Raw genomic sequence first — 144,179 nt, forward strand, 5'->3', positions numbered from 1 at the left:
CTTCATCCATAATAGTTGAGCATAGCAAGAACCAGCAACAATGTACTCAGCTTCAGCAGTAGACAGTGATACGCAGTTCTGTTTCTTCGATGACCAATAGACCAAAGATTGTCCGAGGAAATGGCATGTGCCTGATGTTGACTTGCGGTCCACATGATCACCAGCATAGTCAGAATCTGAATATCCAATGAGATCAAAAGCCGAGCCCTTGGGGTACCATAATCCAAGTGTTGGTGTGTGAGCTAGATATCGAAGAATATGCTTCATAGCCTTATGGTTTGAATCCTTCGGTGTAGCATAGGAATTTTGACCGCTTTGCAATCTTGCATGCCGAATTTCCTTATGCTTCATAGCCTTATGGTTTGAATCCTTTGGTGGGCATAGGAATTTTGACCGCTTTGCAATCTTGCATGCCGAATTTCCTCGGTACATCCTTGAGGTATTTCTCCTGAGATATGAATATGCCATTGCGCTGTTGACGAATTTGAAGACCTAAGAAGAATTTCAATTCTCCCATCATAGACATCTCGTATTCCTCCCTCATCATATAACCAAATTCGTCAGTGTAACGTTGGTCAGTACAGCCTAAGATAATATCATCAAATAAGATTTAGTGAAAAAAGTAGGGTCAAGTGAACCGGGTTTGAAGCCTTTCTTCATGAGGAATTCCTTCAAAGTATCATACCACGCCCGAGAGGCCTGCTTGAGGCCATAGAGGGCCTTATTGAGTCTGAAAACTTTGTGAGGATGCTTTGGATCTTTAAAACCGAGGGGTTGAGCAACATATACTTCTTCCTCAAGCTTACCATTGAGGAATGCACTTTTCACATTCATCTATTATATACTTAAGACAAGAGGCAAACAAGCCATCACGTTCGTCCACATATGCTAATATTTTTTGCACCGTTCGATTAGAATAACAATGGATGAGATTTAGCGATTTTTACGTAACACGGAAAGATAGGCGTATCAGTAATATTGAACTGTCAGGCTGACACGTTCAAGGACAAGTGACAAGTCCAATCGTGCAAGGTATAGATAGAGCTGAAAAAAAGGAAAAAACATAAGTGAAAAAAAAAGGAAAACGTGATCAGAAACTCCCATACATATACGTACATGGTTGTGTTTGAGCCAAATAAGTTGAGGTGGGCCAATCCGTCCAACACTCCAAGTCGTACAAAAATTGCATGCATGTGTCCGAGTAAAATAAGGTGTGGTAGGCTAATCCGGTCAAAGTTCCAGCCTGAGAAAACCACATGCACTATGTCATGCTTATGTCACACAATGATTAGGATACATCTTTGTTTGTCATAAACTAGGCAGTATATGCATGCACATTCACGTAAGAAAATGAACGTACATGCATGCTAACGCCATTAATTAACAGACAAAAGCTTTTTTCGGGGTGCTTAAAACAAAATTTGAAGGTAGAATATGGTTGTATATACGACAAATAATAATTAAAGAGTAACTAGCTCGCTTTCAGAAAAAAATGAAACAATATAGAAAATTTACTAGCTTGCCGATAAAGTTCACCGAACTATCAAAATTTAAGATGAATGTCGAGCTTAATAGATATCCGTCCAAGAAAAGAAAATCACAGTTTAAAAGTTTAAAAGTTTAAAATAATGGCCAGAAAGTTTTGTATCTAAGATTGCATTGTTATTTTAAGTGGCTATTTCTACAAATACAGAGTCAGATTACTTCCGCGGAAATAAAGAAGTTGGACTAGATTGATGATATGGTCCACCGCTCTATCGAAAATGAATGCCGAGTTTAACAAAAAATAAGTTAAAAAGGAAAAGGGATAGTTTAGAATTTAGAATAATTGGCACGAAGCTTTCATGTCTAAAATATCATTGTTTCCCGTGTTCACTTTTGAAAATAGGGACTCACGTTGTTTTTCAGAAAATTGGAGTTGCATTTTCTAGATAGAAGTTTGTAAATAGAGTGAGGCCAGTAAGGATGAAAAAAGTTGACTATAACTTAAAAAAATATGCTTAAATCTATGCAAATCATCAGAGAATATAAAATCTGAGACCTCATATTTTAGGAGATGATAACATGCCTGAGAGTCGAAATTACTACCATGAAAACGTGTAACCTCAAGATAAGCTATCTTCTACCATTATTTTCCCTAAATTGTTGCGCCAACCCATGCTTATTTCATCATCCATGGATAAACAACTATTGAAAAATTGATAGTTAAAAGTAGTCCATGTGGAAGAGGAAATCTAAGGGATAATATTTTAGAAGATAGTGGTCTCATGATAAAAATACAACACACTCAGTCATTACATATACTAAACTGTTGCCTAACCCATGGTTATGTCAACATATTGGACATGCATGCCTCCACAAAAATATATAATCAAAATTATAAAAAGCTTTTTTCGTGGTGCTTAAAACAAAATTTGAAGGTAGAACATGGTTGTATATACGACAAATAATAATTAAAGAGTAACTAGCTCACTTTGAGAAAAAGAAATGAAACAATATAGAAAATTTACTAGCTTGCCGATAAAGTTCACCGAACTATCAAAATTTAAGATGAATGTCGAGCTTAATAGATATCCGTCCAAGAAAAGAAAATCACAGTTTAAAAGTTTAAAAGTTTAAAATAATGGCCAGAATGTTTTGTATCTAAGATTGCATTGTTATTTTAAGCGGCTATTTCTACAAATACAGAGTGAGATTACTTCCGCGGAAATAAAGAAGTTGGACTAGATTGATGATATGGTCCACCGCTCTATCGAAAATGAATGCCGAGTTTAACAAAAAATAAGTTAAAAAGGAAAAGGGATAGTTTAGAATTTAGAATAATTGGCACGAAGCTTCCATGTCTAAAATATCATTGTTTCCCGTGTTCACTTTTGAAAATAGGGACTCACGTTGTTTTTCAGAAAATTGGAGTTGCATTTTCTAGATAGAAGTTTGTAAATAGAGTGAGGCCAGTAAGGATGAAAAAAGTTGACTATAACTTAAAAAAATATGCTTAAATCTATGCAAATCATCAGAGAATATAAAATCTGAGACCTCATATTTTAGGAGATGATAACATGCCTGAGAGTCGAAATTACTACCATGAAAACGTGTAACCTCAAGATAAGCTATCTTCTACCATTATTTTCCCTAAATTGTTGCGCCAACCCATGCTTATTTCATCATCCATGGATAAACAACTATTGAAAAATTGATAGTTAAAAGTAGTCCATGTGGAAGAGGAAATCTAAGGGATAATATTTTAGAAGATAGTGGTCTCATGATAAAAATACAACACACTCAGTCATTACATATACTAAACTGTTGCCTAACCCATGGTTATGTCAACATATTGGACATGCATGCCTCCACAAAAATATATAATCAAAATTATAAAAAGCTTTTTTCGTGGTGCTTAAAACAAAATATGAAGGTAGAACATGGTTGTATATACGACAAATAATAATTAAAGAGTAACTAGCTCACTTTCAGAAAAAAAAATGAAACAATATAGAAAATTTACTAGCTTGCCGATAAAGTTCACCGAACTATCAAAATTTAAGATGAATGTCGAGCTTAATAGATATCCGTCCAAGAAAAGAAAATCACAGTTTAAAAGTTTAAAAGTTTAAAATAATGGCCAGAAAGTTTTGTATCCAAGATTGCATTGTTATTTTAAGCGGCTATTTCTACAAATACAGAGTCAGATTACTTCCGCGGAAATAAAGAAGTTGGACTAGATTGATGATATGGTCCACCGCTCTATCGAAAATGAATGTCGAGTTTAACAAAAAATAAGTTAAAAAGGAAAAGGGATAGTTTAGAATTTAGAATAATTGGCACGAAGCTTCCATGTCTAAAATATCATTGTTTCCCGTGTTCACTTTTGAAAATAGGGACTCACGTTGTTTTTCAGAAAATTGGAGTTGCATTTTCTAGATAGAAGTTTGTAAATAGAGTGAGGCCAGTAAGGATGAAAAAAGTTGACTATAACTTAAAAAAATATGCTTAAATCTATGCAAATCATCAGAGAATATAAAATCTGAGACCTCATATTTTAGGAGATGATAACATGCCTGAGAGTCGAAATTACTACCATGAAAACGTGTAACCTCAAGATAAGCTATCTTCTACCATTATTTTCCCTAAATTGTTGCGCCAACCCATGCTTATTTCATCATCCATGGATAAACAACTATTGAAAAATTGATAGTTAAAAGTAGTCCATGTGGAAGAGGAAATCTAAGGGATAATATTTTAGAAGATAGTGGTCTCATGATAAAAATACAACACACTCAGTCATTACATATACTAAACTGTTGCCTAACCCATGGTTATGTCAACATATTGGACATGCATGCCTCCACAAAAATATATAATCAAAGTTATAAAAATCCAACACACTCGGTCATTTACATATACTTCATAACTTATTAAGTCTACCATCTCATATCAATTTCATGACTTCTCCTGTGCTCTACTTAGAAAACATAGAGATGTGTTTAGATAATATTATATTGAACCAGGCACAATGGGCTTATTATTGTTAGCATAATATGATATGTACTTCAACATCTCTAGCTATATTTATAATATTATGTCTATATGTGTGACATAAATGGAACGAAATATGCCGATCGTAATAATTTGAGCTCGCAAAGATCGTCAGAAATATGCGTATATGAAATGACAACAATTTATCCTTAGACTATTTTATTATGTGGGTTCTAACTATAATCACATACATATGTAAAATTATCAAAGCAATCATATTTGGTTTCGCTAAGAGTTTGTTATTTCGTACAAACTTCAAATGAAGACCATAATAGCAAATTTGGAAATCATTTTACTTAGTAATCACTCATTGTATAAATATGAAGTAAATTTTTAAAAACAATTATTGTAGCATGAAACATATCAGGATAGAGGAATAGTATTAACGCAAGATGCAACACATGTATTAAGATGCTTGAGGTGTTTTAGTTCTATTAAAGAGCATGCCCTCGGTGGTTTGAGAGGAATTAATAAAAGAGATGACTACCAATAGAGAAAATCATATATTGTACAAAGGAAGAAGGATAGTGTTTTCGTCGAAACTAGAAAAAATTGTGATGAGACATTGTCAAATTAATAATTAGTTACCCTGGGAAATTAGACACACACATTTGGTTTAGCCATAGAGTGATAAAAAAACTAACCAAACTAATGAAGAGGAAAATAGAGGATAGAAAGACAGCCCATGATTCGCATGGTGATCACAATGCCATCAATTATATGGTTCACAGATGAGCTCCATGCTAACATCTGAATAGATACACATAGCGGATAGATTTCTACCGGTGTCCAACCATAGAGGTATACAGATAAATAATAGTTGGTGTGCTGCAAAATAACCAACAAATAAAACCATCCAAATAATATATTCACTTGGTGTGTTTTGACTACAAGCATTTCACTACTTTTAAGTGTCTATATAAAAATATGTGAAATGTTATACATACATAAGATAAAATGTAGAAATAAACGATAAACCATTAATTTTAAATATAGATGGCTCAGATTTGATGATATAACGTTACATACAAATATTGTGCATAGGCATATATTCTGTAGCACAGGTGTGAAGGATGTCACGTACACATATTTTTTTAGATTCATCACATACGTCCATAAAAAAGGAAGGGGAAGGCCAATCAGAATCATCTACGTGACTTGATTCCCCTAACAAAAAAGTAGGTGGCTTGATAAAAAAAGAATCACGCACGTGATATCTGAAAAGGCAAAAAAAATACAAAAAAGAATCACGCACGTGACATCTAAAAAAAGTATGTACGTGAGAAAGATATGCAGCGGATAAGAAGGAACGGCCAAGATTAAGGATTAACTGGACAAAAAAAAGCAATGTCATCATTGTACGATGGATTGATTATCGCGTGCTTTGTACTACTCAGAGAAGGAGTCCACGACTGCCTCTTCCCGTCAGCAGTTCTCCGTCGCTTCACGATCTCATCCGTGGCACATCTCCCGATCAACCACGTACATGCAGTTCTTCATCACGTCATGCACTATCCCATCCACAAAGTGCTGAGCATAGGAGGCTTGCCAGGTATTGCACTATCTTTTCGTTCTGCTGTAAATTTTCATGGAGGTAATAGCACCCCAGGTATCCTAACTTGCACAGAATGTGACAATTTAGTCTCAAACTTGTAAAACTTGACTCCACCATACCCCAACTTGCACCTCATGTGATGATTTAGTCCCAGGCCAATCACAGCCCGACAATTGGCAGCCAGGTGGCTGGACCGGTCAGCGAACGCATTTTTGCACAAAATCCCCTGCCGTTTCTTTTAATCAACCCGCACTCACCTCCACCTCAATTAAATCAGTCGCAGCAGGCTAGCTACGTCTACGTGTGCTGCTCGCGCCCCCGGGCTTCTTCGGGAAAAGTCAGGCGATCGCTTTCGAGCTTGCCATGAATGAATATTGCCACCGGTAGCGACGAGTTAATACGCCATGAATGAATATTGCCATGAACCACGGTGCCGGACTGCCGGTTAGCTGCCGGAGATGGAGAGATCGATCCAGAAAGCATACGACGTCGTGCAACTCGTGCCCGCGGTTACGGCCCGTGCATGCATGCATGCATCTTTGTTTGCAAACTTACGTGCGGCACATACGGTTTACATCAGCTGGTTCGTACGTTACTTGCAGGTGTTAACTAGCGTGGAATTAGCAAGAAATTATTAGTGGGGTACGTATCATGGTCTTCTTTCTTTACTCAATCATGCATCTATGCTACTAGGAAGCAAGCAAACCTAGCGATGCACATGCATGCATATGGAAATCGGTGGATGTACTCCTACTATATGAACGAAACCAACCCAAACAGCTCAGATGGTAGTGCTGTTTTGGACTGTGACAGGAGGGAGAAAAGGAGAGAACTTGTATGTGCAAGCTAGCGACCCATCCTGTCAATTTAAGATACACCAGCTAGCGGCCCATTTTTAGGAAAATAACTAAACTACAGTACTGTCTGGCGTTTGCTACTGGCACGATCGGATCATATGTCGGAGCAGTGACTAGCATGAACCGTAACTTTCATGGACCTAGCAACACTGTTTCATGGATTGTCCGTTTCACAGGATTCTTCTTTCTGTGGTGCATGTCCCGCTTCGAATTGCAGGTCTCTCCCTGTGCGCAAAGAAACAGAGGTTGCGTCCGTGTTTGTGCTGTTTAATGATGTTCTCATGAGAGCGAGGGCAATCTTAAAGCATCAAGATCGGTACTAGTACTACGACGATTGTGCAAAATCTTCTAGTCTTATATACAAATATCAGTCCTGGCAGTGGCATGAACCACACAGCAATGCAATAGGTGAATGCCCGACCTAATGATTTTGATCCCCCGTTCGGCAAAAGGTTGTGCGTCCCGTTCTTTTAAAGGCTAGCCATCAAATGCTGGGCACCAACCAAGGATATACGAAAGCCACCTTTCATTTGTATCCCCGCTTTGCCAAAGCAAATGTAATCAGCACGAGAGGCACTATCAAGCAAGTATACTACATACCGAGCTAGCCGGTGTGACCCACCTCAGCAACGGTTTCCTGGCTTACTGTTAGTGTATTGTTGTCATCGTCCCCATGTACGGCGGCCTTGTTTGATTAGACAATGCAAAATGTGCAGAAAACTACGGTTGACCGACCTCCTTGCCGGGCTAGTACGAGACAATCCTTATTAACTAACCCAAAGCAGCACCCAAATGTGCAAACTCCAAAGCTAGCTAAGCATTTCCCGGACATGCCGGCCGGGACACCCCCAAACCAAACCACACAAACAACTCACCGAGTCACCGCAGCAGTTTACATGGCAGAAAACGGCTAGCCGGTGCCGGTGCCGGTGCGTGTGTCGCGCGACTGGCAGGCATGGAGGATGCAGAATATGTGCATGCAGCGTCTGGCCCTGCACCCTGCACCACCCTGGACCATGCTAAGATCAGCTAGGCGCTTGGACCCGGCCATGCACGCACCCACCTGACAGGGCCTGTGCAAAAGTGAGTGCGGGTTGATTAAAGGAAACGGCAGGGGGTTTTGTGCAAAAGTGTGTGCGCTGACCGGTACGACCACCTGGCTGCCAATTGTCGAGCTGTGATTGGCCTGGGGCTAAATCATCACATGAGGTGCAAGTTGAGGTATGGTGGAGTCAAGTTTTACAAGTTTGAGACTAAGTCATCACATTCTATGCAAGTTAGGGTATCTGGGGTGCTATTACCTCATTTTCATGCATCTTCTCTCTTTGGATTATTAGTTCCCTTTCTGAAGCTGGAAGGTCATTGTGTCGTGAAAATTTGTGCCAGAAGCAACCCGGTTCACACGCGTTCGTACTCCCTCCGTCACTATGGACCACATACAGACTTCCGACTTATATTTAGGAACAGAAGGGGTACAAAGCAAGTTGTGCAATCCATTTTGTATAGCCGCGTAGGCATACAAACAGTGCAAACGTTTATGTCATCGCTGGTGTCATCAATCATTAGTTTATTTAATTAATTCATTTGCTTCTTGGCCATTATTGGTAAGTGCTTTTTTCTACCTAGAAATTAGGTAAGTACTTGAAAAAATCATTTTGTATTTTTAGGAGAAAACTATACATTACATAAAACAGTATGCATACATATCAAGATTAAAATAGAATAAAAATCCTATATTTTCTTCCTGAAAAATACTTTTTCATGTATGTACTTCACAAATCTCATAAATAGCCGGATTTTAGAGTAGTCATATTAAAACTATTATTTGGACTAGGGCAAAGATGAGCGGAGATAATAGTTGAATTGTCGATCATTGACATATTCCACTATTACGGCATGCCCTTAACCAACAATGGAAAAAACTATGGACGGATTAAAATGTCCAATATATGCATCACATATCTTACCTAAGTGGAAAAGAATTAGCAATTCTAATATTCTACATGCGTGAGTGGTATCATAAAAAAGAATTAAAATGATGTTGTAGCTATGATGGTACATGTTGAAATTAAGCAATATAAATGTCGAGAATGTTAATAGTATGTCTTAGCTTATAGTCACATGAGATTTGTGCAAATAAAACAAAAATACAATATACAAAAATACACCATATCTAAAAGGTTAGGTGATTTGAATATCATATTTTGTCAAATAGTACAGTTGCGGTACCACCATGTAGTGACTTAAAAAAAGTTATTATATCTGAATCAACATTTCTAGCCCTTTGACGAATATATTCACAACTTTTATATATAACCAATATATTCAATTACTCTTTTTTTTGTATAACTAACTATTTTTTGGCACACCTTACAAATGAATTCCTCATACACAATCAAGTGACCATAATATAAGTTCTCAAGATATAAAAATGTTTTTAAAACCAAGATATAGTTATCAAAAATAATAATTATAAATAAATGTCTAGCCACGCAAATGCGCGGGTAACACCACTAGTTTGATATAAAGCGATATTATGATGGTTAGCATAAGCAAGTAACTCTAAAAAAAAGACACATCCGTGACATTTTGGGCCGAACAAATTCTTTTCCTGTCATATTTATGACACTTCTATGACGATATTTGTGACAAAACCCGGTATCATCATAGATGTGGTGGGCTCCTACATCTGTGACAAAAAATTATGACAGAAAATGGGCTTTTCGTCCTGGGCGGGCCGGAGACGCAGTTGCATGACATTCTTTGGGCCGTCCATGACGGAAAAAACCGTGGTAGAAGCGAGGGCGAGGAAAATTTCGGGGAGTTCCCGGTTAAGGTGGGTGGTCGGGGGCCGAGCGATGCGCGTTTCTTTCGTACACGTACGCGCGTGTGTGCGAGGCGTTGGCTCTAACTGAACCCGAGTGAGGCGTTGGGCTCTAACTGAACCCAAGCGATTGCACTGCAGGATACGCGTTACTGAACCCGAGCGATTGATCGATGTCTGTTAACTAAACCCGATCGAGCGATTCCTTCGCTACTGCTGCTAACTGAAGCCGATCGATGCTGCCTCTAGGATGAACAGTGAGCGTTGCAGGGGGGTTTGGATGAACAGTGAGCGATGGCGTTGCCTCTAGATGAACAGGACCCCGATCGATCGAGCCGGTTGGGGCTGGATGAACAGGACCCCGTGGAGGGCTGGATGAACAGGACAACCTCGTGGAGGGCTAGATGAACAGTAGATGGTGGAGGGGTGCCCGTGGAGGGGTGGTTGAACAGTAGCCGGTGGAGTAGCGCGCGGTGGAGGCTGGATGAACAGGAGCCCGTGGAGGCTGGAGGAGGTCGACGGTAGCCCATGGAGGCTGGAGGATGTCGACGGTGGAGATGAACAGTATCCCGTGGAGTCCCGTTTTGCGGTACGTCACACCCCTCCAGATGAACAGGACCCCCGTTTCGACCGTAGCGCTCCAACACAAGTCTGTTTCGTCCGTTTTGCGGTATGCCACACCCCTCCCAATCAACAGGACCCCCGTCTCAACCGAAGGAGGTCTGTTTCCTCTGTTTTGCGGTACGCCAGACCCCTCCCGATGAACAGGATCCTGTTTCGAACGTGGCCGGTCGAACACAAGGCCGTTTCCTCCGTTCTGCGGTACGCCAGGCCTCATTTTCATCGCCTGTTCCATCTAAGCCCTTCCGATGAACACGACGACGCATTCCGTTCCGACCCAGCCGGTTGGCTCCCCATGAACACGACAACGATGTTGTTTCTCCGTTCCGACCCAGCCATGTACACGAGCCCTGGCCGTACGTTTGCGCGAGTAGGCGTTTGAGACCCCGCCCGTATGTACACATACGTGGTCGTATTTTCTTTCTTGCACACTGGCCGATGTACGTACGTGTACATGCTACGTGCGCGCCTCTACTAGACATGTGTGCGCCTCTACTATGACACGTGCGCGCCTCTACATCGACCAGTATATATGTACGTACATGTTCGCGACCAGAATGACAACGCTACGTATGCTTTGACCAGGTGGGTCCCGACTGTCAGGCACTTCCTTGTATGCGAAGATGTAGCTGGTGGGTCCTAGCAGTCAGGGGGCCAATAATTTTTTTTTGCCCGGACGCACTTCCTTGCGTGCGAAGATGTAGCTAGTGGGTCCCAGCAGTCAGGGGGCGAATCATTTTTTTCACGAAATATGGTGGCCCGTCCGGTGGGTCCCCACTGTTAGGTGGAGGAACAATTATTTTGCGCGTAATAATGAGGCACTTCCTTGCGGCTGCCGTGGACCCAGCTGTCAGCCTCTCCACGTACAGTACTCTTCCGATGAAAGTCGGTCGTTGACCACATTGACCACGCCGCGCCGAGAGCACCACGGCGGTGGACGATGGCGAGGCCTAGGAAGGGGACGATGCGGAGCCGGGGAAGACGTAGCAGTGGATGCCCACACGAAGAGGAGTACGAGGGTTCACTGGTTCGGCTGCGGTGTGAGGTTGCCGTCGCCGCAGAATAACAGGGGGTGTGGGTGAGTAGAGGGATGGCCTGGCCAGCGGTGGGAGTAGTAGGGGGCGGTGAGGCCTCCGCGGCATCACAGCTGGCCACAGGAGGCAGGAGCATGCGGCACGACCGGCGCTGCTTTGGGCGGCTGGAGCACGAAGACCAGAGGTTGAGGAAGCACTACGGCCATTGTATGGACATCGTACGGTCACTAGAGCTAGAATCGTTCATATTGGCTAAGTTGACAAAGCCCTCCGTCCCCGTGAACTTAGTAGGCCCACAAGTCAGCCTACCACCAAGGTGAGTCCCAGCTAGCAGGGAGAGTATTCATTTTTTTGGGTGTAATAAGGAGGCATTTCTGGTGGGTCCAAGCTGACAGCAGGGGAAATGTTTTTTTCGCGAAATAGAGAGGCCCTTCCGATGGGTCCCAGCTATCAGGTGGAGGAATCATTATTTTTGCGTGTAATAAGGAGGCATTTCCCTGTGTGGGCCCCTACTGTGAGCCTCTTCCGATGGCTGTTGTTTGTTGACCATGTTGACATCGCTGTGCCGAGAGCACAAACGCGGTGGACGTTGGCGAGGCCCAGGAAGAGAACCACCCGGAGCCGGCGAAGCCACCGCAGCGGATGCCCACGCTGAGGGGAGTATGAGCGCTGACTAGTCGGCTGCGGGGTGAGGCTGACGTTGCCGGAAAATAACAGGATGTGTGGGTTGTTAGAGGGATGGCCTGGCGGCAGCACAACCAGCCACGGGAGGAGGGAGCAGGCAGTCCCACCGGTGCTGGTTTGGGCGGCTGGAGCAGGAAGATCAGAGATTGAAGAAGCACGGCGGCCGTTGGATGGACATCCAACGGTCACTGATGTGTGTTGACTAAGTTGACAAAGCCTTGCGTATGCGTCAAAAAAATTTAGGACAACGTCATCGTCAACCTAGTAGGCCCAGAAGTCAGCCTCTGATGTCTACTACACAACCTTCTTCTTGTAGACGTTGTTGGGCCTCCAAGTGCAGAGGTTTGTAGGATAGTAGTAAATTTCCCTCAAGTGGATGACCTAAGGTTTATCAATCCGTGGGAGGCGTAGGATGAAGATGGTCTCTCTCAAGCAACCCTGCAACCAAATAACAAAGAGTCTCTTGTGTCCCCAACACACCCAATACAATGGTAGATTGTATAGGTGCACTAGTTCGGCGAAGAGATGGTGATACAAGTGCAATATGGATGGTAGATAAAGGTATTTGTAATCTGAAATTATAAAAACAGCAAGGTAACAAATGATAAAAGTGAGCGTAAACGGTATTGCAATGGTAGGAAACAAGGCCTAAGGTTCATACTTTCACTAGTGCAAGTTCTCTCAACAATAATAACATAGATAGATCATATAACAATCCCTCAACATGCAACAAAGAGTCACTCCAAAGCCACCACTACAAAAAAAATACACTTCTGTGATGATACCTGTTTGTCACAGTAGGTCGCGTTTTTTGTCATGCATGTACATCCATGACAAATTTATGACAGAATCAAGATAGTCATACCTGTGCTGTCGTAGAAGTGTTCCATGACATTACCAAAATTATCATCACGGAAGTGTCCACTTCCATGATGATAAATCACGCGTCACAGAAGTGCTTTCATCAAGGGTGACCGACATGTGGCATCCACCGTAACGGAACGCCGTTAAGCTATCGGGTCGGGTTTTGGATCCGATAACCCGTTAACAGCCCCGACCAATGGAGATTTTCCACGTGTAAAATCATCATTGGCTGGAGGAAACACATGTCGGCTCACCGTTGGGACAGATGTCATCCACTCATTAGACAGAAGGCGCCTATGATACGTTGACACGTGGCACGGCCCAACAGAGGCCCATTCGTATGAAAAGGCCGGCCCGTTTGACTTGGTCAAAAGGTGGCGGGCCGGCCCATGTAAAGCCTGTTAACGGCCTGTTCGCATATAGCCCATTTACAGCCCGCTAACCCAAGGCCCGTTACGCCCTATCCGAATTAGGCCCAATAGCGTCATCTGGGCCACCCAATATGATTCCAGCCCGTTTTCACTTCTGGCCCATGTATGGCCATGACGTCTTTCGGCCCATATGAGGCCCTATGTAACTCTTGGCCTATTAACGGCCCGTGGTGAAACTGGCCCGTAATGAACAGTGTATTACTTTACACCCATTAACGGCCCGTGGTGAAACTGGCCCGTAATGAACAGTGTATCACTTTATACCCATTAAGGGCCCGTTATTCCGTTGGGCCGTTTCCAGCCCATGTTATCTTTCGGCCTTCTCAGAGCCCATTTATTCTTGGGCTCATTTCCAGCATTCGTTTACTTACGGCCCGTTACTGTCATTTCTGCTTATGGGCCAAATTCAGCCCGTGGTTACAGTCGGCCCGTTTGTGGTCCGTTAACACGTTGGGCCGTTTTCATAGCGTCATGAAATACGGCCTATTAACGATGGCCCGTTATGGTCGGCCCATGAACGGACGATTCCAACTCTAGCCCGTTTACGACCATTATGCGGCCTGTTATTGGCCCATGTTTGGCCAATCGATCATACTGCCCGTATAAGGCCCATTGATGATACAGCCCGTAGAAGGCCCATTGTTTCTATGGCCCGTAGAAGGCCCACTGTTTACGGCCTAGAAGGCCCACTGTTTATACGGCCCGTAGAAGGCCCACTGTTTCTACGGCCCGTAGGTCCAGTGTCACTACAGTAAATATTAGCCCATGGTTATTGTGGCCTAGTTTTAAAAAATAGGTTATTGCAGCCACTAGCAAACCGCAGAAAAAGAACTGCACTGACTACAAGCAAACAAATAAACAAGACAACAAGGAAATAAATAAGCAAGCAACTTACACTAGGCTATCACGGCTATTACACATATTACATCCACTGGGCATCAAAGTTCGCCACCAGTGCAAATATAGGGAACACAGCAGCATATAAACGCCGCAGCAAAACAAGTCCAGAACTGAAACCACTTCAGAAGAGCTCAAGAAACAATATCCTGGTACCCATAATGCTGGCAAGATGCTTAGCAAGCTTATTAACTTTCTCTTGTTTGGCGCTTAAGTCCTCCAGCGCTTGCTGTTGCACCAGAAAGTATGCATCTGAATTCTGCAGGGACTTCCTCAGTCCTTCGGCTTCCTGTCGCATAACATCTGATCGATGTCTTTCAACTTGAAGTTGAGACTCAAGAAGCCGAACTGATTCAGGCAACGAGTTCGAAGAGCTGGTGCCAGCAGTGGTAGCCAGTAACTCGAACACTACATCAAGACAGGACTTTGGGGTTGTCTCAGTGTCCTCAATATAGTTTTTATCAGCTTTCTTGGAGACCAACAGGGATGTCTCACTATCTTGAACCTTATCTGCATTACTTCCTTTACCATTGCATAACAGGGTACTCTTCTCCAATATTTTATCCGCGTTCTAAAAGAGAAACAAACAAACACATCTCAGGTTTACAATGTAGTATATGAAACTCATTTTGGTAAACCAGTTCAGTAGTAAGGTGGACAGGATAACAGCATGAAACAAACATATATCTATGTAGTATGGTCACTGTATGGTCTATATCATTCTAGTTTATGTTGCCAAATCAAGATAGATACAGTTCGAATCATATCTATTTAAGACAAAGCAGCATAGACAGAATATAAGTGTGGGAAACTACACAGCAATAACAACACTTGTAATGTGCATGGCATGAGAACATAACTGTTTATTCAATTGAAACTGAAATCAACATAGAGCAAGTTACAACAGCAAACAGCCAAACACGTTGAAGAAACAGGTTTAAAACATACCTGTTGCGCCATTGGAGTTTCAATTGCATCCTTCAAATTTGAAATTGGTTGGTATCAGTAAATACAGTGATGCAAGAGCAAAGTAGTATGAACCATAGCTACGGAACCTGACCTGAGAACAATTCTTCTTCTGCTTTAAGCGTTGACTTCGGGTTCGGAGTGGTGGTCCTCGTGATTTGGGCACTGCAGTTGCCTTACTAACTGCTCGTGTTTGGGTGCTCTGTGGTGGAGACGGTGCTGTGTCAACGGGAACTGGGTGTCTATCTGCTGGGGTTGGGGTTAGAAGGGGTGTAGCTGGTTCTCTGTCCAACTGGGTAGGGGTACAATCTGCATGAGTGTGGGTTATGTGTGGTGGGGCTGATTCTTGGGCAAGTACAACCGTGGTTCTATCTGCATCGACAGGTAGCACGATCTTTTCTGAAGACCGTGTTTTTACTCCCACAGATACTGCCATCACTCCCTCCAATTGAAATGGCTGATAAACAAGAAAAGTAATTGAATGTACAGACATTGTAAGATAGACAGGTGCAATGGATAGTAGGGAAGAAAACAGGGCATGAAATAATTCACATTTATGTTGTCTAAGCAAACAGAATAGCAGGACATAATTTCACATATATGATGGCTAATTAAACAGGATAGCATGACACAATTTCACATGTATGATGGCTAACTAAACAGGATAGAATGACATACTTCAAAATATGATGACTATGTAAACAGGATGACATGATATAACTATACGATGTGTCTATTAAAGTGGTTGGCATGCCATAAATCACAAACATGCCGTCGATGGAAACATGATGGCATGATATAATTCACGGATAGAATGACATAATTTAAAATATGATGACTATGTAAACAGGATGAGATGATATAACTATATTATGTCTTTAGAAAATGGGTTGGCATGCCATAATTCAGATACATGCTGTCTATGTAAACATCATGGCATGACATAATTCAAATATATGATTTATATACTAAGGAAGTGAGCAGAGGGCAATTGCATATATGATGTGTCAACTAAGGAGATGGCATTCAATATTGTGTATATGATGTAAAAACTAAGCATTGCAATACAACATATGCATTATATGAGTAATATAACCCTGCCAAGTTTGAGCATACACCTCAGGGGGATAATAGGACTGGTCATCTGCCTCTGAATCCTCCTCTGAAGAGCTATCTGTAACCAGCAAGATATCTGCTTCAGCAGGTAGCATTGTCTGCTCTGAAGACCTTGTTTTCACTCCAGATTTCTCCATCACCAATTCAAATGGCTGATGCACAGGAAGAGCAGTTGAATATACAAACATTGTCGACAAAAGCAATGAGAAATACAAAAAAAGGACGGCATGATATAATTCACATATATGACGCTTGCCTAAACAGCATGGCATTGCATAATTCACATACATAATGCCTTGCAACAAGATAACATTGCATCATTCACATATATAATGTCTTGCAACAAGATGGCATTGCATAATTCACATATATGGTAATTAGACACTAAACAGGTGGCATTCACACAAAGCATGTCTAAACTAAGCAAATGACATAGCAATGCAAGATACCATACGCACGATATGAGTAACATAACCCTGCCAAGTTAGGGCATGCACCTCAGGGGGGAAATATGACTGGTCATCTGTCTCTGAATCCTCCTCTGAGGAGCTATCGGTAACCAGCAAGACATGCGCTTCGTCAGATAGCATTGTCTGCTCTGAAGACCTTGTTTCCACTCCAGATTTTTCCATGACCGTGCCGAATGGCTGATGCACAGGAAGAGTAATTGAATGTACTAAAATTGTTGACAAATTTAACACATAATAAAAAAATGATGGCATGATATAATTCACATATAAGATGACTGGCTAACCAGGGTGGCATTGCAAAATTCACATATATGATGCCTGGCTAGACAAGATGGCATTGCATGATTCACATATACGATAAAGAAACTAAACAGATGGCATTGACACAAAGCATGTCTAAACTAAGCAGATGACATCTTTAATGTATACAGTAAGCAATGCAAGGCACCATATGCATGATATTACCAACATCAGCATGCCAAGTTAGAGCGAAGACCTCATGGGGTAAATAGGAGTGGTCTTCTCCTTCTGAATCCCCCTCAGAACAGTTATCTTCCTCTTGATTACGATCCGAAATGGGTGGAGGGGGGGCTGCCTTTGCGCCCACCATGGAACGACGTCTGCATGGAAATTTTATTGCCACGCAAGGCTCGTCTCTTTTGCTCTACATGATCAGTTCCATTGTGTACAATAACTGGCATGCATAGGAATAAAACATAGTGAGATTATGTAAGGAGTGCATGCACAAATCCAGAGTGATGGTAGCAAACTGTGGATAGACCCAAAACCAATGATAGCAGGCAGATAATAGCTTTAGTTAAAAAATACAGATAATGGCTCCTTTAATGTTTGTTTGCACCCAACATGAAACTCATAGTAGACACCGGAGATTAACCAGATAGTAGACAGATAGTACTGATTGCTGCCCCAATATGTACCCCACAACCATTTAAAAACTCAAGTTTCAGCATTAGTTTGGACCTGACTTGGAGTCTAATAGGTGAACACGATGATAATGTAGCATGTCATCATATTAAGCGACGCATAATGTAAGCAGACACGGAAGAGTGCGACCTCTCTTGCGGACCCGTGTAGTCCTCAAGGTCATCTGCTCAGTTGATGATGGTAATGCAGTTGTCGTGGCTGCTGGCGGCGGGGAAGAAGATCTGAGGCGGCGAAAGACAGTCTGGAGAGCGGATCCCTGCTGTGGTGAACCCTTCCATTGTTGGAGCAGCTAAGCTGGGGTGGAACACAGCGCCGCAGGAGCAGGACAAACCACACAAGGTTTTCTTTGACACATATCTGTAACAGAAGTAATTGAGTAAGGGCTTGTTTGAATTTGAGGATTCTAACAATGCAGGGATAGGAAATAGCCAAAAATGGGATAGGAATGCATGTGCAAAATAGAGAATTTAAAACAAAGGATTTCTGCCAATCTGGGTGTTTGATTCACAACAATTGGAAGATCACAGGATGCAAAAAAGCATGGTGAGATTAAGTCAAACCACAAGAAAATGTACGGTTATAATGCTATTATGCTACTATCTCTTAGTCTTGTGCTTGATGAATAGGAATATGAAAAGGAGGAGAAGTGGAAATTAGAATTCCTACGGTTTTTCTTTCAAGGAGACACTAAAGGAACAAATCCTACAGTTTTCCTTTGCTCCATTCCTTTGCACCAAATTCATGAAAAGTAGTACCATAGGAAACTTTCCAATTCCTATGTTTTTCATTCACTTTTCCTTTCAAGCACTGGCGATTCTAGTAGGCAGGCTTGAGCAAGGAAAATCCTACACTAAAAAAATGTTTTTGTGCTACTTCTATTACTTTGGACCCAGGCCACTGCCATACTAGCTCAACTCCCAGGCCCATCGACAAATGCACAGCTCAAACACGCAGAGATAAATAATGATGGCGTTCAAGAGAGTCCATCACGGATAGCTAAGTTGCCTGGTACCTCACTGCTTGTCATATAGTAGGATAAAATAATCGTATTTCCTGTTACTACGAGTGCTCAGTGGATAATATATATATAACATGTAGAGTAAAAAAGAGATGCAACAAGTATACAACCTCTTTGGCAAAGCCATGTCGATCTCAGCGTGATTGGGTTGGCCGGTGAGGATGCTCCGGCTGACTTTGCTGTCGGAGGAGGGGAAGAAGATCTTAGGCGTCTGGAAATGGAGCCCGAGGTACTGCTCCGCTGTGATGGAGGGTTTCGTCGTTGGAGCAGCTCCGGTGAGTTGTACGACGCCGAGGCTGAAGCAGGACAAGAGAGACAACGAACAACATTAACCTGAGTGGAATTCTAATAGCATCTCCAATATATGACGTAAAATACATAACCACAAAGTGCTAGATGTAAAATACATCAGCCGCTCATCTCTGAACTTAACTGTCGAAACTGAACTTAACTGTCGAAACTAAACTTAACTGTCGAAACTGAATTTTGCTATCGAAACTGAACGCACTAGCAAGGTGAGGCTACACGTCGGTCGACTGACTTTTTCATCTCTGGTCAGTCGATTTTGCAGCCATTGGATACGAAATCAAGGGACTGCGGTTCATCTTCAACCTCCACCCCCCTGAGCCGCCAGCCACCACCGGCCAAACAGCAGCCCCCCGCCGCCCGCGGCCGGCGGTGCACCACCCCGCCCGCCCCAAAAACACTCCCCGCAGCCGGTCTGCCGCTGCCCCGGCCATCCCTCTAGGCCCCCCCGTGCCGAGCTTTTTCTCTGACGATCCCCACGCCACCGCCCGCCAACGCCTCGCCACCGCCGGCGACCACCGCCCCCATCCTGAACCCTAAGATAGATAGTGGGGTACCTCTCCGGCGAGCCCCCCCCCCGCTGCGGCTGGTTCTTCCTTCACCCCGGCGAGCCCACCCCTTGAAAATCGACTGACCCAAAAGTCGATTCAGTCGACTTAAGTGTAGCCAAATCGGAACAGCATCGCAAGCAAGAGCAAGAGTGAGAGCAGCAACGCGAGCAAGAGCAGACCAGGCAGGGGACCGAGAGCAAGAGCAGAGTAGCAGCACGAGCGAGAGCTAAAGCAGCAGCAGCTCCTACTGATGTGGACATCACCGCCGAGGGAGCGACACCGTGGAGGAAGTGGCCGGCAACGCCTCCGTGGATGGAGCCGCGCCGTGTCGGCTCGGGACCGAGCGCCGGCAGCACCGTGAGATCAAATCAAGAAGAAAATGCGGCGATTAGTGTACAACCTCTTTGGTGGCGCTGATTAGGCCGCAGCTTCATCCGAGGAAACGGTGATGATGATGCTCTTCTGATGGTGCAGGTGAAGACGGCAGTGTGCGAATGGAGATGGCGCGAAAGACGAGGGGAACATTGGGGCAGCTCCTTGGAGGTGGAGGACGGGGTGGCTGAACTGGCGGGACGATGAGATCGACGATGGATCCTCATCCAGTACAGTGGATGAGGGACGTCGAGGTGTCCCTGTGGACGACGTCGTCGGGGAAGAGGCTCCGGCTGGGTGGCGGATGGAGCAGGGTGTGGGGTTTCGTCGCGGGTATTCGCGGCCTCAGTGTACGAATGGGTGGGCGGATGGGATGGCAGTGGGGAACCATGTCTTAGAGACGCGCTTGTCCGAAATGTGGGGTAAGTTACGAAAGTACCCCCCACTGATTTGAGGCGGTTTTTTCGGTTCAGGGGTACCACGGGCATTTCGCGTGTCGGGATTTCACATGAGGTGGGAGTTTTTGCGCGTGTTGTAATTTCGGAATAGCAAGGCGCGGGTTGAGATGGAGGGAGTTGTCGGAGCACAACGAGACAAAGATATATCTTAAATATTTCGGGCTAACAAGGCGCGGGTTGAAGAGGCAGGAGTTTCGCAGCATGATAGACGGAGACGCTAGCTTCAATTTTCGGCATAACAAGGCGTAGCTTGAAATTTCGGAAGAACAAGCTTAACGTGTACCCAAAAAAAGACAATTTGCACCTCAACACGCACAACACACACACAAACACCATTTAGACTAGAGTAAGGTACACGTGCATTGCACACATGAGATTTGGCAACCAAATTATGAATAAATACCACATTATAGCATGCAAGCTTTGAGTCATATATGCATGATGTAGATGTTCGTTTAATTCTTATAGTTCATTTCATTCAAAATCATCTAGTTTTTATAAGAAAGCTAATCTATTTTAAGATTCATGGAATTGTGCGTTGTAAGACATAAAGTAAAAACAAATAATGGCAAATCATGTAGAAAAACATTTGGGCAATTCTGATACAGAAGATTCTAGAACAAATAAGAAGTGCTTGTGTTTTGATGTTTGTGCATTATGCTTAAGTTCAACCATGGAGTCTTCTAGATTATACATGTGGCGAAATCTGGTGGAATCTAGATGATATCCAACGGCCAATAGTGCTCAAATTTGCCATCTTTGGACCATCGGATTCACCTCATCCAACGACCATCTTTCAAAGTTAAAGTTACCCGCACACAATATAAAAAAAATATAATATAATATATATAGGGGTATAGATATAGATATGTGATGCGAAAGCCGCCCATCATCTCCAATTAGAATAGTGTGTCCATGCACGGATGCGACGTGGGCAAATGATGTCTGCCATCGGTATCTCAAATTCAAATCAGTCTGACCTTGTTCAATGTGTATACATTACAACATGCTCGTTTCCAAACCACACCGCGCAGATCTCCGTTATATTCATGCATGCATGGGTTTCAAACATCAGGATCTCTTATTCAAATATTTGAATTCAACTTTACATTGATTATGACCTCACCTATTCTTTTACACCCACACAGTAGTCTTCTCTTTATAATTGTACCACTAACTTTCTCTCGTGCATGCATGCACACACACTACCAGTCGGCATTATCTATCGCACGCATGCAATCTTTTTCTTCAGGTCGGTCTCCCATGAAGGCACACACCCACACACATCCCCCTCTCCATCATACCGGGCATTCTTTATCTCTCACGCGTGCATGCGCAACGATCGATGTTCCTCTATGTATGTGTGTATATAGCTAGGTCTTTCATAGTTTTCCACACAAACCGATCAATCGATATATCCAGTGAGGTCTCACCCTCTTTCCCACGTCCACATCGATCAATCTATACCTCTCTATATAGGATTAACATAAATAGCTAATACACCCACATTAATTATATATCCAACGTCCCCCTCTCATCATCCATGCCTTCCGCTTCATCTCTCAGACGCGTGCACAATGGCGAAGACAGGGGGCAGTAAGGGCCCTGCCCCCCCTAACATCACTATATATCGAGGCTAATATGAATGTGATCATTAGACAATTGCTGCTAAAAAAGGTTTAATTTCATGAATTGACCCTCCTCGTAAAGGATTAGCAATGCTTGGCCCCCTAGCTCATTTATTTTTCATGGCTCCGCCACTGCGTGCAACAGCGCACGTGTTCGCCCCCTCTCTCTAAATATCGATCTCGCACTTGTGCATTCCTTCATAGTCTCCCTCCACTCGGCCCCTCGCACCATCTTCTAGCCCCCCACCGGATTTTGCCACATGTACAATCTAGCAGACTCCATGGTTGAACTTAAGCATAATGCACAAACCTCAAAACAACAGTGGTTCTCTTTTGTTCTAGAATCTTCCGTATCATAACTGCCCAAACTTTTTTTCTAGTTGAATTGCCATTATTTGTTTTTACTTTATGCTTTACAACGCACAATTCCATGAATCATAAAATAGATTAAGGGCTTCTTTGATTCAAAGGATTCTCAAAGGAATTTTGGAGGATTCTAATCATTAGGAATTTTTCCTATCTTGGTTGTTTGATTCGTAGGATTGTAAACCATAGGAATTTTTCCATATGATTCATTTGCACTAGATTTCATAGGAAACATCCCATCCACTCAAACCTCTTTGAAAGAATTCTGCGTTTTTTCTATGCACAATCAAACACTCGTACAATCCTGTAGGATTCAAGACGACATTCCACTATAATCCCATGTTTTTCCTATTCACGCGTTCTTAGCTTTTTTATAAAAACTAATTGATTTTGAATGAGATGAACTATAAGAATTAAACGAAGGGCTACATCACGCATATATGACTCAGAGCTTACATGCTATAGTGTGGTATTTATTCATAATTTGGTTGCAAAATCTGATGCGTGCAATGCACGTGTACCTTACTAGTACTTCGAGTATGTGCAAAACACGTAAATTAGAATACCAATGGCACGCTACACAGTGTCTCTCTTACAGTTCATGAAGCCACGTGGCACATGTGGAGGCGTTGTCGCGACCTCCTTGCGTGGATTGATCACAGTGACGTGCTGCTGGTTCCAGAAGAATGTACTCGTCCTCCCTGAGCCATACTGGCGGTACATGCACGAAGCGAAGATGTGCACGCACGCCACGCACGCACTCATTCCCTCGCACGCACACGCGGGTACACGGGCGGACGCAATTTTGTACCAAGATCCACCCCATGTGATAATTTGACGCGTGTAAAGTCGTTCACTTCATTGATGGTCAATTAATACAGCGCATGCAAATTGAGTGGACGTGAGGGCGGAAGAAAGACATTATTACTCCACTGCGCGCATGCGAGTAGTTAAATCGTGGGTTGCTAGTAGTACTTCCATTGGTCTCCTTCGTATTTTGTGCCAATTTTTGACAGTAACATAATATTTACGCATTTGAGCAGTGTAGTACTTGAAATTTATGTTCCGCTAAACTCATCGGGAGCCGTTTCGGGCCTCGAAAGCAAAACCATCAATTAATCTTTAACTTGTTCCCATCACATCCGAAAGCCTGCTCACACCTACTAGTACGTACCAAACTTGAACGTGTTCCCACTATGCAGGTATTAGTACTACTAGTGCTAGTACTTAGGTTATAAAAAGGGGAACTACCTAACCGAAAATTACTCTACCTTTCCTCCTCATAAGTGCTTCTTCTTCGTCCGTCGTTGCCATGGCCGGTGAGCAGAGCTCTAGGTCGAGAACTACTCGTAACAAGGGAGCGACAACCAAGGCTACGGAAAAAAGAGAGGGCTCGCCGCCATGCAGAGACCTCGAAAGATCTCTCACGGGCAGGCGATGGCTCCCAGGAGCGCCCTAGCCGCGGAGGCGAACATGCCGAGCCGGCGGAGCTGGAGTCGTTATCCCTCGACGGCATGCCCGATCAGCTCAATAAGCACCTCAATAAGCAGAAGGAGTTCATCCAAGGCTTGACGGAGTTGCTGAAGGAGAGCCTCGACGACATGCCCGCTGAGCTCAATCAGCAGGGGGAGTTGACCGCCGGCTTGGTGATGCTGCTGAAGAAGAGCATTGCCTCGGAGAAGAAGGCGACCGGCGAAATCCTGCGACTTCAGGAGGACAAGGCGAAGCTCTGCCACGAGATCGACCTGTTGAAGGAGAAGAACGCCGGCTGGAAGAAGCTGCATGAGAATAGTAGTTCCTCGATGAAGATGCTGCAGGCCCTTGTCATGGAACAGAAGGAGGAGTTGGCGAAGCTCCGCATCGAGCACCTGGCTGCTGTCAAGGTACGTAATGCGGCCGTGGAACAGATGATGAAGGCTCGCGTCGAGAAATCCCGCGTCATGGACAGAATGAAGAAGATGGCGGAGGAGACGCGCAAGGAGATGGAGGTCGTGGAGGCGATGAAGAAGCAGTTACGACTCCGCGGCGAATTAGATCATTTGGGGTGATAATCTTCCTTCTTCTTTTGCTGCTGTGTTTCATCTTTTGCTTCGGGTGTTTCGCCGCACGTGTCACGTTCTCTGCGAGGCATGAATAGAACAATGGTTTTTGTTTTTTGAGGGAATGAATAGAACAATGCTAACAATGAGATGACTAGCAAATTAGATCATTTTTTATCGCCATATGGCACTGGGCTGCCGTGTTTCGTGCTCCTCCGTCGCAGTACTACTCCAGTGGAAAACTTGAGTATACCGCACGGTTCTTTGCTCCTCCTCGATCAGGTCGTCGGCGCATTTATACGAGCAGTCAAATCACAAGGCCCCGCCTTCCAGCAGTAATGAGCCGTCAAATCACAAAGGCCCTCGCCTCTCGTGAAACCGACCAAGCTAGACTGCCCCGCCCTCTAGCCTTTTAAAAAATGTATAATTTTGTACAGCAGTAGTATCGATGGATTGCACCATGGAGCAAAACTTGAAATAAAAAAAAGGTGGTACATATAGAGAGCGCTCGTCGCCAAATTATGCATATAGTACTATTAAAAATGCTAGTCACAATAATGGTGTCCAGCACAACCCACCCCTCAAATAAAACTAAGCACCCTGGAATTCTTTGACAAACTAAGCACCCTGAAATTCTTTGACAACTAAACTGCTGCTATATGATGTTGGCCATATATATTGTACGTATATAATGTGAAGAAACGAGTGGTACTAATATACCAACTAAAAGATGAAATGTAAGAAATACTAGTATGTACTTACTGAAGAGTTAAAGTAACAAGAAGAAACATAACATAGTTCTGCTGGGGGCTCAGCACAACACATCTCTCAAATTAAATTAAGCACACCTGAAATTAAACTTTGCAACTATTCCGGTAGACACTGCATTATAACCACCATGAGCAACGACGAGTCCTCGTCCATGTCCTCGACTTCGTCCTTGTCCCTCTTCCTCTTGGCCGATACTTCTTTGCTTGAACCGCCAACTTGGCTGTTGCTCTTCATCCAACCCTTGTAAATATTGAAACAAAGGTAGCCATCCATTGCAGCGTACTGGATGTGGTCTATATCTAGTACATTCCGCTGCCATGCATGACGATGAAACATGTATGGAGGTTTCTCCAGTTTACCGTACGAAGGATGGAACCATGGCTCCTGCCAGGGTCAGCGTTGAAGGCTGACGAGAGGACACCAGCCGATTCTTTTGGAGGTCGAATGTGTTGCTTACAACGAGGCCTATCCGACGCAGGACTTCTTTGTCGTTACCAAAGTCTACAGTAACGAATTTGACTTGGTTGCTCTCGAGGAAGTCCTTAAAATCCTGGCACTCAACGTCGACATGGCATATGTGGTATACCAAGCATAAGTCATGCACGCAAACCTGGATCACGGCGGGCTTCTTCCTCTCTTCGTCCTTTAGATCCTTCTCGCGTCCCATAACAGTGGTATACTCAACATCTAGCCCAGCGACCCACTCATCATCTGAGTCTTCGAACATGCGTCTAAAGCGAGAAAGGCATCCTTTCACCGTCATGGTAGAACGGGTGTAGATGACGTCGAACTCATCGCCGGTGATGGTTTTAACCTTGTACTCACCGCCGATTGGGGAGATTTGGGACGCCATGGATTTGGGAGGAGGGATAGGATTAGTGGAACTGTCGTAATGTACTAATGTGAATGGACGGGACGACTAGGAGCAAACCGCCATAGTATTAAAGGACGTGCGGGGTTGAGTAGGAGCGAACTGCCAGCGTGCGAACGGCAAGGTAGTGGCCTTCCATTCTCCCATGATACGGGCTTCCGAGAGCCCTTGGATCGGAGATCGAACGGTTGCATGGCGTGATTCTAGACCTATGGGTGAATATCCTTCAGCAACTTAGCATGCGACCGTTTGATCTCAGATCCAAGGGCTGCCAGCAGCCCGTATCATGGTCCCGCCTGCCACGACCGTCGTGTCGCTCGCGTGGCCGCGCCCTTGGAGATTTAACACAGTGCGTTAGGCTATCTGATGTTGGCATGGCATACATAGTCATCACTTAGTCACTCATACTACAACAAGGTTGGCTATAAGTGTATTTTTTTACTCCTCTCTATATCTTTCTTCATACTCCCTTCGTCCCATAATATAAGAATGTTTTTGACACTAGCTAGTGTAGTGTCAAAAACGTTCTTATATAATGGGACACAGGGAGTACTAGTATTTATTGCATTTGCCAAGGAGTGACCTCTTCCAATGAAATGGTGTTGCTAAGTGTGCTTCATTTAATTAGCTATAGACTCCAAATTGTCTTTTCACCTAGGTACACGCGCTTAGCACCGTTTCTTCCTTGGGTCACCAAACTAGTCTCTCTCTTCTTGATTAACTTGCCACATCAGACTTTATGCCTATGTGGCAAGCTTAAGCACCTGTAGGAGCAAGTAAGTACAATAGTGCGCTTTACATGGCATTTTTGCATATGTGGAGGAAAGAGAGGCAAGGAAAAAGTGGAGAAGTGGGCTCTCATGCAAGAGCCAGCCTCTACTACATGGTGGAGCATTGGGAGAGGCACCTGTATGGAGGTGGTCAGGAATCGGGAGACTCACGCCGGTCGTAGCGCCGCAGTTAAAATGATAATGGCAAGTCAAATCACGGGGCCCCACCTGTCCAGCAGTAACTCACTATGAAATCACACAGCCCTACGTTTGCAGCAGCCTACTCCCTCGTCTTCTCGCGTCTCTGTCGAACCAACTAGGCGGAACTGTCCCATCGCCTACCGGGCAGGAAAAGCCCCGCCCTCGACTTTTAAATAGTATACAAATACTAATTTTGTATCCATGGATTGCGCCCGTGCCATGGAGCAAAGCGTCTAGAAAACGGCGGTACACATGTACAGAGTATATAGCACGCCCGTCGCGTTCGCCTCGCACCCCAGACGGTCGGTCGGTCTGGCACGCTGCTCTCCGAATGGAACGCGCGTCATATTGCGTTCACACACACATGTGGGACGGTAATTGAGAACCGACCATAGGCACACTCCCCGGCCCCGCAAGTCGGGTGACTTAATAGAAGAGGGAGATGAGCGATAGTACTAGAGAAGTGTTGTACTACGTTGGTGCCTGGACGATCCCTGCAAGACACAGAAGATCAGTTCGTCCATGCATGTGACCAGACTCCAGCAGACATGCCTGGATTGGCTATCGTCTACATATCGTGCAGGCTGTGTTGTACATGGCTGTAGTTGTGGTGAGAAATCTAAAAAAAGGTTTCTTGTCATCTCGCAAAATTATGTGTCATGTGCTTCGGATCACTGCGAGGGTTAAACAGCGACAACTGAGTTGGGCTAGTCATTTGGGGCACATGCACGAATAGTAACTACTCGGCTGCCATCTAGGTCAAACTGGCTATGTTAATTAGGTCATCTATCGACGGACCCCTTATCTACGACTTTATCTTTAATTTGAGCTTTGTTCCTCATCTAGTTCGTCCGTCGGGATTCATGTTGTCTCCTTTGGGCAGTGAGGTTATGATTTATTGTCACGTGGCATTTTTTCGTGTTATATGTTATAATCCGGCGCTTCAGATCAAAATGACGACAACTGCGCCTCCGGGCCACATGCATGAAGACTTCTCGACAGTCATTGACGAGGTCAAGCCGGCTTCGGTAGACAAAAGAAAACTAAGTACTACTCCACTATATAGGCAGGAGCTTCCGCGCTTGCTTGCTAGTGTTGCTCTCTTCATACTGTCTTGGCCTCTCCAGATCTAAACATGACAGCGGTGGCCACACACTCTCTCTCTCTCTCTGCTCACCGCTGGTCACAGATCCAGCCGGATCCTCTCTGCTGGGGAAGGTGAGAAGGTTCAACGTTCATGCGGTCGTCCTCAGCGACAGCTCTTACCCACTGCTGGGCGCGTCCCAATCAGCCTGCCTTGCCGTTCTCTCCCAAGCATCGCTGGTGAGGGAGGGCCTCCGACCCTTTCTTCCTTGCTGCCGTAGTGTGGGCAGATTCGGCCTCCCGCCGCCCACCTAGGGACATCCCGGCGACCATCAGGTATAACTTCCTTCGAAACCGGCCTTGCTCTACTTCCCGAGCTCCTAACGTCGCTGCATTTGTAACTTTTACTATTTCTCAGCCCCCCTCGTAGATAGGATCGATCGGTTGTTCGAAAACCACATATTTTTTTACGTTTAAGAGGTAACACTAGTTCATGCACTCGAATCTAGTACTACTTGGTTCAAACAAGGAAGAAAGGGGGTGGGGGTGAGGGAGGATTTGTTACCTGAATCTAGGACTTGGTCGAGAGAGGAAATAATGGGGGCGAAAAGTAGCAGAGACTGGCTATCCAACTGGTCTCTAGGTCTAATAGGGAAATAAAGGGAAACACAGTACAAACTCAATATAAACCCGATCTATTGGTTGAAAAAGGAAAGAAAGTGGGGACTGGGGGACAAGTCAACAGAGTAAGTCCAGCACTAGATTTGCTAGCCTCACATAGTATAAGGTGACTATAAGTTGGTTCTTTTCGATAGAAATGCAACTGTCCTGGTCCGCCTACTCTCCCGTGCCCAAAATAATGTCGTATTTAATGGTTGTCATAGTTAATCCTAATGCCCACACTAATATCTAGCAATGCCACTGCTTTAGAAATTGCTACTGTCCTTGTAGGATTGCCATTCAGATAAGGAACATGCTTCTTTTCATTTGATGCATGTTTCATCACTTGTTAGTCACCCTCCTTTCCACCTTTTTGTGCAAACAGAGATATACATTTCATGGTCGATCTTAGTTGAACTACACAAATGATATCCAAATTATAGTTGAGCATTCCAGGGGCTTCACAACCAACCTTGATGTTGCTCAATTTTATTGCAACTTATGAAGAAGAAGCTCTGTGGGTTTCGTTTTCTGATAGAAATGGAACCGGGGCTGGAGCCCTTTTCTTAAAAAAATTGAAGAAGAAGCTGCTAGCTCATGGGACATTGCTTCATTTTAGGTGAACTACACCAAAAGGTCCCATGAATTGAATCGTCCATGTTGGTGACTGAAAGAGCCAGCTTCAGCATCCCAGTCTAAGCACCCCCGACCTCCATCCTTGCGACGCACGGTACACCTCGTTTGCCACCTTCTCGACCCTAGTGTCACTGACGAAATGGAGTAATAATACAGTTAAAATAGAGCGAGTGTCATCTCTATCATTTCATTTCTAATGTAGATAAAGAAAGTGCTTCTCTTTGTTAAAGTATGTTTCATCAACTAGTCCCATTGTTAATGTTTAAGCGTTTCTGCAAACTGGGGTGCTTAATTTTAGTTGATATGTAGAAAAATAGATATTTGAATGTCTCAAGGCGCCTCCTTGTACTACTAATGTACACTGATCTTCATCACTGGCAAAAGGTGTATCTGGGAGACTTGGGACGATGTCCAGTATGAGGCGTACCGTATGAGGTGTCGCATGGCCCATCTCGCCCTCGCAGCATGGCATACTATGATACTATCGCAATATTTTCTTCTATTTATTTTGTGTGTTTCATCAACTAGTGCCACTATAATGTAATCACGCTTTTTCATTATCTGTGCAAACATGGTTATTCAGCTGCATTTTGGTGGAACTGCACAAATGTACGTATGGAACCGGCATATATGCAGAGTGCGAGGTGTGCCAAGTAAAAATTCCCGACACCAACCATGCTGCATGCACGCATTGGCATCCACCACCACCAGTGGGATGTGTGGTGCTCTCTGTGGACGGATCTTTCTCGGCAGCAAATCCTCTAACCAAATACTAGTAGCTTATATTGGCAGTTTTCTAGGGAGTACTCTTTTCTGAAAGAAGCACCAATCTATTTTTCTTTATTTGTACATTGTGTCACAACTTTGACCCAAAGGTCCAGAGCTATTTTAGGGTGATTAGCGTAGTACTCGGAGACTGATTGTAAGCATGATTTTTATTAGTTGTCACACTGATTGTAAGCAATAGCAGGTGGAAGATTAGGTTAGTGCGAAGCTTACCTTAAACCCTACCGCCGCCGTTGAAACGAGGCGAGCGTCGAGGGAACCGTGAAGAACGGCGGGGAAGCGATGTCGCGCCATCCGGCCTCATCTTGCAGTGGGAGAATGAATACTCCTGTGGCTCCGGTTGGCTCTGCACCCTCACTAACGGCACACCATACTCGATCGATTCGTTATCCTCAAGGTGCTCGACCTTCGACCTGTACGCCCACCACCTCCGCCTGACTATCGCCTCGGGCGAATCTGTCTGCTCCATCGCCCATAGGAGATACTCGATGAACTCGGAGGACTGCGGTGTGACTGCCGCCGAGGAGTACATGCACATCGCCGCCCTCATCGCCGCCGTCTCGCTCTTTCGCATACATTGCCACATGGCCCGCACCGTCCTCAAAATCTCCCACTCATTGTCAAACCAACTAAGGACCTCCTTCAACCTGGCTAACTTTGTCTGGTCGCTGCCGGCAATCTGCCTGATTCGCTGCTGCATCCTCTCCATAGATGTCGTTCTGAGTGGTCCGGTGCTAGCTTTGGAAGACGGGAGGAGAGACGGTGGTCTTGCAATAGAGAAGAGGGAGAGGAGAGGAGGTGGTTTTGGAATGGAGATGATGGAGAGGAGAGGAGGTGGTTTTGCAATGGAGAGAAGTTCAGAAGAAGGAGAGGCAAGACGGTGGTTTTGGAATGGAGATGATGGAGAGGAGAGGAGGTGGTTTTGGAATGGAGATGATGGAGAGGAGAGGAGGTGGTTTTGTAATGGAGAAGATTAGAAGAGGGAGAGGCAAGACAGTGGTTTTGGAATGGAGATGATGGAGAAAAGAGGAGGTGGTTTTGCAATGGAGAAGAGGGAGAGGAGCGTGCGGCAGCAATTTAGGATTGGGCGAGAGGGCCGGCGCGCTGTGACTGGATCAAAATCAAAATCAATTTACCCTTCAATTAAGAAAGCGACCCCACATTAACTAGTCTCCCTTTTATTCTGGGTCATAATTGACCATGATTTTCGCACATAAAATATATATTATACATTGCAAAAATAATATAATTTGAAAGTAAATTCAGATACGAACCAAACGATACAATTTTTGGTGACATGCATTCACATTTTGCTTGTCACATACAGTACGTGGTCAAACTTTGACCCAAAATACACAAAACAACAAAAAAATACTTCCAAGACCAGCGTCGCTCTTCCGCTCTTCTCCTCTTAAACCACCGCCGCTCCTCTCCTGTTCCAATCTAAATCCAGTGCCGCTCCTCTCCTCTTCCATTTCAAAACCACCGCCCCTCCTCTCCTATTCCAGTCCAAAACCAGCGTCGCTTGTCATCGTTCTAATCCAAAACCAGCGCTGCTCCTCTCCTCTTCCATTCAAAAACCACCGCCGGCGAGTGAAGGTGCTGTGGAGAAGTAGATCGATGGAGGAGTACAACCGATACCTGAGGATCACAGACGGCGACTGAGGGAGTCCTAGATTAGGGGGTGTCCGGATGGCCGGACTATGACCTTTGGCCGGACTCCCGGACTATGAAAATACAAGATTGGAGACTTCGTCCCGTGTCCGGATGGGACTTTCCTTGGCGTGGAAGGCAAGCTTGGCGATACGGATATGTAGATCTCCTCCCATTGTAACCGACTCTGTGTAACCTTAGCCCTCTTTGATGTCTATATAAATCGGAGGGTTTTAGTCCGTAGGACGAACAACAATCATACCATAGGCTAGCTTCTAGGGTTTAGTCTCTCTGATCTCGTGGTAGATCTACTCTTGGACTACCCATATCATCAATATTAATCAAGCAGGAGTAGGGTTTTACCTCCATCGAGAGGGCCCGAACCTAGGTAAAAACATCGTGTCCCTTGTCTCCTGTTACCATCCGCCTAGACGCACAGTTCGGGACCCCCTACCCGAGATCCGCCGGTTTTGACACCGACATTGGTGCTTTCATTGAGAGTTCCTCTGTGTCGTCACCTTTAGACCCGATGGCTTCTTCCATCATCAACAACGACGCGGTCCAGGGTGAGACTTTTCTCCCCGGACAGATCTTCGTATTCGGCAGCTTTGCACTGCGGGCCAATTTACTTGGCCATCTGGAGCAGATTGAAAGCTACGCCCCTGGCCATCAGGTTAGATTCGGAAGTTTGAACTAGTCGGCCGACATCCGCAGACTTGATATTCGACGGATTCGAGCCGCGGCTGAGCGCGCCACACTATCATGAGGGGCATGATCTAGCTCTACCGCCGGACAGTGTCCAGAAGGCTGCTCAGGTGTCCACTCTGACCCTTAGCTTGGAGCTGACTGCGCCAATCGAGTACGGATGGTTGGACACCGCCTCGGGGGCTGCAATCTCTACGGCGATCGAGCCGAACACCAGTCTTGTCCTTCGCGAAGCTCGTGACTCCAAGGTGCCGGACTACTTTCCGGACTCCGAATCTTCCACACCCCTTCCAATCGAACCCAATTGGGCTTCGATCATGGAGTTCACCGCCGCGGACATATTTCAGCACTCGCCCTTTGGCGACATCCTGAATTCACTAAAGTCTCTCTCTTTATCAGGAGAGCCCTGACCGGACTATGGTCAGCAAGGTTGGGATGTGGACGATGAAGAAATTCGAAGCCCACCCACCACCCACTTTGTAGCCACTGTCGATGATTTAACCGACATGCTTGACTTCGACTCCGAAGACATCGACGGTATGGACGCCGATGAAGGAGACGACCAAGAACCAACGCCTATAGGGCACTGGAAAGCCACCTCATCATATGACATATACATGCACTAGTAGAAAAGGGGGCAATGGTCCAGGCCCGGCTAGCCCATTAGTCCCGGTTCAATCCAGAACCGGGACCAATGGGGGCATTGGACCCGGTTCGTGAGCCCCCGGGGCCGGCCAGGCCACGTGGGCCATTGGTCCCGGTTCGTCTGGACCTTTTGGTCCCGGTTGGTGGGACGAACCGGGACCAATGGGCCTCGCTCCTGGCCCACCACCATTGGTCTCGGTTGGTGGCATGAACCGGGACCAAAGGCTACCCTTTAGTCCCGGTTCAAGCCACCAACCGGGACCAATTAGTTGCCTATATATACCCCTGGCCCGTGAGTAGAGCACTCCCAGTGCTCTGTTTTTCGTGGCCGGCGAGGGGAGAGCTTTGTGGTGCTCTAGCTCACCTCCTATGCACACGAGGTGTTCGATGGAATGCCCGAGCCACACTACTTAAGCTTTATCCTCTCCAAGCTCGACCTCCAAGCTCCATTTTCCTCAATATTTGTCTAGGTTTAGCGGTCCGTCACGTCCCGTCCCCGTCTTCACCGCCGTCGATCGCCCGCGCCGATCTCGTCGCCGGCACCACCGTGGTGAGCCTCTTGTTCTTATCTTCTTTCTGAAAGGAAAAAAATTCTTACTTGTATGTTTATATAGATACTTGTATAATTTTCTTACTTTTATTATTGCATCTTATATAGTGCGATGGTTTTGGTATCCGCCCCCGTCGGCCCTCGTCCTGTCTATGATTCGGATGTGGTATATATTATCTTTTCATAACTATTGGTTCATTTATTGTTTATGACAATTATGCCGACCAACGTGACATAGATTTTATTTATCTAGGAGGTTGTTGAACCGGAAATTCCAACCGACCCTATTGTCGAGAGGTTAAATTTAGTTGAAGAAGAAAACAATTTGTTGAAGGAAAAAATTAGAAAAATTGAGGAGGAGAAGATGATATTGGAGTTGCATGTTGCGGATGTCGTCGATGATCACAAGATCAAGATGGATGCAATGCGCTTGAAGATTAGAAAGATTAGAAAATATGCCATTCATACCGAGGCTTGGTATCATTATGCCGTTGGATCAGTTGTTACATTGGTTGCGATTATGATCGCATTTGTTTTCGCATTGAAATGTTTTACATAGTTTCAGTGTATGGTTTAATTAATTTAGATGCTCTGCAGAGCTTTATGTTGTTAGATGAGAACTATGTATGTACTTTGGTTTTAATGTGATGATGAACTTCTATTAATTTGGTCACTTAATTATCTATTCATGATGTTCTGTAATGATTTTTGACACACTTAATTATATATAATGCACGCAGATGAACCGGCAATGGATGTACGGTTCAAGACACACCTCCGAGTACATTAAGGGCGTGCATGATTTTCTCGAAGTGGCTGAGGCAAACAAGCAGAATGGTTTTATGTGTTGTCCATGCCCTATATGTGGGAATACGAAGTCTTACTCTGACCGGAAAATCCTCCACACCCACCTGCTTTACAAGGGTTTCATGCCACACTATAATGTTTGGACGAGGCACGGAGAAATAGGGGTTATGATGGAAGACGGCGAAGAAGAAGAGTACGATGACAACTATGTGCCCCCTGAATACGGTGATGCTACTGAACATCAAGAGGAACCAGACGATGTGCACGATGATGCTGCAACGGGCGAAGCTGCTGAAGATCAAGAGGAACCAGACGATGTGCCCGATGATGATGATCTCCGCCGGGTCATTGTCGATGCAAGGACGCAATGCGAAAGTCAAAAGGAGAAGCTGAAGTTCGATCGCATGTTAGAGGACCACAAAAAAGGGTTTTACCCCAATTGCGAAGATGGCAACACAAAGCTCGGTACCGTACTGGAATTGCTGCAGTGGAAGGCAGAGAATGCTGTGCCTGACAAAGGATTTGAGAAGCTACTGAAAATATTGAAGAAGAAGCTTCCAAAGGATAACAAATTGCCCGACAGTACATATGCAACAAAGAAGGTCGTATGCCCTCTAGGATTGGAGGTGCAGAAGATACATGCATGCCCTAATGACTGCATCCTCTAACGCGGTGCGTACAAGGATCTGAACGCATGCTCGGTATGCGGTGCATTATGGTATAAGATCAGACGAGATGACCCTGGTGATGTCGATGGCGAGCCCCCCAGGAAGAGGGTTCCTGCGAAGGTGATGTGGTATGCTCCTATAATACCATGGTTGAAACGTCTGTTCAGAAACAGAGAGCATGCCAAGTTGATGTGATGGCAAAGTGAGGACCGTAAGAAAGACGGGAAGTTGAGAGCACCCGCTGACGGGTCGCAATGGAGAAAAATCGAGAGAAAGTACTGGGATGAGTTTGCAAGTGAGCCAAGGAACGTATGGTTTACTTTAAGTGCGGATGGCATTAATCCTTTTGGGGAGCAGAGCAGCAATCACAACACCTGGCCCGTGACTCTATGTATGTATAACCTTCCTCCTTGGATGTGCATGAAGCAGAAGTTCATTATGATGCCAGTTCTCATCCAAGGCCCTAAGCAACCCGGCAATGACATTGATGTGTACCTAAGGCCATTAGTTGAAGAACTTTTACAGCTGTGGAATGGAAATGGTGTACATACATGGGATGAGCACAAACAGGAGGAATTTAACCTAAAGGCGTTGCTGTTCGTGACCATCAATAATTGGCCCGCTCTTAGTAACCTTTCAGGACAGACAAACAAGGGATACCACGCATGCACGCATTGTTTACTTGACACCGATAGTATATACCTGGCAAGCTGCAGGAAGAATGTGTACCTGGGCCATCGTCGATTTCTTCCGACCAACCATCAATGTCGAAAGAAAGGCAAGCATTTCAAAGGCGAGGCAGATCACCGGAAGAAGCCCGCCATGCGTACCGGTGATCACGTACTTGCTATGGTCAATGATTTACACGTAATCTTTGGAAAGGGTCCCGGCGGACTAGCTGTTCCGAGTGACGCTGGGGGACACGCACCCATGTGGAAGAAGAAATCTATATTTTGGGACCTACCCTACTGGAAAGACCTAGAGGTCCGCTCTTCGATCGACGTGATGCACGTGACGAAGAACCTTTGCGTGAACCTGCTAGGCTTCTTGGGCGTGTATGGGAAGACAAAAGATACAGCTGAGGCACGGGAGGACCTGCAACGTTTGCACGAAAAAGACGGCATGCCTCCAAAGCAGTATGAAGGTCCTGCCAGCTATGCTCTTACCAAAGAAGAGAAGGAAATCTTCTTTGAATGCCTGCTTAGTATGAAGGTCCCGACTGGCTTCTCGTCGAATATAAAAGGAATAATAAATATGGCAGAGAAAAAGTTTCAGAACCTAAAGTCTCATGACTGCCACGTGATTATGACGCAACTGCTTCCGGTTGCATTGAGGGGGCTTCTACCGGAAAACGTCCGATTAGCCATTGTGAAGCTATGTGCATTCCTCAATGCAATCTCTCAGAAGGTGATCGATCCAGAAATCATACCAAGGCTAAGGAGTGATGTGGTGCAATGTCTTGTCAGTTTCGAGCTGGTGTTCCCACCATCCTTCTTCAATATCATGACGCACGTCCTAGTTCATCTAGTTGACGAGATTGTCATTCTGGGCCCCGTATTTCTACACAATATGTACCCCTTTGAGAGGTTCATGGGAGTCCTAAAGAAATATGTCCGTAACCGCGCTAGGCCAGAAGGAAGCATCTCCATGGGCCATCAAACAGAGGATGTCATCGGGTTTTGTGTTGACTTCATTCCTGGCCTTAAGAAGATAGGTCTCCCTAAATCGCGGTATGAGGGGAGACTGACTGGAAAAGGCACGCTTGGAAGGGACTCAATAATATGCAGGGACGGATATTCTTGGTCTCAAGCACACTACACAGTTCTACAGAACTCTACCTTGGTGACCCCGTATGTCGATGAACACAAGAACAGTCTGCGCTCCAAACACCCGGAGTAGTGCGACGACTGGATTACATGTGAACACATCAGGACTTTCAGTAGTTGGTTGGAAGCACGTATCAGAGGTGACAACACTGTTTGTGATGAGCTGTACTTGTTGTCCAGGGGAGCATCTTTGACTGTATTGATTTGGAAAGGATACGAGATAAATGGGAATACATTTTACACGATTGACCAAGATCAAAAGAGCACCAACCAAAACAGCGGTGTCCGCTTTGATGCAACAACCGAGAGGGGAAAGGACACATATTATGGTTACATAGTGGACATATGGGAACTTGACTACGGACATGATTTTAAGGTCCCTTTGTTTAAGTGCAAATGGGTCAATCTGTCAGGAGGCGGGGTACAGGTAGACCCACAGTACGGAATGACAACAGTGGATCTGAAAAATCTTGGGTACACTGACGAACCGTTCGTCCTAGCCAATGATGTGGCACAGGTTATCTATGTGAAGGACATGTCTACCAGACCGAGAAAGAGAAAAGATAAGGAAGCGAATACATCATACGATGAGCCAAAGCGCCACATAGTTCTTTCAGGAAAAAGGGACATCGTGGGAGTGGAGGACAAGACAGACATGTCTGAAGATTATGAAAAGTTTCATGAAATTCCTCCCTTTAAAGTCAAGGCTGACCCCAGCATCCTGATAAACGATGAAGATTATCCATGGTTACGGCGCAATAAGCAAATGACACAAGCGAAGAAAAAGTGAAGACTTTCTCCCGCAACTATTATGATGATACCATGCCAACTTTGTAACTGACGAGTATGATACCATTGTCCGTTTTGTACATGCACATGCTATGTGGGTCAATTTATGATACCATGCCAACTTTCAACTTTTTCAGAGTTCATTTGAAATGCTTTAATGTCTTATGGTTCGGCCCTCGTAATAATTAAAAATAGCAACAATAAGTATTTTGTTGTAAGTAGAAACAAAATAAAATAAATAAAGCAAGAAAGAAAACAAAAAACAAAAAAAGTGTTTTCAAATTTGAAAACTAATGGCACTAACAGAAAGTTTATAATTTTCCTAAAACTAAAAGCAAAAAGAATTAAAAAATAAAGCAAAAAACAAAAGAAAATAAATAATGCAGAAACAAAACAAAAAACTGGAAAAAAATAAAATAGCAACAATAAGTAAAGAAAACAAAAAACAAAAAAATGCCTCCTACTGGGCCCCCACGGCCTAAATACGACATGAAACCCTACTATGGGCCAGGATTCAGGCCCACAGTAGGCCCAGAAGGCCCATCAGGCAAAGTTTAGCAAGTAGGCCTGAAAGCCTGCGGTGGAGAGGAGCTCGAGAGGGGTGCGGCAGTGGGGCTTATAAACCACTGCGCGCCCCTCTCAACTAGCGAGGTGGGACTAAACTTTGGCCCCGATGCGGGCAGCACAGGGGCCTTTGGTCCCGGTTGGTGGAACCAACCGGGACAAAAGTGGGGGCATTGGTACCGGTTGGTGCCACGAACCGGTACCAATGCCCACCCTTTAGTCCCGGTTGGTGCCACCAACCGGGACCAAAGGCCTCTTTTCAGTAGGCCTTTGGTCCCGGTTGGTGGCACCAACCGGGACTAAAGGGTTTATTAGTCCCGGTTGGTGCGACCAACCGGGACTAAAGGCTTTGCTATATAAGCAGCACTTAGCAGTTTCTCCAAAATCCATCCCTTTCTTCTCCGCCCGACGCCCGCTGCTCTGCCTCGTTGCCGTCGCCGCCGAGCCGTTAGGCTGCTCCACCTCGTCGTCGCCGCCGCCTCCGACGCCGTCAGGCTGGTCCACCTCACCGTCGTTGCCGCCTCTGACGCCGTCAGGCTTCTCAACTTTGCCGTCGCCGCCGCCCTCGACGCCATCTGCCCCGATGCTGGCGCCGCTCCCCGCGCCCCGATGCTGCCTGCCGTGCCCCGCCACCCCCTGTGAGCGCACGTGCCTCGCGCCCCTGCCTTGCCTCGCTCCCGCGCCCCTGCCCTGCCCTGCCCCGCCGGCGCCACCACTGCCGCCATGCCCCTCTGCCCGACTCTGTTTTTTATTAGTTTAATTTTTTTCATATATATATAATGTATGTGTATGTATGTGGCTATATGTTTTTGTTCATATGTTGCTATATGTTTTTTTATTTTTATTAGTTTATTTTTTTGTTCATATGTGATGTATATGTGTATGTGGCTATAATGTATATGGGTATGTGATGTATCTGGCTAGAATCTGCTAAATATATATGTTAAAAATGTTTTTTTGTTCATAGAAAGTTTTTTGTTCATATATAGAAAGTTACAATTTTAGAAAAGCTTTATATATGCAAAAGTTACAATTTTAGAAAAAGAAGGATAGGAAAGAAGAAAATAAGAAGAGGAAAGAAAGAAGAAGAGGAGAGGAAAAGAAGAGGAGAAATAAATAAGAAGAAGAAAAAAAGAAGAAAAAGAGAGGAGAAGAAGAAAGGAATAGAGGAGAAGAAGAAAAAATAGAATTTTTTTTCTATTTTTTCTTCTTCTCCTCTATTCCTTTCTTCTTCTCCTCTTTTTTTTCTTCTTTTTTTCTTCTTCTTCTTCCTTCTTCCTTCTTCCTCTTTTCTTACTTTTCCTTAATTATTTTCCTTTCTCGAGGGAGAAGAAGAAAAGAAGAGGAGAAGAAGAAGAAAGGAATAGAGGAGAAAGAAGAAACTTCAACACGAGGGGGGGGTACCGATACCCCCTCCCCGATAACATTATTTTCCCATGTATATGTATGTCGCATCGTTGTCGATATAACCCCCTCGAGATAACTTCGACATGAGGGGCGGTCGATATATATACCCCCTCTCGACCGTGATAACTTATACAACGGCAGCACCCCCCTCGGCCCTCTCGCTCGACCAAAACTCTCGAGGACACCCAAACCCTAGAGAGAAAACGATGTTGGTCTCCTACCCCCTCCCGCCGCGCCCCTACCCGACAAATTAACTCTCTCGAGGCCACCCAAATTTATCAAGTTAAAAGAGCGTTGTCGTCGAGGCCACCCCAAACCCTTGAAGCGTTGTGTCGAGGCGACCCCAAACCCTAGAGAAGCAGCGTCGAGGCCACTAACATGATTCCTTATTGTGATTAGCTAGCTAGTTCTACGTTTGCCACTAATATATATATATATATATATATATATATATATCCATCTGTACCATGTTTGAATAATAATTGACATGTTGTAAATATTTGCAGAAACTATGGAGCACTCCCAAGACGAACAAACAGAAGCGATGTTGGGGGACATAATCGCACAAGGAAGTGATGAAGTTGTGTCATTTCTCAACGAGACCGATTGTCAGGAAGGACTGGGTGAAGAAGAGGGCTATGTTCATGATGGCTTCGACCCATTAATTCTGGTACAAGAAGAGGACTATGTTCATGATGGCTCCGGTGACACAATGGAGGTACAAGAAGGAGACCGTGCTGACTGCTCCGGTGACCGAACCGAGTCCGGCCAGGTATATATATATATATTAGTTAAGCCCGTGCTGACTAGTTAATTGATGCATCCTTTGTTTTGGTATATGTACACATATTAATTACTCTCGTCTTTCTTCCTTATAATTTCTAGCCCTCCGGATCGAGCACAACTTCGGTAAGGAGATGAGGCCCAAAGAAAAAGTTGAGCTCGGATGAAAAGTTTGAGATCATAGAAATCGCGCCCGACGGCGAACCGATTGAACCCATCCGGACAAAGCGCGCATTTTCTGCTCAGTGTGGGGTTCTTGTTAGGGACAAGATCCCGATCAGCATCCAGCAATGGTATAAGCCTAAGGAGGAAGACCCTGAGGTGTCTTATGTCAATGATATGCAGAAAGAAGATCTTTGGACTGAGCTGAAGGCAAATTTCACCCTACCGCCAGAGGAGGATCCGAAGAAGCCAGTTAAAGAGCAATTAATCAAGTCTTGTGCTCTTAAGAAGATGGCAACCCTAATGAGGAGGTGGAGGAAAGAGCTGAACCAGTTTGTCGAGAAAGAAAAGACACCAGAATTCATCGGCAAATATGAGAAGATCAAAGATCACTGGCCCGCATTTGTGGCCCACAAGACATCGGAAAAGAGTAAGAAGATGTCGGCGACAAACAAGCAAAATGCTGCGAAGAAGAAGCTTCACCATCGCACAGAGTCAGGTGGCTACCTCAAAGTCCGGCCTAAGTGGTCCAAGGCTGAGCATGATTTGCTTGAAAAAGGGATCGAACCAGAGACAATGTACTGGCCAGACCGTTGCCAGACTTGGTTCTTCGGGGCTGGCGGAACCTTGGACCCTATAACAGGGAAGTGCTAGTGGACGGACGAGCAACTGCAAATACCAGACAAGAACCTTTGACACTATATCGATGCAGCGCAGCGAGGGACGTTCCTTCGAAACAGGAAGAAGGACGAGCTCACAATGGCCCTTGGGAATCCTAAGCACCCTGGACGGACACGAGGCACGCCAGGCTCCATTCCGTGGAAGGATGGTTTTCCGGACGCAGGGGGTTACAAAACCCACGAGAGGAGGAAGAAACTGGAGCAGGACCAACTGCAAGCGCTGCACGAAAGGGTAATGGGGCTAGAGGAACGAGAAGCAGCAGATCGCAGCAAACGACCTGCCGAAGCTTCCCCCGAAGCTACCTCGCCATCTCAGTGGAGAAGAAGCGTGGCTTCCACCGAGCTGCTTCAGCCGGAGCATGTCTTGACGGCTCCTGCCAGCTATCCCGTGGATGGTATCACAAAGTCTCAAAATTGCCACATTATGGCGCGATGGATGAATTTGAAGGTCAAGGCGACTGTTGGCCAAGTTTATCCTAGTGGACCTGGCACAACTTATCACTGCCAGCCGATTCCAGAAGGATATGCTAAGGTGATGGTGGATAAAATAACGGAGGGATTTGAGGACCTCGTGCTTGACCACCCTACCGGTGAAGGGGAGACTAGGCTGGGTTCTGCTCTGAAGACTCCATGCCTATGGCGGAAGGAGCTCATCAACCTTCCGAACTAGACGCCTCCGCCTCCTCCTCCTCCTCCGACGAGTCAGGGCACTCCGCCTCCTCCGCCGCCTCCTCCTCCGGTGAGTGACGATCAGGGCATGCGTGGCGGCACTCCACCTCCTTCTCTGGCGCGTGGCGGCACTCCGCCTCCTTCTCCGGCGCGTGGCGGCACTCCGCCTCCTTCTCCGCCTGCGCCGGTGCTCCCGAGCAGCCAGCAGCCTCCTCCTTCTCCGCCTCACCAGCAAGGGTGGAAGAGACCCGCCGCCGCCCCGGCTGCTCCGGCGCGTCGTAGTCCTTCTCCTCCACCTTGTAAGCAAGCATGAAAGAAGACAGACGCCGCAACCGCTCCGTCTGCTCCGGCGTCTAGCAGCACAAGAAGAGGAGAGACGCAATACAGATACGGTCCACCTCTAAAGCCTCTAGAGAAGTTACCGTACGAGAGGACCAAGCAGGAAAACAATACGATCGTGCAGACCCACGTGAAGGAGTTCTTTGAAGGGGTGAATGCAAAGAGACATCCACCTCCAGAGGAGAAGGTAGATCCGGTGAAAGCAAAGCGCACTCTCGATGCCCTGAGGAAACCGGCAAAGTCTCCGCCGTGAACCAACTATGAGCGCATTACTGAACAGACATATCTCCAAGCGGAGCGGTCGGGAAGTACTGTCAGACATCAAAGAGCAAAAGAACGAGCAGCTGCGGAAAAAATTGACCAGCTCAGCGAACAAGCAAACCAATCGTGCCCCCCGCTCAATGTGTCTAGCGGCAACATCGTCGCTAATGTTCTGGGGATGGTGGCCGGTTATGGCAATCTACAAGATTACCTGTCTGACGATGCACTTCCTGATTACATGAAGGTGGAAGAACACAGATACGAGTACGGGAAGCCTCTCGTCAAAGATGAAAAATCTCTAACAACGATGATGCAAAGATTCCATACTTGGTACATGAAAACCTGCAGAGAGTCTAGGGGACGAATAGTTTGTATCTGCACGTTAAAGAGGAGCACGACCTCGTTGGAACTGATCTGTTGTGTGTTCCATTTGAGGAGTTCTTCGCGTTCTTCAATCAAAAGGCCCTCGATAAGTTAACGGTCTTTTGCTACTGCCTGTAAGTACTATTTCTGTCATTAAGTCTCTATATATAGCTCGGCTCTTTCATTGCATGTATTTATAATTAATTATCCTCAATATATTATGCAGATTGAAGATCGTCGAGTCCAAAAAAAATGAAATCTATGATATTGGGTTCATTAAGACAAATATCATAGATGTATTTCTGGTTGAAAAGGACGTCAAAGAGGCCGAGGACAACTTGCTACAATCGTTGATCAAAAATCAAAACAAAGATACCATACTCTTTCCTTAGAATGGCAAGTGAGTGTTACCGATCATTTGCATATTCGGTTTCCCTTATTACTCGAGCGAGGTTATAGTAATGTAATTGATGAGTTATGCATGCGTGCGCAGGTACCACTATATTCTTCTGGAGATTAAGCTTGAGCGTGGACTAGTAACCGTCTTAGACTCGAGACGGAAAGATCCCAGCACCTATGCGGACATGACTGAAATGCTCAGTAAGTAAGTTCAATCGATCATTATCGCACCATATCGGCAACTTTTTGTTCATTTCCTGATATCTCAAGTAATAATAATTATTTTCTTTATCTTGCAGGGTTTGGAAATAGTTCACCGTAGAAGCTCCGGGACTGCCGAAGGAGCTGCGATATACATACCCGAAAGTAAGTACTACTGGCTAGCTAGTTGTGCGCATCTCCCGTTAATTCTATAGCTATACTTTCATCAATGCCATTTATAATGCTTCATTATCAGTTTGATTGACCTCTATTTCTTGTAAAGTGCTTGTGGCAGGAACAAGGGAATCATTTCTGTGGATACTACGTGTGCGAGTTCATCCACACCGCGACTTTGAAAAACAAGCGGGGCTACTCTCAAAGACAATATGAAGTGCGTAAGCAATTAATAATATTCACAATTTCATTTTATTACACCATTATTTCTGTTGAGTTTCATTCATATATATATATATATATATATATATATTAATTAATTAACCCCCTTCTTCAAATTAGACGTGGCAGATGCGGAATGAACTCCTAGAACCAAATCGCATGAAAGCAATTCAAGAGGAATTGGCGGGATTCTTTCTTGACCACGTCATCAATAAAGCCGGAGAATACCATGTGGAAGTTGATTTCAAATGCTAGGGGACTGTAATTGAGAGATCTTATATATTGTACATGTATGTAGCCAGTAGCATCGGACGTACATGATACGAAAACTTGTTGTTCGACCAATCTCTCGGAGAAGGAGAGGTCGATCGATCATTTCTCTCAGTATGCATGACGAACTTCTGTACTCGATGGTTCCCTTCATTTTCTTACTAGCTAGCGTGTCGAGGGCTATATGTATATAGTACGTAGCGTCGACCAAGCACGAACATAAAAGAGGACACTTCTCTCTATTAATTAGCTAGCTAACACAATATATGAAACACCTAAATTAACCCCCAAAACCCCCACCCCCCCCCTTTAAAAAAACAAAAACCCCAGCCACTGGAATGCTGACGCGTGGATGCTTTTTGGTCCCGGTTGGTGCCACCAACCGGGACCAAAGGCCCCCCTGCCTGGGCTCAGCGCACCGGCCACGTGGAGGACCATCTGTCCCAGTTCGTGTTAGAACCGAGACTAAAGGGGGCAGGTATTAGTAACGACCCATTAGTCTCGGTTCATGAACCGGGACTAAAGGCCCTTACGAACCGGGACTAATAGGTGTTTTTCTACTAGTGATGATGGACACCCCAAAAGAAGGGGATGGTGATGGAACAACGGAGGATGACTCCTCCAAGAAACAGCCTAAGCGCTAGCGTCAGCGGCGCCGCTCTAAATCCCGCCATAGCAAAAACGGCGATTCCGGCACCGGAGACAATAACACCCTGGACAGTGCCGAAGACAACCACCTCCAGCAGGATTCAGCACAGGAGGATGGAGAAGCCGGCCCTCATGAGAGATCGGTAGACAGAGAGGTCGAGGATGATAATTACATGCCTCCCTCCGAAGACGAAGCAAGCCTCGACGACAATGAATTTGTCATACCTGAGGATCCCGTCGAACAAGAGCGTTTCAAAAGCAGGCTTATGGCCACGGCAAGAAGCCTCAAGAAAAAATAGCAGCAGCTTAGAGCTGACAAAGACTTGCTAGCCGACCGATGGACTGAAGTCCTTGCAGCCGAAGAGTATGAACTCGAATAGTCCCTCCAAGAGCTACCCAAAGTGCAGGCTGCTACCCCGACTAGAGGAGGAAGCAACTAAACCTACATCACCAGCGTATGACGCGGCCGACCGACCACCTCGTGGCCGCGATAGAGAGGCCTCTTGGCCATCAACTCAAGCCGCACCCCAGTGCCGCTCAAAAAGTACCAAGGCACGGGGAAATGCGCCGGACCTGCGAGACATATTGGAGGACAAGGCAAGGCAAACAAGATCGATCTACGGATCGCGTGGGCGCCCACGACACATGACGATAACCATCATGCCGGATATGGCAAATACGGCCAGGCCGAACACAACAGACAAAGCTCATCCGAGCTACGTCGTGATATAGCCCAGTATAGAGGCGCCGCACACCCACTATGCTTCACAGATGAAGTAATGGATCATCAAATCCCCAAGGGTTTTAAACCCGTAAACATCGAATCATATGATGTCACAACAGATCCTACGGTATGGATCAAGGATTATCTCCTTCATATCCACATGGCCCGCGGTGATGATCTACACGCTATCAAATACCTCACACTCAAGCTTAAAGGACCAGCTCGGCATTGGCTTAACAGCTTGCCAGCAGAGTCAATTGGTTGCTGGGAGGACCTGGAATCCGCATTCCTTGACAATTTCCAGGGCACCTATGTGCAACCACGAGACACCGATGACCTAAGCCACATAATTCAGCAGCCAGAGGAATCGGCTAGACAATTCTGGACACAGTTCCTAACCAAGAAAAATCAAATAGTCGACTGTCCGGACGCAGAGGCCCTCGCAGCCTTCAAGCATAACATTCGAGACGAACGGCTTGCCCGGCACCTAGGACAGGAAAAGTCAAAATCGATGCCAGCCCTCACGACACTCATGACCCGCTTTTGCGCGGGAGAAGACAGCTGGCTAGCTCGTAGCAATAACATGACCAAGAGCCCTGGTAATTCGGATACCAAGGACAACAATGGCAGGTCGCATCACAACAAGCACAAGCGCCGCATTAACAGCGACAATACTGAGGATACGGTAGTTAATGCCGGATTCAGAGGATCTAAACCCGGTCAGTGGAAAAAGCCATTCAAAAGAAATACTCCGGGCCCGTCCAGTTTAGACCGGATACTCGATCGCTCGTGCCAGATACACGGCACCCCCGAACAACTAGCCAATCACACTAACAGGGATTGTTGGGCGTTCAAGCAGGCAGGCAAGTTAAGTGCCGAAAACAGAGACAAGGGGATGCATAGCGATGACAAGGAGGAGCCCCGGCTGCCGAACAACAGAGGACAGAAGGGCTTTCCCCTACAAGTGCGGATGGTGAACATGATATACGCAACCCACATCCCCAAAAGGGAACGAAAGTGTGCACTCAGGGACGTATATGCGTTGGAGCCAGTCGCCCCAAAGTTCAACCCATGGTCCTCCTGCCTGATCACTTTTGATCGAAGGGACCACCCCACTAGCATTCGTCACGGTGGATTCGCCGCATTGGTCCTAGACCCAATCATTGATGGATTTGACCTCACTAGAGTCCTCATCGATGGCGGCAGCAGCCTGGACCTGCTTTATCAGGATACAGTGCGGAAAATGGGCATAGATCCCTCAAGGATTAAACCCACAAAGACGACCTTTAAGGGCGTCATACCAGGTGTAGAGGCCAGTTGTACAGGCTTAGTTACACTCGAAGTGGTCACGGGACCCCGGATAATTTCCGAAGCGAGGAGTTAATCTTCGACATAGTACCGTTCCGCAGTGGCTATCACGCCCTACTCGGACGAACCGCATTTGCAAAGTTAAATGCGGTGCCGCACTATGCATATCTCAAGCTCAAGATGCCAGGCCCTCGCGGAGTCATTACGGTCAATGAAAACACCAAACGCTCTCTCCGAACAGAGGAGCACACGGCGGCCCTGGCGGTGAAAGTACAAAGTAGCCTCTCAAGGCAATTCTCCAGTCTGGCTGTTAAGCGTCCGGACACCGTCAAGCGCGCCCGGAGTAACCTACAACAAGACCGTCTGGCACGTTCCGAGCTAGCATAGCAGTGCGGCCCCAACCCCAGCCCTCGCGAGATTGCGAAACCAGTACCATGCGTACATAATTACGCTCTGGAAATACCATGGGCATAAGAGGAGGGGCACAACCACGACACGCCCAGAATGCGGCTCAACCACACTAGGGGCTCCCGATTTTGTCATTTCTTTTTTTTACTTTCAGGACTCCACTATTCGGAAGGCCTGTCCGGCAGTACAATCGCCGAACACACGATGCAACAGCCAGGGAGACAACAAGCCACGTCGAATGTCCAGGTGGTCTCTAGAACGAGCTAAATACCTGTCTTACTTAAAGTCTCACAGCTTGCCCCTGGAGGGGGACATGTCAAATAATCCCATCTCTTGCTTATCGCACTATTTGTATCGTTCTGCTTTCATAGCAGCCCTTTAATAAACAATACATAGCTCTTGCCTATTATTGCATTCATTTTTTATGTACATATGTTCAGTTATGACATTATGCAACCGTACACTTTGGTACGGCCAATACACCAGGGGCTTAAGTACCCCAGAATACGGTGTGAGAAGACCGAACACTCCCATGAGTGCGGCACCCCGAACTTATAGCATTATATGCATCGGCTCCAAATCATATCTTGGGTCAATAGTTGGGTTTGCCCGGCTCCCATGTTTTGGTAACTTATGTTCCGCTATATCGGCTAAGGTAGCGCTAGGGGAACTACTACGATTGTGCCCCAGTTGAGCTGGGTTAAATCCTCAGTAGAGAAAGCTAAAACTGACCGTCATGATAGGGCGAGAGCCGGTCGCTGTTCGAGAGGTTTTTCGAGTCCCTGAAGACTTATGCCGCTTAGAGCGAGGAGCTGGCTTTGTCCAGCCTAGGCGTGGATAGCGCCCCGAACTCGGTCTTCCGAATACTAGGGGCTTCGCCGAAATTTAAAATTATAGAATTCTATGGCTAAGTGAGAGTGATAAAGCATTATAAGTCTGATTGCCTTGTTCGTTGTGCTGAGCGCCTCCCTCGAAGGACCCAAGAATGGGAACAAGAGCGCTCAGGTTTATCCCGAACACCCTAGCACTCGTGGAATGGGGGTAGAAGCCGATGACTTGCATCTCTCAGATTTAATAAACAGCCGCACAGAAGGTAATATTTTAAATTCAAAAAGCGTTGCTTAGCGCATATGAACAAGTTTTCAGCGCACAGGATAAAAACACGAGCGAGTTTACTCAAAAATTAAATCCTTGGAACATTCGTTCGCCACAAGGCGGGCGCCCTTCAGGACGCCCTCATAGTACATCTCGGGCATGCGATGCTCCTTCCCCTCCGGTGGTCCTTCCGTCACCAGCTTCTCAGCATCCAGCTTGCCCCACTGCACTTTGGCATGGGCAAGGGCCCTACGGGCACCTTCGATGCATACGGAGCGCTTGATGACTTCAAGCCACGGACAGGCATCCACCAGCCGCCTCACCAGCCCAAAGTAGCTCTCAGGCAGGACCTCCCCAGGCCACAGCCGGCCTATAAGGCCTTTCATGGCCTGTTCGGCTACCTTATGGAGCTCGACCAGCTGCTTCAGCTGGTCGCTCCAGGGCACCGGGTGTCCGGCCTCAGCATCTGGGACCAGAACACCTTCTCCGTCGAGCTCCCTTCTTCGGCTCGGTTGAATGCGGCGGCGGCAGACACACTGCAGGGCAGATCTACGAATGCTCCTGGAGAGCTCCGGATTCGGGTAAGTAACACGTAATTCACTTTCACATGCTTGCTTTGCATAAAGAATGCCTTACCCGCCGCTATCTTTTTCATCGCCTCAATCTCCTGGAGGGCTTTTTGGGTTTCGGCCTTGGCAGATTTGGCGCTTTCAAGTGCCGAGGCAAGCTCGGACTCTCGCGTCTTTGAGTCAAGCTCTAAACTCTCGTGTTTCTTCATGAGAGGATTGAGCTCTTGCCGCACCTCCGCCAACAGCGCCTCTTGTTTCTCTTGCTCGGTGCGCTCCATGGCCGCATTATCTTCGGCCTTGGACAGCGCTTCCTTCAAGGTCACCACCTCGGTTGTGGCCCCTGTAACATTCACGTTGGTCCTGTCACTATTTGCAACCAGGTATTTTTATATATACTTACATAAGGCACTACCTACCTTCCTTGTCCTTGAGCTGCTTCTTGGCAAGGCCGAGCTCGTTCTCAGACCGCTCGAGGCTCTGCTTCAATGCATCGACCTCCGCAGTCAGTGCGGCAGAGGTCAGCAGCGCAGCCTGCATTCCCATATTGACATATTTATGTTAGACTCCTGCGTATATCTTTTTAGATCCTCAGTCCGGCTTTTCTTTCCGAACACCAAACTGATCATCAGGGACTACTGTCTATGCGGTAACATTTTTACATGTTTTAAATACATACCTCAAAGCCTGTTAGAAGGCTGGCACAGGCTTCTGTCAGCCCGCTTTTGGCGGGCTGAACCTTCTGGATCACCGCACTCATAACAGTGTGGTGCCCCTCGTTGATGGATGCGCCGTTAAGCACCTCCAGCAAATTGTCCGGCGCCTTCGGTTGGACGGAGGCCGCCGACGTCGTAGGCTTGCCCTTCTTATGAAGGGGCCGCCTGCCGGACTCTGGAACCACTAAAGGTTCCGGTGCGGCGTCCGGCCCAGGACCGGACTTAGAGCCCTTTGGGGTTTTGCCCCCTTTGCGCCTGGACTCTGGGAGGTCGCCTTGTGGCGCCTCCAGGGCTGCCTCCTTCTGGCCCGTCCCCTTTTGGGACTCCACCTCGGCATCGTCCGTGGGGCGAGGGGAGGTAGCGGTCGGGAGTGAAAGACTATTCATATCCGATGAATCCAGGGATCCGCTCGACGAAGCGTCGAGCTGGGCCCTGGGTGGTCTGCATAATTATATTCAGCGTCAGAAGGTACTGTGCACTAAAGGAATGCCATGAGTTATTCTGGTATCCAGATACTTACGATGTTGCCAGGGGCTTGGCCCTGGTTGGCCACTCCTCTCCGCCGTCTTCGGCGTCGGAGGCGTAGTCCGGAAGAAGGGTCTTCCCCTTCTTGGACCCTCTGGCCTCCCCAGTTGGGGCGGCCTTCCTTTTCTTTCCTCCCCCCATTGGAGGGGGAGAGGCTTCTTCTTCCTCCTCCTCGTCTTCAGAGGAGGAGTGCACTTCGGGGTCGTCGGGCGATGAGTCCGACACCACCAAGCGCCGGGAGCTCCTTCGAGTTCCCGTGGCCTTCTTCTTGTCCTTCTTCTCCGGCACCATGTGAGGTGCCGGAACCAGCAGCTTTGCCAAGCGGGCATCTGTTGGGCCTTCGGGCAAAGGAGCCGGACAGTCGATCTGTCCGGACTTCTTCTGCCAGTCCTATTAAAGGAATGGGAGCTTAGATCCCGCATAGAGTCAAACTATGAAAATCAAGTACCCTGTAATGGGTAAACTAAGCTTACCGCGCTAGCTTGGCGCTTCGCGCAGAATCCGCGATCCTCGATAGTGGGAGGGTGAACCTCGGAGCTCTTGAAAAGCACCTTCCAAGCATCTTCATGCATTGTGTCGAAGAGCCTGGACAGAGTTTGCTGCTGGGCCGGGTCGAATTCCCATAGATTAAAAGCCCGCCATTGACACGGGAGGATCCGGCGGAAGAGCATGACCTAGACCACATTGACAAGCTTAACCTTCTTGTCCATCAGGTTCTGGACGCAGGTTTGGAGTCCGGTCGCCTCTTCCGGATTACCCCACGACAGGCCCGTCTCTTTCCATGAGGTGAGCCGCATGGGGATGCCAGATCTGAATTCGGGGGCCGCTGCCCATTTAGGGTCACGCGGCTCGGTGATGTAGAACCACCCCGATTGCCACCCTTTGATGGTTTCCACAAAGGAGCCCTCGAGCCATGTGACGTTGGCCATCTTGCCCACCATGGCGCTTGTCGGCCGCCCACAACCTTCGGCTTGACATTGAAGGTCTTTAGCCATAAGCCGAAGTGGGGCTGGATGCAGAGGAAGACCTCGCACACGACGATAAACGCCGAGATGTTGAGGATGAAGTTCAGGGCCAGATCGTGGAAATCCAGGCCATAGTAGAACATGAGCCCCTGGACAAATGGGTGAAGAGGAAAGCCCAGTCCGCGCAGGAAATGGGGGAGAAACACGACCCTCTCATGGGGACTGGGGGTGGGGATGAGCTGCCCCTCATCTGGGAGCCAGTGCGCGATGTCGTTGGACAAGTATCCGGCTTTCCTCAGCTTTTTGATTTGCCCCTCCGTGACGGAGGAGGCCATCCACCTGCCTCCCGCTCCGGACATGGTTGGAGAATGTCGAGGTGGGGAGTGCGGACTTGGGCGCTGGAGCTCGAGTGCGCAGGAATGGATAAGCGAAGGAGGAGGAAGGCGTAGATGGAAAAGGTGGATTCTTATCCCCTTATATGGGCGGCCGAAACTATGTGCCCCCACCAGCCTAGTAAAACTCGCTTATCTCCCAAGCGTCGTGATTAATGGCACGGTTGGGTTACCCACGCCCGTATTCTCAGAACCCCGACTCAATGCCACATCGATCTAGCCTGTAACACCTCATATCACTTTGCGACCTCACGCACGGTATCCCCACGGTGTCGCCTTACCTTTGCCCGGGACCGTTTGCGCCTTTTGGCACACGTATATGATAGTGTCGCTAGCATCCATATGATAAGGAGCTCGGGCTGACATGGCTAGTCGTAAACCCAAAGTGGCACAAACTTACAGGGACAGGCATCCATGACCCAACATCGAACGTGTCGGTCATCAGCGAGTGAATCCAGGCTGTAGCACTGGGCTAGCAGGACTCTGGTGAACCGGGCTCTAGCGGGCTAACAGGACTCCGGCATTCATCGCTTGCCATTTCCCCGAAGGGACAGACACCGGAACGAAGAAGGACACATGCCGGCCAGCCTAAGTTTCTGGAGCAGTAGCAAGCTACCATGGCTCAGTGGAAGCACTAGGAGACATTTCCCGGTAAGAGAGGCTACTAAGGATAAACAACTAAATAGTCAGATCCCACACATACCAAGCATTTCAATAACATACACACAATATGCTCGATATGTGCAAATACAACATGGCATCACAACACGACTCTACAACTCAAGTATTTTATTCAATAGGCTCTGAGGAGCGAGATATTACAAACATGGGTCTCTCGACCCAGCATTCAGAGCATACAAGTCAAAGCACAAGCGGAAGCTTAACATGTCTGAGTACAGACATCTACAAATGAAAAAGGCTGAGAAGCCTGACTATCTACCAGATCCTGCCGAGGCACAAGATCGTAGCTGAGGTAACAAGCTAAACGTCAAAGTCCACGCGGAACTACTAGCGAGACTGAAGTCTCTCTGCAAAAACATAAAATAGGCAAACGTGAGTACAAATGTACCCAGCAAGACTTACATCAGAACTAACTACATATGCATCATTATCAACAAAGGGAATGATGGAGTTTAACTGCAGCCAGCCAGCTTTGACTCGGTGGCTATCCTGAACTACGACTACAATGTAACTCTTTTGAGGTGGCGCACACGAGTCCACATATTCACCAAATCAATACACCACTATGGATCCGCTCCCGTCTCCCTAAGAGAACACCATCCATAGCACTCACGCTTATCTTGCGTATTTTAGAGTATCCACTTTCACTTGTCTATGAACTGTACAAGCAACCCAGAAGTCCTTTACCGCGGACACGGCTATTCGAATAGATCATATTAACCCTGCAGGGGTGTACTTCTTCACACACGCTCTCGCCACTTACCGCCATGTACACGTCGTGTATCTCGGCAACCTTCAAGCGGAAGCCTGGCGAGGGAGTCGGCCACGACCTGACTAACCACACAAGTCTCTCGTCCAGGTTTATCGCCTATTCGGGTTCCATCCGCAAGGAGATCCGGCCAGGGTGTCGCTCACGGCCCCAAACGACGTGAGCAGGGTTCCCAAGCCCACCATCCGGGTGCCACTTGGTACACCGTGCCACTGTGCCTAGTCTGTCCCAAGCCCACCTGTACCGGGTGCCACTTGGTAGACTACTAACACTACCTACAAACACCAGAAACTAGTTGCAACTCCTGGACAGAGATCATGTTGATTAATAAGTCGAGAGGGGTCGAGTTACCGGAACCCAATGTGTGGTAGTAACCGTTCATGGATCACAAACACAGAACTTAGTTCCTGAGGACGGCTGCAATGAGACAACCCACCATGTACTCCTACAAGGCCTCTCACCGCTACCTTTACCAAATCGTGTTCACACACTTAGCTCTCAACAATAGGACATGTTCACCACATTCCAATTCATCCCCGATGAATCAGACCCGACTCAACTCTAAGCAGTAGCAGGCATGACAAACAAGCATGAATGAGTAGGCACATCAGGGCTCAAACAACTCCTACTCATGCTAGTGGGTTTCATCTATTTACTGTGGCAATGACAGGTCATGCAGAGGATAAAGGGGTTCAACTACCACAGTAAATAACAGATATGTCGTTGTTGTCCTAATGCAGTAAAAGAGAGCATGAGCGAGAGAGTGGGATTGTATCGGAATGAACAAGGGGGTTTTGCTTGCCTGGCACTTCTGAAGATAGTATAGTTCTTCATTGGTGCCATCGATCTCATCGTCGGTATCACGTCTATCGAGAGGGGACAAATACCGGCAACAGAGAAGAAAACACAATCAATGCAATGCACAATATGATGCATGATCATGACATGGCAAAATGAATGTGTTGGCCTAATGCAACTATAACCATGGTGGTTTGAGTCATTTTGAACCAAAGGTTCAACTTCAAACTCAAACTAAGAATTCAAATAGTGCATTATCATTTTTTGATCTAAACAGCAATGTTAACTTGTTTAAACATGCATGAAACCAGTACAGATGGATAGATTGTATTTTTCTGATCATTTTTCATATATTTTTTGTTTGATTTGGAGCTACGGTTGAATTTCTATGATTTTTAGAAGTTTATACTATTTTTTGGAATTTCCTGAATAAGAATAAATCCAGTAAATGATTTACTGCGTCAGCCTGATGTCATTGTGACGTCAACAGGTCAACGAAGCCGGGTCCAGGTCAAACCTGACGTGTGGGGTCCACACTTCAGTGACTAACTAACTAATCTAAATTAATTAGTGTTAAACTTTTTTTTTGATTAGAATTAGTGTTAAACTACTACTAACTAAAAATGTTAGTGGAGTAATTAAACTTAATTAAAAACTAATCTATGATTAGCTGGGGCCTGGGCCCACTTGTCAGTCACTCAGGGGGAGTCAAACTAGGGTCAAACCCTGGTCAAACGAGTCAACCTCGCCGGACCTGGTCCACGGCTCGTCGCCGGTGACGCTAGAGACGGCAGAGGTGCTCAGGAAACGCCCACAGGGCTCGGTTTTGGACGCGGTTTGCGGCTACAGAAATCTCGGAGTCTCGCGCATCCAACGGCGGCAATAGCTCGCGCCAGAGTGGACTAAATCAACGGCGGCGGCAACTTTTGCGGCGGCCGGAGTTCGTGCGAGCACTAACTGGATGCGGGGATAAGTTTCCGGATGAGCTAGTGGGTGCGGTAGGGTCGTGGGAGCATGCGGAGTGCAGTGGCGTGCTCTGCTGCAAGCTGCAGCGGCTGTGTCCACGGCGGCGATGAGGCACGGCGCCGGCGAGCTTCGGCTCCGATGGAAAAGGCGGCTACGATGAGAAAAATGCCACAGGGTTAGGGGGGAAGCGACGGGAAGCTCACAGCGCATCCGATGGAATCGTCGGAGAGCTCGGGGACGCGCTGATGACGGCGAATCGGCGACGGCGACTCTCGGTGCAGGAGGTTGAAGATGAGCTCCAAGGCAGCGTCACGGGGCATCCGGCGATGTGATCTCCAACTTGAAGGTGCGGTGTTCGATAGCAGAGCAGTGGGACACGATGGAGGGGCGAGGGAGGCCCGATGGCCCTGGGTACGGCGAGCAGCGGTCTTGGGTGTGCTCGGCGGCGCGATAAAGAGAGGCCAGAGGAAGAGGGCGAAGCAGAGGAAGGAGGGGAAAGTGAGAGGGGGTCGTCCTCATCTCCTGGGCGTGCACGTGGACTCGGGGGAGGCTAGCCAGCGCGAAGCAGGAGGTGTCACGCTCGGCCGCTTGCGAAGTCTCTCCCTCTGCCTACTGGCAAAGGTTGAAGATGACTGACAAGTCACCAGGTGGCCTGGGCCGGCCAGTGGGTCGCCAGGTAAGTGGCCCGTGGCCTTTCTCTCTGTCTCTCCTCTCTCTTTTGTTTCTGCTTTGTTATTTTATTTTTCTGTTTTGATTTAGTTTCTAAACCAAATCATTTTTGTAGCTTCTGAAAATTATTATGTGGCCTGATACAAAATATTCAGAGCCACTCACAAGTTTTCAGAATTTTTGGAGTTATAAAAGTATTTATAGGAATTTATATCTCCAATTCAAATAAGTATTGATTTAATTCAAAGACCAAAAATGTCCTGGAAAAATGTGTATCATCTCTGGTTAAGGTTTTCACCGTTTCCCATAAACCATGAACATTTATGAGGGCATTTTGGGTTTATTGAAAAAGATTTTATTTGATCCTATTTGAATTCTTTCTGATGCGATCAATCCCCATTTCAACTTAAATAATATTTAAACATGATGCAATAGACAAGTGCTAGCCTAGTGCAAGGTAAAGCTAGGGATGTGACAACTCACCCCCAGTAAACAAGAATCTTGCCCCGAGATTCAAGACGTGCGGTAAGAGGAAAGTGGGGTCACAAAACTATCACAATCTTCATGTTCCATTTGCCCTTCTTGAAGATGTTGACTCATTGCTTCAAATCGATCTTGACGTCTTTGCTTTCGAGACCTTCATTCAACATGATGACAAGAAGAAAGGGAAAACTCTAGAAGGATCGATCTTCTTGAGGTTCGAGCAACTTAGGATCATCTCAATGATCACAAGATCAACTCACGGAATGAGACGTAGAAACATCTCTGGAGCTGAGAGGCAAGACATGCACCAGGAGGGATGGAAGAAACAATTTGATGAGGGTTTCAAAGTAGCGAGGAAACAATTACTATGATCCCATAACGGGGCACCTTGGGAGAGGTGCCTCATAGAATCATCCCTTAAGTGGCAAAAAGAATTACCTTTGATTCAGAGATCATTAGAGCTCTTTATACCAGCTTAAGGCAAATCACAATCGATCATTTGAAGGAGTTCGGTAGAATGACATACTCAGACTAGAATGGGTGATGTGGATTACCTTGTTGAAAACAACACAAGGAATGATTTTAGTAACTGGAGAGAAGCTCAACAGTAGAGAGTGAGTCCACTGTTTCAAAAGTTATAGCATAACCGAGGAAACTGAGAGCAATCCCAATTAGTGCCGATGATAACACCTAGCGCTTGTGTGTGCTCTCAAGAATTGAGCATTTCCATATTCATCAAGGTTTTACCAATATCCGTGTCAAGGGTCCTGGCAACACAACGTACTACCATGATGAACAACGATGGACAATGCAGAGGCAAAGGAAGATAACCTTCTTAGATTTCACCTTAGCGGGGCCAAGGGAACAAAATCTGGATGATCGACCGAGAGACATTTAGCACTCCGCTTCTAATTTTCTCCTTGATGTGCTAGCGTAACCCATTCATAGATATGGTTTGATATCTAGAACATCAAGTAAAAGGTTGGACTTCGGGAACACAAAAATCCATAAGGAACAACTACTGGAATAAGTTCTACGAGATCCTTATGGGGAGGCGGCCAACTTCCTCAAACAAGATACTACAATAATAGGTCTTCCGGTTGGTTGTGTTGGCCACGACATCCATTTTACCGGGTTACAGAGAGACCAATATTATAGTTCTTGGGACACGTTCCAACCATCATATCTGCCTGAGATTCAGATCTGGTTGATGTTAGAATATTCCAGACTCATCAGGTCTAGAAAAAAACGAAAGTTTGCGACACAAATTGACGAGATGGAGGTGCAGGATTCTCGGGAATAAACTATGATAGCAAGCTCCAAAACATGAGCTAGTTCTGCTACGTACATGTGAACACGCTGTCCCAGACAAGCATGACCACATAGTAGTCTTACAATAAAACGCTACCGAGTTCAGGTGGGGAACCATCATTGCGGATAATGAAGTCCTTGATTAAGCCCCGGGTCTTAAGGAGGAGCTTCTTCTCCTAGAACAAATCAATCAGTGGCTTGGTGTGCAAGGAAACACATATGGAGTGGAGGCGGCCAACCTATCAAACCATAGAGTACTTCGCACATATGCGTGACTAACGTGGGATGATTCCAGAGGAAGCAACATTGATTTTCTTGAATTCACGGCGGCAACTTGCATCAAGTGCACATGAATTAGAGGAAATCACTTCTTTCATCCAAACATATCCTTCATGAGAAAGTATGAAGAAAATGCTTTCAAAAGTTTCCAACACTAGCTTAATGTTCAACAAAATCATGGAGGAGATAAAAATGTTGCTGATGGACTCAACAACAATTCATCCAGGTTCCATGAAGATGGAATTCCATAATTATGAGATCAAGTGATAGCATTGGTCAGAACCAAAAGATATAATGGTGTATGCTCGAGGAATCAACCACGAGTAAGACAACATTAAGAACATCGTTGGTTCTAATTTGATTTTATGATAGCCCATACTCAAATCAAAGATTTGATAAGATGATAGGTCCAAAAACTGATCACGGGGTCAATAGATGAACATACCATCTTTCTTCAATACACATACAAGATATCCCTAAAATGAACTAAGTCAGACAAGCTTTTATCTTCCAACTCTCCAAGTTGTTGTTTAGCTTAACCAACTAGCTCAGGGGTATCCAACACAGATTCTTGGAGAACGGGTGGTTTAGGGGAAAACCAACCTTGATCACGAGCTCAACATAGCAGTCAAGGGACAACCTGGTGATACTTCCGGGAAGATATTCGGAAAATCATGAACCACCGATTTGTTACTAAGCTCGAGAACAATCTTGCTTTCGAGACAAGATGATGTGATCAATTAAGCAAGGATTGACACAATCCTAACTCTTGATCGAAGAGTGCACCAGAAATAAGGACTAGGTAGAACAATCCATCTTAGAATGATGATTCAATAACCAATACGCTAGGAATGAGATTATTGTCCATAAACTACCAGGCAACAGAGTTGCTAGGAGTATTGATTTCACACATCATGGTTCACTTGTCGGCATTCCGGTTGCGACAACAGCGGACCGAGGAATGAAAAATGATGGCAAGAAGTATCACTGCGTCAAGAGTTCATAAGAGGTGGTGCAATTCCCATGACATTCCGACATAAGTGAGTAATACTTTGGGGTGGAACAGATCAAAAGTTGGATTAGTATTTGATCTGCGGAACACAACTGCTTTGACCAAATCTTAGAAATGGATAAGGCACTGGAGTTTGTTTCTCCTAGTCATTCCGGAATAGAATGGCTTGACGGACCGCAAGAGTAATAGGCATCGATGAACGAATGCACACATACTCTTGACTATCAATTGATAGACGGGGGGTCAGAATACAATTAAACAGGGACAACTCAAAGGAACATATATCTTTCTGAGTTATCGATGCATAGGTTAGTATGTCGAACAAGTTCAACATATTTCTTCCGGATAACCCATGCTGAAGAGGAAGGACTGGCAGATTCACAACATAGAGTGGAGAACTCAATAGGAGCACTCTGGTTGTGATCTTTCGATCAGCGAGGAACTTCTGCCATAAGCAGTTCATGGTATTTGGAAGAAGGAAATACCACGGACCTCAAGGACTAATGCAAAGGTTACTAATATCCTAAAGGAACTAGCAAACACTATCAACATGAAATAAGTAGGGTGAATCTCGGGTTCAAGAACCCAGGAGTAGAATACCTACTACTAGGTAGCATCACAGGATGCTTTCGAGAATGATGGCCAGAATCATCACACTGGGAACACAAAACGTGGCTGGATTACCTGGTGATCCTCTAAGACACCTAGGGTCATAGTAATAGCTCCAACATATACGTCAAGGCAACAGAGTACCTCAACTCACCGATTAGTGTGGTTAATCTGGCACAACGGACATTGAAAACAGAGGAAGAGGATTTGCAAATGCATCAGATTGTTTAGAAGCCTGGGATGACTCGGACAGCATAACGGCTGTAAATGCTCAAAAAGATTTGAGACATGCTACAAAAATGGTGGCATGGCCACTCAGAAGCAAAATATCAAGGTTTCGAGATCAACAGTTAACATACGGAAGTAGTAGGAACTGAACTGAAGCTTAAATCCATCAATCCTATAAGTCTACGGATTAGTAACACGTGATCCTGATAGAAAGAAGAGAAGGCCTAGTTCCTTAACCCCATAGAAAAGATAAGATGACTCAGATCAGAGGGGCATAAGGTATAAGGAGTAAAAAGAGCCTTACGTTCCATCCCACAATCAATTCCCTTATATAACTAAAGAATTTCTAGACTCAACTTCGACTAGTTTGGCTTGGTAATCCTATAGGCAGTCAAGCTCTGATACCAAAGCTGTCAGGACCCCGACTCAATGCCACATCGATCTAGCCTGTAACACCTCATATCACTTTGCGGCCTCACGCACGGTATCCCCACGGGTGTCGCCTTACCTTTGCCCGGGACTGTTTGCGCCTTTTGGAACACGTATATGATAGTGTCGCTAGCATCCATATGATAAGGAGCTCGGGCTGACATGGCTAGTCGTAAACCCAAAGTGGCACAAACTTACAGGGACAGGCATCCATGACCTAACATCGAACGTGTCGGTCATCAGCGAGTGAATCCAGGCTATAGCACTGGGCTAGCAGGACTCCGGTGAACCGGGCTGTAGCGGGCTAACAGGACTCCAGCATTCATCGCGTGACATTTCCCCGAAGGGACAGACACCGGAACGAACAAGGACACATGCCGGCCAGCCTAAGTGTTCCGGAGCAGTAGCAAGCTACCATGGCTCAGTGGAAGCACTAGGAGACATTTCCCGGTAAGAGAGGCTACTAAGGATAAACAACTAAATAGTCAAATCCCACAATACCAAGCATTTCAATAACATACACACAATATGCTTGATATGTGCAAATACAACATGGCATCACAACACGACTCTACAACTCAAGTATTTTATTCAATAGGCTCTGAGGAGCGAGATATTACAAACATGGGTCTCTCGACCCAGCATTCAGAGCATACAAGTCAAAGCACAAGCGGAAGCTTAACATGTCTGAGTACAGACATCTACAAATGAAAAAGGCTGAGAAGCCTGACTATCTACCAGATCCTGCCGAGGCACAAGATCGTAGCTGAGGTAACAAGCTAAACGTCGAAGTCCACGCGGAACTACTAGCGAGACTGAAGTCTCTCTGCAAAAACGTAAAATAGGCAAACGTGAGTACAAATGTACCCAGCAAGACTTACATCAGAACTAACTACATATGCATCATTATCAACAAAGGGAATGATGGAGTTTAACTGCAGCCAGCCAGCTTTGACTCGGTGGCTATCCTGAACTACGACTACAATGTAACTCTTTTGAGGTGGCGCACACGAGTCCACATATTCACCAAATCAATACACCACTATGGATCCGCTCCCGTCTCCCTAAGAGAACGCCATCCATAGCACTCACGCTTATCTTGCGTATTTTAGAGTATCCACTTTCACTTGTCTATGAACTGTACAGGCAACCCAGAAGTCCTTTACCGCGGACACGGCTATTCGAATAAATCATATTAACCCTGCAGGGGTGTACTTCTTCACACACGCTCTCGCCACTTACCGCCATGTACACGTCGTGTATCTCGGAAACCTTCAAGCGGAAGCCTGGCGAGGGAGTCGGCCACGACCTGACTAACCACACAAGTCTCTCGTCCAGGTTTATCGCCTACTCGGGTTCCATCCGCAAGGAGATCCGGCCGGGGTGTCGCTCACGGCCCCAAACGATGTGAGCAGGGTTCCCAAGCCCACCATCCGGGTGCCACTTGGTACACCGTGCCACTGTGCCTAGTCTGTCCCAAGCCCACCTGTACCGGGTGCCACTTGGTAGACTACTAACACTACCTACAAACACCAGAAACTAGTTGCAACTCCTGGACAGAGATCATGTTGATTAATAAGTCGAGAGGGGTCGAGTTACCGGAACCCAATGTGTGGTAGTAACTGTTCATGGATCACAAACACAGAACTCAGTTCCTGAGGACGGCTGCAATGAGACAACCCACCATGTACTCCTACATGGACTCTCACCGCTACCTTTACCAAATAGTGTTCACACACTTAGCTCTCAACAATAGGACATGTTCACCACATTCCAATTCATCCCCGATGAATCAGACCCGACTCAACTCTAAGCAGTAGCAGGCATGACAAACAAGCATGAATGAGTAGGCACATCAGGGCTCAAACAACTCCTACTCATGCTAGTGGGTTTCATCTATTTACTGTGGCAATGATAGGTCATGCAGAGGACAAAGGGGTTCAACTACCGCAGCAAATAATAGATATGTCGTTGTTGTCCTAATGCAGTAAAAGAGAGCAGGAGCGAGAGAGTGGGATTGTATCGGAATGAACAAGGGGGTTTTGCTTGCCTGGCACTTCTGAAGATAGTATAGTTCTTCATTGGTGCCATCGATCTCATCGTCGGTATCACGTCTATCGAGAGGGGACAAATACCGGCAACAGAGAAGAAAACACAATCAATGCAATGCACAATATGATGCATGATCATGACATGGCAAAATGAATGTGTTGGCCTAATGCAACTATAACCATGCTGGTTTGAGTCATTTTGAACCAAAGGTTCAACTTCAAACTCAAACTAAGAATTCAAATAGTGCATTATCATGTTTTGATCTAAACAACAATGTTAACTTGTTTAAACATGCATGAAACCAGTACAGATGGATAGATTTATTTTTCTAATCATTTTTCCTATATAATTTGTTTGATTTGGAGCTACGGTTGAATTTCTATGATTTTTAGAAGTTTATACTATTTTCTGGAATTTCCTGAATAAGAATAAATCCAGTAAATGATTTACTGGGTCAGCCTGACGTCATTGTGACGTCAGCAGGTCAACGAAGCCGGGTCCAGGTCAAACTTGACGTGTGGGGTCCACACGTCAGTGACTAACTAACTAATCTAAATTAATTAGTGTTAAACTACTACTAACTAAAAATGTTAGTGGAGTAGTTAAACTTAATGAAAAACTAATCTATGATTAGCTGGGGCCTGGGCCCACTTGTCAGTCACTCAGGGGGAGTCAAACTAGGGTCAAACCCTGCTCAAACGAGTCAACCTCGCCGGACCTGGTCCACGGCTCGTCGCCGGTGACGCCAGAGACGGCAGAGGTGCTCGGGAAACGCCCACAGGGCTCGGTTTTGGACGCGGTTTGCGGCTACGGAAAGCTGGGAGTCTTGCGCATCCAACGGCGGCAACAGCTCGCGCCAGAGTGGACTAAATCGATGGCGGTGGCAACTTTTGTGGCGGTCGGAGTTCGTGCGAGCACTAACTGGACGCGGGGATAAGTTTCCGGATGAGCTAGTGGGTGCGGTAGGCTCGTGGGAGCACGCGGAGTGCAGTGGCGTGCTCTGCTGCAAGCTGCAGCGGCTGTGTCCACGGCGGCGATGAGGCACGGCGCCGGCGAGCTTCGGCTCCGATGGAAAAGGCGGCTACGATGAGAAAAACGCCACGGGGTTAGGGGGAAGCGACGGGAAGCTCACAGCGCATCCGATGGAATCGTCGAAGAGCTCGGGGACGCGCTGATGACGGCGAATCGGCGACGGCGACTCTCGGTGCAGGAGGTTGAAGATGAGCTCCAAGGCGGCGTCACGGGGCATCCGGCGATGTGATCTCTGACTTGAGGGTGCGGTGTTCGACGGCAGAGCAGTGGGACACGATGGAGGTGCGAGGGAGGCCCGGTGGCCCTGGGTACGGCGAGCGGCGGTCTTGGGTGTGCTCGGCGGCGCGAGGAAGAGAGGCCAAAGGAAGAGGGCGAAGCAGAGGAAGGAGGGGAAAGTGAGAGGGGGTCGTCCTCATCTCCTGCCGTGCAGGTGGACTCGGGGGAGGCTAGCCAGCGCGAAGCAGGAGGTGGCGCGCTCGGCCGCTTGCGAAGTCTCTCCCTCTGCCTACTTGCAAAGGTTGAAGATGACTGGCAAGTCACCAGGTGGGCTGGGCCGGCCAGTGGGCCGCCAGGTAAGTGGCCCATGGCCTTTCTCTCTGTCTCTCCTCTCTCTTTTGTTTCTGTTTTGCTATTTTATTTTTCTGTTTTGATTTAGTTTCTAAACCAAATCATTTTTGTAGCTTCTGAATATTATTATGTGGCCTGATACAAAATATTTAGAGCCACTCACAAGTTTTCAGAATTTTTGGAGTTATAAAAGTATTTATAGGAATTTATATCTCCAATTCAAATAAGTATTGATTTAATTCAAAGACCAAAAATGTCCTGGAAAAATGTGTATCATCTCTGGTTAAGGTTTTCACCTTTTCCCATAAATCATGAACATTTATGAGGGCATTTTGGGTTTATTGAAAAAGATTTTATTTGATCCTATTTGAATTCTTTCTGATGCTAGGGTTTGATCAATCCCCAGTTCAACTTAAATAATATTTAAACATGATGCAACAGACAAGTGCTAGCCTAATGCAAGGTAAAGCTAGGGATGTGACACGTATTGATGAGAATCCCGGAATAAGGGGACATGATCTCTGCTTTGACAAGACGTGCCAAGCAAACCGCCTCACTAAACGTGCTGAGATGGGACAGTAAAATGATTCGAATAAAGGCTTGGCTGTGGCATGATGTCACGCTGCAGAATACATCAGCAGATTAGATTTGTGCGAATATTATTCTCTCTACGGTAGTATGTGGAAACTATTTTGCAGAGCCGGACACTATCCTTGTGTTCAATGTCTTCTATGAAGTATTCGGAGGAGGAACCCGCCTTGCAATGCCGAAGACAACTTGCGCACTGAACTCGTCGTCATTGAAGCCTGGTTCAGGGGCTACTGAGGGAGTCCTGGATTAGGGGGTGTCCGGATGGCCGGACTATGACCTTTGGCCGGACTCAGAGACTATGAAGATACAAGATTGGAGACTTCGTCCCGTGTCCGGATGGGACTTTCCTTGGCGTTGAAGGCAAGCTTGGCGATACGGATATGTAGATCTCCTCCCATTGTAACCGACTCTGTGTAACCCTAACCCTCTCCGGTGTCTATATAAACCGGAGGGTTTTAATCCGTAGGACGAACAACAATCATACCATAGGCTAGCTTCTAGGGTTTAGCCTCTCTGATCTCGTGGTAGATCTAATCTTGTATTACCCATATCATCAATATTAATCAAGCAGGAGTAGGGTTTTACCTCCATCGAGAGGACCCGAACCTAGGTAAAAACATCGTGTCCCTTGTCTCCTGTTACCATCCGCCTACACGCACAGTTCGGGACCCCCTACCCGAGATCCGCCGGTTTTGACACCGACAGCGACCCTGTGAAGCTAGCTGGGATGTTGGAGATACAGTCTTGGTTTGACAACAAGGACCAACTAGCGGCGACGGTGACATCCATGGCCAAATATCTGCAACAGAGTGAAAAGGCGGCGATACTCCCGGAGGGAGTCGCGCCGGAGTACATAGAGCTGCTCCTCTGGGCCATGGAGCAAACAGATTCACCGAATCCGATCGTGAGGGAGCGGTGGTGGGAGTATCGATCCCAGATGGAGCATCCACCAGAGACGAGCATCTACAGGGTGCTGTTTGTGAGGGTGTCCTGCTAGAGCGAGCCGGTGGAGTCTTCGTCGACCGAACCCAACTGCAAGAGGAGAAAAGCAGTTGGCCCGACAACGCTTCCCCGCCATGGTCTCCCTCGCCGTTCACATCATCTCACGGGGCGGCTGTCTACCGCCGAGGAATAGGAGGGGGCTGCCCCCCACCCCCCAGCCCAATAGTCGGGCAGGTTGTGAATTGTCAGGAGGAGCTTAGGGTTGTCAGTATTTGCAGGTTGTGAATTGTGTTTTGTGTTGTGTATTTTGAGAGTACTTTCAGATATGAATGTCTTTTGAATTTCAGATTTGCAGTATTGAGCATATGAAGAATTTTATGAATTCTAGAGATCTATTTTTAGCACTTAAAAAATGTAATTTCATAGGAGTATAAAAGGCAGACGAGAAGAAACTGCCAGTTTCAGTTTCAGATAAGAAACTGCAAGTTCAGTTTCAGATAAGAAACTACAACTTTCAAAGGCAGAGCATTTATATTAACACGGCCTTTTCAAACAGGGTTAACATCATGTTGGAAGTTCTATTCATAGTCGAAAATGAAACTACCAGCTAGTTAACATCATGCTGATCAACATTCATGCATAGCACATCTTCATATGATGCACAGTCAAAATGCCCACACAATGTCAAGTGTGCGAAACACAGAGAAAAAGAGGGACGAAGTTTTGCCAAGTGTTGGACGTGGTTTTGGGCTGCCCCATCTAGGATTTCATTTTTAACATGCGCAGCCCACGTCCTCGGATGGGAGGGCCTGTTTGTATTTTCTTAGGGTCGTCATGTATCGACCGGCCTATGGACCTCCCATCCGAGGTTTTATTTTTGGCAGCCCAATTTATGTATTTTTTTTTCAAGAAAACGCACAGGTCTATTCTATTTTTCTATATAAGAATAGGAACGCTAGGTACAACTTATGTTTCCCTTCTAACTATATTATATATATTTAAATTATTTTATATCTTATTATATATTATTTTATTGTCATCATATATTTAATAGATACTTACATATGTAAGAAAACAATATCCCACATCTTAGTAACTTATAAAAATAATTTCTTAACAAATAAAATCCTGGATTGTTTTGGCACGAAAATCCTAGTGATTGTGTACAAAAGTTTGGTAAGATTTAAGGACGAATGTAATAATATCACTTATTATTTAAATATATTTATAACAAAATGCTCAGCCTTTTTTTATTTTTTGATAACATTGCTGGCCCAACCTAACATTATAATTGGAATCAGCCCAGCAAAATCGTGTATCTAGATAAAGTGCAAATGGCCTGTAATTTTTTAGGAAATAAAATAAATGGGCTGCATGGACGCTACATTAATTGTTCACCCAGCCCAGCTAATGGCTGTAATTCGAAAAAAAGATCAAATTGACTGTAAATTCTACCACACAAAAAAAGACTATAAATTCTGAAAAGATGGGTTGAATACGTGCCACATTTTTGGAGGCTGAAATGTGGGCCAATAGGTCGAAGCTAACGCAAGTCGTTGTCAATTTAGTCAACAAATGATTCTGACATGTTAGCCGTTGGATTTACATCCAACGACCGGCATCCATCTTCAATCTCTCGTCTTCTTCCTCCAGCGCCGTCGGGACCACCTCCCATCCCTGCTGCTAGCAGCTCTGCTTAGCACGCTTCGCTATGAAGCGCTACTCCATCGTTGGCTAGGCCATCCCTCCACCCATCCACACCTCCTGTTCTTGTCCACTGACTACCGAACCACAGCGCACTAGAACCAGTTAACCCTCGTACACCTCTCCGTCTGCGACTCTACTCCCGCGTCTTCCCATCTCTGGCTCGTTGCTGTTCGGGGCCTCACCGTCGTCCACCACCTTGGATGCGCTCGGCGCGGCGTGGTCAACGTGGTCAACGAACGACACCATTAGAAGTAGACTGTGCATGGAGAGGCTGACAGCTGGGTCCACGGCCGCAGACAAGGAAATGCCTCCTTATTACGTGCAAAATAATGATTCCTCCACCTGACATCTGGGACCCACCGGAAGGGCCTATGTATTTTGCGAAAAAAATGTGCCCCCCGCTGACTTGTCGGACCCACCAGCTATCTTCGCACGCAAGGAAGTGCCTCCTTATTACGCACGAAAAAATGAATACTCCCCCTGCCAGCTGGAACCCAGCATACTGGGAGGCTGACTTGTGGGCCTACCAAGTTGACGGGGATGGAGGGATTTGTCAACTTAGTCAATATGAACAATTCTATCTCCTATTACCGTACGGTGTTCATCTAACGTTTGTAGTGCTTCTTCAACCTCTGGTCTTATTGCTCCAGCCGCCCAAACCAGCGCCGGTCATGCCACGTGCTCCTGCCTCACGTGGCCGGCTGTGATGCCGCGGAGGCCTCACCGCCCCCTACTACTCCCACCGCTGGCCAGGCCATCCCTCTACTCACCCACACCCCCTGTTATTCTGCGGCGACAGCAGCCTCACACCGCAGCCAAACTAGTGAACCCTCATAATCCTCTTCGCGTGGGCATCCACTGTTGCATCTTCCCCAGCTCCGAGTTGTCCCCTTCCTAAGCCTCGCCGTCGTCCACCGCCGTGGTGCTCTCGACGCGGAGCGGTCAATGTGGTCAAGGAAGGAAGGAAGTGCCTCCTTATTACGCGGAAAATAATGATTCCTCCACCTGACAGCGGGGACCCACCGGACAGGCCACCATATTTCGCAAAAAAAAGTTTCCCCCTGACTGCTGGGACCAACCAGCTACATCTTCGCACGCAAGGAAGTGCGTCTGAAAAAAAATGATTCGCCCCCCTGACTGCTGGGACCCACCAGCTACATCTTCGCACGCAAGGAAGTGCGTCCGGGCAAAAAAAATGATTCGCCCCCCTGACTGCTGGGACCCACCAGCTACATCTTTGCAGGCAAGGAAGTGCCTGATAGTCAGGACCCACCTGGGCAAAGCGTACGTAGCATTGCCATTCTGGTCGTGAACGTGTACGTACATACTGGTCGATGTAGAGGCACGCACGTGTCGTAGTAGAGGCGCGTACGTGTCATAGTAGAGGCGCGCATGTAGCATGTACACGTACGTACAGCGGCGAGGGTGCAAGAAAGAAAATACGGCCAGGTACGTACATACGGGCAGGGTCTCGAACGCCTACTCGCGCATACGTACATGGCTGGGTCGGAATGGAGAAACAGCGTCGTCGTCATGTTCATGGGGAGCCAACCGGCTGGGTCAGAACGGAATGCGTGGTCGTGTTCATCGGGAGGGCTTGGATGGAACAGGCGATGGAAACGAGGCCTGGCGTACCGCAGAACAAAGGAAACGGCCTTGTGTTCGACCAACCACGTTCGGAACAGGGTCCTGTTGATCGGGAGGGGTGTGGCGTACCGCAAAACGGAGGAAACGGACCTCCTACGGTCGAAACGGGTGTCCTGTTGATCGGGAGAGGTGTGGCGTACCGCAAAACGGAGGAAACAGACCTCCTACAGTCGAAACGGGGGTCCTGTTGATCGGGAGGGGTGTGGCGTACCGCAAAACGGACGAAACGGACCACCTACGGTCGAAACGGGGGTCCTGTTCATCTAGAGGGGTGTGGCGTACCGCAAAACGGGACTCCACGGGATACTGTTCATCTCCACCGTCGACCTCCTCCAGCCTCCACGGGCTCCTGTTCATCCAGCCTCCACCGCGCGCTACTCCACCGGCTACTGTTCAACCACCCCTCCACCGTCTACTGTTCATCCAGCCCTCCACCGTCTACTGTTCATCCAGCCCTCCACACCACGGGGTCCTGTTCAACCACCCCTCCACGGCCACCCCTCCACTGTCTACTGTTCATCCAGCCCTCCACACCACGGGGTCCTGTTCATCCAGAGGCAACACCACCGCTCATTGTTCATCCAACCCCCCCCCCCCCAATGCTCATTATTCATCCAATCGATCGGCTTCAGTTAGCAGCAATAGCGAAAGAATCGCTCCATCGGGTTCAGTTAACAGCCATCGATCGATCGCTCGGGTTCAGTAACGCGTAGCCTGCAGTGCAATCGCTCGGGTTCAGTTAGAGCCCAACGCCTCGCTCGGGCTCAGTTAGAGCCAACGCCTCACACACATGCACGTACGTGTACGAGAGAAACGCGCATCGCTCGGCCCCCGACCTCCCACCGTAACCGGCAACTCCCCGAAATTTTCCTCCCCCTCGCTTCTACCACGGTTTTTCCGTCATGGACGGCCCAAAGAATGTCATGCAGCTGCGTCTCCAGCCCGCCCAGGACGAAAAGCCCATTTTCTGTCATGATTTTTTGTCATAGAAGTAGGAGCCCACCACATCTATGATGATACAGGGTTTTGTCACAATTATCGTCATAGAAGTGTCATATGTATGACAGAAAAAAATTCGTTCGGCCCAAAATGTCATGGATGTGTCTTTTTTTGTAGTGCACTAATAGCGGAGAACAAACGAAGAGATTATGGTAGGGTACGAAACCACCTCAAAGTTATCCTTTCTGTTATATCTATTCAAGAGTTCGTAGTAAAATAACATGAAGCTATTCTTTCCGCTCAATCTATCATAGAGTTCATACAAGAATAACACCTTAAGACACAAATCAACCAAAACCCTAATGTCACCTAGATACTCCATTGTCACCTCAAGTATCCGTGGGCATGATTATACGATATGCATCACACAATCTCAGATTCATCTATTCAACCAACACAAAGTACTTCAAAGAGTGCCCCAAAGTTTCTACCGGAGAGTCAATATGAAAACATGTGCCAACCCCTATGCATAGGTTCATGGGCAGAACCGGCAAGTTGGTCACCAAAACATACATCAAGTGGCACATGATATCCCATTGTCACCATGGATAAGCATGACAAGACATACATCAAGTGTTCTCAAATCATTAAAGACTCAATCCGATAAGATAACTTCAAAGGGAAAACTCAATTCATAAGAAGAGAATAGAGGGGGGAGAAACATAATAAGATCCAACTATAATAGCATAGCTTGGGATACATCAAGATCGTGCCATAGAGGGAACACGAAAGAGAACACGAGAGAGAGAGAGATCAAACACATAGCTACTGGTACATACCCTCAGCCCTGTGGGTGAACTACTCCCTCCTCGTCATGGAGAGCGCCGGAATGATGAAGATGGCCACCGGTGAGGGATCCCCCCTCCGACAGGGTGCCGGAACGGGCTCCCGAGAGGTTTTTGGTGGCTACAGAGTCTTGCGGCAGTAGAACTCCCGATCTATCTTCTCTGTTGATGTTTTTAGAGTACGTGGGACTATATAGGCGAAAGAAGTCGGTCGGGGGGTGCTCGAGGGGCCCACAAGATAGGGGGCGCGCCCAGGGGGGTGGCGCGTCCTCCTATCTCGTGGCCTCCTCGATGCTCCCCTGGCTTGCACTCCAAGTCTCCCGGATCATATTCTTCCCAAAAATCACGCTGCCGAAGGTTTCATTCCGTTTGGACTCCGTTTGATATTCCTTTTGTTCGAAATACTGAAACAAGCAATAAAACAGCAATATGGGCTGGGCCTCCAGTTAATAGGTTAGTCCCAAAAGTAATATAAAAGTGTATAATAAACCCCGTAATCATTCAAAACAGATAATATAATAGCATGGAACAATCAAAAATTATAGATACGTTGGAGACGTATCAAGCATCCCCAAGCTTAATTCCTGCTCGTCCTCGAGTAGGTAAATGGTAAAAACAGAATTTTTGATGTGGAATGCTACCTAGCATAATTCTCAATGTAATTTCTCTTTATTGTGGCATGAATGTTCAGATCCAAATGATTCAAAATAAAAGTTCATATTGACAAAAGAAATAGTAACACTTCAAGCATAGTGATAAAAGCAATCATGTCTTCTCAAAATAACATAGCTAAAGAAAGTTCATCCCTACAAAATCATATAGTTAGGCTATGCTTCATTTTTGTCACACAAAGATGTTCCCAACTTCTATACCCCCGATGACAAGCCAAGCAATTGTTCTGTACTTAAATAATCTCAAACTTTTTCAACCTTCACGCAATACATGAGCGTGAGCCATGAATATAGCACTATGGGTGGAATAGAATAATGATTGGGGATTGTGTGGAGAAGACAAAAAGGAGAAAGTCTCACATTGACGAGGATAATCAACGGGCTATGGGAATGCCCATCAATTTATGTCAACATGAGAGTAGGGATTGCCATGCAACGGATGCACTAGAGCTATAAATGAAAGCTCCACAAAATAAAACTAGTGGGTGTGCATCCAACTTGCTTGCTCACGAAGACCTAGGGCATTTGAGGAAGCCCATCGTAGGAATATACAAGCCAAGTTCTATAATGAAAAATTCCCACTAGTATATGAAAGTGACAACATATGAGACTCTCTATATGAAAAACAAGGTGCTACTTTGAAGCACAAGTGTGGAAAAAGAGATAGTAGCATTGCCCCTTTATTTATTTTTCTTTTTTTATTTTTTTTTATTTTTTCTTTTGGGCCTTTTTTTGGCCTTTCTTCTCCTTTTTTCTTTCCTTTTTTTCTTTTTGGGCAATGCTCTAATAATGATGATCATCACACTTTTATGGATTACAACATAGGAATTACAACTCGAAACTAGAACAAGATATGACTCTATATGAATGGCTCCGGCGGTGTACCAGGATGGTGCAATGAATCAAGAGTGACATGTAAAAAAATTATGCATGGTGGCTTTGCCACAAATATGATGTCAACTACATGATCATGCAATGGCAATATGACAAAAGTAATGTATGTCATGATGATGATGAATAGAACGGTGGAAAGTTGCATGGCAGTATATCTCGGAATGGCTATGGAAATGCCATAAATAGGTAGGTATGGTGGAGCTTTTGAGGAAGATATAAGGAGGTTTATGTGTGATAGAGCGTATCATATCACGGGGTTTGGATGCACCGGCGAAGTTTGCACCAACTCTCAAGGTGAGAAAGGGCAATGCATGGTATCGAAGAGGCTAGCAATGATGGAAAGGTAAAAGTGCGTATAAGCCATGGACTCAACATTAGTCAAAAGAACTCATATACTTATTGCAAAAATTTGGAAGTCATCAAAAACCAAGCACTACGCGCATGCTCCTAGGGGGATAGATTGGTAGGAAAAGACCATCGCTCGTCCCCGACCGCCACTTATAAGGATGCACAAGCCAGGTACACTTCATGTTTCAAATTTGTTACACAACTTTAACCATACGTGCATGCTATGGTACTTGCTAACTTCAACACAAGCATTCTTTAAATTCATAATCACCCAACTAGCATAACTTTAATATCACTACCTCCATATCTCAAAACAATTATCAAGTATCAAATTGATCATAGCATCCAATTCACCTCCTATGATAGTTTTCGTTCAAATTACCATGCAGTTTAAGACTCTCAAAATAATATAAGTGAAGCATGAGAGTTCATTAATTTCTAGAAAATAAAACCACCGCCGTGCTCTAAAAAGATATAAGTAAAGCACTAGAGTAAATGACAAACTACTCCAAAAAGATATAAGTGAAGATCAATGAGTAGTTAAATAATTATGTAACTATGTGAAGACTCCCTCTCATTAAATAATTTGATATCTTAGTATTGTATTCAAACAGAAAGCAAAGAAAAATAAAATGACATCACAAGGATATCACAACTCATGTGAAGAAGCAAAAACTTAGGTTCAACCGATACTAACCGATAGTTGTTGAAGAAGAAAGGTGGGATGCCTACCGGGGCATCCCCAAGCTTAGATGCTTGAGACTTCTTGGAATATTATCTTGGGGTGCCTTGGGCATCCCCAAGCTTGAGCTTGTGTGTCTCCTTAATTCCTCTCATATCATGGTTTCTCTATTTCTCAAAAGCTTCATTCACACCAAACTCAACAAGAACTCGTGAGATAAGTTAGTATAAAACCAATGCAAAACCTTATCATTATCTACTGTAACAAATCACTAAAATTATTATTCAACATTGTATACTAAATGTCTCTGCATATTTAATACTCCTATCCTCAAATAGAATCATTAAACAAGCAAGCATATGCAAACAATGCAACCATAACAACAATCTGCCAAAACAGTATAGTCTGTAAAGAATGCAAGATTCATCATACTTCCCTAACTCCAAAAATTATAATAAACATACTAAGCTGTAAAATATTTATCAGAGCTCATTATGCAAAAAGATTCAACATTATATCATTCTCTGACTTTTCTAGGGAATTTTTGCAACAGCGGTAAACTTTCTGTTTTGAAACAGCAACATGTATACTAGCAAAATAAGCATGGTAAAGGCTATCCTTGACATTTTTATTGAAAATATAGATGCAAAACATTATTATAAATAAGATCAAGCAAATACTAACAAAATAAAATGACGCTCCAAGCAAAACACATATCATGTGGTGAATAAAAATATAGCTCCAAGTAAAGTTACCGATGAACGAAGACGAAAGAGGGGATGCCATCCGGGGCATCCCCAAGCTTAGTTGCTTGGTTGTCCTTGAATATTACCTTGGGGTGCCTTGGTCAACCCCAAGCTTAGTATCTTTCCACTCCTTATTCCATAGTCCATCAAATCTTTACCCAAAACTTGAAAACTTCAACTACACAAAACTCAAAACAAAACTCGTAAGCTCCGTTAGTACAAGAAAACAAACCACCACTTTAAGGTACTGTAATGAACTCATTCTTTATTCATATTGGTGTTAAACCTAATGTATTCAAACTTTTCTATGGTTCATACCCTTACATACTAGCCATAGATTCATCAAAATAAGCAAACAACAGAATGAAAACATAATCTGTCAAAAACAGAATAGTCTGTAGTAATCTGTATCAAACGTATACTTATGGAACCCCAAAAATTATGAAATAAATTGGTGGACCTGAGGCATTTGTCTATTAATCATCTTCAAAAATAATCAACCTAAAATAACTCTCCAGTAAAAATGGCAGCTAATCTCGTGAGCGCTAAAGTTTCTGTTTTTTACAGCAAGACCACATAAACTTCACCCAAGTCTTCCCAAAGGCTCTACTTGGCACAAATACTAACTAAAACATAAAACCACATATAACCATAGGTTAGATGAATTATTTATTACTAAACATGAGCAAAAAGTAAAGAACACAAATAAAGTTGGGTTGCCTCCCAACAAGCGCTTTTCTTTAATGCCTTTCTAGCTAGGCATGATGATGACAAGGATGCTCACATAAAAGATAAGAATTGAAACATAAAGAGAGCATCATGAAGAATATGACTAGTACATTTAAGTCTAACCCACTTCCTATGCATAGGTATTTTGTGAGCAAACAACTTATGGGAACAATAATCAACTAGCATAGGAAGGTAAAACAAGCATAGCTTCAAGATTTTCAACACATAGAGAGGAAACTTGATATTATTGCAATTCCTAAAAGCATATGTTCCTCTCTCATAATAATTTTCAGTAGCATCATGAATGAATTAAAGAATATAACCAACACCTAAAGCATTCTTTTCATGATCTACAAGCATAGAATTTTTATTACTCTCCACATAAGCAAAATTCTTCTCATTCAGAATGGTGGGAGTATCATAAGAGACTTGAATGCTATAAATTGTTTCCACATTAAAAGAGTAATGTTCAGAAAAAGGGTAATCATAATCATGACAAGTTTTATAAATATAATCATCGCTACTCTTTATAGCATAAGTTTTATCACAATAATCATCATAAGTAGCAACTTTGTTCTCATCATAATCGATTGAAACCTCTTCCAAGATAGTGGAATCACTAAATAGAGTTGACACTCTTACAAATCCACTTTCATCAATATAATCATCATAAATAGGCATGCTATCCTCATAACAACTTTGCATATCAAAACTTGGGAGGCTAAAAATATCATCTTCATTAAACATAGCATCCCCAAGCTTGGGACAATCATTAATTTCAGCAAATGTATTCTCAAATATTTCATACTCATCAAACATAGCTTCCCCAAGCTTGGGCCTTTTCATATCATAAGCATAATCATTCTCATCATTAATAGTATGGATAGCACCAATAGTATAGGAATTATCATCATCAGAATGAGTAGTAGGAGCAACATCATTTGGGAGGGACACCTTTTTACCTTTGCTGCCCCTTCTCTTCCTTTTCTTCTTCGCATTATGTGCGGGTTCAACCTTCTTTATTATGGGATTGGTTGAATAGAAAGCTCCTCCTCATTACCTGATTCATCATAAGAAATAATAGGAGGAGATTGAGAAGTCTCTTCCCTTTCATTAGTATTCTCATCATAGTCTATTTGTTTTCTTTTCTTTAGGTAATTGGCAATATAAGGATTTTCAATGCAATTCACCATACAATACATATAAATCTTCTCTAGATCAATATTAAGGAAATGCTCAAGATTAAATTTTGGAATAAGCTTAGTTGCACGTTTAAATTCTTCATAACCCAAAAGCAAACTAAGTTCATTGTAATGAGCAAGGGAGGTCAAATCATCGCAATTTTCGGACATGATTCGATCATGAAACAATTTGCATCGCAGATTTAAATGACCATGTTCATTGCAAAGTTCACAAGTATTTTAAAGATATCTTAAATTTTCAGCACTTACATTTAGCCTTTCTTGCAACCATTTAGTTTCTAAATGCTTATGCCTCTTTCAATATATATCTTCTCTATTCAGTGTGTTCATGCAAACATGCACTCCACAAAAGTTGACATGCTTATAAGAGATATTTTCATCATGACTAGTGCAATCATCATTAATACTATGGATAATCAAAGTGTTCATACTAACAACATTGCAATCATGCTCATCATTCAAAGATTTACTGACAAACATTTTATAGATTTCTTCTTCTAGCACTTGAGCAGAATTTTCCTTGCCATCTTTCTCACGAAAGATATTAAAAAGATGAAGCGTATGAGACAAACTCAATTCCAATTTTTTTGTAGTTTTCTTTTATAGACTAAACTAGTGATAAAACAAGAAACAAAAAGATTCGATTGCAAGATCTAAAGATATACCTTCAAGCACTCACCTCCCCGGCAACGGCGCCAGAAAAGAGCTTGATGTCTACTACACAACCTTCTTCTTGTAGACGTTGTTGGGCCTCCAAGTGTAGAGGTTTGTAGGACAGTAACAAATTTCCCTCAAGTGGATGACCTAAGGTTTATGAATCCGTGGGAGGCGTAGGATGAAGATGGTCTCTCTCAAGCAACCCTCCAACCAAATAACAAAGAGTATCTTGTGTCCCCAACATACCCAATACAATGGTAGATTGTATAGGTGCACTAGTTCGGCGAAGAGATGGTGATACAAGTGCAATATGGATAGTAGATAAAGGTATTTGTAATCTGAAATTATAAAAACAGCAAGGTGACTAATGATAAAAGTGAGCGTAAATGATATTGCAAGGGTAGGAAACAAGGCCTAAGGTTCATACTTTCACTAGTGCAAGTTCTCTCAACAATAATAACATAGATAGATCATATAACAATCCCTCAACATGCAACAAAGAGTCACTCCAAAGCCACTAATAGCGAAGAACAAACGAAGAGATTATGGTAGGATACGAAACCACCTCAAAGTTATCCTTTATGTTCTATATATTCAAGAGTTCGTAGTAAAATAACATGAAGCTATTCTTTCTGCTCAATCTATCATAGAGTTAATACTAGAATAACACCTTAAGACACAAATCAACCAAAACCCTAATGTCAGCTAGATACTCCATTGTCACCTCAAGTATCCGTGGGCATGGTTATACGATATGCATCACACAATCTCATATTCATCTATTCAACCAACACAAAGTACTTCAAAGAGTGCCCCAAAGTTTCTACCGGAGAGTCAAGATGAAAACGTGTGCCAACCCCTATGCATAGGTTCATGGGCGGAACCCGCAAGTTGGTCACCAAAACATACATCAAGTGGCACATGATATCCCATTGTCACCACAGATAAGCACGGCAAGACATACATCAAGTGTTCTTAAATCATTAAAGTCTCAATCCGATAAGATAACTTCAAAGGGAAAACTCAATTCATCACAAGAGAGTAGAGGGGGAGAAACATCATAATACCCAACTATAATAGCAAAGCTCGGGATACATCAAGATCATGCCATAGAAGGAACACGAGAGAGAACATGAGAGAGAGAGAGAGATCAAACACATAGCTACTGGTACATACCCTCAGCCCCGAGGGTGAACTACTCCCTCCTCGTCATGGAGAGCACCGGGATGATGAAGATGGCCACTGGTGAGGGATCCCCCCTCCGGCAGGGTGTCAGAACGGGCTCCCGAGAAGTTTTTGGTGGCTACAGAGGCTTGCGGCGGCGGAACTCCCGATCTATCTTCTCCGTTGATGTTCTTAGGGTACGTGGGACTATATAGGCGAAGGAAGTCGGTCAGGGGGTGCTCGAGGGGCCCACGTGACAGGGGGCGCGCCCAGGGGGGTGGGCGTGACCTCCTATCTCGTGGCCTCCTCGACGCTCCCCTAGCTTGCACTCGAAGTCTCCCGGATCATATTCTTCCCAAAAATCACGCTGCCGAAGGTTTCGTTCCGTTTGGACTCCGTTTGATATTCCTTTTCTTCGAAATACTGGAACAGACAATAAAACAGCAATATGGGCTGAGCCTCCGGTTAAGAGGTTAGTCCCAAAAGTAATATAAAAGTGTATAATAAAGCCCGTAATCATTCAAAACAGATAATATAATAGCATGGAACAATCAAAAATTATAGATACGTTGGAGACGTATCAGCCTCCAAATCTGTGGAAAACAGCATACAGCCCATTAGCCATTATTTTCAATAATTTACAGCCCATTTGCTAATTCTTAAGGATATTTGAAGCCCATATTCTTTTTATTAGCATTACAGAACATATATTCTGGGCACTGCTAAAAAATTCAACAAAATTTTGCATAATTCGGTGGGGTCCGAACTCTTTTAATCACGAAATTTCGAGTCATGTTAAAAATAATTTTCAAAAAATTATATCAAAATAAAATTCAAAAAACAATTCTCCGCAAAAAAATGAATGAAATTTAGAATCTTAACTAGCAAGATACATGTTCGTTGCACGGAACATGAAGATGCATTTGTATGAGTAGTTTATATTGTGGGAGAAAAGATGATATTTTAATGTAATTGCCAGTTGGCTTTGGTTTTTATAAGAGTAGAGAGTAGAGAAATCCTGAAAAAAATGATATTTTAATGCAATTTCCGGTTGCCTTTGGTTTAAAAATTTACAGCCCATTTCTTACAACTTATAGCCCGTTTTCTGGGGAAGCCCGTTTCTTACTACTTGCATCCCTCCTCGTCTTGAAATATTTGCAGCCCAGCAGGGCTGAGAAAAGCAAGTAGGCCCCGGTTTTGGTATTCTCCAAAAAAAAGAACTGGGCTAGCCAATTTCAGAAAGAAAAAATATATCAACTGGGCTCATCATGTGCTTGATAAAAGCGTAAGCGTGGGCAAGACGGGCCACAGCCCCCGCATAGAGCGCAGTTGAGCTCCGTCTCTGAAACTGAAAAACAACTAGGCGAGCTGTTGGGTCCCTGGTGTTATCCGCTCATTGTGTAATTTTCTCATTTATTGACTACATTGACAATGGCGTGGGACCTAGTTGTCAAACAATTAGGAGGAAGTATTTTTTTGGCTTGTAATAACGAGGCACCTGCTTGCGAAATGAAATGACCCTGGTGGGTCCCTACTGTCAGCCTCTCCATGTACAATCATCTCCTGATTCCTCTTGGTAGTTGACCATGTTGACAACGCCAGACGGCGGCGGGCACAGTGAGCGAACCAAGGCGGAGAACAACGGAAAGGCCTCGGACAGGAACAAACTGTAGCCATGGAAGATGCAACAGTGTAGTGGCAGGTGGAGGGGAGTATAAGGGCAACAACATGCAAGTCAAGCATACAAATGGTACAAAAAGCCCAAGGATTAATTGTTCATCAAATTTTTAGACAAAACCCAGATTGAACATGACAGTAACATCTAACCCAACCACTCTTTTTTGCAGTCACAAACAAATGGATCAGTCTGATCCATAAAATCAACATCCTGTGCAAAAAATTTATTTCAGGATGTCTACAACTTGTTGTAAATAGAAGCCGAGCACGTTTAGAAGCCCATTTGTCCACCTAAAACTTCTTTTTTTTGCTGTTCAACATGTTTGTCCGTGAGAAATCTCTTGTTGTAAAAATTAAGCCTCATGGACAATAGTAACCTCGCATTCAACAGGAAGAATGTGACAAAGCTTCTGTTTGCCTGGTTGGATGCATATCATCCCATCGTTATTGTCCTCAAACGAATGTCATGAGAACTGAGAAAATCCTTGTGCTTATTACGCCACCGATTGGTTATATGTTTTTCTCCATGTGGTTCTGCATAAGTAGACATGAAGATTGAAAACAGTTAAGGTCTGAAAAAAGAGTATGTTGAAAGAACGACAGCTGAACAGTTAATTCTAGTACAATATATACAGGCTTTCAATGTGCATGAAATCATCACCTCTATGTATAAATTCTCCAGTGATCAAAAGCATCGCAATAAGCCAATAATTATGTCCAGATCAAAACTATACATTCTGATATATATGATCTTGACAGAATCCAGCAGCATTGATAGGCTATCAATGGACGAACTCTTCATTGAGCATATAACATAATATTCGTACCCAAAGTATACTCCAAGATGATATAAAACTTATGCGCACAAATGAAAAATGCAGTATATGATTACAAATGTGTAGATGATAATATACGGTACCTGAAAAAGTGAGGAGCCAAACACCAACTCCTTGTGATTATTAAACGGGTCACGAATTACACCCAAGGTCTCTAGTTTGGGCGCAGAGACGACAGTTATTTCTGAAGGTGTATAACAATTATGAAGGAGCAACCTTTCAAGTGAAGGGGCATCTTCGATCATGAGTTGTTGTCCTTTAAAACAAATTCCAATGCTTTTAAGGTGAGGCGACTTTATTTGGAGACAACTAATACAGATTTCTATTCCTAAAACAATCAGCAAGCGCTCCAGGCAGGGCAACTGGAGCGGATGATGTTGTGTAGTGAGGCCTCCGACAGATAAACCACCACAAGCGAAAGTTTTTTTAGAAGTGGGAGTCGAAGCATTTGTACCCGATCGTCTGGTAGATGGCACCGAGCGAAGGTGGCCGTGTGGAGAGAGGAGGAAAACCACGAGATGGACAACAGTGGTGTGGGCACGAATTCTTGGTGTGTTCATGGTATGAAACTTTTGTGGTAATGGTATGACTCAAACTGCTGGAGTTTTCCGAATTCAGGGGATGTTAGCCAAGCGTCCACCTTGCCGGGTATGGACAACAGGTAGCATGTCGGGATGCAGAGGCATTGAACGGGGCCCTGCTGGTGAGAAGAGACGATGGCTCTGAGGAGATCAAATTCAGGAAGGACAGATATCTGACGACAGTCGAGATTGAGGGGCGCGGTGCGCCATAGAGGGCGCCACCAAGTTGAGAGGACTTGTGTGCGGCAGTAATCCTTGGTGGGGAGAAGCAAGATGATCTCCTCAAGGATGACGCCCGGGAGATCGCTGATGCGGTCCACCGAAGATTCTACCGGTTCCTCATATTCGGGTGGGGGGGCTCGCCGTTTCTCCCCGCGCTACCGGGTGCGGGATCTACAACCGGCGTCGCCGCTGGCGGGAGCCTCATCTTCTTGGCGCTGGGGCCAGCCGACTCCATTTTCCTTGTGGATGTCGCGCCGAGCTCACGGGTTTGAGCAGAGTAGCCAGAGATGAGCCTAGTGGCAGTGCGAATGGGGAAGAAGGAGGGCTGGGGATTTCTGTAGGAGCGGAAGAAGAGGAACAAGCGTTTTCTGTACGAGTGAGGAAGCTTGGGGAGCGGGGGGGACTGGGGGGAGACGGAAGAGGGAGAGTGAGTTGTTCGTGTTTATAAGGCCTGCTGCACTAACTACTCGCTTTTTCCTAAGAACCGCTCTCTTCTTTTGCGTTGCTGCATTGGTGCTAGCGCATGGACTTGGCTGACTGGCCATGCATGCAGGATGCATGTGCCCGCCGGCCACTGCATGCGCCTAGTTTGTTACTAGGCCTATTTAATAGGGTGGTTATGGAGTAAATTAAGGAGATTTATTTTCTCTGTGTGCATCCACCAAATTAGAGGATGTGGTACTGGATGCAGACACTCACATTAAACTAACATTCAGAAGAACAAAAGTTCAGCATGTCTATGCATCTGAATGATTCACCATACTATAACCAATACAAAGCTGTGAGAAGGTGTGGAAATAAAGAAAATCGGTCGATGCTTCTCTGAGCAAAGGGCCTCCCTGCGCACGCATTAATTTCCTGGGCATGCTTGTTTCTTCTCAATGTTGCGAGCACTTTGAGCATGTTGGCAACTCCACAGCTAGCTAGCTGCCTCATCTTGCAATTGATGCTGACACATTTGCAGCAAACACATGAGGCAATAGAGATGACTCAACATGGGTCCATATTGTGCAGTTCCCCTGAAATCATATTCATTGTCCTAAATCTGAAAAGATAGGAAAACAGTAGCTATACTTAAACGGTGTTGCAAAACAGTAGCACATATCAATAGCTCGGCATGACAAAACACGATCATCTGGACGAAGGGGATATTGACCTGCCTGAGGAAGATTATATATAATTTTATAAGTCCTTGGTTGATTTCCACCTTCGGCTGCACTTCTTGTTTGCTCCTCCACACATGACAGGATCATTTCGCACTGCATTCAGCAAGTCAACATACGAATAAGCTAATTTCATCTCGCGGTGGTCATTGTACCTAGTTACGGATGTAGGAATACCTGGAGCACCATGAGGTTAGCTGACAGCAGGTAGATGCAGCCATATAAATTTTGTGCGGTGCTACCAAAATTGAGGTTTGTATCCCTTCCCGTTATGAGAATTCTTCTTGAAGTTGGTAGAATGTGACGGCTTGCTCTTTGCATAAAACTTGCCTTTCCCCTGAGATTTGTTCTTGTTGTTTTGGGGCTGGTTGGGCTGGAAGTTCTTCTCGTGTACCATGTGGGCACTAGAAGCTCCCTCAGTGACCCGATCACGTGTGTCTTTTGCTCTCGCCTTCTCCTAAAAATCAAGAGTGCTAATGAGATCCAATACAGAAAACTCATGTCTCTTATTTTTTAGAGAAGTAGCAAAATCGTTCCACGAAGGTGGAAGCTTGGCAATGATGGTCCCAGCAACAAATTTGTCTGGCAACACACACTTAAAGTACTCAAGTTCCTTAGAGAGTGATTGTATCTCATGAGTCTGCTGAACAACAGAGCGCTCATCAGTCATCTTGTAGTCACAGAATTGCTCCATGACGTACAACTCGTTTCCAGCGCCCAAGGGCCCAAAAGTGGCCTCGAGCGCAGCCCACATGTCTTTGCCGCTGTCAAATGACATATATGAATCCACAATGGAATCGTCAAGAACACTCAGCAGGGTGGCTTTGAAGAGGGTATCCATGTTCTGAAAAGCTTCCTGCTGTGTAGGATTAAGATCGCCCTGAGGCTTACCCTTAGTGGCATCATAGCAGTAGATGATCTGAAACCAATATACTGCTCTTGTGCGCCACCTTTTATATTGCAACCCCTTTGTGACGCCCGGGTAATTAAGCTACAATAAACCCCTGCTAATGAAGCCACGTCACCTCGGTTACTGTTGTTAATCTTGTGTTAGTTCAAAATGGTTCAAATTCAAATTTAAACTTAAAGGCAAACAACAAAGGTTTTCAAAAGTTAAAACTAAAATGTTCGAGAGGTGACATATAATGCATAGGTAATTATGGTGATGAAACCACATTTTTATAAAATGTTTAAATGCTCAAAGGTAAATAAAACAGCAGCAAAAGAAATTAAGTAAATGCCTTTTGTATTTTGTAAAATATTAAACTATTTTATTTAGCTGTCCAAACTAATGTGGCAGTGGTATCTTTAACATACCATATTTAGGTGTTGTTCTCACATTCTACAAAATTGAAATAATTTAATAAAACCGAAAAGATTAAATAAAAGAAAAGGAAAAAGAAAACAAAAGGAAGAAAAAAAAGGAGCAACCCCCCCCACTGGGCCTCGGTCCAGCAGGCCATCGGGCCCCCAGGCCGGCCCACTCGCCCCGTGCATAACCCCCCCACTCCCCACTCGGCCGAACCCTAGCACCCCACTCCCCCCCACGTCGCTCGATCCCCACCCTCTCCCTCCAGCGCCGCCAGGGGAGAGCCCCACGCACTCCCCCCCGATTCCCCCTCTGCCTCCCCCCTCGATCGGGATCGAGATCGGGGGCTCGATCCGACCGCGCCGCCTGTTCACCCCGTCGCCCGTCGTCGCTAACCGCCAACACCCGTCGCCTCCCCGACCTAGAGGCGGCGCCTCGCCACCTCGACGTCGTCGACCAGGACCACGCCGCCCCGTCCGCGACCGCTCCGTCGCCGGATCTCGGTGGCTGCCTCGTCCCCTTCACCCGCGCCGCCGCCTGGACCTCGCCGGAGCCTCCCACCGGACCTCGTCGTCTCCTCCCCGAGCCCCACTGCCCTGTCCCTACATCAGCGGTGAGGCCCCCGGCCTCCTCTCCCCTCCTCCTCCTCGCGCTGCGCCTGAACGGCGCCCGGCGCGCGCCTAGCTCCGTCCCGGCCCCAACCGCGACCACCCACGGCCGCCGCGTCCGCCACACTCATGGCCGCTCGCCGCCCCACTCCGACCTTCCCCGTGTGCGCCCGCAGGCGCCACCCCCCTCTCGCGCCTGCCCTTGCTGGCGCCGCCCGCGGCAGCCAACCGCCGGCGCCCAACCAACCGCGGCCCCTGCTACCTTCGCCGCGGCCGGCGCCCTCCCCTATCCGGCGCCCGGTTGGGTTCGGCCATGTCCTGGCGCCCCGCACCCGATCCATCGCCCGCGCCCGTTTGGCCCTATGGGCAACTGCCCAGTGGGCCCCCCCCTCACACCCCTGTTAAAAAAAGATAAAAAAAAGAATACTTAATTAATTAATTAATTAATTAACTTAATTAATGTTGCTTAATTAACCAATTAACTATCTAATTAGCCTAAGTAAACATGTTAGTTAACTAGACAGTCAATGACAGGGGGCCCCACCCCTGTTGACCAGTCAAAGTTTGACTGGTCAACTGGGTTCCCCTAGTCCCACTTGTCAGCCTGTGTACAATTTTTTTGTACACTGTGCTGGGTACATCAACAATTTAACATTAATTTCGAATTAAAATAAATTAGAAAATGAATTAAAACTTTGAAAATTAATATAAAATAATCCGTAACTCGAATGGAAAAACTTTGTACATGAAAGTTACTCAGAACGACGAGACGATTCCGAATACGCAGCCCGTTCGTCCGCCACGCGTCCCTAGCATAGTGAACCTGCAACATTTCACCTCCGGTTCATCTGTCCAAAAACGCGAAACACCGGGGATATTTTCCCGGATGTTTCCCCCCCTTCACCGGTATCACCTATCCCTGCGTTAGATCACCTCTAGCACCGCATTTGTCATGTTATGCTTTGATTGCTCTGTTATTTATTATGTTCCCCCTCCGTTACTTTTTCCGGTAGATCCCGAGGCCGCTGCCAGTACCCCCTGTGATCGACTACGGTGTTGACGACCCCTCTCTCTTGCCAGAGCAACCAGGCAAGCCCCCCCCCCTTGATCACCAGATATCGCCTATTCTACTCTATACTGCTTGCATTAGAGTAGTGTAGCATGTTACTGCTTTCTGTTATACCTATCCTGATGCATAGCCTGTCCTTGTTACTACTGTTGTTACCTTTACCTGCATCCTATATGCTTAGTATAGGATGCTAGTATTTTCATCTGTGGCCCTACATTCTTGTCCGTCTGCCGTGCTATACTATCGGGCCGTGATCACTCGGGAGGTGATCATCGGGTATATACTATATACTTTATACATGATACATGTGGAGACTAAAGTCGGGTCGGCTGGTGGAGCACCCGCGAGTGGATCTTTGTGGCGGAGCGTCAGGGCAGGTTGAGACCGCCTAGGAGAGAGGTGGGCCTGGCCCTGTTCGGCGTTCGCGGATACTTAACACGCTTAACGAGATCTTGGTATTTGATCTGAGTTGGCTACGAGCCTATACGCACTAACCATCTACGTGGGAGTAGTTATGGGTATCCCGGCGTCGTGGTATCAGCCGAAGCACTTCAGACGTCAGCGACGGAGCGGCGCGCGCCGGATTGGACTGGAACGCCACTAGGCTAGGTCTGCTTCCGGCCGCCCTCGCAACGTGCAGGTGTGCTATGGGCGATGGGCCCAGACCCCTGTGCGCTTAGGTTTAGACCGGCGTGCTGGCCTCTCTGTTTTGCCTAGGTGGGGCTGCGACGTGTTGATCTTCCGAGGCCGGGCACGACCCAGGAAAGTGTGTCCGGCCAAATGGGATCAAGCGTGTTGGGTAAGTTGGTGCACCCCTGCAGGGAAGTTAATCTATTCGAATAGCTGTGATCTTCGGTAACAGGACGACTTGGAGTTGTACCTTGACCTTATGACAACTAGAACCGGATACTTAATAAAACACACCCTTCCAAGTTCCACAGACAACCCGGTGATCGCTTTTCTACAGGGCGACGAGGGGAGGATCGCCGGGTAGGATTATGCTACTGCGATGCTACCTGGAGATGCTACTTGGAGATGCTACTTGGAGGACTTCAGTCTACTCTCTTCTACATGCTGCAAGACGGAGGCTGCCAGAAGCGTAGTCTTCAATAGGACTAGCTATCCCCCTCTTATTCTGGCATTCTGCAGTTCAGTCCACTGATATGGCCTCTTACACATATACCCATGCATATGTAGTGTAGCTCCTTGCTTGCGAGTACTTTGGATGAGTACTCACGGTTGCTTTCTCCCCCCTTTTCCCCCTTTCCTTTCTTTCTGGTTGTCGCAATCAGATGCTGGAGTCCAGGAGCCAGACGCCACCGTCGACGATGATTCCTACTACACTGGAGGTGCCTACTACTACGTGCAGGCCGCTGACGACGACCAGGAGTAGTTAGGAGGATCCCAGGCAGGAGGCCTGCGCCTCTTTCGATCTGTATCCCAGTTTGTGCTAGCCTTCTTAAGGCAAACTTGTTTAACTTATGTCTGTACTCAGATATTGTTGCTTCCGCTGACTCGTCTATGATCGAGCACTTGTATTCGAGCCTTCGAGGCCCCTGGCTCGTATTATGATGCTTTTATGACTTATTTATGTTTAGAGTTGTGTTGTGATATCTTCCCGTGAGTCCCTGATCTTGATCGTACACATTTGCGTGCATGATTAGTGTACGATTGAATCGGGGGCGTCACAAGTTGGTATCAGAGCCGACTGCCTGTAGGAATCCCCCTTCCAACTCCTTGGCCGAAGTCGAGTCTAGTCATTGCAAAACTTTTACTAACATGGCTGTGTGGCCCATGGGCCCACGTCGCCATTGGGTGGTATTAGGATCTTTTATTCCTCGACCTATACTCTGGGACTCTGATCTCTCTTCTATTCGGGTTAAATGATTTTTGCTAAATCTAACATTAGGATCTCGTTATCACTTTCACCCGGAGAGCCCCTTGTTATAGGTGATCGTCTGCTGCACCAGAAGGATCCGAGATACTCTCCGATGTTCTCTCGAAACTTTATGGTCACTTATGCAATGCCCTTCCATCGATAAACTCCTATGGATAAGCACGTATACTCGCCATTCATACAATGTTTCCCATTTGATCTTGTTATTACAAGATACCCCGAAAAACTCGTCGTTGTTTCGATAATCCTTTGAGCTTACTGCCTTGCTGTTCTTTGTCACCTTAATACCCCTACGGGTAATTCTCGCACTTATCGAGTATCCGCTCCTTCTCAGTTGTTCAGGTGTTTCACAAAAATCTTCGAAATACTATTCGATCCTTCGAAAATCCTTAGCAGCTTTATTGCTTTGCAAATACTTGTCTACTTGCATTATGGATGTTTCCCATATATCTGGCAATATTCACTAGTATCTTTTGACACCATCATTTTGATCCTATTGATTCAACATGTGTGCGAATGCACACAATCATCTATCAACCCTTCTAAATTATCATTCCGGCTTAGACATCATTTTGAACATGAGCTGGTTCTCGACCAAACTATTTGTCGTCAATTGTGCCTCTGGTCTATCCAACTTATCCATCCTTGATCAGAGCATCTGCTTCTGATCCTTTGTTTTGGAAATCATAATTCCATTGCATTTAAGCTTTGAATTATTCAGATGATTCCATAACCAGTTGCATTTGCATTCCTTCCTCTTCTGGTTGAGTATCGATACTCACATCAGATCCTTTGTGGACCATCAAGTCCTTTGTTGGATTGTTATCCGACAGTGTCCTTCACATTTGATCACTTTGTGAGTTCTTCCCCTGATACATAATGCCTTTGGTAAATTGTATCCTTTCCTTTTGTCAACCATGCTCTGCTTTCGAGCTGGTAATATTTACTCTTGAAGCTTATGGAATATGTTTGTAAGAAGCCCCGATGGGATTGAACCAACACCTTCCCTCATCGGTGTGAACCCGAAAGATTTCACGAGTCATACTTATCTGGTATTGCACCAGGTAAAACTTTCAACAACTAATGTCATCTTCGAAATACGAGAGGTGAATGGAAGATTATGCATTGAGGAAGTGGGAGTCGACCTTGAAATTTGTGTTCATGCCCATGGACGCGATGTATATCCTATCATGGAAGCTTCTTGTAATAATAACTATTTCCTTGATGACTAACATATGGTATCTGTGAATTGATCCCTTGCAACCGTGGTTCCAACCATGATTGTTCTTCTTTGATTCCATTTCTCGGACAAGTTAAAACAATTGTCTCCTATGGATCAATACACCAGTCCAACCCTTACTTTGATCTTGTGTCGAGTATTACCCCCCTGGTATCTCGAGATTATCATGGAACTGCATAACTTCTTATGAGTTCTTCATCAAGTACTACCTTCCCACTGATTCCAATTTTTCACGGGCTCTGAGTTATTAAACACTCAAAGACACCGATAACTGAACCGAGTCCGCTCTACGGTTCGACAACTCTTCAGTAAGCTTCTATAAGTACGAGTTTGTACCCGATCACGCCATTCCTAGCCTGTTTGGCTATATCTTTGTCGTGACGATTCCAACTGTGCTACCGGGTCCTTATTCTCGGAGCACCAATTTGCGATGATAGCTAAGCATACGTCGATTTTCCTTGTCATACCCTTTCACCTTAAACAACAAGCTTGAGTTCGAGTTTGTGTCGTAGCTGTGGTTCCAATAACCCTTCGCTTCATCATTTCTTTGACTTGATGTCATCGCCAATCGATTACATCTTCATGAAATCTCTCGACAAATGTGTCGTGATCATCATCATCATTCCGAGCTCTTCCAGGATATGAATTGAGTTCATGATGAGAAATAGCATCCTTTGCCCTCGATGATTTGGGTTATCATCCACAACATTATTGCATTCCCTCCAACACAAAACTTGTTCTTGTTTTGTGTTGTACCTTGAGTTCCATGCTATCCAACTTATGTTATGATCTACCGCGGAGTATTACCACCTTTTATGTTGAGAATGTCGTGGTAATTTTACCACCTCTTGAGAATTCTTGATATAGTAATATCTCTCGCCTTTTGCGTTCGTTTCCTGGTCTCCGTGTTGTTTCTAACCGGAATACCAACAAATGGTTGGTGATGTGTAAATTCTAAACTTCTAGCAACCCTATTGCTTTGAAGTTATTGGTCTACAGTTTCATTCTAAGTCTATTGCTTATTGAATCATCATTCGAACATTGATCGTGCTACCTAGTCCAGATTCCTGGGTGCACCCTTCTACCATTTTTCAGTTGTGTATGTTTCCCTCGAGCATACATCATTATATCATTTGATCTGACAAATGATATTTCTTTGTTCACATAATTGTGGAAATAAATCCTTTGGAAATCTCGATGATTTGTTGCTGAGCCTATCAGCCACCTCCTCATCCTCTCCTTGGTTTAATGATGAACTATTGCTTCAGAAACCCGCTCCCATAGTTCATTTCTCGAGAATCTTGCAATGTCATTTCGTCGATTTGTGTTGCACCATTTCCTCTCGGACCCCCTGAGTCTGAGGTATCATGACACTAGTTGGATATGAATCTCGGTCAGTTATGATGGTTGGGACAACTTTCCAAGGGTCATGATGTTGATCCTTTGATGACCCGGTAACATGATGTCACGCCTAGCACCCCCCCCCCCCGGCTGGAGGACCTATCATTATAATTTCTTTTGCAAGATAACCATTCTTCCTAGAGGAAATTGTAAGACTTATCCTACAAGTTGTTCCTAATGGATCCTTCCTATATCCAAAGTCTGGCCCTTGATTGAAACACCATGTCAGTGTTATCTCGAAGCATGTCTGTGGTACTCCGATTTTCAACAAGAACATTTGAAGCCCAATGCTAAATGTTTCTTGCTCAATTATCCAAACACCGATGTATGGGTAATGTCATGAAAATTCTCTTCCCTACCTAAAGAGTTTTCTACATTATATCCTGTCATGGATATCATGCTCTGCTTATCCTTGAAATATGTGTTTAAACACATTTTCCTTTCCATTGTTCTGTTTAACCTGATGATCACATTTTCCTTTCCATTGGTTTGTTTGACCTTTCTTGTGATCTATATAACCTAAGCAGTAATAATTTACTTCTTATGTAAACACCTCGGTGTACAACTCTGCCAGTGAGACCCTGTTACTTTTTTTTATGACATTTCGGTAACCACCGATGGACGAGAACTTTGCCTAATGGTCCGCCTCGTTCAACGAGCAGGAAAACGGTTCTCTTCGTCCCTCGCCCTTGGTATCGACATTTCTGCCAACATAACTGATAGGCTAACCTCTGACATGTCTTGCTATCATGACCGTGCAAGATGTCACCGCCCTTCCTACTTTTAACCCACATGGTGGGCCCATAACTCATAGTTCCACAGGATCGAAACCTGACTCTCCTGTACACCCCCGGTTTCCAAAGTTATTCCCCACGCTTGACTTCGTATGTAATTCACGGGTCACCTTCCTAATGCTCTATCCTGGTATCAGACGCAATACTTACTCTCGTTGCTCTGAACCCCTTTCTCACTCCGGTTCAGACTTCGAGCAACTATCTATCCGCTTGGAACCTCTTATTGAACCTTCGTACCTTACTCTCGACATATTTTATTGGTTCAATTCGAGAGGTACTCTTATGCTCATTCATGGGTTAACCCCAGATTGTTTCCCTCATAAGCATTCCGTCGTAGCCGAGCTGCCCCTTACCTATTCGTAAGTACGTTGGAGTTCCCGAAGAAAAGGACGACTTCGCCGTGATGACCTGAAGCAGAGAAATAAAGACGTCAATGTAATGGATCGACCTCTTCGAGAAGAGCAACCAAAGACGAGAAGATTCGTTAGGATTTCGTAACCAGACCTTTCCCCCTAGTCCCCCTCTTAAATCTCGGGACGAGATTTCTTGTAGTGGAGGAGAATTGTGACGCCCGGGTAATTAAGCTACAATAAACCCCTGCTAATGAAGCCACGTCACCTCGGTTACTGTTGTTAATCTTGTGTTAGTTCAAAACGGTTCAAATTCAAATTTAAACTTAAAGGCAAACAACAAAGGTTTTCAAAAGTTAAAACTAAAATGTTCGAGAGGTGACATATAATGCATAGGTAATTATGGTGATGAAACCACATTTTTATAAAATGTTTAAATGCTCAAAGGTAAATAAAACAGCAGCAAAAGAAATTAAGTAAATGCCTTTTGTATTTTGTAAAATATTAAACTATTTTATTTAGCTGTCCAAACTAATGTGGCAGTGGTATCTTTAACATACCATATTTAGGTGTTGTTCTCACATTCTACAAAATTGAAATAATTTAATAAAACCGAAAAGATTAAATAAAAGAACAGGAAAAAGAAAACAAAAGGAAGAAAAAAAAGGAGCAACCCCCCCCACTGGGCCTCGGTCCAGCAGGCCATCGGGCCCCCAGGCCGGCCCACTCGCCCCGTGCATAACCCCCCACTCCCCACTCGGCCGAACCCTAGCACCCCACTCCCCCCCACGTCGCTCGATCCCCACCCTCTCCCTCCAGCGCCGCCAGGGGAGAGCCCCACGCACTCCCCCCCCCGATTCCCCCTCTGCCTCCCCCCTCGATCGGGATCGAGATCGGGGGCTCGATCCGACCGCGCCGCCTGTTCACCCCGTCGCCCACCGTCGCTAACCGCCGACGCCCGTCGCCTCCCCGACCTAGAGGCGGCGCCTCGCCACCTCGACGTCGTCGACCAGGACCACGCCGCCCCGTCCGCGACCGCTCCGTCGCCGGATCTCGGTGGCTGCCTCGTCCCCTTCACCCGCGCCGCCGCCTGGACCTCGCCGGAGCCTCCCACCGGACCTCGTCGTCTCCTCCCCGAGCCCCACTGCCCTGTCCCTACATCAGCGGTGAGGCCCCCGGCCTCCTCTCCCCTCCTCCTCCCCGCGCTGCGCCTGAACGGCGCCCGGCGCGCGCCTAGCTCCGTCCCGGCCCCAACCGCGACCACCCACGGCCGCCGCGTCCGCCACACTCATGGCCGCTCGCCGCCCCACTCCGACCTTCCCCGTGTGCGCCCGCAGGCGCCACCCCCCTCTCGCGCCTGCCCTTGCTGGCGCCGCCCGCGGCAGCCAACCGCCGGCGCCCAGCCAACCGCGGCCCCTGCTACCTTCGCCGCGGCCGGCGCCCTCCCCTGTCCGGCGCCCGGTTGGGTTCGGCCACGTCCTGGCGCCCCGCACCCGATCCATCGCCCGCGCCCGTTTGGCCCTATGGGTAACTGCCCAGTGGGCCCCCCCTCACACCCCTGTTAAAAAAAGATAAAAAAAAGAATACTTAATTAATTAATTAATTAATTAACTTAATTAATGTTGCTTAATTAACCAATTAACTATCTAATTAGCCTAAGTAAACATGTTAGTTAACTAGACAGTCAATGACAGGGGGCCCCACCCCTGTTGACCAGTCAAAGTTTGACTGGTCAACTGGGTTCCCCTGGTCCCACTTGTCAGCCTGTGTACAATTTTTGTGTACATTGTGCTGGGTACATCTAGCAATTTAACATTAATTTCGAATTAAAATAAATTAGAAAATGAATTAAAACTTTGAAAATTAATATAAAATAATCCGTAACTCGGATGGAAAAACTTTGTACATGAAAGTTGCTCAGAACGACGTGACGAATCTGGATACGCTGTCCGTTGGTCTGCCATGCACCCCTAACATATCAAACTCGCAATTTTCCCCCTCCGGCTCCTCTGCCCGAAAACACGAAACACCGGGGATATTTTCCCGGATGTTTCCCCCTTCACCGGTATCGCCTAGCCCTACGTTAGGACACCCCTAGCACAACGTATTGCCGCGTCTTGCATTGTGTTACATTTGATTGCTCTGTTATTTATTGTGTTCCCCCTCTGTTACTCCTTTCCGGTAGACTCCGAGACCGATGCTGATGCCCCTGTGGTCGACTACGTCACCGACGACCCCTCCTTGTCTGAGCAACCAGGCAAGCCCCCCCCCCCTTGATCACCAGATATCGCCTATTCTACTCTATACTGCTTGCATTAGAGTAGTGTAGCATGTTACTGCTTTCTGTTATACCTATCCTGATGCATAGCCTGTCCTTGTTACTACTGTTGATACCTTTACCTTCAATCCTATATGCTTAGTATAGGATGCTAGTATTTTTCATCTGTGGCCCTACATTCTTGTCCGTCTGTTGTGCTATACTATTGGGCCGAGATCACTCGGGAGGTGATCTCAGGTATATACTATATACTTATACATGATACATGTGGAGACTAAAGTCGGGTCGGCTGGTGGAGCACCCGCGAGTGGATCTTTGTGGCGGAGCGTCAGGGCAGGTTGAGACCGCCTAGGAGAGAGGTGGGCCTGGCCCTGTTCGGCGTTCGCGGATATTTAACACGCTTAACAAGATCTTGGTATTTGATCTGAGTTGGCTACGAGCCTATACGCACTAACCATCTACGTGGGAGTAGTTATGGGTATCCCGGCGTCGTGGTATCAGCCGAAGCACTTCAGACGTCAGCGACGGAGCGGCGCGCGCCGGATTGGACTAGAACACCTTCTAGGCTAGGTCTGCTTCCGGCCGGCCTCGCAACGTGCAGGTGTGCTATGGGCGATGGGCCCAGACCCCTGTGCGCTTAGGTTTAGACCGGCGTGCTGGCCTCTCTGTTTTGCCTAGGTGGGGCTGCGACGTGTTGATCTTCCGAGGCCGGGCATGGCCCAGGAAAGTGTGTCCGGCCAAATGGGATCAAGCGTGTTGGGTAAGTTGGTGCACCCCTGCAGGGAAGTTAATCTATTTGAATAGCTGTGATCTTCAGTAACAGGACGACTTGGAGTTGTACCTTGACCTTATGACAACTAGAACCGGATACTTAATAAAACACACCCTTCCAAGTTCCACAGACAACCCGGTGATCGCTTTTCTACAGGGCGACGAGGGGAGGATCGCCGGGTAGTATTATGCTACTACGATGCTACCTGGAGATGCTACTTGGAGGACTTCAGTCTACTCTCTTCTACATGCTGCAAGACGGAGGCTGCCAGAAGCGTAGTCTTCGATAGGACTAGCTATCCCCCTCTTATTCTGGCATTCTGCAGTTCAGTACACTGATATGGCCCTTTACACATATACCCATGCATATGTAGTGTAGCTCCTTGCTTGCGAGTACTTTGGATGAGTACTCACGGTTGCTTTCTCCCCTTCCTTTCTTTCTGGTTGTCGCAATCAGATGCTAGAGTCCAGGAGCCAGACGCCACCGTCGACGATGATTCCTACTACACTGGAGGTGCCTACTACTACGCGCAGGCCGCTGATGTCGACCAAGAGTAGTTAGGAGGATCCCAGGCAGGAGGCCTGCGCCTCTTTCGATCTGTATCCCAGTTTGTGCTAGCCTTCTTAAGGCAAACTTGTTTAACTTATGTCTGTACTCAGATATTGTTGCTTCCGCTGACTCGTCTATGATCGAGCACTTGTATTCGAGCCTTCGAGGCCCCTGGCTCGTATTATGATGCTTGTATGACTTATTTATGTTTAGAGTTGTGTTGTGATATCTTCCCGTGAGTCCCTGATCTTGATCGTACACATTTGCGTGCATGATTAGTGTATGATTGAATCGGGGGCGTCACACCCTTAAAAGTAGGCGGCTTCAAAAGCGCAGCAAAACCACTCGGAGTAAATTGCATGTAATCAGGTTTTTGGATTGGATTGTTGAATATATGAGCAATTTAGTATGAGATTTAATCTGAATCAGCAGTAAATAGATCATGACGACAATTGCAAACATCAAAGTAATGATGCGGACTAAACCAGGGGGCAGAATCACATACTGTACAGCGGGAGCAGAACCGTTGTGGTTGATGTTATCACTCATGTCGTTGATGAAGAGGTTACCGAGGTCGGGGAAGAAGGTTGTCGTTGAGGAAGTCGTTGTTGGCAGCAGTCATAGGAGTGTGCTCCCCAAAAACCTGATCGCCCCTCTCCCATATAGGATCACGTAAGGCGGGGTTCGGAGGACTGCTGTCCCTTCTCGTGGTGCACGCCGGAAGGAGGGCTGGATAAGAATTGCATGGCGGCGCTAAGATCTGGAACGGTGCGAAACCATATGATACAGCGGCGGCTAGGGTAGAGCATGTCAGGTCGGTCGTGCGAGTATAATAGTAGGCCTTTGGCCCCCAAACCCCATGTCCAAGTCAATAATAGCTCAAAAAAGTCAATAATATCCCCACCAAGGTTTGTCTCAAAAAAATGGAGTAATTAAGGCGTCTGTTAGTCCCTTTAGTATAAATACTATATCATTAATAATGGCCCCACCTTTTGTCTCACAAAGTATGTTGGAGTACAACCGGCTACACGTTTACAATCCGCTTCTCTTCTCTCTCCTCTTCTCTCTCCTTCAACTAAGCACAAATACTATATTTAAATCCTTATAGCCTGCTTATGTCATCTAATTGTAGTACTTGCTCTAAAGTTACTCTCCACTGTGTAGTCTAAAATGCCGGGCGTGCAGCGGGCGGTGCCCTTGGTCGGCGCGCTGCTTCAACGGCGGAAGCAGTGAGAGGTCGCATCGCCCTGACTTGCCATCAATGTGGAGCGGTGGGCTCAGCTGGCGCCGGGCGGGAAACGCGCGCGGGAGGGGGGAGGGGTTTTTGTTGGGCCAAGAACGTGAGAAGCCAACTTGGTATCGGTCCGGACGGGGAAATATCATGTGCTCCTATACTCTGCATATGACACTAGTCTATGTTACTACTCCCTCCTTTCCGGTTTATAGAGATGTTTAGAGTAACATAGTAATATGTTACAGTATAAGTTACTCCCCACTATGACCAGCCTTGGCCTCTCCCAGTGCTCCACCATGTATAGCTGCTAAGACTGCCACATAGGCATAAAATATGATGTGGCACCAATAAACTAAGCACCTATGCATTGAAGACTTGAGTTACTAAGCCATTTAATGCACTTAGCACCTCATCTAAAGAGCGGGGTTAATAGTATAGCCAGCTACTGGCTATAAGCCAGTGCCATGTCATCTACAGCCCATCTTATAGTCAACATGTACAATAGTAGATCAAAAGAGTGTACTACTTTTTTATTATGTGGCCCACCTTTCATTCTCACAAAGTGCCTAGGAGCATGTGCTAGAGCTGGCTCTTCACGAAGAGCCCGCTTACCTTCTCTCTCCTCTTCTCTTTCCTCCATTGAAGCAGAAATATACTAGTTTATTCCTTATAGCCCGCTGACTCAACTCTATTGTACTTGCTCTAAGCACATCTAAGCACTTACTAGCACCCCCTTGACCATGGACCTTGATGGTGTACGTCACCTTGTGTCTCATAATTTTCCTCGTCATCATCTGAGTCCTAGAAGATCTCACCCACATCATCATTAGCATGCATCCGCCTTGATAGACAACGTGCGTAGAAGGAGTAGAGGCGACTGGGGACGCACCACCACCACGTCGTGGGCACTCCGTATGTGCTCGTGTGCGTGCAGTGTGCGTGTTTTTCCATTGGTGCTAGCTCTAAGGCCGAGGCTGCGGTCATCTTCGTCTCTGACTAGTAGTTGAGAAACAACGGCAAAGAGGTGCTGCAAGAGATGCGTATGCACCGTTGCGTGCGAGCTTCGTCGTAGCACGACGAACCAAACATCACCGCGGATGGCGCACGCCTCCATGCAGCCGAGTGTGTGTGCATGCATGTGTTATTCACGTGCATTCTGTGGCCGAGCGTGTGTGCATGCATGTGTTGTGTACGTGCGTTGTGTGCTCCATGCTGTGCGCGTATGTGCATGAGTTGGATCGGATGGAGTTAGTGTGTTGGGTTGTGTACATGCATGGCTGCATGCGTCATGTACATGCGTGGCTTGTTGTGTGGTTATCAATAATTCAATATAAACTACTCCCTCTGTTCCTAAATATAAGTCTTTCTAGCCATTTCAAATAGACTACAACATACGGATGTATGTAGACATATTTTAGAGTGTAGATTCACTCATTTTGTTTCGTATGTAGTCCCTTATTGAAATCTCTAAGAAGACTTATATTTGGGAACGGAGGGAGTATAAAACATCTTCAACTTAGCATCCTGATGTACCGTTTCTAGTGGTTAGCAAAAAGTTCATGTTCTTTTATTTGTTTATAGGTGGGCAGGCGGCAAAAAACAGGGGAAACGCACAAGGTTCCTTGCAGACACTCCACCGCGAGGTTCCTTGCTCCTTCTCGGTCGTCGGGAATCTATGCTCTTCAACTCTTTTATTTTACGTGAGCTTTGTTCATCCTTTTCCCAACACGCGAGACATCTAGCATCAAGGCGCACATGTCATGCAAGAAAATGGAGATAATCAGATAAGCAGTGCGTAAGTGAGTCATGCGGGGGAGGGGGGGAAGCAGGGGGAAACCCTTTTTCGTAAGTGAGCCGTGCACTTCAATGGCACCTACGCAATATTTTTTCTCCTCGATGGCACGTGAATAGTGCACATACCCAATGACGGAGCATGGGATGGTAGCAATGACATGGTCAACCCTTTTTTGGAGAGAGTACGTACTAAATAACTTTGATGTGTCCCATCAACTCGCAGAATGACGAGAAGCTTGATTACGCCTTCTCCCTAGCCAACGCGTGCGTGGTGGCTCGCAGCACGAGGAGAAACTTTTGCTTACAAGCGGTGGACGTGCAGCAGTTCATTTGGTGTCAAATTGCCAGAAGCACTACTGTAGATCATCGACTTCCGGAAGAGGCGAAGAGCCAAGCGCAAGGTCAGCTACTAACCTTGGGGTAGGCGTAGTGGGAGTAACATAAGTAGGGGTACCTCCTTTTTTTATTCTAGAAACAACCACACGCGAATATCAAGGTGCTGGTTACGTAGAACAAATTTCCTAGAGTCCGTGCCCAACCCTCCTCTATCTCTCTTCTCAGCCAGCCAGCGGACGCGCGGAGCCCATCGTCTGTTTGCTCACATGCAGTCCCACATGTCAGTGAAAACGCAAGAGGACCCACTGAACCTGCACATCTTTCACCTCGACGTGCTGGTGATGAAAAACAAATCCAATAGAGATCTTCGGTGGCCGCTTTTGGAGTTACTCAAGAGTAGTAAGATTCTATTTACAGTTTAACCCAAGATGCACATCACGTGGCTTCAACTACCACTCTATTTTCTTGCATGACACGCCCTGGATGCTGGATGTCCCACGTGTCGGCAAAAGGAGGAAGAACCCGACCAAATCTTCGGTTGTGCTCTCGGATTAGACTAGTTGTGCTAACTTAAAAAAATTATTGTGTACTCCCTCCGTTCCAAAATACTTGACTTCCATTTGTCCAAAAATGGATGTACCTATATACTAAAACATGTCTAGATACATCTATATTTGGACAAATAGAAGGCATGTATTGTGGAATGGAGGGAGTAGAATGGATGCAAGTTTTGGTATTGGGAAGAAGAGTACATCGATATATTGATAGAGCATTGGAGTTGGCCTTACAAGTGGGACCGCAGTTGAGGAAACCGACTATCGACAAACCCCACCTCGCCGTCGCGCGATGGCTGAGTTACAGAAATGATGAGGTTGAAGAGATTGCTCTAGCACGGACTCCAAGAAATATGGTGTCAGATGGAAGTCATGCTGGTCACATGTGCCGTACTCCTGGACGTGAATGCTTGTTCTGACCCATGCCACCCTACTACTCCTACTACTTATATAGTAAGTACTAGTATCGAGGATTCGAGGTGCTGGTTACGTACAACGAACACATTAACATATGGCTACAGTAAAAACACCCGCCCGACGCGCGAAGCATGTGAAGCTAGTACAAATAGTGTACTACTATTGTTGATTGGCCTCATCTGATAACCTGTTGCAATGCACGTACAATTATGTATTCGGAAAATATTTTTTTGCCTTGTCGAACCAGTCACTCAGAGAAGCGACTCGAAAGCCATTCATAAATTTAGTAAGTTTATCACAGGCATATCATTTTATTACATACAACAGGTCATCAACCCACATCGACAACGAGGATACATTATAAATACTAAAGTTTTCATCACACAACAAATAACAAGCAATGAAATGAACTTCAACTCAACCAATCCTCGGCGTTGGAAACGCTTGCTTTGAACCACAAGTGATTCTCTGGGACGGGCCATCTATTGTCGATCTTGAAACCAACGCAGGACTGATCATCGAGGCTGAAGCGGCCTACTATATCAGTACCAGGGTAGGGAACCACCCAAATGTCCGAGGTATATACACAGTTGCTTCTCATAAATGGTACTAGTAATGTTGTGTCAACAGCAGTTGGATCGCCTTTCACCATCATCGGATAGTTTTGTCTAAGGAAGAGCGAGTTTTCTCCAAGACTATCAATTCTGTACCAGGGAGAAGGTGTTGGCGCTAGCACACTAGTATCCATCTCGAATACCATGCAACGGGTGTTGGAATATGTCCGGAGAGTGCGACCATGGGAGACAACACGTGCTCCTTTAGTAGTAACAAACTCAGTGCGCTGTATACAGACAAGAAGAGGTGATCCATTAGAATTAGTTGCCACACGCCACTGAGTATATACGTTCTGCTCGTCCTCATGCTCGTGATCATCAGCATCGTCTTCTCCCCCTTGGTTATAAAAATTTTCAAGTATAGGTGGTGGAATGTTCAGAGGACCCTGGAAACACAAGAAGAAGGTTAATTAGTAAAGGGAAACTTGCTAACCCGCATGCATGTGGATGAAACAATTATAATTACGGTGGAAGACAAACATACCGAAACTATGAGGATCCCATGCAAAAACAGTGCCATGAGCAGTGGAAGCAAACACAAGACCCTCGTATTGAATTGCATCACAGTACACATCCGTGTATAGAAACTGATTTTGAGCAATATCCATCGAGTCGAACCACAAAGGACGGCAACAAGCTTGTCGAAGATAGCAACAACTTCATAGTTCTTGTAATTTCAAGAGCGGTTGGGAACTCGACAAATTGCTCTCTTCCGTAGAAGACAGTCACCATGATCGTATTTGAACGTGCATAGAATTCCGTTGTGCTCAACCTCTGGGCAGTCTGTTGAGATTTTTTGAAGTGGAACCCGGTGACGAGTGTACACATTCACAAGTTCCCACTCGCAGTTGTACCCAATATAAACAACCCAATCTCCATTTGCGCCTGCCAAATCCTTGCCCTCAAGCGATGGCATCTTAACATCATACGTATCATTATCAAGCGGCATCAACTTGCACAAGGCGAGGCCTCCGTCGTCCCCGCGCCAGTAGTCATCAGGGTCACGGCGAAGAAGATAGGGGAGATCAAACCGCTCCTTGACTCTTGGGTTCCTTGTAATGATGTTATTAGTTGAGTCGAGAATGGTCTTGAATGAACCTACCATGCTAGCCGAGGTGATAACGTCGCACCGATCAGTGAGTTCCTCCACCACGTCATCTTTCAGATCGGGACAAGAATAACGGGGTCGTTTCCGGCCTGTTCCCTCCATGGAGAAGACGATCGAACAATGGCAGAAGGAAGGGTGAAGGGCTGAAGGAAAATGGAGGAGGGAGAGGAAGAGCGTGCGACAGCCGTTCCAAATCGAGAGGGAAAGGCAAAGAGTCGGTGGACGGTTACCAGTTTGCCATGGTACACAGAGAGGCGCCCCGGCCTACATGTCCGTTCGAAAATACTAGTAGAAAAGGACTCACCGTCGTCTCACTGATATGTTGGAACGGGACCACATTTCAACGAAACATGGTGTGTAATTTCTCATGCAAAATGCGATCTGGCCGCATTGGCCTGAGATGCCGCATTAGTTTTTTTTTTTGAAAGTTTGCCGCATTAGTTATCGACCTTTATTTCTTTAACATGCAATCTGAATGGATAGCTCCTGTGGTCATCACACGTGAGCGGATATAGTGATGGTTGATTCGCCCGAGCAACTTATTACTATGGGAATATGGGAGTACCAGTGGACTCAAGGAACAGAGAAATGATGGTTGCTTCGTCCGAGCAACTTACTGTGGCGAAGGTGGGGCTCTGTGATTTGAGTGCTCACTAGTCATTACTACTGCGGTGCAACGACCGGGGTGAATCTTACCCTGAAGTTGTGTTGTGCACTCAATATTGCTGCATGGCAGGTGGAGCCGGATGAAGGATGTCCAACATGTCGGCAAAACGAAGTTGAATTGTTTCTGGCATTGCTATCAATCCTTTAGGATTTGTTTATATGTACGCATAATTTTGATGAAATTGTACTGTGATGCTATGAAGGTTTCAACTTTGGTTCCCGCAGGAAAAAAAAGGTTTCAACTTAGGATTCATGTGTCTTGCCTCGAGATTATCTCGTTACAACATACCATCAAACACAAATGAAACTACCATGGCTAATGCATCTCAATGGTTCGCAGATCAGCGACAATATTCACATCACAACTGAAGACAAAGTTGTGAGAAGGTGTACAAATAAAGAAAAAAATATAATTGATCGATGTTGTTCGTAGGCATGGCTCCATTTCCTTGGCACAGTGTTCATTGCTTGGCAGCTAGTTTCACCCAGCTCTGTAGCCAAAAAAGAGGTGTATGAAGAACACCACAATCCGATCACTTTGTGCAGTTCCACTAAAATCGAGCGGACCATCCCTGTTTGCAAAGATATCCAGTCAGTGTGATTACAATAATAGTGGAACTAGATGATGAAACATAACACACATGAATAGAAGCCGATCACCTCTACGATCTCTCTTTAGGACTAACTTCTTGTTTGAGAAGATTAGGCACGGAGTTGGATGAGGAGGATAGCAAAACCAATCTCCCTTTCCACAGTCCCACAGAAATGTAAAAACGTTGCCCGTGTGACATTTTGGCGGAACTGAACAAAAAACTCTTTAGAAAAAAGTTGTTTGTGCAGTTCACCAAAAGGTCGCAATAGCAACAAGGTGAAAATGGATAGCCCTATTTGCAAAAGGAGGTCGAAAGGAAACAATTACTGCCCAATAACACAAGTTGAAAACACATACGCCGACAAAAAAGAAGCATGTTCCATGTAATAAGGGAAAGATAGCACATGGTGGTTTATCAAAAATGGTTTGAGGACGAGATTGCAGGACGGAAAGTACGTCGGTCGAGATATGATTTAAGCAAACAATTAAAGAAGATCCACATGCAGCAACATGGGAAGATGGGCAGTGGAGCAAGGCCGGAGGAAGCTGTACCTGAGGGTCGTCGGGATGTTACTAGGAGGGCGCCGGCGGCCGGGATCTGCCCATACTGCGGCAGCGAGCAAGTGGCGAAGGCCCTACCACGCCGGAGCTTGGTCAGAGAGAACGGCGAGTACCGCAGATCGGGACATGCTGCCTCAACACCGTCGAACGGAGATACGATGCACATCCTCCCTTTTCGCTGGCGGACGGGATGCATGTCACACCCTAGCTAGTCATGCATCAGAGTGTGTGCATCATGTTTAAATTTTCCATTTAATTTGAAATGGGGATTTGTGAAACCCTCAGAATCATTTTTGAAAATGACCCAAATAAAAATTTCTCCAAAAGGGTCCAAGAAAATGCTCATGTTGCTCTCTGAAAATATTGGACAGAGATAAAAATCAAACCAATATTTTTAAGAGCTCATAGGTATTTATTTTGGGCATTTGGATTTAATGCATAAATATTTGCATTGGAAATATATTAGTTATATATATTAATATATGTCCAAATATTATGCCAAATATAAAGGAGCTCTGGAATAATATATCTAGCTCCTGCAAAAATTGGCATAAGGTAAATAAATGATTTAATATTTTATTTAAATCAAAACAAATGTCAGAAATTAGAAAAAGAAAAATGATAAAAGGGAGAAGCTTACCTGGGCTCCTCCCTGTGCAGCCCAGCCAGCTGGCCGGCCCAGCCAGCAGGCGGCCCAGCCCGTCTCCCTCCTCTGTCGTCTTCATCCCGACAGAGGGAGGGGAGTGTGGCCGGCGCGCGCGCGCGCCACCGCGCCACGCCACCTGCTCGCCTGCCTGCCTGCCCTCCCCTCCTCGCTCGATGCCCCGGACGACGCCACGCCTCCCCCCTGCTCTCTCTCACTCTCCCTCGGTTCTTCCCTCCTCTCCCTCGCTCTCTCTCTCTCACACGGCCGAACACCACCCTCGCCGCCGTTCCCCATAGCAGCCGTCACCGGCCACCCCTCGCTCCCCCGACTAGCTCAGGAGCTCCGCCTCGACCCCCTCTTCCTCCCCACCGATCCACGGGTCTCCGGAAGCCCTGCATCGCCGCCTACGTCGCCGTTCCCCTCCTCGGCCACCGGAGGTCATCACCGTCGATTCGCTGCACTCCGGCCGTCCCCGAGCCCGCTAACCATCCCTGCAGCTCCGCGGTGAGCCACTGACTCGATTCCCCCTCGCCCCGTCGTCCCTAGCCTCCTGTAGCTGCCGCCCCCTTGAGCTCCGAAGCTCGACGCCGCCGGCGATGTCGCCGTCATGGCCACGGTCACCGTAGCGCCCAACCAAGCACACCCACGCCCTCACCGCACCGCGTAGAAGCCGTAGGTGCCAACCCCGCATCCCCGCAGCCGTTGTAGCCTCGACCCCAAGCTCAACCGAGCTCCGGCAGCCGCCACGGTCGTCGCCGTCGTCGGTACAGGCCACCCCAGGCACGGCCACCACCACCGCTCGACGCGCGGGAGCAAGAGCTCTCCAACGAGCCCAAGCACGGCCTCGCCCGTGCCCTGTAGCGCGATCCCGCATCGCGCCGCCATCTCGGGCCTCGCCGGCGTCATGTCGCCGGTGGGTTTGACCCACCTTGACCACGGCAGGACCCCCCTGAGTCCCTGACAGGTGGGCCCAGCCCTGTAGCTAATTAGGATTAGCGCTAACCACTGTTAGTTAACCCCGTGACATTGACCAGTGGGCCCCAGCGCCACTAATCCCTAATTAGGATTAATTTAACCCTGTCAAACCCCCCTGTCACTGACGTGTGGACCCCACACGTCAGGTTTGACCCCAGCCAGCCACAGTTGACCACTGACGTCATGCTGACGTCATGCTGGTGCAATATATATATATTTCTGGATTTAATTTAAATCAGGAAATTCCAGAATATTATTTAAACTTCAAAAATTCATAACTTTTATTCTGTAACTCCAATTTGGACAAATTATATATGAAAAATGATCAGAAAAATCCAATCTATCCATCTGTACTATTTTCATGCATGATCAAACAAGTTAAATTGATGTTTTAAGCAGAATAAGGAAAAGCACTTTAAAAGGCCATGCTTGAGTTTGAAATTTGAATCTTTGATTCAAATTTGTTCAAACCCTTTTGGTTTTAGTTGCATTAGCCCAACACACTCATATTGCCATGTTTCATGCATGCATCATATTGTTGCACATTGTTTGGTGATGGTTGTGTATCGGTGTCCTTTGCGACAGGTTCTGCCTCCGAGGAGTACTGTGATTACCCTAACGAAGAGCCGTATCAGTGCATCGAACCATCAGGCAAGCAACCAACCATTTGATCATATCGATACAATCCCATGTTCTCGCTCCTGCTCTCTTTTACTGCATTAAGACAACGCGTTTCAAACTGCTGTGTGCTACGGTAGTTGAACCCCTTTATCCTCTGCATGACCTGTCATTGCCACAGTAACTAGATGAAACCCACTAGCATGTGTAGGAGTTGTTTGAGCCATATGTATGTGTTGTTCCTACCTTGCTATGCCTGCTCTGCTTAGAGTCGTGTCAGGTCTGGTTCATCTGGGTGATGGGCTAGAGTGAAATGATTATGTCGGTAATGAGAGTGGTGTGGTGAACACGATTTGGTAAAGGTATTGATGAGGGGCCATGTAGGAGTACATGGTGGGTTGTTTCATTGAAGCCGACCTTAAGCATTGAGATCTGTATGTGTGATTTAAGATACAACTACTACCATGCATTGGGCCCTGAAATATGACCCCGCTCGACTTCTTATTCACCCTAGCTCTCAGTCCAGGAGTTGCAAGTAGTTTCTGGTGTTTGTAGTCTACTGGAGGCTGTGGACAGCGCTGACCGTAGGGGTGGGCTGTGATGCGGTAGGTACGTGGCCGGGTGTACCGAATACCCGTTAGGTATCTCGGGAACCCTGTTCACATCGTTCGGGGCCGTATGGGAAACCTCGGCCGGACTCCCTGCGGATGGAACCTGGATAGGCGATAAACCTGGACTAGAGGCTTAAGTGTTTAGGTAGGTCGTGGTCTACACCCACGTCGGCTTTTGCTTGAAGTCTGCCGAGCACATGTTGTGTGCAGACGCTAAGTGGTGGAAACATGTATGAAGAAGTACACCCCTGCAGGGTTATCATAATCTATTCGAATAGCCGCGTCCGCGGTAAAGGACTACTTGGTTGCCTATACAGTTCATAGACAAGTAAATGGAAACTACTAAAAGCCTCAAGATAAGTGTGAGTGTCGAGGATGGCTCTTCCGTAGGAAGACGGAGGCGGATCCTCGGTAGTGTATTGAAGTGGTGAGTAGTGGACTCGTGTGCGCAAAACCATTTCAAGTTGGAGTATCGTAGGATAGCCTAGCCAACAGTCAAAGCTGGCTTGCTGCAATAACCCCACCAACCCTTCTTGATAATATGCATGTATGTAGGATCTGATGTAAGTCTTGCTGAGTACCTTTGTACTCATGTTGCTATAATCTACATTTTTACAGAAGACGCTGCAACCCCTTCTGATGGGTTCTATGTAGACGTTGACATCAACGAGTAGGCTAAAGACCCAGGTGGTGACCCTGAGCTTGTGAAGGACCACGTAGTATAGCTAGGCTTTCCAAGCCTCTTTTATTTTACTAGTTGTCTGTACTCAGACAATGTACTTCCGCCGCTGGTTTGTATGACTGTATGACTTGTATGTTGGGTCGTGAGACCCGTATCTTTGTGTATGCTATGTATGGCTCCCTGAGCCTTAAATAAAGTACTTGTGTCATAGAGTCATGTTGTGATGCTTCGTTGTATTTGCACATATCGAGCATATTGTGTGTATGATTGAAATGCTTGGTATGTGTGGGATCTGACTACCTAGTTGTTTATCTTTAGTAGCCTCTCTTACCGGGAAATGTCTCCTAGTGTTACCACTGAGCCATGGTAGCTTGCTACTGCTCTGGAACACTTAGGCTGGCCGGCATGTGTCCTTCTTCGTTCCTGTGTTTGTCCCTTCGGGGAAATGTCACGCTTTGAGTACCGGAGTCCTGTTAGCCCGCTACAGCCCGGTTTACCGGAGTCCTGCTAGCCCAGTGCTACAGCCCGGACCCACTTGCTGATGACCGACACGTTCGAAGCTGGGTCATGGATGCCTGTCCCTGTAAGTCTGTGCCACTTTGGGTTTACGACTAGTCATGTCAGCCCGGGCTCCTTATCATATGGATGCTAGCGACACTATCATATACGTGAGCCAAAAGGCGCAAACGGTCCCGGGCAAAGGTAAGGCGACACCCGTGGGGATACCGTGCGTGAGGCCGCAAAGTGATATGAGGTGTTACCAGCTAGATCGATGTGACATCGAGTCGGGGTCCTGACAGCGTTGGCATCAGAGCCGGACTGCCTGTAGGTTCTGCAAGCCAAACTGGTCGATGTTGAGTCTAGAAATTCTTTAGTTATATGTAGGGGAATTGTTTGTGGGTTGGAACGTAAGGCTCTTTTTACTCCTTTATCTTATGACATTCTGATCTGAGTCAGTCCATTCTTCCACCGGGGGTTAAGGAATTAGGATCTATTCTCTCTATCAGGATCACGTGTTACTAATCAGTAGTACCTTATAAGTTTGATGGATACAAGCCTAGTTCAGTTCTACTACCACATTATGTTGTTAGAATGGATTCAGAACTTTGATATGATGATGTTGAGTGTGTACGAAATCCTTTGTCAAATGTCTCAAATCCTTCTTGAGCATTTACAGCTGTTATGCTGCCGAAATTTTGCTAGAAGTTCTAATGCCTTTGCATTATGATTGTGCTTTCAGATGGCCACTCGCGACCTCAATCAAGTGGTTCGCCTGACTCGATGCCTAGATGTACCCGGCCATACTGCTAAGTTGGTCAGGGTAATGACTGAGGCTGGATACCGCTGGTATCCTGAGTACACGGTCGAAGAGCAATTCCGAGACTTTAATCAAAGCCAGTATCTCTGCACTGTCAGGATATTTCCATCTTATCCTGGATCCACCGAGCCTCTTCACTGCTCCTATGGACTCGGGGTTACTATTGAGATGGCTGTGCAGGACGCCGCCTACTCTATGATGACCATTATGCGAGTCAGATCTGGTTTATTTCGGGATTATGATTTCCGGTATATGCCAGGATCACTTCCGGGAGCACAAGGGTATCTCCAGGCTATCTATGTTGATCCCACTCAGGAGGATTCACGGACTCGCACCACTGCTGAGATGCTCGAGGATAAGGACCGTGAAAATCGGGCCTTAAGGTTAGAGCTCTTCAATACCCGTGCTGACCACTGGGCCACTTTGACTCGGTTCGCACCGGCGGTGCAAGCTGGGTTTTCAGATATGCGCGATCTCTATCCTGTGAGATCTGCTCTGCCAGACGTGATGGGTTGGCGTGATGTAGGAGGCATCACCCCACCTCGCAGTCCCCGCAGGCCACCGTCTGTTGGTCCAAGGCCTCATCCTAGCCCCTATGGTCCACAAGCTCCGCGAGATCGTCTGTTTCCGGATGATCATGTTGAGCTTCCAGGCTATGGAGGTGACTTCTACGAGGACTACTACGGATCGGTCTGAGTTAGTGGTAGTATCACTAGTTCGCAACTAGCTGTGTCGTCTATCGTCCCGCGTGACTCGTGGGATATGACCTAGTTTGTACTCTTCCCGGAGGTGTAGAAAAATAATGTATAGGAGCTTGGAATGCCTCCGATGAGATGTAATCCTCCTTTCACCGTAATAGTACTTTGTTTGGTCTTGTACTAAACCCTGTATGGTGTGTATGACGATGGAATAAAAGAAGCAGTTTCTGTATCTACCATGTCATACGGATGATCATCTTGCATTTCGAGTTATTCCTTACATTTTATATCCTGTGTCGGAATTTTATCATCCTGACTAAATCATTGTCTTGTTTACCTAGGATGGTCAACACGCGCACTAACCCTGCTCCTCAAGAGCAGGCCGAAGGCAGTGAAGTCAGGGATGCAAATCTGCCTCATCCTCCTTCCCTAGCCGAGGTTATGATGGAAGCTGAGAGAAACAAGCGGGAGACCAACCGTTTGTTGGAGCGTATTGAACAGAACACAGCACACCATCAGAGGACTAACGTGGTGTCACTCAGTGATTTTATCAAATTACATCCACCCACGTTCCACCACTCCGTCGAGCCTCTCGACGCTGATGACTGGCTTCGCAGTATCGCTCACAAACTGCGTTCCGCGCTGGTAGCGGAGGCTGACAAGGTCACCTTTGCTGCATATCATCTTGAAGGCCCCGCCAGTCTATGGTGGGAGAATTATGGAGCTATGCGCCCAGCGGGCCATGTCACTACTTGGGCTGAGTTCAGTGAGGCTTTCCGTGAACATCACATTCCGGAGGGTCTCATGGACCGTAAATGTGAGGAATTCTGCAATTTCACCCAAGGCCGACTTTCTGTGGATGTTTACAGCATGGAGTTTGGTAACCTCGCACGATATGCAACCGAGGAAGTTTCTACTGACGCCAAGAAGCAGGCAAGGTTCCGTAAGGGACTTAGTCCTGAGCTTTGCCGTGACCTCCGTCTGCATGAGTGCACATCTTTTCAGAAACTTGTCAACAAAGCCATCAGTGCTGAAACTGGTCAGACTGACTATGACGCAACACGCAAGCATGGCCGTGACATGGGTTCCTCATCCGGTGCTGGTCCTCAGAAGCGCCGCGTGTGGGTGCCCAACACCGCCCTGCCACCCAGGTTCACACCGAGGCCATCTTTCCAGGCGCCTCGCCCTGTTCAACAGTCTGCTCCAGCCAAGCCCTATGGGGGTCCAACTAATAATGCTGCTCCACGTACCAGTTCCGTGACTTGTTTCAAGTGTGGGGAATCTGGCCACTATATGCGTGAGTGTCCCCAGACCAACCCCAATCAATCTGCTAAAGCTGTTGGCCATGGCAAGCCGACAGGAAAAGTTTTCCACGCCAAGCCGGTCACCGCCTCATGTGGCCATGTCAACTGTATCTCTGCCGAAGAAGCTCAAGAGGATCCCAACATCGTTCTCGGTACGCTTCTTGTTAATTGCCACCCGGCATCTGTTCTTTTCGATACAGGAGCCTCTCATTCTTTTATATCCGAAAATTATGCTCGTTTGCATAACGTTGCATTCTGTGACATGCCATCCACTATGGAAATTTCTACTCCGGGTTCTAGATGGCAGACCTCTAGGGTAAGTTATGGAAATGAAATCCAAGTCGACAGACTTGTTTTCCTTGCATCGTTGATAGCCCTTAAATCTTCAGATATTAATATCATTCTGGGTATGGACTGGATGTCAGCTCATCATGCCCAAATTGATTGCTTCTCTAGAACTGTTCAACTCACCCATCCTTCGGGGAAGATAGTCAATGTCTTGACCCGATTAGCCAAGCGACAGTTATATTCTCTTAACGCTAGCCCTTTGCCAGACCTTGAGGACATTCCAGTAGTCCGTGACTTCCCGGATGTCTTTCCAAAAGAATTGCCAGGTGTTCCACCTGACCGGGATGTTGAGTTCGTAATAGACCTCATCCCCGGAACCGTTCCGATTGCTAGAAGACCTTATAAGATGGAACCACTAGAACTAGCCGAGCTTAAGAAACAACTCGATGAGTCCTTGAAAAAGGGTTTCATCCGACCTAGCTCTTCTCCGTGGGCTTGCCCCGTCCTATTCGTCAAGAAGAAGGATGGTACGGACCGGATGGTTGTAGATTACCGACCTGTCAATTTGGTCACAATCAAGAACAAATATCCACTTCCCAGGATCAACGATCTGTATGATCAGCTCGCTGGATCCTCAGTCTTCTCCAAGATGGATTTGACGTTGGGCTACCATCAAATCAAAATCAGAAACGGGGACATTCCTAAAACGGCCTTTGTTACTCGTTATGGCCAATACGAGTACACCGTCATGTCCTTCGGTTTAACCAACGCTCCAGCCACCTTTTCTCGGTTAATGAACTCAATCTTCATGGAGTATTTGGATAAATTCGTCGTTGTTTACCTCGATGATATACTCATCTACTCCAAGAACGAGGAAGAACATGCCGAACATTTAAGGCTAGTGTTGAAGAAACTTCGAGAGCATCGCCTTTATGACAAATTTTCTAAATGTGAATTCTGGTTGTCAGAAGTGACCTATCTGGGTCATGTAATATCTGGTAAAGGTATTGCTGTTAACCCCGAGCGAGTTCAAGCCGTCCTTAATTGGACTCCACCTGAATCGGTCAAGCAAGTTCGGAGTTTTCTAGGCTTAGCGAGCTATTGTCGTCGCTTTGTCGAGAACTTCTCCAAAGTTGCTAAACCTCTAACCGAACTCCTCAAGAAAGATAAGAAATTCGAATGGACTCCACAATGTGAGCACAGCTTTCAGGAACTGAAAAGACGCCTGACTTCTGCTCCCGTACTGGTACCGCCAGATTTCTCCAAGGACTTTGTTATCTACTGCGACGCCTCGCGACAAGGACTAGGTTGCATTCTCATGCAAGATCGACACGTAATTGCCTACGCTTCACGGCAATTGCACCCACATGAGGAGAATTATCCTACTCATGATCTAGAGCTTGCAGCCGTAGTCTATGCACTTAAGACCTGGCGACATTACCTCCTCGGTAACCGTTGCGAAATATTCACCGATCACCAAAGTCTGAAGTACATCTTCACCCAACCGGATCTGAATCTCAGGCAAAGACGTTGGGTTGAGTTGATCACAGACTTCGACTTAGGAATAACTTACACCCCAGGGAAAGCCAACGTCATGGCTGATGCGCTAAGTCGTAAATCTTATTGTAACAACCTGATGTTACAACAAAGTCAACCGCTTCTCCATGAGGAATTTCGGAAGCTTAACCTTCACATTGTACCTCAAGGTTTTCTTTCCACCTTGGTAGCAAAACCTACTCTTACGGATCAAATCATCGCTGCCCAAAAGCGAGATAAGGGAATATCTAAAATCAAAGAGAACATTGCTAGCGGAGGTGCTAGTTGTTTCTCCACAAATGATCATGGTGTTGTGTACTTTGAGAACCGTCTAGTGGTTCCCAAGAACCAGCATCTACGGCAGTTGATCCTTAAGGAGGCTCATGAATCTCCTCTCACTATTCATCCCGGTAGCACTAAGATGTAACAGGACCTACGCCAGAGGTTCTGGTGGACTAGGATGAAGAGAGAAATTGCTCAGTATATTGCAAATTGCGACGTCTGTCGTCGTGTAAAAGCAGAGCATCAACGGCCTGCTGGCACCCTTCAGCCCCTAGCTATTCCTGAATGGAAATGGGATAAAATTGGTATGGATTTCATTACCGGTTTTCCCAGGACCAAGAGAGGGAATAATGCTATTTTCGTCTTTGTCGATCGCCTTTCCAAAGTAGCCCATTTCTTACCTGTTCGTGAGAGTATAACCGCTAGCCAGCTAGCAGACTTATACATCTCCCGAATAGTGTCCCTCCATGGTGTTCCTTTGGAAATTAACTCGGATCGAGGAAGTCTTTTCACCTCTCGATTTTGGGAAAGCTTCCAAAATGCTATGGGAACCCGTCTCTCCTTTAGCACCGCCTTCCACCCTCAGTCGAGTGGTCAAGTGGAACGCGTCAACCAGATTCTAGAAGACATGCTTCGAGCCTCTGTTATCTCATTCGGAATGGACTGGGAGAAGTGCCTTCCATTTGCCGAATTCGCTTACAACAACAGCTATCAATCTAGCTTGGGTAAAGCCCCTTTTGAAGTTCTCTATGGACGACGGTGTCGAACACCCCTTAACTGGTCAGAGAACGGGAAAGACAATTCTTTGGCCCGGATATGATTCAGGAAGCAGAAGAACAAGTTCGCATCGTTCGTGAAAAGTTGAAAACAGCCCAGTCTCGGCAAAAGAGTCAATATGACCAAAAACATAAGGCTATGACTTTCGAGGTTGACGAGAAGGCTTATCTTCGGGTCACCCCTCTGAAGGGAACCCATCGTTTCGGTATCAAAGGCAAATTGGCTCCTCGTTACATTGGACCTTTTCGCATTCTCGCCAAACGAGGAGAAGTTGCCTACCAGTTGGAACTACCTCCGCACCTCTCCAGAGTCCACGATGTCTTCCACGTTTCTCAACTCAGGCGTTGCTTCTCGGATCCTATCCGTGAAGTGGACCACGAAACGCTTGATCTCCAAGATAATCTTACATATCGAGAGTACCCCATTCGTATCCTCGATCAGTCCGAACGTACCACCCGACGTCATAATATCAAGTTTCTCAAAGTTCAATGGTCGCACCATTCTGAGGATGAAGCAACTTGGGAAAGGGAGGATCGTCTTCGACTCGAGTATCCCGCCTTCTTCCCGGAGGAACCCAAATCTCGGGACGAGATTCTTTTGAGTGGGGGTGAGTTGTCACACCCTAGCTAGTCATGCATCAGAGTGTGTGCATCATGTTTAAATTTTCCATTTAATTTGAAATGGGGATTTGTGAAACCCTCAGAATCATTTTTGAAAATGACCCAAATAAAAATTTCTCCAAAAGGGTCCAAGAAAATGCTCATGTTGCTCTCTGAAAATATTGGACAGAGATAAAAATCAAACCAATATTTTTAAGAGCTCATAGGTATTTATTTTGGGCATTTGGATTTAATGCATAAATATTTGCATTGGAAATATATTAGTTATATATATTAATATATGTCCAAATATTATGCCAAATATAAAGGAGCTCTGGAATAATATATCTAGCTCCTGCAAAAATTGGCATAAGGTAAATAAATGATTTAATATTTTATTTAAATCAAAACAAATGTCAGAAATTAGAAAAAGAAAAATGATAAAAGGGAGAAGCTTACCTGGGCTCCTCCCTGTGCAGCCCAGCCAGCTGGCCGGCCCAGCCAGCAGGCGGCCCAGCCCGTCTCCCTCCTCTGTCGTCTTCGTCCCGACAGAGGGAGGGGAGTGTGGCCGGCGCGCGCGCGCGCCACCGCGCCACGCCACCTGCTCGCCTGCCTGCCTGCCCTCCCCTCCTCGCTCGATGCCCCGGACGACGCCACGCCTCCCCCCTGCTCTCTCTCACTCTCCCTCGGTTCTTCCCTCCTCTCCCTCGCTCTCTCTCTCACACGGCCGAACACCACCCTCGCTGCCGTTCCCCATAGCAGCCGTCACCGGCCACCCCTCGCTCCCCCGACTAGCTCAGGAGCTCCGCCTCGACCCCCTCTTCCTCCCCACCGATCCACGGGTCTCCGGAAGCCCTGCATCGCCGCCTACGTCGCCGTTCCCCTCCTCGGCCACCGGAGGTCATCACCGTCGATTCGCTGCACTCCGGCCGTCCCCGAGCCCGCTAACCATCCCTGCAGCTCCGCGGTGAGCCACTGACTCGATTCCCCCTCGCCCCGTCGTCCCTAGCCTCCTGTAGCTGCCGCCCCCTTGAGCTCCGAAGCTCGACGCCGCCGGCGATGTCGCCGTCGTGGCCACGGTCACCGTAGCACCCAACCAAGCACACCCACGCCCTCACCGCACCGTGTAGAAGCCGTAGGTGCCAACCCCGCATCCCCGCAGCCGTTGTAGCCTCGACCCCGAGCTCAACCGAGCTCCGGCAGCCGCCACGGTCGTCGCCGTCGTCGGTACAGGCCACCCCAGGCACGGCCACCACCACCGCTCGACGCGCGGGAGCAAGAGCTCTCCAACGAGCCCAAGCACGGCCTCGCCCGTGCCCTGTAGCGCGATCCCGCATCGCGCCGCCGTCTCGGGCCTCGCCGGCGTCATGTCGCCGGTGGGTTTGACCCACCTTGACCACGGCAGGACCCCCCCTGAATCCCTGACAGGTGGGCCCAGCCCTGTAGCTAATTAGGATTAGCGCTAACCACTGTTAGTTAACCCCCTGACATTGACCAGTGGGCCCCAGCGCTACTAATCCCTAATTAGGATTAATTTAACCCTGTCAAACCCCCCTGTCACTGACGTGTGGACCCCACACGTCAGGTTTGACCCCAGCCAGCCACAGTTGACCACTGACGTCATGCTGACGTCATGCTGGCGCAATATATATATTTCTGGATTTAATTTAAATCAGGAAATTCCAGAATATTATTTAAACTTCAAAAATTCATAACTTTTATTCTGTAACTCCAATTTGGACAAATTATATATGAAAAATGATCAGAAAAATCCAATCTATCCATCTGTACTATTTTCATGCATGATCAAACAAGTTAAATTGATGTTTTAAGCAGAATAAGGAAAAGCACTTTAAAAGGCCATGCTTGAGTTTGAAATTTGAATCTTTGATTCAAATTTGTTCAAACCCTTTTGGTTTTAGTTGCATTAGCCCAACACACTCATATTGCCATGTTTCATGCATGCATCATATTGTTGCACATTGTTTGGTGATGGTTGTGTATCGGTGTCCTTTGCGACAGGTTCTGCCTCCGAGGAGTACCGTGATTACCCTAACGAAGAGCCGTATCAGTGCATCGAACCATCAGGCAAGCAACCAACCATTTGATCATATCGATACAATCCCATGTTCTTGCTCCTGCTCTCTTTTACTGCATTAAGACAACGCATTTCAAACTGCTGTGTGCTACGGTAGTTGAACCCCTTTATCCTCTGCATGACCTGTCATTGCCACAGTAACTAGATGAAACCCACTAGCATGTGTAGGAGTTGTTTGAGCCATATGTATGTGTTGTTCCTACCTTGCTATGCCTGCTATGCTTAGAGTCGTGTCAGGTCTGGTTCATCTGGGTGATGGGCTAGAGTGAAATGATTATGTCGGTAATGAGAGTGGTGTGGTGAACACGATTTGGTAAAGGTATCGATGAGGGGCCATGTAGGAGTACATGGTGGGTTGTTTCATTGAAGCCGACCTTAAGCACTGAGATCTGTATGTGTGATTTAAGATACAGCTACTACCATGCATTGGGCCCTGAAATATGACCCCGCTCGACTTCTTATTCACCCTAGCTCTGTGTCCAGGAGTTGCAAGTAGTTTCTGGTGTTTGTAGTCTACTGGAGGCCGTGGACAGCGCTGACCGTAGGGGTGGGCTGTGATGCGGTAGGTACGTGGCCGGGTGTACCGAATACCCGTTAGGTATCTCGGGAACCCTGTTCACATCGTTCGGGGCCGTATGGGAAACCTCGGCCGGACTCCCTGCGGATGGAACCTGGATAGGCGATAAACCTGGACTAGAGGCTTAAGTGTTTAGGTAGGTCGTGGTCTACACCCACGTCGGCTTTCGCTTGAAGTCCACCAAGCACATGTCGTGTGCAGACGCTAAGTGGTGGAAACATGTATGAAGAAGTACACCCCTGCAGGGTTATCATAATCTATTCGAATAGTCGCGTCCGCGGTAAAGGACTACTTGGTTGCCTATACAGTTCATAGACAAGTAAATGGTAACTACTAAAAGCCTCAAGATAAGTGTGAGTGCCGAGGATGGCTCTTCCGTAGGAAGACGGAGGCGGATCCTCAGTAGTGTATTGAAGTGGTGAGTAGTGGACTCGTGTGCGCAAAACCATTTCAAGTTGGAGTATCGTAGGATAGCCTAGCCAACAGTCAAAGCTGGCTTGCTGCAATAACCCCACCAACCCTTCTTGATAATATGCATATATGTAGGATCTGATGTAAGTCTTGCTGAGTACCTTTGTACTCATGTTGCTATAATCTACATTTTTACAGAAGACGCTGCAACCCTTTCTGATGGGTTCTATGTAGACGTTGACATCAACGAGTAGGCTAAAGACCCAGGTGGTGACCCTGAGCTTGTGAAGGACCACGTAGTATAGCTAGGCTTTCCAAGCCTCTTTTATTTTACTAGTTGTCTGTACTCAGACAATGTACTTCCGCTGCTGGTTTGTATGACTGTATGACTTGTATGTTGGGTCGTGAGACCCGTATCTTTGTGTATGCTATGTATGGCTCCCTGAGCCTTAAATAAAGTACTTGTGTCATAGAGTCATGTTGTGATGCTTCGTTGTATTTGCACATATCGAGCATATTGTGTGTATGATTGAAATGCTTGGTATGTGTGGGATCTGACTACCTAGTTGTTTATCTTTAGTAGCCTCTCTTACCGGGAAATGTCTCCTAGTGTTACCGCTGAGCCATGGTAGCTTGCTACTGCTCTGGAACACTTAGGCTGGCCGGCATGTGTCCTTCTTCGTTCCTGTGTCTGTCCCTTCGGGGAAATGTCACGCTTTGAGTACCGGAGTCCTGTTAGCCCGCTACAGCCCGGTTTACCGGAGTCCTGCTAGCCCAGTGCTACAGCCCGGACCCACTTGCTGATGACCGACACATTTGAAGCTGGGTCATGGATGCCTGTCCCTGTAAGTCTGTGCCACTTTGGGTTTACGACTAGTCATGTCAGCCCGGGCTCCTTATCATATGGATGCTAGCGACACTATCATATACGTGAGCCAAAAGGCGCAAACGGTCCCGGGCAAAGGTAAGGCGACACCCGTGGGGATACCGTGCGTGAGGCCGCAAAGTGATATGAGGTGTTACCAGCTAGATCGATGTGACATCGAGTCGGGGTCCTGACAATGCAGCCGGATCACTGACCAACGCTAAGAGAGAGAGAGGCCACGGCGGCCTTGTGTGAGATGGTGTGACGAGAGACAAACCCATTTTTCATTTTCCCCACGACAATCATTTTATATTCTGTACGTGCCATTGAGGAATATGTAACTTTATTTAATGCTAACGCGTCAAGTTGAACTTTGTTCCGTCTGGGCGTGGTACCCGACCCTCCTTCGAGTAAACAACCGCTACACGCGTCAAATTATCACGTGGGTTGCCTTTTCGTACAGAAACAAACTCCACCATGTACCCGCGCGGGTGTGGCCAGGAACGAGACGTGAGTACGTGCGTCCTGCATGCACTTCTTCTTTAGGTGCAGGTACGTACGTGGCTGGGGTGTGAGAGATGGTTTGTGCGAAACAGAGGCAATGTGTTGATGATATCTTAATCAGAAAAACGTAACATATGCAATGTGTGTGAAATGGAGTCATGGACGTGAGATATTGATAGAACTGAAAACAGGGATGAAGTGTGTGGCTGCGCGATCGATAAAGAGTGCCATCAAATTTGTGTTTGCCCATGTCAAAGATACAAGGCGGCTGGCCTACTGGAATTTGAGAGGGCAGAGGTGCAGTTTTCTCCGTGGCATGGATACCTACCTACAACGTTCGACTATCGGTGTGTGTGTGTGAGGGGGGGAGGGGGCAGAGATCGATCGACTAGTATATGTGTGGGGAAGGAGAGAGACCTAGCTAAGTATTGAGGGAGATCGATCGACATCCATGGATATGTGTAGCAGAGGAATAAGGTTGGGAAAAAGACAAAGGTAGAGCGTGGGAGGGTTGGTGGTGGAGTGGCGTCTCACAAATGGTGGGAGAGGCCTGCTAGACAAACGGAGGGTATGAATGCAATATCAATAAGAGAGGGCGGGGGATGTCTGTCTGTCTATGCACGTGCGTGTGAGAGACGGGTCAGGAGGTATTCAAGGATGATGAGGGGAGAAGATGTGGTTGTGGTAAGCATACGTAACTACATAGCAAGATCAACCGTCGTGTGTCCGAGAAAAGGAGAGACATAACTAGCGAGGTAAGTGTATTGGTGCTTGGTGAAAACGAATTATAGTCGACCTGGCTATATATAGGGAGATCAATTCATATACACGCCTGCATGTGTTAGAAGTAAATAAGGTCCGGAGAGGCAGACAGGGGGAGAGGGTGTGGCTAGGAGGTGGTGCAAGAGGCCTACCTTGTCGAGGGGGGAGGAGTGTACGAGTATGTGATCAATGAAAAGAGGGGCGGGAGTGTGCACCTGCATGGAATCGTATTGGACATAGGGGGCATGGACAGTGAGAAGAGAAGAGGGGAAGTATATGTGTGTTTGTTGTAGGCACACTTGGCTAGAGAGGTATATCGACTGGTGTGTGCCGGAAAGAAGGAGCCGGGGGCCTCTACACACCGAGGGGTGGATGACCTAAAGGTAAATAATGAACGTGCGCGATGGAGGGGACGCTAAGGGTGGGTGAGAGGGGGCGGGCGTGTGCATGCATGATAGAATGTTAGTGCTAGCTAGCTACAAATAGAAGAGGATGGTGAAGGTGTAAAAGGCGAACAATGATCATAATTCATTATAAAAAAGTGGATATGGATACTTGAAGAAGATATCATAATGTAGAACATTGATTATAATTTGGGCTAATGTGTGGCTTTTGCAACTCAGGTCTAAATACTTGTCATAATGTAGGGGGCGGGGCACTATACTTTGTGTGATAAACACGGTGTACATATGGAACATGGTTTAGATTATGAATATATAGTTAGTACATCAAATGTACTGTTATTTGGAATCAACATCAAGTGTATTCAAAAAATAGAATTTGAGTTCATGTAGTACACATAGTTCATATCTATCTCTATAGTAATCATGTGGTGTGTTATTAAGGTAATACACGAATGATGGTTGAAGTTGGCAACAATCATGATTGTAGATCCTTATTGAAATAGAGAAAAGAATTCAAATTTAGTTCGAATTGCAGCGGTAGTATAGACATTTGGAATGCACTAAAATGTTGGTATGAGTAGGTTACATGCATTATACAGCAAGTGAAATAATTTAATCGGACATAATATGGATTAATACTCCCTCCTTCCATCTATATAGGGCGTAATGAGATTTTTAAGACCGCCTTTGACTATTGACAAGATTAATAGTACATGACATGCACAATGTGAAAATTATATCATTGAAAGAACCTTTCACAGACGAATTTAACGGTGTGCTTTGTGTAAGTTGCATGTCATATATTATTGCTATAATATTTGGTCAAAGTTAGCATCAAAATACGCATTAGGCCCTATATAGATGGAAGGAGGGAGTAGCTTTGAATAGCATTTGTATAGTAAAACGGGGCAAGACTATCTCTTTGTGTGGTGTGAATAGTTTTATTTTTTTCGTTTTCTTTTTGGTTGAGGGAAGTGCGAATTGATTTGGTACGTACAAATACAATATTACTACACGTTAGGCTTGTCCCTAAAATTCAACCCGCGTCTTGTTATATCCAGAAAATTCAGATATCGTGCTCCCAAAACTGGCGCCTTCACAACCCGCACCTTGCTATCCCAAAATTACAACACGCGCAAAAACTCCCTCCGGCTGCCAAATCCCGACACATGAAATCCCCCTTCTAACCCTAAGCCAAAAGGGCCGCTAGTTCAAATCGGTGGGGGGTACTTTTGTAACACATCCTACATTTTGGACAAGCGCATCCCTAATTCATGCTTCACCCCCTCCCATCGCCCCCTTTTCGCCATTCGAAATCCCAGGCCGCGATAACCTCTCCACTCCAGCCGCGAAACCCACCCTCCTCCGTCCGCCACCTCACCGTTGCCCAGTCGGAGCCTCTTCCCCGACGATGTCGTCCACCACAACAGCTTGACGTCCCTCGTCCACCTCCCCGGATGAAGATCCGTCGTCCATCTTGTCGTCCCACTGGTTCAGCCGCCCCGTCCTCCACCTCCAAGGAGCTGCTCCGATGATCGCCTCGTCTATCGTGGCTGCTCCATCCCCATAGCGCCGCCTTAACCTGCTCCACCGGAACCGCAGCATCCTCACCGACTCCTCGGACGAAGCCGAGGCCTACTCGGCGCCACCAAAGAGGTTGTACACTCATCGCATCACACCTTCTCCTTAACTCGACCTCCCGGTGCTGACGGTGCTCCATCCCGCACCCCCATGGAGCAGATACCTTGAAGCCGGCGCCGTGGGCGATATCTCCACGGCGGCTCTCACCCAGTGCGAGGCCCCTTTGGCAGCGGTGTCCATACCAGACGGATCTGCTGCTGCTGCTCCGGCTCTCGCTCGATCGCTCGCTCGCCCAGCTACTGCTACTGCTCTCCCCCTCGCTCGTGCTGCTGCTCTGCTCTGATTTAGCCACACTTCAGTCGACTGAATCGACTTTTGGGTCAGTCGATTTTCAGGGGTTGGGGGGGGGCTCGCCGGAGTTAAGGAAGAACCACCCATAGTGGGGACAGGGGCTCGCCGGAGAGGTACCCCACTATCTATCTTAGGATTCAGGGGCGGGGGTGGGGGCCTAGAGGGCTGGCCGGGGCAGCGGTGGGGAGTTGTTTCGGGGTGGCGAGGCAGCGCTGGGGCTGGCGGTTTGGCCGGTGGTGGCTGGCGGCTCAGGGGGGTGTAGGTTGAAGATGAACTACAGGCCCTCCCTAAATTACATGTCAAGTGCCTCTCTGCTACCATTGCATTCAGTTTCGACAGTAGCATTCAGATTCCATAGTAAATTTTAGTTTCGACAGTTAAGTTCAGAGTCAACAGTTTTTACCTCATCTGTTGTAGTCGGGTGGTTTTTGGTGATGTAAATTTTACATCCATTTTACATCATCTATTGGAGATGCTATTAGAATCCCACTTGAGATTGACGATGTCTGTCTTGTGTTGCTTCAGCCTTGACGTCTTACGGCTCACCGGAGCTGCTCCAACGACAGAATGATCCATCACAACAGAGCAGTGCCTTGGACGCCTGAGGGAGTCCTGGATTAGGGGGTATCCGGACAGCCGGACTGTATACATCGTCCGGACTATAGAAGCGTGAAGATACAAGACTCAAGACTTCGCTCGTGTCCGGATGGGACTCTCCATTGCGTGGAAGACAAGCTTGGCGATTCGGATATTATATTTCCTTCCTCGTAACCGAATCCATGTAAACCCTAGCTCTCCGGTGTCTATATAAACCGGAGAGGATGGTCCTTAGAAGGCCGATCACAATTACAATCATACCATCATAGGCTAGCTCCTAGGGTTTAGCCTCTACGATCTCGTGGTAGATCTACTCTTGTACTACTCATATCTTCAATATTAATCAAGCAGGAAGTAGGGTTTTACCTCCAACGAGAGGGCCCGAACCTGGGTAAACATTGTGTCCCTTGCTTCCTGTTACCATCAGTCTAAGACGCACAGATCGGGACCCCCAACCCGAGATCCGCCGGTTTTGACACCAACATTGGTGCTTTCATTGAGAGTTCCTCTGTGTCGTCGCTTCGAGGCTTGATGGCGCCTTCAGTCATCAACAACACAGTCTAGGGTGAGACTTTTCTCCCCGAACAGATCTTTGTGTTCGGCGGCTTCGCACTGCGGGCCAATTCACTTGGCCACCTGGAGCAGATGGATAGCTACGCCCCTGGCCACTAGATCAGGTTCGGAAACTTGAACTACATGGCAGATATTCGTGGAGACTTGATCTTTGACGGATTCGAGCCTGTGCTAGGAGCGTCGGACAGTCACGACGAGCACGGCCTAGACCTGCTGTCGGACAATGCTCAGAACATCATCCCTGCAATAGCCCCGGATCTAAATCCAGAACAGGTTGCATTGCCCGAGGACGGAGGGATGGACCCCACCCCACAGGCCGCACGCTCATCGGCGGTGGAGCCGAACACAGGTCACATCTCTATGGAGACCTGTATCCCTGGACCCCCGGACTCGTATCCGGTCGTTGGTCCCGGTCCGCTCACTCTTGAGCTAGCCGAGCCAGGTTGGGCTCCGGTAATGGAGTTTACCGCTACGGACATCTTTCAGCACTCGCCCTTTGGCGACATGCTGAACTCATTAAAGTCTCTCTCTTTGTCCGGAGGCTGTGGGCCGAACTATGCCCGGCTCGAGTGGGAAGCTGGCGACGAAGGAATTCGCTTCCCACCCACCACCCACTTCATTGCCACGATCGATGATTTAACCGACGTGCTTGACTTCGACTTCGAAGACATCGACGGTATGGACGACGATGCCGGAGATGTACAGGAGCCACCACTCACAGGGCGGTGGACAGCCACCTCTTCATATGATATATACATGGTGGACACTCCGAAAGAAACCAATGGCGATGAGGCAACGGAGGATAACCCCTCCAAGAAGAAAGCAAAGTATGGGTGTCGGTGTCAAAACCGGCGGATCTCGCGTAGGGGGTCCCGAACTGTGCGTCTAGGCGGATGGTAACAGGAGACAAGGGACACGATGTTTTTACCCAGGTTCGGGCCCTCTCGATGGAGGTAAAACCCTACTCCTGCTTGATTAATATTAATGATATGGGTAGTACAAGAGTAGATCTACCACGAGATCAGAGGCTAAACCCTAGAAGCTAGCCTATGGTATGATTGTTCCTCGTCCTACGGACTAAAACCCTCCGGTTTATATAGACACCGGAGAGGGCTGGGTTACACAGAGTCGGTTACAATGGGAGGAGATCTACATATCCGTATTGCCAAGCTTGCCTTCCACGCCAAGGAATGTCCCATCCGGACACGGGACGAAGTCTTCAATCTTGTATTTTCATAGTCCAGGAGTCCGACCAAAGGTTATAGTCCGGTCATCTAGACACCCCCTAATCCAGGACTCCCTCAGTAGCCCCTGAACCAGGCTTCAATGACGATAAGTCCGGCGCGCAGATTTGTCTTTGGCATTGCAAGGCGGGTTCTTCTCCAAACTCCATATACCTGTTGAATAGTGTCCAGCTTCTAGTGAATGTTGCGCTCCTTGGCTTCTGTGCCCAATAATGGCCATCTTCCATGTGTCAAACGAATGCGAAAAGCCAAGGTGTTTTTTCATTTACCTCCCTAGCTGTGCAAATGAGCTACCTATAAAAGAGAAGGGGATTTAGATCCGAATCACACCATCTTCCCTTCGCGAGCTTTCATCGGAGCGCATTCGACCGAGATCCATTCCATCATGGCCGGTCGACGCGGCTCCTCCTCTCGCCCCCCCAGTCCTCAGCCTAGAGATTGGGAGAGATGCTCCGTCCCGCACAGCGAGCTAGTGGCGCTTCAAGCCAAGGGGTTAGTCCCCTCAGCCTACATGGTCCCAGTTCGAGCCGGGCTCGCCACTTATAATGGTGGAGAGCAAGCGGAGAGCATCCCCAATCCCTCCAAAGGAGAGCGGGTATGCCTCGTCCCTTATTTGATAAGAGGGCTCGGATTTCCAATTCATTCGTTTCTCCGGGGGCTCCTGGAGTTCTACGGCCTCCAGTTGCATAGCCTTACGCCTGCCTTCATATTGCATATTGCGGGCTTCGTAGCCCTTTGCGGGCTGTTTTTGGGTATCGAGGCTCATTTCGCACTGTGGAAGAAGTTGTTCTGCCTCGTCCGCCGTTCTCAGGAGGGGTCGATATATCAAGTGGGCGGAGCCGAACTATGGCGCATCACCGGGACCGGATATCTATCCGGAAACCCAAAGAAGGCGTCCGAAGACTGGCCTTCAGAATGGTTTTATATAGAAGACGTCCCCTTGCCGGACCCTGTACAGATCGGCCTCCCTGAGTTCGATAATGCTCCTTTGAAGAAGCGCCTAAGCTGGCGTCCACGAAGCCCTCAGAAGGAAAATGACAAGGACGTCCTTTACCTGATGAACCGGATAAGGTTGTTAGCTCGTTCCGGATTGACCATGATTGAGGTCATGGCCACATGCATTATGCGGGGGGTGCAGCCACTTCAGTACAGAGGCCACCCCATGTGGGATTTCAACGGGGAGGACGACGCCACCCGATGCGGTCGCAAGGGGCCGGATTTGGCTGCCGCTCTAATGAAGATCTTGTCCGCTTTGTACAAGGGAGAAGAGGAGGAATTCCTCCGCGTCAACCCACGGGGCGGATTTTCTATGTACAATCCTCCAAGCTGGGTAAGCGAATACTTTCACTTGCACATCTGTTTCATATTCCCATAGTTAAGTATTTAGTCTAGCAATTTCAACGCTGGAGCTACGCCAAGCTATAAAGAAGATAAACAGCCCTCCTCCACAACCCGAGGACCCGGAACGGTCCTTCGACCCGGACTCCCAAGAGGACCCGGACTTATGTGTGGTGCTGATCGACGGGGTGTTTCATCAATTGAGCAAGGACAACGCCTTTGTGGCCATTACGGCCGATTATCCCGGACTACTTCCAGCCTCTCAAGTAACCGAGACCAAAGTCCCAGCATTTTTAAAATGATCCATCCGTGCTTATTTTAGGTCACCGTATACCGATGGCGTTTTTGCAGGGGAAGTCCTTGAGGCGAAGGGCCGAGCCTGCGGTGGCTAGCCAACAAGAGGCATCAAGGTCCGGCAGGCTGAAAAGAAGTTGTCACGACCGGTTTTTCCAGGTAATAAATTTCCAGAAAAGACCGTCGTGCTCATCAGCCCCAGGATTACTGTTAGCTGATGAGGCTCCAACTTGATACAGAAATTCCAAGCAAAAATACAAAATATGTAGTACAAGACCATTCTGGCCTGTGAGTACAACAAATGGTTTCTAGTGGTTGATGGCGGAAGCGGGTTGTGAAACATCAGTGTCTATGGGACTCCATTTCCCACGGGAACAGCTGACCAGGTTAATTCCTATCTTCGCGAGGCTGCTATCTCCAGTGAGTGGGTTCCGGGGCTGGCATCGCGTCGCTCTTCTCCGTGCAAGATAATCTGGCCAAGACAATAGCCAGGGACAAGCCAGTGAGTACTTTGAATGTACTCGCAAACATTATGAACGCAGGTATAATATAACAATGATGTGCTGAAAATATTTTATGCTCATGACGTCAGTCACAATAGATAAATGAAACTCTGATGCGTGCAAGCAAGTTATTTATAAAATTGCAATAACATGGTAGTATAAAAACTTATGAAACAAATAACAAGTAATGCCACAGTCGGGCGTCTGAGCGACGCCACATAAAGGGCTTTAAAAGAATGCCACAGTCGGGCGTCTGAGCGACGCCACATAAAGGGCTTTAAAAGAAATGCCACAGTCGGGCGTCTGAGCGACGCCACATAAAGGGCTTTAAAAGAAATGCCACAGTCGGGCGTCTGAGCGACGCCACATAAAGGGATTTAAAAGAAATGCCACAGTCGGGCGTCTGAGCGACGCCACATAAAGGGCTTTAAAAGGAATACCACAGTCGGGCGTCTGAGCGACGCCACATAAAGGGCTTTAAAAGGAATACCACAGTCGGGCGTCTGAGCGACGCCACATAAAGGGCTTTAAAAGGAATACCACAGTCGGGCGTCTGAGCGACGCCACATAAAGGGCTTTTAAAAGAAACAATCATAATGAATATCCCGGAGGTAGAACCATCCCAGAGATATTCGGTAATAACAATAATATCACGGGTTAGTCAACAATAATAATAATCACAGATATCACAAGTCACGAGTAGTAATTCCATTTTCTGGTTAACAGTTTCACCTCCGAAGACCGACACTAAGACCGACACCTGACCCATTCCAGACTGAAATCCTTAACCATGGACACGGCTATACGAATAGGTTTATTCTCTGCAGAGGGTGTACTCTTTACCCACGAGTAACGGATTTCTTTAGTCCAGCAGGACTAATTCCGTCTACGGTCTTTTTGTTGAAAACACACCTAACTTGCACACACCAGCTTATCACACACGTGTCTGGAATCACCCACGACACCTGTTAAGCAAACTCTAAGTGGGGAGGCTACAACCTCGCGTAGCATGGGATCAAATTTATATCGCGCGCTCTAAGGGGTGGCCTCCCCTCTCGGTCCCAACCGGAAACACCCATGCCCCCGGACCAGGTGGCATGCCTACCGGCTACAACCGATATCTTCCACCATGGCCTCTCTGTACGGTGTGTGCTAGAAAGAGGTTGACAACTTACTGAACCGTACTCTACTTGCTGTAGAGACGAGTGGTAGTACGAAACAAGTATGGGGGTTACTGGAACAAGACTCGATCTACGGTCGACTCAGGAGGTTCAAGTATTCCCTGCATGATTAGTATAACAAATATATTCCATCCAACAGGGTCACCGCTCATATCACCTTGCCATGCCATATCAGACATAACCGTCCCGACGGAGACCGGCGACAAACTCATACCTACCCAAGGCAGAGGTTTTCCCGGTTTCCTGCCGGTATGCATTCAAGGCATATGAGGGTGATTATCATCACAAGTGTGTTCATTTCCAACAGCATGGAAATCAATAACATGCACCCATGCATATGATCATATCACATGAAATAACAAGTCCTTCGAAATGCGGTGGTGTTATAAATGCATCAACGATCACACCAAAAATATTATGCCGGGATTCAGAATGCTTGCCTTCAATGTGTGGAAAGGCAGGGTGCTCTCCAAAACTTTTGAAAGTTCTTCTCTCTCCCAAAATCCTATTTAAAAATATATTTGAATTAACACATATTTCAAAAACAGAACCAAAAAGTTGTTTGAAAATTTTTCAAATAAATCTTAAAATAAACTAGACCAAATTTGAGGAAGGTAGGAAAAAGAATCAACTCATTTGGAGTTATATTTAAAAAGTTATAGCCAGTCAAAGATTTGGTCAAAATCTGTTTTTAAAATAAAATAGAAAAAGAAAACGTTTCGGCAGAATACGTCTTCGAAAACGGGAGACGTACTTAGGGTCTTTACGTTTCCACTTAAACGCGTGGACGCGGAGCTGGGTCACCGACAGTGGGCCCGCCTGGCCCACTGGTCAGGTTTGACCAGTCACCGCGCGTCGTCTCCCTCCTCTGCCCGAGCAGAGCGGGGCTCCGGCGATCGTCGCCGGCGTTCGGCTGCTCCGTCGCGGGCCCCGAGGGTGGGGATGGATCCGCACGGCTGGGGCGGTTCTCCCGGTGGTCGCAGGGTCGCTGGGGACGGAGTGAGCTCGCCGGCGGCGAGCCCGCGGAGGGAAGCTCCGGTTACAAAGTGGCTTTGTTGGCGGCGTGGCTCCGATCAAAATCAAGTAGGGGAAGGTTCACGGAGGATGAGGAAGTTCCTGGGGAGAGAACGGAAGGGGAGGGCTGAGGTGCCGGATTGGCCGGGGCAGTGGCGGCGGCAGGAGTTGCCGGAGATGATGAAGAAGACCTCCCCGGGTCGATGCGAGGCAGGGAGGCCATGGGGTAGCATGAGGTCGCGCTGCGTGCTCGGAGGGCTCGGGGTCCTTTATACCGAGGTCGGTTCCGCGGCGGTGGATAAGCTCCGGCGAACCGCGTTCTGTAGCTGCAGGGAACGTGGCGCGACGAGGCTAGGCGACACTGCGGATGAGCGGCACTGCTCCAGGGGCCAGGTGGCGAGCGGGGAGGCTTGGGCGGCGCTACGGCGCAGGGCTGTCGGGCGGCGGCGGCTCTTGGCCTGCCGGGCGCGGCGGGCTGCTTGGCGCGTTGCTGCGAGGAGGGGAGCGCGTGGCGTGGTGCTGCAGAGCGGGCCAAAGCCGTGGGGCCAGCGTGTCGGCTCGGGCGCGCGGCTGCAATACGCGCGCTCTGGGCGCGTCCAGTGCACGCACACCAGGTGTTCGACACAATGCCGAGGCATGCTACAGGTCGCAGGTGAGGATGGGATTTACCAGATCGAGGTTAGGAGCAACGGGGAGTCTAGTGGACATGCTGGTTTGATCAGAGGTGCAAGTCACAGTGCAATGCCACAATCATGCCAGAACTGGTCATGCTCTCCAGGTGTTTGGCAAAATGCCACATGCACTTAGGCAGGTCTTGGGGTGGCCAAAAACTCCAGATGGGGTCTCTTTAGATGCAAAAGAGAGTGGTGAGGTTAGTTGGACAAAAGGGGAAACTTGCTAGTGCAAGTTTTACAAAACTTCAATTCTGGACAGGAAATAAATAGCATTATTCATGAACCAAAAATGATCCAAATGGTGCATGCTCCTGGACTTAAGGGTTTAACATGGGGGACTACAAGTAGGAGAAATAATTAAGGGTATAGGAGCAACTAAAATGGTGGTTGCTGTACAAATCCTCAAGTTGGTCCAGAATGGAAATGAGGTTGATTCACTCAAATTTTTCAAAGAACATAACTAGGTTTTTGCACAAAGTGGAATAATATGCTCCTACTGACCTCCCTTAATTTTGGTAGAAGTTTTAAAGAAATATTTAAATAGGTTGTAGTGCAAAATGCACTCTGGACCAGAGAAGAAAAATTGAGTGCAGGGCTCAAAATATTTCATGAATGAAATATATTTTGGCATAAAAGTGATTTACAAACATCACATGACATCTCCAAATTTTTGTGGAAATTTTAAGTGAATCTATCAAATGGTTGTAGTTCAAATATGGCCATTTAACCTTGAAAAACTATTTTCAAGAAAGTAAAGATCAAGCAATTAATTATTTAATTAGTTATACTGATAAAAGGAAAGTTTTTCTTGAGAGGTTAAACAAGTCCAATAACATAATTGAAAAGTTTTCTCTTTGGAAAAACTCATCATAACTGGGAAGGAAATGATTTAAAAAAATCAAAAAGGAGCTCAGAAATCCAAAGTTTTAATTCCTGGCAAAATTTTAATTTAATAAAACAAGGCCAAATTTTTGGGGTGTCACAATACTATCCCCCTTAAGAAAAATCTCGTCCTCGAGATTTGCTAAAAGCGGTGTTAAGAAAATATTACGCAATAAAGATGTGGCTACAGTGAGAGGGCAATAAGTGGTGAAAAACCACAGTGTGAAAACTGGTGCTGCGCGGAAAAGTCTACGGTTCGGGACAAAAACGGGTGATTTCTACGCTGGATATAAATTTAGGATAACTCCTAAATTTAGATATACGCTGGTCGCACCCGAGAGCACAGTGCTCTCTCTGGCTGACAGGTGGACCCGGGGTCCACTGTCAGTCTCCTCTTCTTCTCCCTCTGGCCCTTTCTTCCTCCTCTCTCCCGCGCGCTTTCTCCACCGGCGACGCCTAGTGTGTAGGGCATCTAGGCCGTACCGTGGTAGGGCGCGGCGTGCTAGCTGCTGGTGCAGCGTGCACTCACCTCGCGGGCCAGCGCGCTGTCGGCACTGCTCGCGGATTCGACTCCAAACATCGGCGATCGGCAACAAGCGGCGTTGGTGGACTTCGCCCACCGTACACCGAGCTCGAGCTATAAAAACGGCCGGGGTGCCTCTCTCTTCTTCCTCACACCTGGCCTCACTTCTCCTCCTCCTTTCTCCATTACTGCTTACAGAAGCTCGGTCGAGGCTCTAATGGCGGAGGCGATGCCGGACTGGTTTGTGATCCTGATATGCGGAGGGCTGGCGACGCTGCTGGGGCTCTCTGTGCTCCTGTGCGCGATGATCTTCGACGAGTATCGCGATGCTGCGGCTCGGGTGTTGGCTCTCCGCGGTGGTGGTGATCATGAGGAGTAGATGGAGTGTGCCGGGTGCTAACTGTTGTTAGGGGGTGATTAGCTGGATGTAACACCGTTGCAAAGTTTTGCAAACAGTGTATGTGTCCGAATGATTATGGTTGTGAGTCTGCTGCGTGGTGCTGTGTGAAATTAATAATCCACGTCGTGAGAAGGGGCAGGTGTAGCAACTCAGGGAAAAGAAATCTCACTCCAGGATTTCGCGAGGGAAAACAGTTAATTTAAAGGAGCATAAACCACAACAAAAACTACACACATTAGCAGAAGCCAAATAATTGACTCGCCGTACAAACTCAGGGTATCACGCATAAGTCACACACATAAATAAATGCTGCAAGGAACAAATACAATAGTGACGTCTAAAATGAAAACGGTAACTGGACGGGGTCCTGATAAAATGTCTCTGGTAAAGGAATACACTCCTCTTCTATCGGAGGAAGTGGATTGACCAGTCGATGTATGCGTCTCTCCGTGTCGGGTCTCAGTGGTCTGCCGATGGCAACCTGAGGATTTAAATCTGCGAGGCTCTGGAGATAATCCATCACTCGCTGGTTTAAATGCTCTTGAGCAATGATGTACTGGATAAGGTTGGCCAGAACTGGGTCTCTCTCAATACGTCCACCGGGAAAAGATGTTACTTCTCCGGGTGCTGCACGGCTCGGAAAGTAATAATATCCTCGTTCGCGGGCATAGGGTACTGCGGATCGAAGACGAGCAATCGCTTCTTTCGCAGCAGCTTCTATGGCCAAGTGTGGGGTTGGCATAGATTTCCCCACGAAGGAAACTTCTATTGGATCTTGGTTGGGGTCTACAGGAGGAATGTGTACTGCTGCCCAATATTCCGAGGTGGATGGGGTGATCCTTGATTTGAACAGCTCGTACTGGGGTGGCTGGGTAGAACCCATGGTACTGCGGGTAAAATCCCACAATATTTTGACAAAGCTACCTGGGGTTGCATCTGGGGTTCTCAGATGAATGCTGGGGTTCGGCATGACAGGAAAAAGCGTGAGTGTTGTGCACAAAGTGAGGGTTGCTGGGTAAGGTCACAAGGTGGCCTTTATATAGCAATGGAGCCGGATCGTTTTACCGTGGTGAAAGGTAATAAATTTGCCAGCTTAGCTCCAAAGGTCGGGTCAGTGTCAGAGATACACATATCTCATAAAGAGACGTGTTACTGTGGTTGTCGTCGGGTTGGTTTTGGTAGTTGTGCCCGGAAAATATGCAGCTATGCGCTGACCAAACATGCAAGGCTATTATTAAAACAGAGGCACAAAGACAGGCTGCGTTAATATACGCGGTCGCATGATTACAAAGCGATGATACATTGAAACTTGGTGCTACTCATACGGCTTAGTCTACCTCGTTTATGTCTAAACGGGCGTGCCTGGTGGATGTCGAGGCTTCTCCACGTGTCTCTCTGCCGGGATTAGTCGGAGATGGCGGAGGAACTGCAGGGTCGGGGTAGTGAGAATGACCATCGCGGGGATTGTTGGCCACAACCCCGTTGGAGTGTGCTCCCAAAATGCGACGAAGCACTTCTGGGGTTATCGCAGCACCTTGGCCGATGGCTGGGGCAGATCTCGGGGTCTCGATCGGTTGTCCAAACAGCACGACTGGGTTGTCGGTGTTGGGCTCGTTTTCTTCTCTCGCCGGGGCTCGACGAACCAGCTCTCCACGAGCTGCGATTAGATCAATAGTGATCTGGTCGAACAGTGCCTCTAGTGCACTTACATAGCGCACTAGGTGCAACAATGCGGGGTCCGTCTCGTGATCTCCATTGGCAACTTGGGGTGGTCTACCATACCCTTCACGTCTGGGGTAGTAGTGGAACGAGCGACAGTTAACTCTGGGCGACAAGTGCCTGAGATGAACTATAGCCTCTCGAGCGGCTAGCTGGATGGCTTGTGGCTCAAAGGAAGTTGTCCTTCCGGTGAACCGGTAGGGACGCTCGGGTGCTAGACTCCTACCGTAAATGTGCACAGTGGCCCAGAATTGGCGGTCTTCACCGCTCATGGGTCCTTGATACACAACATATTCTGGTGGCTCCTCTAACGCGTAGGCACGACGGGTGAGGTTTGCGAGGATGGTCACAAAACCTCCAAGGTTGGTTGCTGTGGTTTCGTTGTGCACGACAGGGCCAGGCATTGTGGCTCGGTTTGGGGGTAGCGGCTGTGCTGTGCTGGTTTGGGGCTAGCGCGCCCTTTTTATAGGAAAAAGGGGACGGAGTCTTCCTTCGCACGCTTGCGAGAAAGGACTATTTAGGGGCCGGTCACTGGCGCATGAGTGACAGGTTAGGTTGATAGGTTGGGCACCGACTGCCAAAAGGTGTTGGGTCACTGTGTGGCTATCTTGCACGAGAAGCTTGGCTGGGGTTTGGTTAAGGTCTGGTGGGTTGGTTTGCCTAAGTTTATTGACCTGGCTAAGATAGGATTAGCCAATGGTCAGCCTGGCTCTGATACCAAGTCTGTCACGACCGGTTTTCCGGGTAATAAATTTCCAGAAAAGACCGTCGTGCTCATCAGCCCCAGGATTACTGTTAGCTGATGAGGCTCCAACTTGATACAGAAATTCCAAGCAAAATACAAAATATGTAGTACAAGACCATTCTGGCCTGTGAGTACAACAAATGGTTTCTAGTGGTTGATGGCGGAAGCGGGTTGTGAAACATCAGTGTCTATGGGACTCCATTTCCCACGGGAACAGCTGACCAGGTTAACTCCTATCTTCGCGAGGCTGCTATCTCCATTGAGTGGGTTCCGGGGCTGGCATCGCGTCGCTCCTCTCCGTGCAAGAAAATCTGGCCAAGACAATAGCCAGGGACAAGCCAGTGAGTACTTTGAATGTACTCGCAAACATTATGAACACAGGTATAATATAACAATGATGTGCTGAAAATATTTTATGCTCATGACGTCAGTCACAATAGATAAATGAAACTCTGATGCGTGCAAGCAAGTTATTTATAAAATTGCAATAACATGGTAGTATAAAACTTATGAAACAAATAACAAGCAATGCCACAGTCGGGCGTCTGAGCGACGCCACATAAAGGGCTTTAAAAGAAATGCCACAGTCGGGCGTCTGAGCGACGCCACATAAAGGGCTTTAAAAGAAATGCCACAGTCGGGCGTCTGAGCGACGCCACATAAAGGGCTTTAAAAGAAATGCCACAGTCGGGCGTCTGAGCGACGCCACATAAAGGGCTTTAAAAGAAATGCCACAGTCGGGCGTCTGAGCGACGCCACATAAAGGGCTTTAAAAGAAATGCCACAGTCGGGCGTCTGAGCGACACCACATAAAGGGCTTTAAAAGAAATGCCACAGTCGGGCGTCTGAGCGACGCCACATAAAGGGCTTTAAGAGAAATGCCACAGTCGGGCGTCTGAGCGACGCCACATAAAGGGCTTTAAAAGAAACAATCATAATGAATATCCCGGAGGTAGAACCATCCCAGAGATATTCGGTAATAACAATAATATCACGGGTTAGTCAACAATAATAATAATCATAGATATCACAAGTCACGAGTAGTAATTCCATTTCTGGTTAACAGTTTCACCTCCGAAGACCGACGCTAAGACCGACACCTGACCCATCCCAGACTGTAATCCTTAACCAAGGACACGGCTATTCGAATAGGTTTATTCACTGCAGAGGGTGTACTCTTTACCCACGAGTAACGGATTTCTTTAGTCCATCGGGACTAATTCCGTCTACGGTCTTTTTGTTGAAAACACACCTAACTTGCACACACCAGCTTATCACACACGTGTCTGGAATCACCCACGACACCTGTTAAGCAAACTCTAAGTGGGGAGGCTACAACCTCGCGTAGCATGGGATCAAATTTATATCGCGCGCTCTAAGGGGTGGCCTCCCCTCTCGGTCCCAACCGGAAACACCCATGCCCCCGGACCAGGTGGCCTGCCTACCAGTTACAACCGGTATCTTCCACCATGGCCTCTCTGTACGGTGTGTGCTAGAAAGAGGTTGACAACTTACTGAACCGTACTCTACTTGCTGTAGAGACGAGTGGTAGTACGAAACAAGTATGGGGGTTACTGGAACAAGACTCGATCTACGGTCGACTCAGGAGGTTAAGTATTCCCTGCATGATTAGTATAACAAATATATTCATCCAACAGAGTCACCGCTCATATCACCTTGCCATGCCATATCAGACATAACCGTCCCGACGGAGACCGGCGACAAACTCATACCTACCCAAGGCAGAGGTTTTCCCGGTTTCCTGCCGGTATGCATTCAAGGCATATGAGGGTGATTATCATCACAAGTGTGTTCGTTTCCAACAGCATGGAAATCAATAACATGCACCCATGCATATGATCATATCACATGAAATAACAAGTCCTTCGAAATGCGGTGGTGTTATAAATGCATCAATGATCACACCAAAAATATTATGCCGGGATTCAGAATGCTTGCCTTCAATGTGTGGAAAGGCAGGGTGCTCTCCAAACTTTTGAAAGTTCTTCTCTCTCCCAAAATCCTATTTAAAAATATATTTGAATTAACACATATTTCAAAAACAGAACCAAAAAGTTGTTTGAAATTTTTCAAATAAATCTTAAAATAAACTAGACCAAATTTGAGAAGGTAGGAAAAAGAATCAACTCATTTGGAGTTATATTTAAAAAGTTATAGCCAGTCAAAGATTTGGTCAAAATCTGTTTTTAAAATAAAATAGAAAAAGAAAACGTTTCGGCAGAATACGTCTTCGAAAACGGGAGACGTACTTAGGGTCTTTACGCTTCCACTTAAACGCGTGGAGGCGGAGCTGGGTCACCGACAGTGGGCCCGCCTGGCCCACTGGTCAGGTTTGACCAGTCGCCGTGCGTCGTCTCCCTCCTCTGCCCGAGCAGAGCGGGGCTCCGGCGATCGTCGCCAGCGTTTGGCTGCTCCTTGCGGGCCCCCGAGGGTGGGGATGGATCCGCACGGCTGGGGGGGTTCTCCCGGTGGTCGTAGGGTCGGCGGGGACGGAGTGAGCTGCCGGCGGCGAGCTCCGCGGCGGAGGAAGCTTCGGTGACAAAGTGACTTTGTGGCGGCGTTGGCTCCCGATCAAAATCAAGTAGGGGAAAAGGCTCACGGGAGGATGAGGAAGTTCCTGGCGAAGAGAACGGAGAGGGAGAGGTGCTGGAGGTGCCGGATTGGCCGGGGCGGTGGCGGCGGCAGGAGTTGCCGGAGATGATGAAGAAGACCTCCCCGGGTCGAATGCGAGGCAGGGGAGCGCCATGGGGGTAGCATGAGGTCGCGCGCGTGCTCAGAGGGGCTCGGGGTGTCCATTTATAGCACGCCAAGGTTGGTTCCGTGGCGGTGGATAAGGGCGGCTAGCGAACCGACGTTCTGTAGCTGCAGGGGAACGTGGCGTCGACGAGAGCTAGGCGACACACTCGCGGATGAGCACGCGCTGTTCCAGGGGCCAGGTGGCGAGCGGGCGAGGCTTGGGCGGCGCTGAACGGCGCAGGGCTATCGGGCGGCGGCGGCGGCTAGCGCTTGGCCTGCCGGGCGCGGCGGGGCTGCTTGGCGCGTTGCTGCGAGGAGGGGAGCGCGTGGCGTGGTGCTGCAGAGCGGGCCAAAGCCGTGGGGCCAGCGTGTCGGCTCGGGCGCGTGGCTGCAATTGGCGCGCTCTGGGCGCGTCCAGTGCACGCACACTAGATGTTCGACACAATGCCGCGGCATGCTACAGGTCGCAGGTGAGGATGGGGTTTACCAGATCGAGGTTAGGAGCAACGGGGAGTCTAGTGGACATGCTAGTTTGTTCAACGGTGCAAGCTCACAGTGCAATGCCACAATTCATGTCAAAACTGGTCATGCTCTCCAGGTGTTTGACAAAATGCCAAGGGCACTTAGGCATTTCTTGGAGTGGCTAAAATCTCCAGATCAGTGTCTCTGTGGATGAAAGAGAGAGTGGTGATGTTAGTTGGACAAAAGAAGAAACTTGTTAGTGCAAGTTTTACAAAACTTCAATTCTGGACAGGAAATAAATGACATTATTCCATGAACCAAAAATGATCCAAAAGGTGCATGCTCTTGGACTTAAGGGTTTAACATGGGGGACTACAAGTAGGAGAAATAATCAAGGGTATAGGAGCAACTAAAATGGTGGTTGCTGTACAAATCCTCAAATTGGACCAGAATGGAAATGAGGTTGATCCACTCAAATTTTTCAAAGAACATAAATAGGTTTTTGCACAAAGTGAAACAATAGGCTCCTACTGACCTCCCTTAATTTTGGTAGAAGTTTTAAAGAAATATTTAAATAGGTTGTAGTGCAAAATGCACTCTGGACCAGAGAAGAAAAATTGAGTGCAGGGCTCAAAATATTTCATGAATGAAATATATTTTTGCATAAAAGTGATTTAAAAACATCACATGACATCTCCAAATTTTTGTGGAAATTTTAAGTGAATCTATCAAATGGTTGTAGTTCAAATATGGCCATTTAACCTTGAAAAAACTATTTTCAAGAAAGTAAAGATCAAGCAATTAATTTAGTTAATTAGTTATACTGATAAAAGGAAAGTTTTTCTTGAGAGGTTAAACAAGTCCAATAACATAATTGAAAAGTTTTCTCTTTGGGAAAAACTCATCATAACAGGGAAGGAAATGATTAAAAATCAAAATGGAGCTCAGAAATCCAAAGTTTTAATTCCTGGCAAAATTTTAATTAATAAAACAAGGCCAAATTTTTGGGGTGTCACAATACTATCCCCCTTAAGAAAAATCTCGTCCTCGAGATTTGCTGAAAGCGGTGTTAAGAGAATATTTTACGCAATAAAGATGTAGCTACAGTGAGAGGGCAATAAGTGGTGAAAAACCACCGTGTGAAAACTGGTGCTGTGCGGAAAAGTCTACGGTCCGAGACACAAAAACGGGCGATTTCTACGCTGGATATAAATTTAGGATAACTCCTAAATTTAGATATACGCTGATCGCACCCGAGAGCACAGTGCTCTCTCTGGCTGACAGGTGGGACCGGGGTCCACTGTCAGTCTCCTCTTCTTCTCCCTCTGGACCTTTCTTCCTCCTCTCTCCCGCGCGCTTTCTCCACCGGCGACGCCTAGTGTGTAGGGCATCTAGGCCGTACCGTGGTAGTGCGCGGCGTGCTAGCTGCTGGTGCAACGTGCACTCACCTCGCGGGCCAGCGCGCTGTCGGCACTGCTCGCGGATTCGACTCCGAACACCGGCGATCGGCGACGAGCGGCGTTGGTGGACTTCGCCCACCGTACACCGAGCTCGAGCTATAAAAACGGCCGGGGTGCCTCTCTCTTCCTCCTTACACCTGGCCTCACTTCTCCTCCTCCTTATTTCTCCGCTACTGCTTACAGAAGCTCGGTCGAGGCTCTAATGGCGGAGGCGATGCCGGACTGGTTTGTGATCCTGATATGCGGAGGGCTGGCGACGCTGCTGGGGCTCTCTGTGCTCCTGTGCGCGATGATCTTCGACGAGTATCGCGATGCTGCGGCTCGGGTGTTGGCTTTCCGCGGTGGTGGTGATCATGAGGAGTAGTATGCCGGGTGCTAACTGTTGTTAGGGGGTGATTAGCTGGATGTAACACCGTTGCAAAGTTTTGCAAACAGTGTATGTGTCCGAATGATTATGGTTGCGAGTCTGCTCGTGGTGCTGAGTGAAATTAAATAATCCACGCCGTGAGAAAGTGTAGATGTAGCAACTCAGGGAAAAGAAAATCTCACTCCAGGGTTTCGCGAGGGGAAAACAGTTACTTTAAAGGAGCGTAAACCACAACAAAAACTACACACATGAGCAGAAGCCAAATAATTAACTTGCCGTACAAACTCAGGGTATCACGCATAAGTCACATACATAAATAAATGCTGCAAGGAACAAATACAATAGTAACGTCTAAAATGAAAACGGTAACTGGACGGGGTCCTGATAAAATGTCTCTGGTAAAGGAATACACTCCTCTTCTATTGGAGGAAGTGGATTGACCAGTCGATGTATGCGTCTCTCCGTGTCGGGTCTCAGTGGTCTGCCGATGGCAACCTGAGGATTTAAATCTGCGAGGCTCTGGAGATAATCCATCACTCGCTGGTTTAAATGCTCTTGAGCAATGATGTACTGGATAAGGTTGGCCAGAACTGGGTCTCTCTCAATACGTCCACCGGGAAAAGATGTTACTTCTCCGGGTGCTGCACGGCTCGGAAAGTAATAATATCCTCGTTCGCGGGCATAGGGTACTGCGGATCGAAGACGAGCAATTGCTTCTTTCGCAGCAGCTTCTATGGCCAGGTGTGGGGTTGGCATAGATTTCCCCACGAAGGATACTTCTATTGGATCTTGGTTGGGGTCTACAGGAGGAATGTGTACTGCTGCCCAATATTCCGAGGTGGATGGGGTGATCCTTGATTTGAACAGCTCGTACTGGGGTGGCTGGGTAGAACCCATGGTACTGCGGGTAAAATCCCACAATATTTGACAAAGCTACCTGGGGTTGCATCTGGGGTTCTCAGATGAATGCTGGGGTTCGGCATGACAGGAAAAAGCGTGAGTGTTGTGCACAAAGTGAGGGTTGCTGGGTAAGGTCACAAGGTGGCCTTTATATAGCAATGGAGCTGGATCATTTTTACCGTGGTGAAAGGTAATAAATTTGCCAGCTTGGCTCCAAAGGTCAGGTCAGTGTCAGAGATACACATATCTCATAAAGAGACGTGTTACTGTGGTTGTCGTCGGGTTGGTTTTGGTAGTTGTGCCCGGAAAAATATGCAGCTATGCGCTGACCAAACATGCAAGGCTATTATTAAAACAGAGGCACAAAGACAGGCTGCGTTAATATATGCGGTCGCATGATTACAAAGCGAGGATACATTGAAACTTGGTGCTACTCATACGGCTTAGTCTACCTCGTTTATGTCTAAACGGGCGTGCCTGGTGGATGTCGAGGCTTCTCCACGTGTCTCTCTGCCGGGATTAGTCGGAGATGGCGGAGGAACTGCAGAGTCGGGGTAGTGAGAATGACCATCGCGGGGATTGTTGGCCACAACCCCGTTGGAGTGTGCTCCCAAAATGCGACGAAGCACTTCTGGGGTTATCGCAGCACCTTGGCCGATGGCTGGGGCAGATCTCGGGGTCTCGATCGGTTGTCCAAACAGCACGACCGGGTTGTCGGTTTTGGGCTCATTTTCTTCTCTCGTCGGGGCTCGACGAACCAGCTCTCCACGAGCTGCTATTAGATCAATGGTGATCTGGTCGAACAGTGCCTCTAGTGCACTTACATAGCGCACTAGGTGCAACAATGCGGGGTCCGTCTCGTGATCTCCATTGGCAACTTGGGGTGGTCTACCATACCCTTCACGTCTGGGATAGTAGTGGAACGAGCGACAGTTAACTCTGGGCGACAAGTGCCTGAGATGAACTGTAGCCTCTCGAGCGGCTAGCTGGATGGCTTGTGGCTCAAAGGAAGTTGTTCTTCCGGTGAACCGGTAGGGACGCTCGGGTGCTAGACTCCTACCGTAAATGTGCACAGTGGCCCAGAATTGGCGGTCTTCACCGCTCATGGGTCCTTGATACACAACATATTCTGGTGGCTCCTCTAACGCGTAGGCACGACGGGTGAGGTTTGCGAGGATGGTCACAAAACCTCCAAGGTTGGTTGCTGTGGTTTCGTTGTGCACGACAGGGCCAGGCATTGTGGCTCGGTTTGGGGGTAGCGGCTGTGCTTTGCTGGGTTGAGGCTAGCGTGCCCTTTTTATAGGGAAAAGGGGATGGAATCTTCCTTCGCACGCTTGCGAGAAAGGACTATTTAGGGGCCGGTCACTGGCACATGAGTGACAGGTTAGGTTGATAGGTTGGGCACCGACTGCCAAAAGGTGTTGGGTCACTGTGTGGCTATCTTGCATGAGAAGCTTGGCTGGGGTTTGGTTAAGGTCTGGTGGGTTGGTTTGCCTAAGTTTATTGACCTGGCTACGATAGGATTAGCCAATGGTCAGCCTGGCTCTGATACCAAGCCTGTCACGACCGGTTTTTCTGGGTAATAAATTTTTAGAAAAGACCGTCGTGCTCATCAGCCCCAGGATTACTGTTAGCTGATGAGGCTCCAACTTGATACAGAAATTCCAAGCAAAAATACAAAATATGTAGTACAAGACCATTCTGGCCTGTGAGTACAACAAATGGTTTCTAGTGGTTGATGGCGGAAGCGGGTTGTGAAACATCAGTGTCTATGGGACTCCATTTCCCACGGGAACAGCTGACCAGGTTAATTCCTATCTTCACGAGGCTGCTATCTCCAGTGAGTGGGTTCCGGGGCTGGCATCGCGTCGCTCTTCTCCGTGCAAGATAATCTGGCCAAGACAATAGCCAGGGACAAGCCAGTGAGTACTTTGAATGTACTCGCAAACATTATGAACACAGGTATAATATAACAATGATGTGCTGAAAATATTTTATGCTCATGACGTCAGTCACAATAGATAAATGAAACTCTGATGCGTGCAAGCAAGCTATTTATAAAATTGCAATAACATGGTGGTATAAAAACTTATGAAACAAATAATCAAGTAATGCCACAGTCGGGCGTCTGAGCGACGCCACATAAAGGGCTTTAAAAGAAATGCCACAGTCGGGCGTCTGAGCGACGCCACATAAAGGGCTTTAAAAGAAATGCCACAGTCGGGCGTCTGAGCGACGCCACATAAAGGGCTTTAAAAGAAATGCCACAGTCGGGCGTCTGAGCGACGCCACATAAAGGGATTTAAAAGAAATGCCACAGTCGGGCATCTGAGCGACGCCACATAAAGGGCTTTAAAAGGAATACCACAGTCGGGCGTCTGAGCGACGCCACATAAAGGGCTTTAAAAGAAATGCCACAGTCGGGCGTCTGAGCGACGCCACATAAAGGGCTTTAAAAGAAATGCCACAGTCGGGCGTCTGAGCGACGCCACATAAAGGGCTTTTAAAAGAAACAATCATAATGAATATCCCGGAGGTAGAACCATCCCAGAGATATTCGGTAATAACAATAATATCACGGGTTAGTCAACAATAATAATAATCATAGATATCACAAGTCACGAGTAGTAATTCCATTTTCTGGTTAACAGTTTCACCTCCGAAGACCGACACTAAGACCGACACCTGACCCATCCCAGACTGAAATCCTTAACCATGGACACGGCTATTCGAATAGGTTTATTCTCTGCAGAGGGTGTACTCTTTACCCACGAGTAACGGATTTCTCTAGTCCATCGGGACTAATTCCGTCTACGGTCTTTTTGTTGAAAACACACCTAACTTGCACACACCAGCTTATCACACACGTGTCTGGAATCACCCACGACACCTGTTAAGCAAACTCTAAGTGGGGAGGCTACAACCTCGCGTAGCATGGGATCAAATTTATATCGCGCGCTCTAAGGGGTGGCCTCCCCTCTCGGTCCCAACCGGAAACACCCATGCCCCCGGACCAGGTGGCCTGCCTACCAGTTACAACCGGTATCTTCCACCATGGCCTCTCTGTACGGTGTGTGCTAGAAAGAGGTTGACAACTTACTGAACCGTACTCTACTTGCTGTAGAGACGAGTGGTAGTACGAAACAAGTATGGGGGTTACTGTAACAAGACTCGATCTACGGTCGACTCAGGAGGTTTAAATATTCCCTGCATGATTAGTATAACAAATATAATCCATCCAACAGGGTCACCGCTCATATCACCTTGCCATGCCATATCAGACATAACCGTCCCGACGGAGACCGGCGACAAACTCATACCTACCCAAGGCAGAGGTTTTCCCGGTTTTCTGCCGGTATGCATTCAAGGCATATGAGGGTGATTATCATCACAAGTGTGTTCGTTTCCAACAGCATGGAAATCAATAACATGCACCCAGGCATATGATCATATCACATGAAATAACAAGTCCTTCGAAATGCGGTGGTGTTATAAATGCATCAATGATCACACCAAAAAAATATTATGCCGGGATTCAGAATGCTTGCCTTCAATGTGTGGAAAGGCAGGGTGCTCTCCAAACTTTTGAAAGTTCCTTCTCTTTCCCAAAATCCTATTTAAAAATATACTTGAATTAACACATATTTCAAAAACAGAACAAAAAAGTTGTTTGAAAAATTTTCAAATAAATCTTAAAATAAACTAGACCAAATTTGAGGAAGGTAGGAAAAAGAATCAACTCATTTGGAGTTATATTTAAAAAGTTATAGCCAGTCAAAGATTTGGTCAAAATCTGTTTTTAAAATAAAATAGAAAAAGAAAACGTTTCGGCAGAATACGTCTTCGAAAACGGGAGACGTACTTAGGGTCTTTACGCATCCACTTAAACGCGTGGAGGCGGAGCTGGGTCACCGACAGTGGGCCCGCCTGGCCCACTGGTCAGGTTTGACCAGTCGCCGTGCGTCGTCTCCCTCCTCTGCCCGAGCAGAGCGGGGCTCCGGCGATCGTCGCCGGCGTTTGGCTGCTCCTCGCAGGCCCCCGAGGGTGGGGATGGATCCGCACGGCTGGGGCGGTTCTCCCGGTGGTCGTAGGGTCGGCGGGGACGGAGTGAGCTGCCGGCGGCGAGCTCCGCGGCGGAGGAAGCTTCGGTGACAAAGTGACTTTGTGGCGGCGTTGGCTCCCGATCAAAATCAAGTAGGGGAAAAGGCTCACGGGAGGATGAGGAAGTTCCTGGCGAAGAGAACGGAGAGGGAGAGGTGCTGGAGGTGCCGGATTGGCGGGGGCGGTGGCGGCGGCAGGAGTTGCCGGAGATGATGAAGAAGACCTCCCCGGGTCGAATGCGAGGCAGGGGAGCGCCATGGGGGTAGCATGAGGTCGCGTGCGTGCTCAGAGGGGCTCGAGGTGTCCATTTATAGCACGCCAAGGTCGGTTCCGCGGCAGTGGATAAGGGCGGCCAGCGAACCGACGTTCTGTAGCTGCAGGGGAACGTGGCGTCGACGAGAGCTAGGCGACACACTCGCGGATGAGCACGCGCTGTTCCAGGGGCCAGGTGGCGAGCGGGCGAGGCTTGGGCGGTGCTAAACGGCGCAGGGCTGTCGGGCGGCGGTGGCGGCTAGCGCTTGGCCTGCCGGGCGCGGCGGGGCTGCTTGGCGCGTTGCTGCGAGGAGGGGAGCGCGTGGCGTGGTGCTGCAGAGCGGGCCAAAGCCGTGGGGCCAGCGTGTCGGCTCGGGCGCGTGGCTGCAATTGGCGCGCTCTGGGCGCGTCCAGTGCACGCACACCAGATGTTTGACACAATGCCGCGGCATGCTACAGGTCGCAGGTGAGGATGGGATTTACCAGATCGAGGTTAGGAGCAACGGGGAGTCTAGTGGACATGCTAGTTTGTTCAACGGTGCAAGCTCACAGTGCAATGCCACAATTCATGTCAAAACTGGTCATGCTCTCCAGGTGTTTGACAAAATGCCAAGGGCACTTAGGCATTTCTTGGAGTGGCTAAAATCTCCAGATCAGTGTCTCTATGGATGAAAGAGAGAGTGGTGATGTTAGTTGGACAAAAGAAGAAACTTGTTAGTGCAAGTTTTACAAAACTTCAATTCTGGACAGGAAATAAATGACATTATTCCATGAACCAAAAATGATCCAAAAGGTGCATGCTCTTGGACTTAAGGGTTTAACATGGGGGACTACAAGTAGGAGAAATAATCAAGGGTATAGGAGCAACTAAAATGGTGGTTGTTGTACAAATCCTCAAATTGGACCAGAATGGAAATGAGGTTGATCCACTCAAATTTTTCAAAGAACATAAATAGGTTTTTGCACAAAGTGAAACAATAGGCTCCTACTGACCTCCCTTAATTTTGGTAGAAGTTTTAAAGAAATATTTAAATAGGTTGTAGTGCAAAATGCACTCTGGACCAGAGAAGAAAAATTGAGTGCAGGGCTCAAAATATTTAGTGAATGAAATATATTTTTGCATAAAAGTGATTTAAAAACATCACATGACATCTCCAAATTTTTGGTGGAAATTTTAAGTGAATCTATCAAATGGTTGTAGTTCAAATATGGCCATTTAACCTTGAAAAAAACTATTTTCAAGAAAGTAAAGATCAAGCAATTAAGTTAGTTAATTAGTTATACTGATAAAAGGAAAGTTTTTCTTGAGAGGTTAAACAAGTCCAATAACATAATTGAAAAGTTTTCTCTTTGGGAAAAACTCATCACAACAGGGAAGGAAATGAAAAATTAAAATGGAGCTCAGAAAACCAAAGTTTTAATTCCTGGCAAAATTTTAACTTAATAAAACAAGGCCAAATTTTTGGGGTGTCACAGAAGTGCGGTCCGGATTGTGATGCCGGTGCAACGGTATGGCATGCCCTTTTATTCCCAGGTTTTATTCCCTCGAGGCGTACCAATGCTCGTGCTCTCTTCAGGAAAAAGAGCGCTCGCCGGACTATATCCGGAGAGGTGGCCAATCGCGCCTCCACCGGCCAGGCTCCAAGGCCGGGTCCGGAAGCTGAGGCGAGCATGAGACGCGCACCGGACGCTCCTCCGGCAGAGGATGCGGGCGGGCTGTCTGCCACCAATTCATAGGTGGAGAGTGCCATGAACCACAGGCGTCACCGGACAGTTCTTCGTGACGCTTGTTTCTCCCAAGAGGCGTTAGATGCCTTCAATACGGGAGATGCGTACCTCCGTGCCGCTCAAAATGGTCTATCCAGAGCCACAGAGCAGTATGTAAAAGACATACGGGTGAGAAAATTTGATGGTTATATATGTCAGTAGCCCCCGAGACTTGAAACAGTTAGAATAACTGTTTTAAGGATCATTTGTTATGCAGGATCTTACAGAAAAGAATACCCAACTGTCCCAGGAGCTGGAAGAGTGCAAAGCCCAACTTGAGGCCGCACTAGCCGCGGCGGGGGAGGCCAAGGAGACCCCCTCTGGTAATATATGCTCTGAAAGATAAGTATGTTGCGAAGTGTTGCATGTGTAAAAATCTGACAATAACATTGCAGATGGCGCCGGAGTGGATCCGGAAAAACAACAACTCTTACGTCGGTTAAAGGCCGGTGAGAGCGTGCTTAAGAG

The sequence above is a fragment of the Triticum aestivum genome, chromosome 6B (assembly GCF_018294505.1).
Source record: "Triticum aestivum cultivar Chinese Spring chromosome 6B, IWGSC CS RefSeq v2.1, whole genome shotgun sequence".
NCBI classification, from domain to species: Eukaryota; Viridiplantae; Streptophyta; class Magnoliopsida; order Poales; family Poaceae; genus Triticum; species Triticum aestivum.